General features: G+C 52.5%; 12 protein-coding genes across 34 annotated transcripts; 8 read left to right on the forward strand and 4 right to left on the reverse strand.

Annotated features, from left to right (window-relative positions):
* Positions 1-3,614: 3,614 nt before the first annotated feature.
* Znf787 (zinc finger protein 787) lies at positions 3,615-10,767 on the reverse strand. 4 transcript variants are annotated; one of them, XM_048329303.1, is made up of 3 exons: positions 10,565-10,767; positions 5,494-5,581; positions 3,615-4,901 (listed from the first exon to the last, which is right to left on the reverse strand). In XM_048329303.1, the coding sequence occupies exons 2-3, from the start codon at positions 5,570-5,572 to the stop codon at positions 3,838-3,840; spliced, it is 1,143 nt and encodes a 380-aa protein (XP_048185260.1). In that variant the 5' UTR covers positions 5,573-5,581; positions 10,565-10,767; the 3' UTR covers positions 3,615-3,837. The 4 variants fall into 4 exon arrangements, with proteins under 4 accessions (XP_048185260.1, XP_048185259.1, XP_048185262.1 ...); XM_048329302.1 differs by having other exon boundaries at positions 5,494-5,584; XM_048329305.1 differs by lacking the exon at positions 10,565-10,767 and adding an exon at positions 9,941-10,175 and having other exon boundaries at positions 5,494-5,584.
* A 295-nt stretch (positions 10,768-11,062) lies between these two features.
* On the forward strand, positions 11,063-20,129 carry Znf444 (zinc finger protein 444). Of its 4 annotated transcripts, none has more exons than XM_048329309.1 (4): positions 11,063-11,100; positions 17,170-17,507; positions 18,332-18,440; positions 19,389-20,129. In XM_048329309.1, the coding sequence occupies exons 2-4, from the start codon at positions 17,196-17,198 to the stop codon at positions 19,949-19,951; spliced, it is 984 nt and encodes a 327-aa protein (XP_048185266.1). In that variant the 5' UTR covers positions 11,063-11,100; positions 17,170-17,195; the 3' UTR covers positions 19,952-20,129. The 4 variants fall into 4 exon arrangements, with proteins under 4 accessions (XP_048185266.1, XP_048185263.1, XP_048185264.1 ...); XM_048329306.1 differs by lacking the exon at positions 11,063-11,100 and adding an exon at positions 13,625-13,775 and having other exon boundaries at positions 17,151-17,507; XM_048329307.1 differs by lacking the exon at positions 11,063-11,100 and adding an exon at positions 13,626-13,775 and having other exon boundaries at positions 17,151-17,507; positions 19,398-20,129.
* Positions 20,130-20,619: 490 nt separating this feature from the next.
* Positions 20,620-29,078, forward strand: Zscan5b (zinc finger and SCAN domain containing 5B). The gene is made up of 5 exons (XM_048369004.1): positions 20,620-20,709; positions 26,808-27,101; positions 27,200-27,346; positions 27,756-27,939; positions 28,333-29,078. Exons 1-5 carry the CDS (start codon positions 20,620-20,622, stop codon positions 29,076-29,078), a joined length of 1,461 nt encoding a protein of 486 aa, XP_048224961.1.
* A 4,737-nt stretch (positions 29,079-33,815) lies between these two features.
* Positions 33,816-46,239, forward strand: Eddm13 (epididymal protein 13). Of its 15 annotated transcripts, none has more exons than XM_048329312.1 (16): positions 33,816-34,000; positions 34,175-34,189; positions 35,278-35,283; positions 36,476-36,484; positions 37,204-37,212; positions 37,674-37,700; positions 39,269-39,322; positions 39,568-39,585; positions 40,516-40,521; positions 41,394-41,402; positions 42,675-42,683; positions 42,892-42,918; positions 43,332-43,358; positions 44,893-45,140; positions 45,566-45,603; positions 46,116-46,239. In XM_048329312.1, the coding sequence occupies exons 1-16, from the start codon at positions 33,913-33,915 to the stop codon at positions 46,138-46,140; spliced, it is 615 nt and encodes a 204-aa protein (XP_048185269.1). In that variant the 5' UTR covers positions 33,816-33,912; the 3' UTR covers positions 46,141-46,239. The 15 variants fall into 15 exon arrangements, with proteins under 15 accessions (XP_048185269.1, XP_048185274.1, XP_048185270.1 ...); XM_048329317.1 differs by having other exon boundaries at positions 44,911-45,140; XM_048329313.1 differs by having other exon boundaries at positions 43,335-43,358.
* A 1,359-nt stretch (positions 46,240-47,598) lies between these two features.
* On the forward strand, positions 47,599-55,220 carry Znf667 (zinc finger protein 667). The gene is given in 6 exon segments (XM_048329301.1): positions 47,599-48,806; positions 48,954-49,028; positions 50,407-50,533; positions 51,740-51,829; positions 53,630-53,830; positions 53,833-55,220. Coding segments are annotated over 5 exon segments (1,695 nt in total). The 5' UTR covers positions 47,599-48,806; positions 48,954-48,995; the 3' UTR covers positions 55,077-55,220.
* A 3,967-nt stretch (positions 55,221-59,187) lies between these two features.
* Positions 59,188-71,125, reverse strand: Znf583 (zinc finger protein 583). Of its 3 annotated transcripts, none has more exons than XM_048329299.1 (5): positions 70,990-71,125; positions 68,744-68,839; positions 66,464-66,590; positions 65,692-65,790; positions 59,188-61,193 (listed from the first exon to the last, which is right to left on the reverse strand). In XM_048329299.1, the coding sequence occupies exons 2-5, from the start codon at positions 68,750-68,752 to the stop codon at positions 59,716-59,718; spliced, it is 1,713 nt and encodes a 570-aa protein (XP_048185256.1). In that variant the 5' UTR covers positions 68,753-68,839; positions 70,990-71,125; the 3' UTR covers positions 59,188-59,715. The 3 variants fall into 3 exon arrangements, with proteins under 3 accessions (XP_048185256.1, XP_048185257.1, XP_048185255.1); XM_048329300.1 differs by having other exon boundaries at positions 68,744-68,827; positions 70,990-71,027; XM_048329298.1 differs by lacking the exon at positions 70,990-71,125 and having other exon boundaries at positions 68,744-68,912.
* A 3,504-nt stretch (positions 71,126-74,629) lies between these two features.
* On the forward strand, positions 74,630-76,197 carry Znf582 (zinc finger protein 582). The gene is made up of 2 exons (XM_048369005.1): positions 74,630-74,731; positions 74,882-76,197. Exons 1-2 carry the CDS (start codon positions 74,644-74,646, stop codon positions 76,195-76,197), a joined length of 1,404 nt encoding a protein of 467 aa, XP_048224962.1. The 5' UTR covers positions 74,630-74,643.
* Positions 76,198-98,448: 22,251 nt separating this feature from the next.
* Positions 98,449-99,758, forward strand: LOC125338492 (zinc finger protein 471-like). The gene has a single exon (XM_048329311.1). It carries the CDS (start codon positions 99,015-99,017, stop codon positions 99,678-99,680), a length of 666 nt encoding a protein of 221 aa, XP_048185268.1. The 5' UTR covers positions 98,449-99,014; the 3' UTR covers positions 99,681-99,758.
* Positions 99,759-115,930: 16,172 nt separating this feature from the next.
* Positions 115,931-116,869, forward strand: LOC125338491 (olfactory receptor 5-like). Its single transcript, XM_048329310.1, has one exon. It carries the CDS (start codon positions 115,931-115,933, stop codon positions 116,867-116,869), a length of 939 nt encoding a protein of 312 aa, XP_048185267.1.
* Positions 116,870-122,390: 5,521 nt separating this feature from the next.
* Positions 122,391-123,350, forward strand: LOC125368150 (olfactory receptor 5-like). Its single transcript, XM_048369007.1, has one exon. It carries the CDS (start codon positions 122,406-122,408, stop codon positions 123,348-123,350), a length of 945 nt encoding a protein of 314 aa, XP_048224964.1. The 5' UTR covers positions 122,391-122,405.
* A 3,213-nt stretch (positions 123,351-126,563) lies between these two features.
* LOC125368151 (olfactory receptor 5-like) lies at positions 126,564-127,514 on the reverse strand. The gene has a single exon (XM_048369008.1). It carries the CDS (start codon positions 127,497-127,499, stop codon positions 126,564-126,566), a length of 936 nt encoding a protein of 311 aa, XP_048224965.1. The 5' UTR covers positions 127,500-127,514.
* A 4,799-nt stretch (positions 127,515-132,313) lies between these two features.
* Positions 132,314-133,267, reverse strand: LOC125338498 (olfactory receptor 5-like). Its single transcript, XM_048329328.1, has one exon. It carries the CDS (start codon positions 133,250-133,252, stop codon positions 132,314-132,316), a length of 939 nt encoding a protein of 312 aa, XP_048185285.1. The 5' UTR covers positions 133,253-133,267.
* Positions 133,268-136,717: the final 3,450 nt, after the last annotated feature.

The following is a 136,717-nucleotide window of genomic DNA, read 5'->3' on the forward strand; positions in this document are numbered from 1 at the left end:
GGGGGCCTAGCCTTCCACTAAGGGCCTCTTTTAATTTTTTTTTTGCCAGGGCTGGGGCTTGAACTCGAGGCCTGGGCACTGTCCCTGAACTTTTTTTGCTCAAGGCTAGCAATCTACCACTGAGCCACAGTGCTACTTCTGTCTTTTTCTGTGTATGTGGTGCTAAGGAATCGAACCCAAGGCTTCATGTACACTAGACAAGCACTCTACTGCTAAACTAAATCCCCAGCCCTAAGCCCACCTCTTAAAGGGACCACCACCCCAAGAGCCCCCAGGGCAGGGGGCAGTGTGAGATCCCGGCCCTGACAGTAGAAATCTTTTTTTGTTGTTTTGATCATGTCCTTGTGATTTGTTTTCTACTAATTTCTCAAATCTGGGACTTAGGTGTGGTTTAGTGTTGGTCTATTCTGTGCGAGTACCTAAGTTTCAGGCCCTGAATTCAATTCCCAAAACTGCCAGAAAAGAAACAACACTCATTCCCTTTAGTCCAGAGTCATGGCTTGAACTTGGGATGTCATTTGCTCAGCTTTTTCTTTTCTTTTCTCCCAGTCCTGGGACTTGAACTCAGGGCCTGGGCACTGTCCTTGGCTTCCTTTTTGCTCAAGGTTAGCACTCTACCACTTGAGCCACAGCTCCACTTCCGGCTTTTTCTGTTTATGTGGTACTGAGGAACCGAACCCAGGGTCTCATGCATGCAAGGCAAGCACTCTACCGCTAAGCCACATGGTCAGCCCACTTGCTCAGTTTTCTTACAGATGGCAGCCCCATGTACTTCCTGGCCAGGCTGGCTTCAAATTGTGTCCATTGAGCTCTCAGCCACCAGAGTAGCTAGGACTATAGGTATGAGGCCCCAGCACCCATCTGTCTTCCAGTTCTGAAGTCCAGGTGTAACCTAGGCAGGTCCACTGCCTTGGTATCTGTCAAGGACCTAGGTGCCACTGAGGCCTGAGCCACTTCCGGGTCTCATGGGAGCATCACTCTTGAAGCTGCTGGGCTGAGGGCTGGTTTCCTGCGGCCACCATGCGGGTCATTCTTAGCTACACACAACTCCCATCAGGTTGAGAACAAGTCACAAGTCCCCCCTGCTGCAGAGAAGAGAAGCAGACTGGGCCATGGGTTCCTTAGGAAGTGGCCACCTAGAGCTGGCAGGACACAATTCAGTGGGCCTCTGTGGAGACAGGGCCACATCTGTCTTGGATCCTCTTTGGGTTTCCTAGCTGGGCATGGAGGCCCAGCCCCTCTGCCATTCTGGGCAGCCTGTCCTGGAGTAGGGGTCTCATCCCATCTGCCAGCAGCAGCTTCCTGAGTAGAGGCCTCCATAATGGCCATACTGGGGACCGCAGATGCTGGCTGCCACCTTCCAAGGAACCCACGGGACAAACATGACACTTGGCATATGCTTGACTCCATAGTCAAGTACAAATCCAAGCATGGAAGGCAAGGTGACTTTTCTGTGTTCTGGGGATAGAGCTTTGGCTGATGGCCAGAGAGGACAGACCTGGCTCTCAGGTCACCATCAGCAGGAGACAAGCACTGCAGATGTTTGGTGGTAGATGACAGGCCAGCCAGGTGGTAGGTGGCTGTTTTCATAGTGGGGGCTGAAAGCACCCCCTCTTATGTACTGCTTTGTGTTTCCTGGGAAGTCAATGTTACTGGAATCTGAATTTATGTCCTCTATCACTTGGGCCAGGCCTCCGGCTGTTTTAGCTTTCTGGAGGATCTCAAGATGTCTGCTGGTCAACCACAGACCTCAATAAATTTCCTCCACATAGCTTGGATTACAGGTGTGACCTACTATGCCCAGAACAGTTTGTCAAAGCTACTATGTAAAATAAGCATGACACTAACAACCGAGAGCTAAGGGTTCCCAGCACTCCATTCCCCCCCCCCCCCCCGCGCCCCGTAGAAGTGAGTGGGATCCTGCCTGAGGATTCAGGAGCTTAAGCTGCCTGACCACAATCTGTGGTACCAGGAAACCCCACCTCAAGAACAGTTGGGACTCCCAGCTGCTTGGTGCTTGTGGCCCACCCTGCTGCCAGTTGTGTGTGGGGGGCAGCCCAGGGAGGACAAGGCCACCCCCTTGCAGAGACTGGCTCTGGTGGTCTTGCCATGACCAGGCTGCTACGATTGGAGCTGGCTGGTAAGTGGGCTCCTGCTCAGACTGTACAACTCCAAATCCCTCCATAACCTTTCCTTACCTCTCCTGGCCTGCCACATCCTATAGATGAAGTGGGGTGCAAGAGCCAAATGCAGCAGCCTACCCCCTCCAAGTCCACACAACTGGAACCAGAGGCGGGGGCCCTGTTTCTGTAGTACAAGGATACCAGATGAGGAGATGCTCCTTAAGTTCCTGAGATGAGCACCGGGGGGCAGCAGAGCAGACACCGAGCTTCCCAGGATGGGCAGCAGGGGGCGCAGGGCATAGCCCTCCAGTGCACAGGAAGGGCAGGCAGGGCCTGTTGCCCGGGCCTTTGGGCTGCTGGGCTGGGAGGACGCCAGGTGGTATCGGCTTCACCCACCAGTGCTGCAGTACCCTGTAGTGGCTGCTCCCCGGGGCCCCAGGCGAGGTTCGCAGCGTGGCTCCAGGGAAGCCGAGTTGTGGCCCATATTGCATGTTACCCCTAGACCCATCCCTGAGCTCGGAACCAGCTGTGGCCAGGGTCACATCCTGGCAACCCCGGCAGCATGGGGCCCATGGACCTTCCGGGAGCCCGGGCAGGGTGAGCCCTGGACTCAGCATGGAAGGGGAAGGGGTCGAAGGCACCCGCAGGCTCCACGGTGCGGCTCGGAACAAGGAGGCGCCTGGGCGAGGGATCTGGACTGTGAGCCCAGCAGACACAGCTAGGGTGAGTGGGCAGCGCACTGTTGCTCGCAGGGGAGCAGAGTGACAGCAGGTGTGGTTCGGGTGACAGAGGAACCACCAGACCTCAGACCCAGCACTTAAAAAGAAAGGTAAATCACACCTCCTCAGACCCGCTACTGTTTATTCTTCCAGGGCAGGACGGGGCCAGCACGCTCCACCAAGTCGCGCCCCTGGGCTTCTTGCTTTGTCTTTCAGTAGGGTCTTGTGGTTTTGCACAGATTTCCAATACTCCACAAATCTGGAGGACGGGCAGTCGCCACCACACCCGGTCTTCCATTCTCTTCTAAGCTTGTGACTCCTGATGTAACTACCTAAGTGACTTCTGGACCCAAATCGCCCAGTAGCCCCTCGGCCCCCAGGAGCTCACTGGACACGCTGGAGGTTCTCCCTCAGCACCAGGGTGCCTTGGGCTCCTAGTGCCGGGTCCTCCCCGCTGCCCGGCAGCCTTGTGGCGCTGGGGACCATAGCACAGGGCCCGCGTTGGGCTCTGTCCGCGGTGCTGACCCGCAAGTATCAGACAGCGAATCCATGGATAGAACCTCGTCCACCGCGGTGAGCCAGAGACCACACCCCTGTCCACGCTCACCCCACCGGGCTCTGGGACAACGAGAACTTGGCACCTCTGGGACTCACCTGCACAGCGGGTCCTCCATACACCTTTCCTCACCGAGACCGCAGTGCAGACCCCATCCCGGCCCCTCAGGGGGATGAGGGTGCTGGGCTCTGGCAGAGAAACCACGCTGCGGGTGGGGACCATTGGACAGCGCCGTTTATTGCCCAGGCCCCGCCTCTCCGCCCCAAGTCCAGGAGGGGACTCGACAGGCCGGGCACCCCTGCCCTGACCACGCTGCTCACAGTCCCTGCGGCCCCGGGTGTGGGGTGCTGTGGTCCGGTCTCCAGTTCCCGGTGTGTCCAGGCCTCCGCCCTGCCCTCCCGCCAAGCCCGAGGGGCCCCGCCCCCCCGGGCGCCCACCCCTACCGGCCCTCTGCGGCGCGGCACTGGGTGCAGCGGTGCTCCCCGTCCCGGGGCTCACCGTTCCCGGGTTCCCCCAGCCCCACGACCCAGTAGAATCTGCGTCCGCAGGCCCCGCAGATGGTGGGCGCGCCCACGGCATGCTCCCGCTTGTGGCGGCGCAGCGCGGCGCTCTGCGAGAAGGCCTCACCACACTCCACGCAGATGTGTGCGGGCTCCTCGCCCACCCCAGGCGCGTCCCCGTGCTGCGTGCGCTGGTGTGCCAGCAGCGCGGCGCCCTGCCCGAATCCCTTCCCGCACTCCACGCACACGTAGGGCTTGGGCGCCGGGGCCCGCCGCGGCCGGGACCCCGTGCCCCGAGGCCCCACGCCCGCCGCAACACCTGCCACCGCACCATCGCCTGGTGCGCCCACCACAAGGATGCCCTCGCCATCGCCCACCGGGATGGCGAGCTCGCCACCCGCCGCTGCTGCCTCAGGCTCCTGCGCGCGGCGCACGCTGGCCGCTAACACCCGCGCCGCCACGCCAGGCCCCGTCAGCTCCGGGTGCAGCCGCAGGTGCCTTGCCAGGCTCTTGGGCTGGCCAAAGCCACGGCCGCAGCGCGGGCAGGCAAAGGGCTTGAGGCCGCTGTGCGAGCGCCGATGCTTGGCCAGGCTCTTGCTCTGCGTGAAGCTGCGGCCGCAGTCGGGACAGGCATAGGGCTTCTCGCCGGTGTGGATGCGCTGGTGCTGCATGAGGTTGGAGCTCCAGCTGAAGCGCTTGCCGCACTCGGCGCAGGCGTAGGGCTTCTCACCGGTGTGGATGCGGCGGTGCTGCACCAGGTGCGAGCTCTGTGAGAATGTCTTCCCGCAGTCGCCGCAGGCGTTGGGCCGCTCGCCCGTGTGCGTGCGCTGGTGCCGTGTCAGCTTTGACCAGTGGCTGAAGCTCTTGCCGCACTCGTTGCAGATGTAGGGCGCAGGGGGCCGGGGCCGGGGTGGGGGCCCAGCCGGGGGTGCAGACTGGGGCAGGGATAGCTTGGTTGGGGGCCAGCTGGGGGCGTCATCGTCATCCATGATGAGGATGTCCACTGGAGACAAGAGGGGACATGGGGGGAAATTAGAGGGGGACTCGAAGATTAGAGGGGAGGTCAGAAAGGAGGCAGGAAGGGGAGACAGAAGGGAGATTAGGGAAGTCACAGGGAAGGTCAGAGGGGAGGTAGGAGGGGGTCAGAAGGAAGGTTAGAGGTCAGGGCGGCACTGACCATCACCTGCTGGCTAGGGCAGGCACCTTGGCCTTATAGCACCTTACAGCATCCATTACAAGGCACCTGGGCCTGTCACCTGAGGCACTGGCCTGTCCTGGGTTATCTGCTTATCTCTACGCCCATTCCTGACTCCCAGCAACTCACCTAGGCAGGAGGCCCAACCTCCACCCTCTGGAAGGCAAGGTCTCCAAAGGGCACCTGGCCCTCCACTGAGGTCACCTCCCAGCTGTATGAACAGCTGTCCCACGGGCAGGTCTGGGGCCATAGAACCAGAGCAGGTAGGAGGCAGGCCCCTAATGGGGGCACAGAGAGGAAGTGAGGCATAAAGCACTGCCCAGGACAAACTCATGGAGACCCTCTGAACATGGAGGGGCCTGTCGCCAAGGGAGGGGCCTCATGCTGCAGCATGTCTCACCTGGGTTCTCATGACTGGCCATCTGCTGGTCCTCAGAGTCCAGTGGCCCTGGAGACCAGGCTTCTTCCCGAAGCTCCATGTCTGGGCCCTGCTGGAAAGGGAGAGACATGGTTTGCAAAATTAAAGTCCTTGAAGGCCGGTGGACTTGAATGAGCTGCTGCAGGCAGACCAGGTCCCAGCCACCCAGGAGCCACAGAGGAGAGACTGTGGACACCATGGGGTTATCCAACTCCACCTCCACGCCTCGGGTCCAAGCCAGGAATCTGGAACCAGGAGGCAACCAGCAGGCAGACAGGGAGCAAAGGACCTAGCGTGGGCTCTGTCCTCAAATCCTCGCCACTCTCTGCACTTCCAAGCCTTGTGTCGAGCGGTCTGGTGGAGTAAGGGAGCCAGTGCCAAGAGCGCTCGCTGCTGAGCACAGGCAAGTCCTAACCGCAGCACCATTGCACTGTGACAGACCTAGAGGGCTCAGGAGAGAGCAAAGGCTCTGCACCGGCCTTTCTCCACATTCCTGAATCTCCAGCTGGCATGGAGATCCTGCCAGCAATCCTGGGGTGGCAGGAGGCATGCAGGAAGTGACAGGCCCTAGCACAGGAGTCTGGTGTCATCTGCAGGGAGGTAGATCTTCACCAATACTACTCCTGGCACTTCCAAGGCCAACATCAGCAAACAAGGCGGGTGAGAGCAGCCCCAGCATAGATAGGCACAGGTGCCCCTCGCTGCTGTGCTGTGACAGGAGCTGTGGTGCAGGCTCAGTGGCTCTCAGCTGCACCTTCTGCAGGATGGGACACGAGGTGCCTGGCAGAGCTGTGTGGAGGAGTCACTTGTACAAAGGGTTAGGAAGGCTGTTCCCTAAATGTTGCCTGGTCACCACCCCTATATACTCATTCAGCACCTCTATGCAGAAAGAAGAAAAAAAGCACTAGTAGCCACCTGAGGAACCAAGGTGAGAGCATTTAGCACCTTCTGAATGGAGCCCTGAGGCCCTGCTCTGCCCCACCTGCCCTCGCTCAAGCTCAAGCCCCTCTCTGTGTCTGCATCAGCCTCTGAAGATGCTCACCCTGCTCTGACCTTGGCCCTACCTGGGAAAGAGGGGCGGGGGCAGGGCCCCTGAGGGATCCAATTAGCACAGGGATCTGACAAGGCTATTAAGGACCAGACAAATTATTATTGTCCTCATTAGCCGCCCCCCCCCACCCCATGCCTGCCTGCCTGCCAATTATCCCCTCTTTCTTCCTCTGCCAATCTCACCTCCTCCTCCTTCTCCCCCTCCCTGCCTGGCTTAGGGCTGGGCCCAGCCCCTGCCCCCAGCTCTCACCTCCACTCACACACCAGAGCCCACTGACCACCTTGCTGCCTCCCGGGCATCTGCCCACCTGTCTACTTCCTACCGGGTGTAAAACACCTCCTGGACATCTGGTTTCCAGGCCCTCAGCCTCCTCCTCCTCCTCCCCATCAGCCCTGCACCCTGGCAGCACCATTAGTCTCTCCTCCTGAGGGGGCCAGGACACCCCTCCCCTCGGTTTTCTTTCTTCCCCCTCCACCAGCCCATCCCAGCGACTGTTCCAGTCTAGGCTCTACCTTACCCCCCACTTCAGCCCCCCCCCCCCACTCAGCTTCACCAAATCCTTCGGCTCACACAGCCTGATTAAAACTGGGTGAATGGTTCTCCAGTGGCCATAAGCACCCACCAAGTGCACATCAGCCACCAGGTATAAGCACAAGGGTTCCACTTCCCATGCCACAGCCCTGCCGGGGGACAAGGCTGCACATACACACATGGACATATGCACATGCACACACACTAATATGTGCAAACACAGCCAGTAGAAAGGCACAGTGGGGCACCTAAGGAAAACACAACCCCGTGGAGCAATCCCATTCCTCAGTCCATGCCCAGAGGAGTGAACACGACACATCTGTACATAAATGTTCCAGACACATTCCAGACACAGTCCAGGTGTGGGCACTGAGGACTCAGGGTGGAAACCAACTGTGGCCTGAAGATTACACACACACATGACATCCAGAGGCCACAAATGCAGAAAAAGGGAGAACCCCCAGGCTCTAGCTGCCTGCCTGCCTTCCGGACACCTCCCCTGGGCTCTAGCCACTCTTCTTACCAAACCACCGCACATCTGCCAAGTAAAGGTCAAAGCCCAGCCTGTGGCACAGGGCGCTGTAAGCATATAAGCTCCAGGCCTGATCCCCTAAGCTGGCAGGGAGGCAGGGCAATCTCTCCAGGCCCGTGGAGCAGACCAGCTGTGCCATCTGAGCAGAAAGGGCATGCCACCTCTCCATCTCTTAACTTTGTGGGGTCTACATCTGGATTAAATGAGATGATCCATGCTCAGTGTCCCGCAAGAAGCTAGCAGACACCATCGAGGAATGGCTTAGCTCACTCCACTGCTGTCAGTTTAGGGTGCGGAAGCCAGGATGTAGACAAGGACAAGGTGAGTGGCAGATGCCACCATAAAGCAGAGCCCAAAGTCTGCCAATCTAACTGCCTAAAGCATGCATGTGTGAAATATACCCTTCTGGTAGACAAGGCCTGAACCCCTGAGTGGAAAGGGTCTCCACAAGTGCCACTGGGCATCCTGCAAACTGGTGAGGCAGGGACTCCTGCCCACACAGGCTCTGCACATAGCAGCCTTGGCAGCCACAGGAGCACTTCACCCTGAGCGCAGAAGCTAACACATTGCTGAGTCCCTGACATCACCACTTTAGGGCCAGGCACCCAGGAGGCAGCTGACACAGGCGAGACACCACTGTCCCATGAGCCCAAGGGGCACAGAGAAGAACCAGGAAAAGCTAGTGGCCAGCCAGCTCCCGGGGGCTTCTGGCTTCCCCACTGCTGAGGGACGGCGCCCTGCACTCCCACAGCAGGGCCACCAGCAGCGTGGCTGTCCCAGCTCCTACCCATCTGTCGCACCACCTCTGCCCTTCCTGCTACACTGCTGTGGTTCCCTAAAATGAGGGGCCAGCAGTCCTGAACATAACAGACAATACACCTGCTGAGTAGGGGCCAAGACCCCCGGCCCAATGACTGACACCTGAGACACCCTCAGAGCAAGCATAGAGCCAACCTTGCCCAGAGAACAGACAGCAGAGGGGTGGCAGGGTAGTGGAGGGCCAGCTCTGGACTTGCCTGCCCAGCTCCATTCCTGAGGCTGTTCCAAGGCCCAAATGTCACTCCCATCACAGTGGGGTGAGCACCTGCCTTACACCTGGGAGACCTGAGGGCAGGTTCAGTACCAGCAGTGCTCAGCACGCTTCACTTGGTCTCTCTCAACTTGAGGCCTGGTGCCTGGCACAGCACAGGATAGCACTAGAGAGGTTTGGGGACCCCAGGCTGACTATCCTAGAGGAACCACTGAGGCACAGACAGTGGCCTTGGATTGTGCATCCTGCCTTCTGCCCATCCTCATATCCCAGGAGTCTCAATATCCCCCACACAGGCTCAGATGTGCTCTCTGGCCACATCGCTGATCCCAGCAAGCTCAGCAGCTCCCAGCTCTCCTGGTCCCTCTCCCCAGCCCTCTGCCAGTCTCCCTTGTGGCCTCAACTGCTCCAGGAGGGGCCAGTATGAGGCCTGATGAGATGTCTGGCACAGTTCACCCCTGGGCCTGGCTGGGGGTGGGGGGAGCCTCAGGAACCCCCCCCCCCAACACAAGTAGACTCCCAAAACACAGCAGCATACAGGAATCCCTTGATGGACAGCTCAGAACTGTGGCCACTTTCTCTACTTTGAAGGACTGAAGAAATCACCTGGGAAAGGGGAAGTGACATATCCAAGGTCACAGGCTTGGATCACAAGACACCCAAGGTGGGGACTGAGGCACAGGTGGCTCTGAAAGCACCTAGAACCTTCCACTGAGGTCAACTTTGCCTCACACACTCCTTTTGTGAAGGTGGGAGCAAAGCCACAGAAGATGATAAGGCTATAAGGAACACTGCCAGTGCCCAATGGTCACCTTTGGAGCTTTAACTCTGAGCCATTCTCCAGGGTAACCTCACAGCTGGAGACAACAGACATTCCCACTCAGGAATCTGCTGGAAACTGCACTCCCCCGGAGCAGAGGCCGAATCTCTGCTGGCCTCAGTGCTGTCCACCATGGGGCCAGGAAACTACACAGGGCAAAGGAATCAAGGCTGTATCAGGGCTCTGACCACTTCCTTTGGCCAGGGCCGGGGCCCAGTGGGCCCAGGGGCCCAAGTACGGAGAAAAGCCTGGGTCACACACACCCCCTCTCTTTCTCCCGCCTCCAGTCTGCGGCCACGGCTGACCCGCAAGTCCACAACGGTCATTTCCCAAATCCGGACTCGCTTGCCACCGGCGGGGTGCGGGGCACGCACGGGGGCACGGACCGGGGCAGGACTCGGCGCCGCCCGGGGCAAAAGCAAGGCGGCGGCCCTAGCTGGGCCCCGAGACCCACGCGGCGCTGACCTTGGCCGGGCGCTGCCCCCACGCGCTTCCTGGCGCCTGCGGGCGAATGAATGGACCTCCCGTCGCCGGAACCCCGTAATCGCCCGCCGGATTAAAGGCCGGCGCGGCTCGCCCCGGACAACAACGGGCCAGGCCGACTGGAAAGGGGAAGGAACGGACCGGGGAGGCCCGGGGTCCTGGCTGTCCGTCCTCCGGCCACCTCTTCCGGCCGAGCAGGCAGCGCCGCGCGGCCCCTTCCCCCGCCGGGCCTCAACTTCCCCCAGGAGTAGCTAGCACTTCCGGCCGCGGCCCACTGCGGGAGCCCACGGAGCCACCGACGAGTTGGCCCAGGACTGCCCGTAACCCTGGCGCTGGCCGCGCTCCCGCGCCCAGGGCAGCCGCGCACGCGCAGCGGGAACGCGACGCTAGGTGCCCGGCGGTCGCGCGCGCTCTCGCCTCCCATTGCGCGCACGCGCACTCCCGGCCAGCCTCGCGCTCGCTCACGCCCCCCCGAGACGCGCACGCGCACTCGCCCGCCCAGCCGCTTTCGCCCTCCCGCCTCCCCACCCACCCCAGTCCAAAGCCCGGAGTCCCGACGCGCGTCCACCTTGGTGCCCCGCTCCCGCGCCCAGCGCCCGCGCCCACCTCCTAAGCTCCGGGCCCGCCGCGCCGCACTCCTCCTCTCTCCCCTGCTTCGAGGACGCTGGCAGCGGTAGCGGCAGCGGCGGCGGCAGCGGCGACTCAGACCCTGGGGTCAGGGGGACGGGCGCCCAGGCCGGAAGTGACCTTCCCGGACGCTTCCGCCCGCTCCGCAATTCACCCCCCTTCCCCGGCCGCTCTACGCAGCGAGCGGGGACCCCGCCGCCCCCCCCACCCCCGGCTCGGTGGTGCCCCAGGGCGCCACTTCCGGGCGCGTCTAGGACTTGGGTCCTCCGCCCCGCTCTATGGCGCCCAGGGCCCCGCGGCCCGTTAGGCGCAGGCTTCCGGATGCCGGAGCCCCGCCCGGCCTGCCGCGCCTGCGCGCCGCTGTCACCACCCCACCAATCTCCCCCTCCCCCCACTGCCTCCGCCGCCCCGGCGCTGTCCACGGGCATCGTCCAGCCGCCCGACCATCGCCTCGGCCCGCCCCGGGTCGTGCCGCCCCACCGGCCCTCGACAGCCTCAGTTTCCCCCTTCCTAAAGTAAGGACGCCTTGGCCTCCACCAGGCCCTCACGTATCCACAGGGACGGGCGCGGCGGGAGGCGCGGGCCGGGGCTCGAACCTGCGGGCAAGGCTCCAGGCTCGCGTGCTTCGCCGGGACGGGACGGTCGCGCCGGAGCCAGCGCTGGGGCCCGGGCTCTGGGGCTAGGCGTGAACTCGGGGCTTGGAGCGTTCGCTTGGCTTTTGGGAGGAAGCCTGTTGTTCTACCACTTGAGCCACAGCTCCTCTTCTGTTTTTTTTTTTTTTTTTTGGTGGTTTATTGGAGATTAAGAATCTCACAGACTTCCCTGCCCCGGGGCAGCTTCGGGTCGCGAGCCTCAGATCTCTTTCCTGAGTAGTTGGGGTTGCAGGCAGGAGCCCAAGCGCCCAGCTTTTAGCTTTCAGTAATGCCCTACAGCAGTGTCGGTGCTTGCAGGCTGGGCCCTCTGACCTCTGCCTGTTCTATACTTCGATCCATTTCACTTAATCTCACCTAAGCTTCGGATTATTATCATTTATAATCGCTCAGCTTGTGGGAAGTACAGCGCTAACTCCTTTCTCAGCTCACATTCACATCTGTGTAATGTGTAAGCTATGCTGGAGGTACTGCGTGGGGAAGTTCCTTAATTCCATACCTGATTTACTGCTGTTAGCTGTCCACTCTCCAGTCAACCTGGGTGCGGAGATGTGAACTGCCCACTTAATAACATCTTTCCAGGGGAAGAAAAATAAAAGATGTCTGTGTCCTAGCTTTAGAAATACTGCAAACGTCAATTTTTTTAAAACACAAGGTAGGAAAGGATGTTTGATTGCAAGATCACTGGGGCCAAAGCCCCAGGACCTTGTGTTTTTTCGCCGAGGCCACTTATACACCACTGACAGACTCGGGAAGGTACGGGAGCCACCGATCCCTCTCCACTGCGGCTACTCCAGACTCAGCCAGGAAAGGACTAGGTAGGCCCAAAGTGTCTCCTCTCCCGTGCCATCCCAGTAACCATGTTTCCTGCGGGACCCACAATGAGCAAGGAGAGGGCCAAGCCCCAGCGCTGACTGGCTCGGAGACACTGGTCCTGGCCCGAAGCTTCCTTTAAACCTTGTAGCTTGAAGATCCCGACTTAGGGGATTCCAAGAACCTGGAATCCAGTCAGTCCATCACCGTTATAGCTCAAGTTACTGAAACAGAAATGCAGTTGGAACAGGTTCAAAGTAAAAAGCAAAAGGAAGAGATACTTTGTTGATTTGAATGTACAAAGCAAACTCAAGAGCTAAACCTTGACACCTTTGGGTATGGTTTGGTCCAGGGCTGCAATCTCTTGCCACTTTTTTTTACTGTGTTTGCTCCAATTCTGTCTTCACTCTAGGGAGTCTGATGGTAACAAGATAAGTCTGCAGCACTTCCCAACCTATATATTCACCTAGGTAAAAAAGGGGGGGGGGGATAAAAGAAGGCCCATCATTAAGCAATTACTTTATTAATTTAATTGTCCATCAGTCTCAAACCCGGCCACCCCACGGCCCCAAGTCATGCTGGGGGGAGGGAGGTTGTTCCTCCACTTGTCCAATTAGCCAAACCTGTGCCTTGGGGCGACCATGGCTGCAGACCCAGAGATGAACCAAACCCTGTCTTTGCCCTAAAGGATCTCTAGGCTTCAAAGCACCACACAAACAGAAATCGTTAATTATTATTTTGAGTAATAATTATAGCATTGCTACAAAAGGCCCGAGCTTCTCAGAGGGTGCGGAGCTACTTTTACAGCCAAAGAAATCCTCACCCTCGGGCCTGGGAAATCGGGAGAGCCGCCTTCTTCCTGTCCCCTCCTGCCCTTACTCATTGGCAGAGGCTGTAGCCGGGAGCAGGGGAGGGCAAGCTGGAAGAGCTGGTCTCTGTGGCCGGGCGCTTGCCTGGGTGCCAGGAGGAGAGTCGCAGCAAGTACAGCATGGATGGAGGTGTGGCAGGCCGCCGTGCGCTCCCCGGGGTCGCGGCAGGCCGTCTGGAAAGGATTCCAGGAGGACATCTGATCACTAAGGGCTCTACCAGGTGGAGATGGCATTCCGGACCGTCCTCCCACAGTTCACAGGAGGGGAGACTGAGGCAGGGAGTGGTGGACACCAATCCCAGGCTCACCCAAGCGGGGTCAACCCGGGATCCCCAAGCTGGCTCTCCTGACCACCGCTCTCTGCCCTAGCTCAGATCGGCCGGGGCGGGAAGCTCTGTCCCCTCTTCCTCAGGCCAGCATCTCCCGGACGGGCCTTCTTGCTCTCCACAACGCCGCCACCGCTCCTTCTCCGCTGGTACTTCTGCGCATGCTCCCAAGCTTCCCGAGTGACCTCTGGGAAACGTAGTTCAAAGCCCGCTGCGCCCTGTTTGCGCCAGCGAAGGCCAATAGGGAGTACGCCGCGCTTTGATGGCTCTTGGGAAATGTAGTTCTGGCGCTGGCGCAACAAGCCAGGACCAATGAGAAACCGCCTTTGCCGAAATGCTTCCTAGGAAATGTAGTTCTAGGAGAGGCTGAGCAGAGGAGTTGCTGGGTAGAACCAGTGGCTCAAGGAGTGAGGGTGGGGGGAGGGGAACGGGTGAGTTTGGCGCAAAGCCTGCTGGGGTATGGAGTCCCGGCGAGCTTCGTGCGCATGTGCGGGAAGCTGAGGGGCTTGGGGGGCCTCGCCCTGGAGAGTGAGGTAAGCCGGCGGGAGAGGAGCGGGTCGGGGGCGGCAGGCCTGAGAGGGGGGGATGGGAAAGGCGAGGGCCCTCAGGGCTCGCGGGCAGGGGCGGGGGGAGCGAAAGACCCCCGGGAGGGAGCTGGGAGGGCGTGGGAACGGGGGGCGGGACCTGGAGGTGCGGGAGCCGACGGGGAGAGCGGGGGAGGGGCGCTGTGGGGGAAAGTGAGGCAGGGGAGGGGGCGCGGGGCTTGGGGGCACTGTGGGGGAAAGTGAGGCAGGGGGAGGGGGCGCGGGGCCCGGGGGCGCTGTGGGGGAAAGTGAGGCAGGGGAGGGGGCGCGGGTCCTGGGTGCGCTGTGGGGAAAGTGAGGCAGGATATAGGGGTCGTGGGCGCCGGGCCTGGAGGGGGAGCTGGGCGGGAAGCCCACGCTAGGACGGGGGCTGGGGCTGGGGGCTGGCCCGTCCTGAAGGGCTTAGGGGAAGGGTAGTTACCACTTGGTAGATGGAGGTTTAGGGTCTCCTCCTCAGCTTGTAGGAGCAGCAGCTTCACACATGAACAGCGACCACTTGACACCGCCACCCTCCTGTCTTGCTGCCAGGCATGATGGGGGTTTGTCCTTGCCCCCCACCAGGGCTCGGGACAGTTGTGATGACATTGAGTGCCGACTTGAACACCTAAGTGGGCACTTACCTACTGCCAGACGCTGGGCTCGGTCTTTTTATTTTTCACCATTGGTTTTGCCACTGAGGAAGCAGAGGTAGAGCTTTGAAAGGTCCTGCTGTGCCTGCTGCAAGGGCACGGAGCTGGTGGGGCAGAACTTTGTTCCCAGGCTCTTGCCCTCCAAGTAAATATTTGTCTAGTAGCTGCGCCGATCTACAGGAGCGCATATCCGGAGGTGTGTTTTATTCTCACACCTGAGGACTGCCTCAGGAGTCTGGAGGAAGGGGCTGTGCAAGGCACAGGGCGGCCCCTCCAGCAGCCTCTGCCATCCACCCCTAATGCCCTGAACACCGGGGATGGGAGCAGATCTTCACTGAGCACTTAGCTGCAGGCCATTTCTGGTTGCTTCGGTGGGATGGGCTGTCAGCCTTCCTGTACTTCAGGTGCAGAGAATAAGTCCAGGGCATGTCACATGTCTAAGGTGACAGTGCCTAAGTAAGCAGCAGAGCTGAACTCGAGTCTGGCTGTAATCATGACACTAACACAGGCTGCCTTGGCACTGAGTTCAGTTCCGAGCTACATACTCTTGACTGTGCATTTCTCCCTCTTTGCAGTGGGACCCAGGTCCCCAACTCAAGGTTGTGGAGGGCTGGGTGGGGCTACCATGTAACTGAAAGCAGGCTTACTGCTGCTGTCCAGTTGCTTGAAGCACTCTTTAGACATAGATTGACTTATGTGATGCTGTCTCTTGGTATATGCTCCCGGGAGGTATCCTGGACAGATCTATCCTAAGGACTTAGAGTAACAGTGTTTCCTCCCACAAAATGGGATACAGGCAGCAACCTCAACGTGATTGGTCAACACTGTAAAATTTTCCAGTGCCCACCAAAGTCCTAGGCTTGCTCTCACTGAGGTCTGTTATCCTCGTGGGAGAAGGTGGCGTGTAACTATGGCTGGAACCCAGACCTTGTGAGCTGCTAAAACAAGACATAGTAAGAATGGTGTGCCAGGGGCTAGGAATGTGGCTTAGTGGTAGAGTGCTTGTCCAGCATGCATGAAGCCCTGGGTTCAATTCCTCAGTACCACATAAACAGAAAGAGCCAGAAGTAGTGGTGTGCCTCACGTGGTAGAGTGCCAGCCTGAGCAAAAGCAGCTCAGGGACAGTACCAGGCCCTGAGTTCAAGCCCCAGGATTGGAAAAAAAAAATGTGCCAGGCATTCTACCTACTCAAGAGGCTGAGATCTGAGGATTGCATTTCCAAGCCAGCTTGGACAGGGAAGTCTGTGAGACTCTTACCTCCAATTAGCCACTTAAAAATCAGAAGTGGAGCTGTGGCTCGAGTAAGAGCACTAGCCTTGAGTGAAAAAGCTACAGTGCAGCACTCAGGCCCTGAGTTCAAGTCCCAGGACCAGTCGACACACATACACACAAATAATAGGAGACAGACACATGGGGCTTCTGAGTTAGGGTGGATGGCCTGGGGCACCCGTGCAAGCCCAGGAGACAGCAGAGCAAGGACTGGGGTAGGGGAGGGAGAGATGCAGGTGGAAATGGCAGGTGCAAAATCCTTGAATTGGGAACGAAGCCCCCATCTGAGGATAAAAAGGGAGACTAGCTGAAATGTGTCATATTAAGAGATGACATAGGTAAGCCAGTGCCAGTTTGCACCATTTCATGGCTGGCACAGTAAGTTAACTATTTGCTTCACAACCACTACAAAATAAAGGAGCCTGAGGACACAGGTACAGAGGGCATTGCCCTGGTACAAGTCAGACTGCCCAAACCAGTTTCTTTGCTTTGACCTCACATGGTAGCGTTACCATGACAACAGCCTGACCCTGCAGAATTCCCAGTAGGAGGGCAGCAGAGGACCTCCACTCCCTTGGGGGAGGGGGAGGCAGCACCTGCCATACCACTGCATGGTGATCAGAATGCCTCCAGTACCCTCTCCCCCAAGCTTCGCCCAGGTAGTACCAGTCCTGATGATGCACCACCTCCTTGCCAGTTCCCATACATGGCTGGAACCTGCGATGTGGCAAGCTGGGGGCTGATGTCTGTATACCTGGACTTCATGCAGTGAAACCCCAATGCCAAGCTGGAGGTGACCAGGCCAGAGGGTGGGTCCCCAAGTGGGACCTGTGTCCCCAAGGGAGCAGGCTGGCCACATCTCCTCTACTACAGGACACCAAAATCCACCTCTGCAGCTGGGAGGGGCCTTGCCCTGCCACCACTCTGCACCAAGCCTCCACTCCCCGCCTCCAGTTCTGAAGGCTGGAAGTATAAGGTCAGGGTATCAGCGAGGCCAGGGGCTGACGGTTGGGACCTCCTCATCCTCTTCTGGCACAGGGAGAAATCTCTCCTTCATTCACAGTGGGGCTAGGCTTTACCTGTGAGCTTAGGGGGACACAGTGCTGACTTGTGGCATCCAGCAATGTCTGCTCTGAGGTTCACGGCAGATGGTGACATAATGACAGTGCTGGCAGTGAACATTTGCTACCCACCAAGTCCTATGTGGGTCCTTGTGTATTTTTTAGGGTTTGGGGTTAGTTGTGGGGCTTGAACTTGGGGCCTGGGTGCTGTCTCTGAGCTTTTGTCTGATAAGCAAGTACTGTATCACCTGAGCCATGCTTCATGCTCTTCTTGTGTCATCTTGATGCCCAGGGCCAATGACGCATCTGAGCAGTGGGCAAGCTTGAGGCCACTGGCTCCGGGCAGAGTCTTACCTGGGCCTCACTTCACTGTCCCTCCTACAGGCACCGCTGACAACCCTGACAGCCCCATGGAGGCCCTAGCGCCACAGCCAGTGAAGCAGGAGGGCCCTGCTACCGACGCCCTGACACCAGACTCACCCTGGCACCGCTTCCGCCACTTCCACCTGGGTGATGCACCCGGGCTGCGGGAGGCACTGGGGCTGCTCCGCGCCCTGTGCCGTGAGTGGCTGCGGCCCGAGGTACACACGAAGGAGCAAATGCTGGAGCTGCTGGTGCTCGAACAGTTCCTGAGCGCGCTGCCTGCCGACACCCAGGCCTGGGTGTGCAGCCGGCAGCCCCAGAGTGGCGAGGAGGCCGTGGCACTTCTGGAGGAGCTCTGGGTGAGCCCGGGGCCTGGGGGCAGCCAGGGGGCCCTGCCCCAAGGTAGAAATCTGTACCCAGACCCCACCTGATTTGTGAAACTTACTGGCACTAGACATGGCCTTCCTCCGGTGGCTACCTCAGATAGAAGCTGGACCTGCAAAGCCAAAAATACCAACTCTGGGGCTGGAGGTATAGCCTAGTGGCAAGAGTGCCTGCCTCGGATACACGAGGCCCTAGGTTCGATTCCCCAGCACCACATATACAGAAAACGGCCAGAAGCGGCGCTGTGGCTCAAGTGGCAGAGTGCTAGCCTTGAGCGGGAAGAAGCCAGGGACAGTGCTCAGGCCCTGAGTCCAAGGCCCAGGACTGGCCAAAAAAAAAAAAAAAAAAAAAAAAACCAACTCTGGCTGGCCAGAGGAAGATGGCAGGCCCTGGGTAAAGGGCATTTCCCAGTGGCACGTTCTCAGAAACACATGAAAGGGGTTAAGTGAGCAGATGGTCCCCTTTCAGTTGTCAGCTATGAGGGCCCCTCAGATTGGTGCTGCAAAGGAAGACTGTGATGACCACATAAGCTTCACCGTGCTGCCTCTCAGACTGAGCCAGCACCTATGGGACTCAAACTGCTGCCCCAAGAGCGTCAGCCTCAGTGTCCAGGGCTGGAGGACTGGTCCAGATGGCTTGCTTGCCCTGTGGCCCATAGAGGCCATGGCCCTTGCCCTTGCCCATAGCCTCTCTGTAGGGTAGCTTGAACTCCCTCCAAGACAGCCTGCAGAGCAAAGCAAACATGGTTTGATGGCTGTGAGGGAAAGGCTTAATTTGAAAGGTGTGCCTCTCGTTGCAGGGCCCAGCAACCTCCCCAGACCAATCCTCAACAATGAAGGTCCCCCGGGAGTTGGCAGAAGGCTCCGGGGTCAGTGCTGCGAAGGAGGATGGTGGGGTGATAACCCCAGGTAAGCAGCTGCCCCCAGGCCCTTGTCCTCTTCCTGACCCCCAGCGTCAGGGCTCTCTCTCTCCCAGGCCAAGCAGGGCTTGGCCTGCTGCCTCCATGACCTGGCACAGTGAGCCACCCAGACAGCTCACCCTGGATGCCACAGCTACAGGTTGGAGTTGGGAATACTGGCTATCGGTGTGTGGCAGGTGCCACTTCTAACCTCCACAGCCCCCCCTTCCCCCCCCCCTGCTTCCAGAGGTGGCCCTTGGAGAAGGGGACTCTACCAGTAACTCAGGCCGGCCTTGAACTTGAGGTACCTCAGTATTGGGATTGCAGACATGCACAACCATGCCTGGCAGGACATGACATCAACTTGCATTTGTTGCTGCAGATCCGGAGGCACAGTGTTTTCCCAAGAGTCGGGGCTGCCAAGCCAGGGCTGGGCCCAGCAGCCTATATCTGGCAGCCACACCACACAGGGGGAGCCCCCACACCCAGGAGCCTCCTCCCGGACCCCTCTCCTAGGCTGGTTGCAGTCTAGGCTCTGGCGTTCTGGCCCGGGTGTGGTGCTCTGCCAGGGAGTAGGTGCAGGCTTTGGTGCTGGGTGTGAGGTCACATGGCACAGGAAGATGGCTCTGCACAGGAGGAGATGGGAGGTTGGGGACCAGCCTTTGTTTCAGGCAGGAGAAGTTCAGGCTCAAGCCTAGCTTGCCCACCTACCAGCTACCTTCCACTATTGCCCCATCCAAGTGACGGTCACATGTCAACCTGCTTCCCTGCATGCACGCAGCCACACATGTAGGCGTGTACTTACATAAGCATGCTTTCGTCCTGCCACTCCCCTGCTCTCCCTGGGTGCCCCCCTCGCGTGACTGACACACACTCTCTCTCTCTCTCTTTCGCTCTCTCTCGCGCTCTGTCTCTCTCGCTCTGTCTTGCTTGCGCACTCTCCCACTTGCTCTCTCAGGACCCACGGAGACCCCGGCCCCTGGCGAGGCAACACGCCCATACAAGCAGGAGCCGGGAAGCCCCCCGCCAGCCCCACTAGCGCCCAGCCTGCCTGCCTTCCTGGCTCCGGGCGTCGTGGCGTGCCCCGAGTGTGGGAAGGCACCCCTTAAGCCAGCGCACCTGCTGCGCCACCGACAGAGTCATTCGGCCGAGAAGCCGCACGCGTGCCCCGAGTGCGGCAAGGCCTTCCGACGCAAGGAGCACCTGCGGCGCCACCGCGGAACGCACCCCGGCGGGCCGGGGCCTGCGCTGCGCCCACTGCCCGCGCGTGAGAAGCCGCATGCCTGCTGTGAGTGCGGGAAGACCTTCTACTGGCGCGAGCACCTGGTGCGGCACCGCAAGACGCACTCAGGCGCGCGGCCCTTCGCTTGCTGGGAGTGCGGCAAAGGCTTTGGGCGCCGCGAGCACGTGCTGCGCCACCAGCGCATCCACGGCCGGGCCGCGGCGGGCGCGCAGGGGGTCGCGGCGCCCGGCCCCGAGGGTGGCGGCAGTGGCGCCTTCCCGCCCTGGCCCCTGGGGTAGCCCCGCGCTCTCCCTGTCCCTGGCCCGGCGCCTTGCACCCCGTGTCCGCCTTGCATTCCGGGCATGGGGACCCGGAACCTGGCCCCCAGCCATCCAGGCTGGTGCGGGCCCCAGGCAGGGCCAGGAAGGCGCGGACGACAACGGTCACCAGCAGCCAGCATCGACAATAATAAAGTGACCGCCGTTGTGAGCACGAGGCCTCAGTCGTGGTTGTCCTGAGTCCCGTGGGGAGGGCCGCCCGCACACCGCACTCTTACCTGGTGGCCGCTGGTGGGGGCGGGGGTGGTTCCGGCCGGCACTGCCCTGCGGTGCCTCACCCCAGGAGGGAAGGGGCCGCGGTAGCCCCTGTCTGTGACTGGAAATCTGGGTGCGCCAGGGCTATTGCCTCTGACCGACTGCCCAGTGAGGGCCAGTGGACCCCAACTGGCCTCCCAGCACGGGCAGGCGCAGGCCCACAGCAAGTACGGAGTCTGCGGAGCGTCTGCTGGCCCTTCCATTATGGCGGCGCACCTATGTGCCCGCGCCTGCGCCTGCGCCTGCGTGTGTGCATAGGGGCGTGTGCATACATGTGCGCATGTGCAAGCATGTGCGCATGTGCAAGCATATGCGCATGTGCAGGCACATGCAAGTGCGCATGTGTATGCGTACGCGCCGGTGCATATGGGCGCATGCGTGTGTTCGGGCGCACCCTTGCCGAAGGCCACATGATAAGCATCGGGCCCACGGGACACCGGGAGAGGTGGCGCATGCAGATGAAGGTTAGAGTGTTACACATTTCAGGCTGGGAATGTGGCTTAGTGATAACAGTGCTTGTCCTGCATGCTTGAAGCCCTGGCTTCAATTCCTCAGTACCGCATAAACAGAAAAAGCCAGAAGGGACTCTGGCTCAAGAGGTAGAGTGCTAACCTTGAGCAAAAGAAACCAGGGACAGTGCCCAGGCCCTGAGTTGAAGCTCCAGGACTGCAAAAAAAAAAGAAGAAAGCCCTGGCACGACAGGCAGCTCACACCTGTAATTTCTAGCCACCAGAGAGGTGGAAGCAAGACACCCCATTGGTGGACTCTGCTGGCTACTAGGAGAGGGGGGAACCATAGTTGGGGTCCACCCTCAACAGAACAAAGCCCCTTAAATTACCACAGAGCCACTCCACTCAACTTGTGGAGCGGCAGGCTCCCAAATTCAGGTCCCAGGAACATAGTAGGCCTGGGACGGAGGTGACCCCACTGTTGGGGTCACTTCCGCACAGTGTCAGGGAGCCTCCCCTGAGGCTCATGTGGGGTGGGGTGCCCCAGATTCAAAGATTTCTTGCCGGGCCTTCTCCTTCCTGGCAATAGTCTCCACAGTGGCCTTGGAGAGAACCGCCTGGGGAGGGAGAGATGGGGGGAGGGTCAGGGCCAGGAGCCAGCTGAAGGACTGTGTAGCCTGCTGCTACCTGCCTTCCCATGCACTGTGGCTTATGCCTATCATCCCAGCTGCTCAGGAGGCTGAGATCTGAGGATCACAGTTCAAAGCCAGCCCAGGCAGGAAAGTCCACGAGACTTTAGTCTCCAAGGACAAGGAGCCAGCAAAAAGCCTGAAGTTGACCTGTGGTTCAGGGGGTAGAGTGCCAACTTTGATTGAAAAAGCTCAGGGACAGCACCCAGACCCTTGAGTTCAAGCCCCAGGACTGGCACAGAGCAACTCAGAAGAGCCAGGGTAGAGCCCAGGCCTCCCCAGCCCCTGGGCATGAGAGATTTCTTTGTGCCTTTTTCTATGAAACTAAGGGATGTGGGTGTTTGCCCACTGGAGCCATCAGGAAGTTACAGCTTGTACTGCTGTCCCAGCTAGACTCCAGGCCCCGAGGCCATTGCTAACCCCACCCTTAAGTTCTTTTTTCTCTGTTGTTGTTGGTGAGGGAGTTGGAGGACCAACTCGCTGTAAACCAGGCTGGCCTTGAACTAATCCTCTCATGGTAATTACCCTCTGGAGTGCTGGGATTAATCCTGGGAGCCACCACACCTGCCTGGCCTGTTCAGTAATTCTCAGAAGCCGGCTTTGAGGCTCCCTTTCTGTGCTGAGGGAAAGTGCAGGCATTACTGCAGCGCATGTGCTGAGGACTGGGGTACCTTGCTGGCACATCTGATGTTCCAGGGCTGCTGTGCGGTGGGCCTTGAGCTTGACCTTCCCCGGCTTCCATCCCTGCTCCGCCTGTGATGCCAGTGACAGTGCTGGGGGTTCCACAGAGGAGGAGGAGGCGAGGGTCTTGTTGCCGATTGAGGCATTCTGGGGTGGGGCGGGGTGCCCCGTGCAGCCCCAGTACATGGGTAGATGCTTTGCTGGCACCATATTTGCAGGAGTGGGGGTCAGTTCTCAAAGGGATTTGGCGACTTGCCTACTCGAGTTTGGCTCCCACATTAGCATTTCTAGTATACGCGGGTGAAAGTCTGAATGATGCACATTTCAGGCTGGATATGTAGTAGAGTGCTTGTCCAGCATGCATGAGGACCTGGGTTCCATTCCTCAGAACCACATACATAGAAAAAGCCGGAAGTGGCACTGGGGTTCCAGTGGTAGAGCACTAGCCTTGAGCAAAAGAAGCTTAAGGCAGTGACCCAGCCCTGAGTTCAAGCCCCAGGACTGGCAAAAGAAAAACAAAGTTACACATTTCAGCCTCCTCCAGCCTCAAAGCTTGTGTGGATGTGTGTGTGTGTTCCTGATGGAGGACCAGGCCCCATCTCAGCACTTCCTGTGTGCTCCCTCTCCCCCTACCCTTGTGGAAGGGTGGGAAATCTTACTTTGGCAAAACTAGATTTGAATTCAGGGCTTCAAGCTTGTCAGGTGGGAGAGATACCAGCGGTCCATACCTCCAGGCTTGTTTTGCACTCGTTATTTTTAGACCAGGCCTTGCTTCCCACCCTAGACCAGCCTCAGCCTCCACCCATCTACCTACTTTTAGGCTTCTCATCACCACTGGGGCTTGAAGGTGTGCATGACCACGTCCAGTTTTTCTCCATGGAGTTGGGGTCTTATGGACCTTGTGATTTTTGTGGGGTGGCTCCTGAAGAGGACACACTTGAAAGTTCGGGAGGAAGCCCAGGCCTTGGCAGCTCACACCTGTAATCCTAGCTTCTCGGGAGGCTGACAGCTGAGGATGGCAGTTCAAAGCCAGCCTGGGCTCTGTGAGAATTTTACCTCCATTAACCACCAAAAAAGTGGGAAGTAGAGCTGTGGCTCAAGTGGTAGAGCTCTAATCTTGAGTGAAACAGCTCATTAACAGGGCCCAAGCCCTGAGTTCAAGCCCCAGGACTGGCACACACCCCATGCACACACCACATGCATACACCACACACAAAGACAAGTAGCTAAGAAGCTCAAAGACAAATGGGGCAAGTTTTTTCTCATATGTGGAAGCTAGGCCCAAAATTCACTGGGACATGACAAATTATATAGGATGTTAGGTGTTTACACACAGGGAGACCAAAGGAGGGGACTCCTGGGTGGCCACACAGGTACAATGCCTCTGATCATACAAAATGATATTTATCAAAATAAACTCCAGGACATGGAAACAAGAGGGTTTTGGGGGATGTTTGTTCCTCTCTCTCTTTGTTGTCTTCCTGTCTTGTTTGATACTTCCTCTGTCTTTGGGAAAGTAAAGGGGGCACAGAAATAGAGGGGCAAAGGGAGAACAAATACAGCAGTAGTACTCACTAGGCACTCTGGGTTTGGTGGTGGTGGTGGTTATGAGGCCTGAACTCAGGGCCTTGGCACTGTCCTTGAGCCCATTTTGCTCAAAGCTAGTGCTCTACCACTTTGAGCCACAGCTCCACTTCTGGTTTTCTGGTGGGTCACTGGAGATTGGAGTCTCATGAACTTTCTTTCCGGTCGGGGCTGGCTTTGAACTGTGACCCTCAGATCTCAGCCTCCTATGTAGCTAGGATTACAGGCGTGAGCCACTGGCACCCAACTCATTTATTTTCCAATAAATGACTCCGAAAAAGCCAGAAATAGCACTATTGCTGAAGTGGTAGAGTGCTAGCTTTGAGCAAAAAGAAACTCAGGGGCAGTGCCTAGGCCCTGAGTTCAAGACCCAGGACTGGTGGCACACATACACACACACTTACAGTCCTCATTACCTGACTTAGGTAACTCCACAGATCAACTTTATAATAACAATTAAAAAGATAAGCTGGTGGCTCATGCTGGCAACCTTAGCTACTCAGGTGGCTGGGAAATGGGGGTCGCAGTTCAAAGCCAGCCTGGGCAGGAAACTCTGTGTGACTCATCATCTCCAATGAACCACCAGAGAACCGGAAGTGGTGCCATGGCTCAAGTGGTAGCCCCCTAGCCTTGAGCAACAGAACTCAGGTCCTGAGTTCAAGCCCCACCTCTGACCAAACGTAAGCAAAGCTAGGGGCGCGCACAGACACGCGTGTGTGAGTCTGCACACCGCTCTTCCTCTTCCCCAAACGCGTCCCCGCGGCCGACGGATAAGCCGCGTCTGGAAAGTCGCTGAGATAAACCCATCAGTGTCTTCCCACTTGCCGCCCTAGGGTCTGGCAGGGTGGGTGCGGAGGGCGGAAGTGCGCAGGGACGCTGGGTATAAAGGTGGGCGCGGCGGCGCGGGGCCGCAGTGCTGCCAGAGTCGAGGTTGAGGCCAGAGGTCTGGGCAGAGGCTGCAGATTGTCTGGGTGGCCGGAGGAGCCGGGGCTGCAGATCAAGGCCGAGGAGAGCGGAGGCCGAGGCGGAGGCTGGGGAGAGTGGAGGCCGGGTGAGTCCTCCGCCGTCTGGGCAAGCGCGCACCACCCGACGTCGTGTGTGGGGGCCGTGGGGGGGGCCCATCTCGAGGTTCTGGGGCGCAGCGGCCGCAGTCTTCAGCAATGTGTGTGCCGGGCTGGGGTCCGGACAGGGCGTGGGTGGTTCGAGCCCGGGTGCCCGGGTCATGCCCGCCGGGGCGCAGGCCTGCGGAGGCCGGAGCTGGAGCTCAGGGTTTGTTCTTCGGTCTGGTTTGCCCTGCCATCGGGGTTGGATTTGCCCGTGGGTCCGGTTTAAAGGTATTTTTCTAGGATGGACTGATTTTGTTTTCAAAGGTTAGCTTTCATTAGTTATTAGGATTCTTATTTTCCGTTTGGGGCTGTGTTACCCCCACATTCTGGCTGGCCCCGGGCTCCCTAAACCTCTCCAGGCTGGGATTCCAGGCGTGTGCTGCCCTGCCCTGTCCATGATGGGATTACAGGATTCTGGGAGGGCATCGCCACGCCCTGCCCTGGGATGGGATTAGCGGCCTGGAGACCCTGGAGGCGGGGCCCCTGCCACCAACACAGCTTCCCCACAACACAGCTCAGGGAGGGGCTTCCTGCAGTCCACATTCATCCCTGCCCTGCAACGCAATTCAAAACTATCTGCCCCCCCTTCACTTTCCCCCTCCCCCCCACCCCCGCTGGGAATATGGCCTAGTGGCAAGAGCGCTTGCCTCATATACATGAAGCCCAGGGTTCGATTCCTCAGCACCACATATATAGAAAAGGCCAGAAGAGGCGCTGTGACTCAAGTGGCCAGAGTGTTAGCCTTGGGCAAAAAAGAAGCCAGGGACAGTGCTCAGGCCCTGAGTTCAAGGCCCAGGACTGGCAAAACAAAACAAAACACTATCCACCCCTGTTCTCCCTTCTCCTTTCTAACAAGTCTCTTAGGATCCACGTTCTCTTTACATGTGTATGTCTATATACCCGTCCTGGGGCTGGAACTCAGGACCTGTGCCGGGTCCCTGAGTTTTTTTCCCCTCAAAGCTGGTGCTCTGCTACTTGAGCTGCAGCTCCACTTCTGGCTTGTTGGTGGTTAGTTGGGCATAGAGTGTCTGGGATTTGTCTGCCGAGATTGGCTTTGAGCTTCCTGGATTCTCAGCTCTCAGCCTCCTGGGTAGCTGGGATTACAAGCGTGAGCACCAGCACCCAGAAGTTTTGTTTGGTTTTCTGTCTGTGGCTGGGGTCTGTCATGGAGAGTCCGCAGGCTGCTGAGATGTACCTGTGAAGCAGCCCATCCAGTGGCATTCTCTGTGAGTCCTCTGTTCATTCTGACTGCACCTTGGCACTGCTTAATTCTGAGGTGTTTTGTGTTTTTTTTTCCTTTTTGCTAGTACTGGCGCTTGGACTCAGGGCCTGAGCACTGTCCCTGGCTTCTTTTTGCTCAAGGCTAGCACTCTGCCACTTGAGCCACAGCGCCTCTTCTGGCCTTTTCTATCTATGTGGTGCTGAGGAATTGAACCCAGGGCTTCATGTATACAAGGCAAGTACTTTACCACTAGGCCACATTCCCAGCCCTGAGCTTTCTTTAGTGACTTTTTTGTTTGTTTGTTTTTAATTTTCCTGAGAGACAAGGTCCTTGTAGAGGCTTAAGGTGCCTCTTGAGTGCCGGGATTATAGGTGTGCACCACCGCATCTGCAGTGCTTTTCTTTCTCTTTTTGATAGTGTTGAGCACCAAATCCAGGGTCTGTGCTTCACCACAGAGCTGCCTCCAGCCCCCAGATCTCACCAGGTTGGGGGACACTGAGGCCAAACATCCTCCCGGAAGGAAGTCTTGAACAGTTCTGTGCAATGATTCAACTCTGCCTCTGTTCTCCTAAGTTGTATTTGTTTTTGTCTTTTCAGTGCTGGATCTTGAATTCAGTACCTGCACAAGCACCCAGCCAGACCAAGACTTGAGGAGACCGCAGCAGACCTATGCAGTGTTGCCCCTGTCAGGGATGCATGGCACTCCCTTTGTGTAGAGACATGTATACAGCCGCAGCCCACCCAGTGCGTCCCAGAGAGGCCCAGCACAGCTCCCTGAGCTTCAGGGCCTGGCAGCCTCCAGCCGCAGCCTCCTCCTCCTCCTCCTCCCAGAACCCCATGAGGGCGCAGGACCAGGACCCCGAGGTGTGGCACCTGAGTTTCAGGATGTTCAGCGCCCCAGAGAATGCGGACCCTGTGCAGGTGTTGCGGATGCTGTCGGAGCTGTGCCACCGCTGGCTGAGGCCCGACCTGCACAGCAAGGAAGAGATGCTGGACCAGCTGGTGATCGAGCAGTTCCTCATCTGCATGCCCGAGCACCTGCAGGCGCTGGTGAAGGAGAGCGGGGTGCGCCGCTGCAAAGACCTGGAGGAGATACTGAGGCACCACCAGGAGCCCGCCAAGTGGGTGAGTCTGGGGAGCAGGGTGGACTGTGAGCTTCGGGGTTCACTGGGGAGGGCGTGCGGGCAGGGTCTGATGGCATGCCTCCCCCTGTCTATTCACAGGTTGTCATGGACGTGGGGGGACGGCCATACCTCGTGCCGCTGGCCCAACTTCAGAAGGCCAGAGCTGCCAGGGATGAGATGAACATCGCCATGGACCTGACCTCCAGTCGGGGGCCGCAGAACCCCACATCCCACAGCCAGGAGCCGGTGAGCTGCTAGAAGGCTGGAGGGAGCAGGAGTTGATCTGGGCTGGGACCCAGCCGTGGGTCAGAACAGAACGGGCTGTCTGAAAGAGCCTTATTCGTTCTGTCTTAGAAAAGGGGGTTCCAGGTCTGCGCTGATCCTGCTTTGCCATTCCCAGTGGTGGCAGTGACAGTTTTTTGTTATGTTTTTCTTTGTGTGCTGGTCCTGGGGCTTGAACTCAGGGCCCTGGGCGCGGTCCCTGGAGGCAGGGTACGGGAGAGACTTGGAGAACCCAAGTCACAGCCGCCATGCGGCGGGAGCTTGGTGGGAAGGCAAGTGTGGCACGGGTGAGTGGGGAAGCGAGGTGAGGGTGCAGGTTTGAAGCCACCCCGCACACGCTCACCCGTCGTAACCCAAGCACTGGCTCTTGCAGGAAGAGGCTGTGGCGGGGACCAGTGGCCTGGGGGCCCAGGGACCCCCACAGAGCAAGGACGTGGCGGTGGAGACAGAGCGCATGGCAGTGGATGTGCACCCGGATGTGAAGCGCGAGGATCCCTGGGAAGACAGGGACAGGGCACCGTGTCCGTTCCCCCAGCCTCTGCGACTGCAAGGGCCCGGTGAGTCCCAGCCCCCTGCTCAGGAAGGATCCCCATGTCTCAGCATCCCAACTTCCCTTTGACCTTGGGCTTGGACAATGCCAGTACTTCATCATCCAGATGCCCTTACCCTCATTTCATTTGTTTGTTCTTATCCAAACTTCAACCTGAACTCAGCCAGGGTTCCCTCTCACTTTCTCCCTCCAGGCTAGTCAGCCCTCTACCCCTGGAGCCACAGGGCCACCGCTGGCTATTTTCCAGTTCGTTGGGGACAAGAGTTTCCTGGGGCTGGCTCTGAACTGTGATCTTTGGACCTCAGCCTCCCGAGTAGCTGGGGTTACAGACGTGAACACCAGAACCCAGCTGTGGAGATGCTCTTTGTTTACATGTGGTTCTCACACCTTCTTCCAGCAGGCGCCGTGAAGGTGATGGAGGGGAGAAGCAGGGGACCCCAGGCAGAAACTTCAAAGCAGAGTGTGCCAGCCAGCACCCCTGACACTCCCAGCCAAGAGAGAAAAGATTTGGCTGACACTAGCAGAGCCAGGAGGAGACCCGGTCCATCATCCAGTTCCCAGGAAGAGCCCCAGGGCTGCGCCACTGACCCTCCAAGCCTCAGGGGCCCCATGGGTAGGCCTGGGGGCCGCCCAGAAGCCCTGGCTGGCCGTCCATACCAGTGCAGGAAGTGCCAGAAGAGTTTCCAGTACAAGTCCCAGTTTGTGATCCACCAGCGCACGCACACAGGTGAGCGCCCTTACAAGTGCAAAATGTGTCGCAAGGGCTTCATGCAGCCCTCCGACCTCCGCGTGCACCAGCGTATCCACACGGGCGAGAAGCCCTACCAGTGCTCCGTCTGCGACAAGCGCTTCACCCACGAGTCCACGCTGCTGGGCCACATGCGTATCCACACCAAGGAGACACCATTCCACTGCCAGGACTGTGGCATGGCCTTCAGCCACCGGGGCAACCTCAATGTTCACCGGCGCATCCACACTGGCGAAAAGCCCTACACCTGCCGGCAGTGTGGCTACAGGTTCCGCCAGCTTGGGACCTGCCGGCGCCATGAGCAGCGGCACCGGAAGGAGGCAGCTAGAGCTCCTTGCCAGCCTCGGGCCTCCTTCGTGGGGAAAGCTGGGAATGAAGGGCCTGGTTCCTCACAGTGACAGCTCTTTCTGGAAGGGCATTCCGTGGTGAGCCCTGGCTGGCTGGCACAGATGGAGCCAGGACTCAGAAATCAAGATTCCTTAAGTTCTTTGTTTTTTTGCCTTGCTGTTCTGCCAGTGATCCTGAGTCCCTGGGATGTAAAACTCTGTTGACCTGGACACCTGTAGTTCACACCTGCTATCCCAGCTACTCAGGAGGTTGAGACTTGAGGAACAGAGTTCAAAGCCAGCCTGGAGAACTAATGAACCACCACCATCAAAGCTGGAAGAGGAGCTGTGGCTCAAGTGGTAGAGTTGCAGCTTTGAGCAAAAAAAAAAAAAGCCTGTCTATGGACACATGTTCAGGTCTTGAATTCTACCCCCAGGATTGGAAAAAGAAAACATTCATTACGGTTGGGAATATGCCCTGGGTTCAATTCCCTAGCACCACATATATAGAAAATGGCCAGAAGTGGCACTGTGGCTCAAGTGGTAGAGTGCTAGCCTTGAGCAAAAAGAAGCCAGGGACAGTGCTCAGGTCCTGAGTCCAAGGCCCAGGACTGGCAAAAAAAAAGAAAACATTCATTACAGTTCATTAATTAGAGGTCGTTTTGGCGTGATTTGGGAATGTCCAGCAGGTGGCGACAGAGGCCCCAGTGACCTGAAATGAGGACCCCTCCTCCCCCGGACCCCAAGAGGTCAGTGACTCTGAGCTTCAGCCCTGCTGGCCACATCCCCCCTGAAGAAATGTCTGAACCCCAAGTCCATATTTGACGTCTAGTTGGTGGCTCGTTGAACATAATACAGACCAGTGTTTTCTACCTTCGCCCCACAGACTGCCTCTTCGTTCTGTTGATTGTATTCTTTGAAGCAAAAGAAATGTAATGAATGCAATAGATAGCTACATCATATATAATAATGCCTAGTATATGATATAATTGGTGTATGCATGAATGTAATATATGACTTACACGGGTGTCACTGGGTTGCAGAAGGCTGTGTTTTGATAGCTGTCCAGGCCTGTGGACCCCAGCCGTGGTCTGTGGGGCAGCCCAGGCTCCTTTGCATTCGGGGATCACAAAGGAGGGGACACCTGGTGGGACTTTGACTTTGAGGTCACCCTGACCTACCCCATGTCAACAGCCATGTTCCTGCGCTTTGGTATCTGTTGAAGTACAAATGCAATGTTCTATGGCACAGAACGTAGGTGTCTGTTATGTATTTCTGCCCAAATAAAATGCTTTCAAGCAATCTCCTGTGTGGTGTGGTTGTGTATATGCATTTCCTTCTGCAAAAACTTTAGGAGCAGATTAAGATATTCCATTTGGAGGTCTCCTTAAAAGCCTCATTGGGAGATGTCTTCTGTAGCTTTTAAAGAAATTAGAGCTAAGAATGTGGCTAGTGGTAAAGTGCTTGCCTAGCATGTGGGTTCAAGCCAGAAGTGGTGCTGGGGCTCAAGTGGTAGAGTGCTAGCCTTGAGCAAAAGAAGCTCAGGGACAGCACCCAGGTCCTGAGTTCAAGCCCCAGGACTGGCAAAAAAAAAAAGCAGATTAATCATACAAAGAGGTTTCATTGTATTTTCATAGTGTAATTTGGTTAAATTTGACCCTCATCTACTTTCTCTTTTCAGTAGGCTTGAACCCAGGACCTGAGCACAGCCATGTAGACTTTTTTTTTCCAGTCCTGGCAGTTGAATTCAGGGCCTGGGCACTGTCCCGGAGCCTCTTGTGCTCAAGGCTGGTGCCCAGTCACTACAGCCACAACTCCATTTCTTTTTCTGAGTAGTTTATTGGAGATAAGAGTCTCATGCTGTGTCTGCATGTCTGAAACACCATGACTTCATTTTTAAATTTGCACTTTATTTTTTCCTCTACACCTGGCCTCTGGACAGCTAGGGGCCGGGGGCTCCAGTGGGGCGGAGGGCAAGGCAGCCTTGGCCTTCCCTTGGCCTGGGCCACCGTCTCCGCTCCTCTTTGCATGCACCTCATCGCTCAGTTTGTTGTCCAGACGACTTGTGCAAGGGGGACTGCAATGCAAAGGCCAGGGCATAGCTTCTATTTATTTAATTATGTGGCCCAACAGAACTTGATTATAAATTTTAAAAATCTTGTTATAAAAAAAAGTCTCACAGACTTTTCTGCCTGGGCTGGCTTTGAACCCCGATCCTCAGCTCTCAGTTGCTAGGATGACAGGTGTGAGCCCCCATCACCTGGCTCTCCATTCTGCGTGTATTGAGTTATTTATTTTGGCAGTCCTGGGGTTTGAATGTGGGGCCTTGGGCTTGCTAAGCAGGTGCTCTGCCACTTGAGCCATGCCCTGGACTCCTTGCAACCTCTGGCATGGGAGACTTGCTTTTGAATTAAAAACCGTTTGGAATACTTAGATAGGGGGAAAAGTACACAAAGTTGCATCTCATCTTACATGTGGAGAATGTGAGCTCCATCAGGAGTTATGGGGGGCCCTCTGGGGCACGGGCTGAGATCTGACAAGAGTTAATTCAGCCCAGGCCGCCACCGAGAACTAGAAACTTTCCACACTGTCATCAGACAGAAAAAACAACAGGGCCACAGGGCCCGGTGAGCAGGTGAGCCATTAATGGCGTCCTCCTTGGCCGCCTGCTATTTCTTATAATTGATTCCCCGAGGCCCTGGCAGTGAACTCCCTCCAGCAGGCCTGGTGTACACTGTAATTAATTTCTCAGCCCTGAGGTCGCAGGTGTCACGTACTTTCGGGGTCACCATGGGGTTTGTTACCTCCAACTTCTAACAAGCCCCAGGTGGACGGGATGGCGCAGCTCCATTCCTGCCAGCACAGCCAAATTGGCATCAGAAAGTTCACTTGGGTCTGGGAAGTGGCTTCTGCCTTGGCCACCCAGAGCCCTGTGTCCCCCGGGGACCCGGGGACAGTCTCCTGCATTCTGATCTTCAAGGAGGCAGACCCAGCACACCTGGAAAACAGAAAACCAGGTCTTGCCCCCCGGCTCAGCCCTGTCCTCCCGTGTGGACCAGTACACAGTGCGGATTGCATTGCAGTGGAGGCCCTGGTATTGAATTCAGGGCCTGGAGCTTGCTGAGGGGGGGGGGTAACCCCAAATTCATATGCCTGAGATTCCCTGCTCCCTCATACCTGTGCACGACTGGCCAGCCTCTGTGACACCATGCCACGTGATACCACCACAACCCCCACACACCAGGTGACACTGCGTCCCTCAGAAATAAGGACAAGAAAAACCCGGTTGTGGGTGCTTTGTTTTGTTCTTTGTTGTGCTGGTACCAGGGTTCAGCCTTGACTGGCTTTGAACTGGGATCCTCAGACCCCAGGCTCCTGGTAGCTCTGGATGAGGAGAGGGGTGAGGGACTGTGGGGAGACTGGAGGGAGAACAAGCAGGCTCTCGGTAAGGATGCAAAGATGTGGATGGACCAGGGAGCCTGGTCAATGGGCAGGACTGGGGGGGCATCCAGATGAACCCCAAATGCTCACCCCAGGGCCTGGGCACTGCCTGGGATGGGATGGTAGAGCAAAGACAGCTGGGTTGGGGCGTCCTGCCTGCAGGCACATGTCCCACCCCCTCACCAGGCTGATCCATACCTTCCCCCTCCCAGAACTGTCTGGTCTTCTCAGTAGCAGTGCCAACTGCAAGCCCCAGGCAGACTTCCAGAACTTTCTCCTCACCTGCACCCAGTGGTGCAGTTTTGGGTGATTGGCTCTGTCTGTGAGCCAAATATCGAGACGCTCCTATGAAGTGGACGCCACTGGCCTGGGGCTGCACCTCTGAGGACGCCTCAGGTGATGGGGTGAGGGCACAGAGACCACTGTGGTCTCCTCCTCCTCATTCCGCCGTCCTCCTCCTCCTCCTCCCGCCATTCTCCTCCTCCTGCCATCCTCCTCCTCCGTCTTTCTCCCTGTTCCCCCTTCTTCCTCCTCCTTCTATTTGTCCCTCTCCTTGTTCCCCTCTTCCTCCTCATTCCCCCCTCCTCCTTCTCGTCCCTCTTCCTCATCCACTTCCTCTTCCTCCCCTACCTTTTCTTCTCCTGTGTCCTCTTCCTTCCTCCTCCTCTGGAACAGCCCAGGTCTATCACCGCCCCCCACCCCCGCCCTCCCAGTGACTTCTGTGAGTTTCCTGAGTCTCTATTTGAGGAAACTAAGGCTCAGAGAGATTAAAGTTGTGGAGGCAAGCAAGCCCATGCTTCTGTGCAGATGGGTGACAATGGCGAGCAATGGCCCTATCTCATCCCAGCCCCGGCCTAGCCCCGGCTTGATCCTTGGAACGTGTGTGAATGTGTCATTTTGCTAAGTAGAGGTGATAAAAGTAGGCAGCTGTGTGCTGGTCCTGGGGTTTGAACTCAGGGCCTGGGCACTGTCCTGAGCTTTTGTGCTCAAGGCTGGTGCTCTACCCCTTGAGCCACAGCACCACTTCTGGCTTTTTGGTGGTTAATTAGAGATAAGAATGTCTGAGACTTTGCTGCTTGGGCTGGCTTCCAATTGGGATCCTCAGATCTCAGCTTCCTGAGTAGCTGGGATTACAGATGTGAGCCACGGAGCTCAGCTCCAACAGTTTGTAATGAGTTGCCTGTACTAACAGAATCCGTTGGCTACTGCTTCTCACATGGGTGAGGCCACAGGTCAGAGGCCAGCCAGCCCTGGGCATGGCAGGGCATGTCTCCTGCCCTGTCTTTGAGATCAGTCAGATGCTGGGGAAGAGCCAGTGCCTGGGGGCAGAGGCCATTGTGGGCAGAGGCTAGTGTAGGCAGTGATGGCCACAGGGCAAGCGTGGGCAGCGAGCTGTGGTCAGGAGGCTGGGCTGGCCAGTGAGCCCTGTCTCCCATCCGGCAGAGCCTAAGCCAAGTCCTCCGCCATGTGCCGGCCTCGGACCCTTCTGGAGGGATCACTGCTGCTGCTGCTGCTCTTCCTGGGCCTCGCTGGCACCTGCAACTCCAAGAAAGGTGAGAATGGTGGAGGCTGGGCGGGTGGAGACTGTCCAGGCACTGACCCGGTGAGACTGGCCAGCCCCCACCCCAGTGACCCTGCGGCCCCTGGGTGACCTGAGTCTGATCTTCACTCTCTCCCCACTCTCTGCCCCACTGCTCTGCTGGAACCCGAACTCTTGCTTCCAGAAGCATCTGAAGAGAAGCGTAAGAACTGTGGGACCCCCACCCCACCCCTGGTCGACCCTACCATGTGGGGAGCATGGGGATTCCAGGTGCGGGAGGGGCTAGGGGAGGGCCTCAGATCTAGGCATGCACTCTGGCTCTGCCCCGGGGTCAGGCAGGGTCAGGCGGAATGAGAAGTTAGCTGCTGGTATGGCAAAGCCCACAGCTGAAGACAGAGGCCCCAAGAGGGAAGCTAGAAGCAGGATGGGGGGGGGGGGCTCTGGCCAGCGGCCTGGGAGGCAGAGACCGAGGACTGTGGTTTGAGGCCAGCCTAGGCAAAAAAAGTTAACAAGAACCCATCTCAAAGAACAAAGCCGGTGTGGTGGTCTGGGCATGTCATCCGAGCTACGTGACAGACAGAAGTCGGAGAATGGCAATCTAGTCCAGCCTGAGGGAAGAAGCTCGAGAGACGTGATCTGGAAAATAACCGAAGAGTAAAGGGCTTATTGGCATGGCTCAAGTGGAAGAGTGACTACTTAGCCAGCATGAGGCCCTGTGCAAACCTCAGGATAATAATATTATTGAGACATGTTAGGCTTTTCTCGTCAAGGCTGGCACACCACTACTAGAGCCACACCTCCTCCACTTTCAGTATTAACCACTGAATTTTAAAACATTTCTGCAAGAGGAGGTTTGCTCAGCGTCTCATGTCTGTAATTCTATTAACTTGATTATTGTGGCTTAAGGCCAGCTCTGGAAAAAAAAAAAAAAGTTTGTGTGAGACTCTATCGTGACCAAAGCCTGGGTACCGTGGTACCTGCTTGTCGGCCATGCCTGTGTGGGCAAATGGAAGAGGATTGCTGAGAGCCTGGAGTCGGAGAAGCCCCTCCGCTGCTCTGACCAGGCCGGGCTGGCACTGTGTTGACCCTTGTCAAATTATATATACAACCTCACAGGGTGGCAGACGTGCCAGGCCCCGGGGGCTGTGGGTGACAGAGGGAGGAGCGAGGGCCAGGGGGCCACAGTGCTAACCCTGCTCTGTCTCCCATGCCCTCTGTGTCTCCCGCATCTCTGTCTCCATGTTCACACACGGACCGCTGCTTCACCTTCCACTCTGTCATTCCTTCCAGTCAAAGGTAAGTCTCAGCCTCTCCCCACCCCCGCACAAGTGGAGGCTCCCGCCCCTAGCGGGAGGGAGGGTAAAGCCACTGACCCCTGCTCCCCTCCCCACAGAGACCACACACACACACACACACACACCTAGAACACAGCTTCAGCCCCAGAGCTGCAGGTTACAGGTGGGGTGACAAACAGAGGGACTTCCAGGAAGCTAATGGTCTTCTGTGACCCAGTGAAACTGTGTGCAAGAAAGACACAGAGAGACAGAGAGATAGATACACAGAGAGAGGCAGACAAACAGAGAGACAGAGACAGAGAGAAATAGCAGAGACAGAAACAGAGAGAGGTAGATAGGGAGAGAAAGAGACAGAGATAGACAGATGGGTAAATAGATAGGAGAGGGAGACAGAGACAGAGAGATGGATAGGGAGGTAGACTGAGATAGATGGGAGAGAGTTATAGAAATAGAGAGGGAGATAGGGAGGGAGATAGGGAGAAAGAGAAAAAAACAGACAGAGAGAGAGACAGATAGAGAGATAGACACAAAGAGACAAAGAGAGAAGCCATGTGCTGGTGGCTCATGCCTGTAATCCCAGCTACTCAGCAGACTGAAATTGGAGGATCACAGTTAGAAGTCAGCTCAGTCATTGAGATTCTTATCTCCAACTAACCAGCAAAAAGCCAGAAGTGGGGCTGTGGTTCAAGTGATAGAGCACCAGCCTTGAGTAGAAAAGCTCAGAGACAGCACCCAGGCCCTGAGTTCAAGCCCCAGGACTCTCTCTCTCACACACACACAGAGCTAGAGGTCAGAAGAAAGGCACCTGCAAGGGGCTGAGTTGTGTGGGACCAAGGATGAGGTGGGCACTGAGTGCATTTGCACAGGAGATTAGGTTGGGTTTGTTATTATTGTTATTATTTCTGAGAGTTAATACGATGGGGTCTGGCTGGGGGGTGGGGATTAGTTGTGGGACAACCCCCACCCTCATCTTGGGCCCCCCAGGCAGCTGCAGAACAAACATGATTCAAGTCCAGCAGGGCCCAGAGCCTCAGGGTGGGGGGTGGGGCACTGGCCCCCCTAACCCCCATCTGTCTCAGGACCTTTGGGGTGCAGCAGAGCTCAACCAAAACTCAGGATGACTTAACTCATTTCCTGTTCTCTCTGTTCTTGTTTGAAAACCTGCGGGGCCGCCTGGTTCATCCACACACCAGTGCTGAGAGGTAAGATGGAGGGCCTGTCCTCCCCTTGACCCCCTCCGTCTTCTGACCTGCGTGCAAGGCTCCCCTCTTGGCTCCCCACAGCCCAGCTTCCACTCCAGAACTAGAAAAATGGAGGACTGGAGCACCTCCCCTCTCCACCCCAAATCCAGGCCTTCCTCCCCTATAATTACTTACACACAGTAGGTTCACACCTTGCCGAGTTCACAAGTGAGGGGAGCACAGCCAAGAAATGAAACAGCCTAGCCAGGCACCGGGGCTCACACCTGTAATCCCAGCTACTCAGGAGGTTGAGATGGGAGGATCATGGTGCGAAAACGGGACAGGAAAATCTGTGCTTATCTCCAATTAATTATCCCCTCCTACTCCCCCTCAAAAAAAAAAGCCGAAAGGAGAGCTGTGGCTCAAGTGGTAGAGTGTTAGCCTTGAGCAAAAAATCTTAGGGACAGCACCCAGGTCCTGAGTTCAATTCCAAAGTAATTCTAGGCAAGCTCGCCCCAGCCCCTAGGGGTCTAGGTCACCTCATGGGGTTGGGCCTCATCCCCTCTGTCCCTAACCACACAGCACGGCCCTCTGGGGCCTCAGCCCGGCCCCCGCCCCAGCATCAAACCTTGGTTTTATTTTTCTAATTATGGCATCTTCTCCCCAACCTCCCTGGGCTCCGCATTGTGTCTGTAACCTTGGGCCTTGCCGCCTCTCCTGCACTGGCTGCTTTCCTCCAGGGATCCTGGGTAAGTGGGGTTTTGAGGACTCACTCAGAGACATGGCGCAGGTGTCTGGGCTCCTACTTGAGCGATGGAAATCCAGAGAAGCATCTGGAAGGTGAACACTACAGAAACTCAGACTCCAGGGGGAATAGGGACTGGCGGCCACAGACTAGCAGGGTGTGTGTGGTGGCACACGCCTGTAATCCCAGGTGGGAGGAGGCTGAGTCATTGCCAGCCTGGGTTTCACGGTGTGATAGACACTGACTCAGAAAGAACAAAACCAAATCAAACAGAAAGGTAGTCCTGTACCAGGCCAGTGGGTGCAGTGAGATGTGGGTGGTGGTCCCGTCGGTTGGTGTTGTGTTGCCTAGCAACTGAGGCTGTCTGCACCTCTGTGAGTTTATCACCTCACTCCCCCAAGAAGAGCGGGGTCTGGGGGGTGGAGTGACGGAGTGCCTGTCACTGTGTGCCCTCTCCTCCCACAGGGATGATGAACAGACTGACCCCAGAAGGTGAGTGCGGGCGCCCCCTGAGCCTGCGCTGACTACTTGTGAGTGGGCGGGCTCGTGTTTATTCACCCATGTGAGTTTCCATGTGACCACCCTGTGCTGGGCCTTCTTTCTTTCCACTCTTCCATGTGTGCAGTGCTGGGGATGGAGGTGGGTCCCAGAGCTCTGGGCCAGCACTCTGCCATTTCCCCCCCCCCACACACTGTAGTGAATGCAGGTGAGAAAACATGGCAGGAAAGGAACATAGAAGTCAGAATCCGCCACTTCCTCCTGCCCCCAATTCTTCTGATGAGAAGCATAACCTTAGCTGGGCGCTGGTGCTCATGCCTGCAATCCTAGCTACTCAGGAGGCTGAGATCTGAGGATCACAGTTTGAGACCAGTCCAGGCAGGAAAGTCTATGAGGCTTTTTATCGCCAGCTCACCACCACAAAGCTGGATGCAGAGCTGTGGCTCAAGTGGTAGAGCACCAACAGAAAAGCTAAAGGACAGCACCCAGGCCCTGAGTTCCAGTCCCAGAACTGACACATATGCATGTACACACATACACTAGAAACACTCACACCTGTGTGTGTGTCCTCATCTTGCGTATCCACATGTGTATAGATGCACATACATACACAGAACTTACTATTAAATATTGAATATAACGTATGCAGAATATACACACATATGCATGTAGATAACATGTATTATATACATGTGTATATGTATGTATGCACACACAGTGCTCACACAGACACACACACAGTAGGAAATACACTATCCCTGGGGTAGGCCCATGGCTCTCTAGCACAGATCTGCCTGCCCAACCCTTCATTACATTTAAAAAACATTTTTATTGTCAAACTGATGTACAGAGAGGTTACAGTTTCATACATTAGGCATTGGATACATTTCTTGTACTGTTTGTTACCTCCTCCCTCATTCACCCCTCCCCCCTTCATTACTTTTGAAAAATAATTTCATTATTATTATTTTTGTTTATGTGGTACAGAGGAATTGGACCCAAGGTCTCATGCATGCTAGGCAAGCACTCTACCGCCAAGCCACATTCCCAGCCCACACCTGGTATTTTTTATTTCACTTTGGTTTGGGTTTGTTTTCATGCCTTGATGAACAGTGGGATAATGAACATGCTTATATAATCATTGCTTTTCTTCTTTTTCCAAATACACACCTGTTAAGTCCCTGAAAGCAAAGTAGTTGAACCAACTATTTATTTATTTATTTATTCATTCATTCATTTTTGGCTAGTCCTAGGCCTTGGACTCAGGGCCTGAGCACTGTCCCTGGCTTCTTCTTGCTCAAGGCTAGCACTCTGCCACTTGAGCCACAGCGCCACTTCTGGCCGTTTTCTGTATATGTGGTGCTGGGGAATTGAACCCAGGGCCTCATGTGTACAAGGCAAGCACTCTTGCCAATAGGCCATATCCCCACCAGTTGAACCAACTATTACTGTATTAAATTTGGAACGAGGTGGAACGAATTTACATTCCATCATCTGGCCATGATAATGCTCATTATCTCACCCATGTTTCTTTACCCGGCTAACCCCTGCTCATCTTGCAGGTCTCAGACAAAACATGACTTCCTCCTTGCCACTTCCCCTGGTCCCCCCACAAGGTCAGCACCTGTCACCCCGAGAGGTTCCCTCTGTGGCCGGGAAGGCATGTGGTGTACCTGCCCCTGTCCTGAGCCACCTGGAGTCTCCAACCACACCCAAGTCCCAGTGCAGTGAGTGCCACAGGCTCCGGTTCCCAGGAGCCACATCTGTCCCCTGTGTCAGGACGCCACTGTGAACGCGTGCTTTTCTTTCTCTCTCTGCCCTGCATCCTGCTGGTACCTGGTGGTCTACATTCTCCCTTCAGACAGGACAGAGGATGAAGGTGAGTATGGCAATGGCCAATGTCTCTGAACCAAATTTCTCACAAATCCCTTTGTGCCTTGAAGCTCCTGTTTAAAAAAAAAAAAAATCCTGGGCTAGGTGTGTGGTAGTGCACTCTTGTAATCCCAGCTACTTGGGAGGCAGAAATAGGAGGATCATGGTCTGAGGTTAGCCTTGGACAAAAACATGAGATCCTGTCTTTAAAAAAAAAAAAGGAAAAAATAAACTGTAAGCAAAAAGGGCTGGGGATGTGGCTCTGGCGATAGAGTGCCTACGTAATAAGATAATAGTACATAGTACTATGTAGTAAGATAATAGCTCTGAGTTCAAATCCCAGGTTTCCAGAAACAACTCTGGGGAAGGTTGGTTCCTGCCATGGTATTCAGCCATCTGTATCAGGAGAATAAGGAGGATGCCCAATGTCTGTGGTGCACCAGCCAGAACCCCGCCACTGCCTGAGGGGGTGGGGTGTCACTGACGGTGTCCCCACTGTCTCTGCCAACGCTGGGGAAACCAGCCATGACCTGAAGCGGTGGCCATTTTTCATGTACAAATACCTCCAGCCACTGACTGGCTCTGCAAGCCAACGAGCCAGCATGGCTTAGAACTCAGGAGGGAGGTGGCGATCAAGAAGATAGAGGTTTGGAGGTTATCCTTCTCCCACCCTCTACCCCTCCGCCCCAAATAGGCTTAAAGTCAAAGAAATCAGGAGGCAGCCTGTGGCTCAACTGGTAGAAAAGCCAGTATTGCCAGGCCCTGAGTTCATGCCTCAGCAACACCCCCCCCCCAACAAAAATAACAGTTTCGAAAACACCCATATGAAAGAAGCACGAGTGCTCCCCCCGCCCCCCACCTCTAGTGGAGCTAATGGGCCTCCATTCTCTTCCTCCACTCCTCCATGCTTTCCCCATGGCTGCCTCGATTCCTTCAGCAACAAGTAAGTTATTTGTTTATTTTCCTTTTCCTGGGGCCACATGGTGGATGTTTCCAGATAGAGGAAGGAAGGAAGGAAGGAAGGGAGGGAGGGAGGGAGGGAGGGAGGGAGGGAGGGAGGGAGGGAAGAAGAGGGGGGACTCTGGTGTGGTGGTATGTGCCTGTCACCCTGGCACCTATTGGGATACAGGGGGATTGTGAATTTGAGGCCAGACTGGGCTACATAGTGAGACCCTGCCTCAAAAAGACAGAAAAAGTGCTGGGTACTGTGGCTCACGCCTGTTATCCTAGCTACTCAGGAGGCTGAGATCTGAGGATCGCGGTTCAAAGGCAGCCCGGGCAGGAAAGTCCATGAGACTCTTATCTGCAATTAACCACCAGAAAACCAGAAGTGGCGCTGTGGCTCAAGCGGTAGAGCGCTAGCCTTGAGCTGAAGAGCTCAGGAACAGCACCCAGGTCCAGAGTTCAAGCCCCACAACTGATCAAAAAATAAAAATAAGAAAGTGAGAAAAAGAAAAAGCTAAGGGAAAAAGAAGTCGGGAGAGAGGCAGAGGAGAGGAAGGAGAGGGCATCCCCAGCCCACAGGCCCCCCATTCCTGCCATGCCCCCCCATTCTGGAGCAGTGCAGGAGGGGGCTCGGCTATCTCCTCGCCTCTGGAGGGCAGTCCTAAGGAAACTGAGTCCAAGGGAATCTGGACTAGGGCATGACAGTGCCTGTGAGAGTCAGAGGTCCAGGGAACTGGTGCCTCCTGCCCTCCTGCCCTGCTGTCCACCCCACCTGAAGCACCCCACACTCCTCCTGGGGAGCCAGGGCAGGGGAGGGGTATTAACACCCTTCTCTCTGCTCTTCTTGCCTCTGCCCTGCCGTCTCCACAGCACTGAAAAGTGAGTTCACCCTTGCTCCCTCTGGTTTCTCTCCCGAGTGTGCGTGTGTGTGTGTGTGTGTGTGTGTGCGTGTGCAACATGCATATGCATGCGCTGGTCCCAGGCTCAAACTCAGGCCTTGGGTGCTGTTCTTTAGCTTTTTCACTCAAGGCTGGTGTTTTACCACTTGAGCCACAACTCCACTTCTGGATTTTTGGTGATTCGTTAGAGATTTTGCTGCCTGGGCTGGCTTTGAACCTTGAATCTCTGATCTCAGCTTCCTGAGTAGCTGGGATTAAAAAATTGTGGCATGCTATACAAAATATAAAAATGACAGCTTTAACCAGTCGCAAGGGTGCAGGGCAGTGGCCCTGGGCACATGCAGGCGCTGCGAACCCTGCCTTGTTTAGTTGGGAGGGGAAGGGGCTGCTGGCTCCTCACCTTGTCCTGAGAAGCCTGGTCCTCATGCAGAGCCCAGGTTCCAGTCATGCTAGGGGTCAAGATCTGCTCGTCATGTTCACTAACTCAGCCCAAGTCAACTACTCAAACACATGGCCCCCTCCTTGGCCTGCCTGGCGGAGACTCCATCTTCTGCCTGAATGTCCAGTGATACAAGGTGGGCTGCAATCATGTCTTTTTCTATAAAAGGCAGAGAGCCAGCATGGCAGGCACAGGCCCTGGGGGCCAGAGGCTCTCAGTGGTAGCCACCTGGTCTCCTGCAGCCTGGAGTGTCTGCTTCCAATAAAACTTTATTTAAAGCCAGGTGAGCCAGTGGCTCACCCCTGTCATCCTCAGGAGGCTTAGAGGATCACAGTTCAAAGCCAGCCTGAGTAGGAAAGGCCTGTGCAACTCTTATGTCCAATAAATCACAGAAAAAGACAGAAGTGGAGCTGTGGCTCAAGTGGTAGAGCACCAGCTTTGAATAAAAAAGCTGAGACAGTGCCTAGGCCTGGAGTTCAAGCCCCTGGACTAACACACACACACACACACACACACACACACACACACACACACACACTCCAGAAAGCCAATGAAGGTGGGGATGTAACCACTGCCCCATGTGAGCCAGGCAAAGTGCCAGCATCACGTGATGAGCCCATAGGGCCCAGGGCCAGCCTTGATCCTGCAGGCCTTGGGCTCCACCATGAAGTCTGAGGCTCAGGCCCCTCGCCTGGGGTCTGTGCTTAGCAATACCCCTCTCTTACCACCCCTCTCACGTCCTGGCTGGCCTCCATGCTGTGGCCTCCTCTCTCTGACCTGGCCTGGGCCACCTTCCTTCTGGAAAAACCACAGAGATTCTAGGTGAGTTTGCAGGTTGCGGGTCCAGGGGCGCTACCCTCCCTGCCCCCAGCCTCTCCAGAAACTCTGGGTGTGAAGGGAGGTGTGGCCAGCCAGCGTTATGCGGGGACTGGACTGGATAGGACGGGATGGGAACAGGGCTGGGCTGCAGGTCGGGCACTGCGGGGCAAGGCCGTATGGTGCGTGACTGCCTCTGTGCTCTTCTCCACAGGTTTGCTGACCCTCCAGGTGGTAAACAGTACGTGTGTTTTCTCCTGTGCAGATGGGCAGGGGCACAGGGCCTTTCTGGGGGGGGGGGTCATCAGAGCCCAGGGGGAACACTTCACTGGCCACCAGCCTCAGTCTGGTATCAGGATGGAGCAGGGACACAAGCAGGCCAAATGGGGAGAGGGGCAGAGACGTGGGGCGTAGGGGACAGGAGCCAGGAAGGGGGGCATCTGTCAGCAAAGCCTTGAGGGAGACACAGGGCCCAGAGGTGTGTGGACTTGGGACAGGACAGCATGTGTTAGGGCCCTGATGAGGAGACACCAGGGGCCAAGTGCCTCCTCCCCTAGCAGCAGTCCAGAAGCATCCATTCCAACTGTATAGGTGAATTTTGTCTTTTGTTTGTCTCCCTCTCTCTCCCTCCTCCCTCCTCTTCTTCCTTCCTAGAAGAGACAAGCATTGACTGCAAGGAAGGTGAGGGCTGGTGCTGGCCTTTTCCAGTCTGGGGACAGGGAGTGGATACACCCAGGAAGAGGCTCGGGGTGTCAGGGTCCACACCCCAGATGCCACAATCCCAGTGTACCCTCCCATCCTCCCCAGTGTTGAGGTACCCCCACTACACATGCACATGCACGTGGGCACGTACACACACACACACACACACACACACACACACATACACACACACACAGTGAGAGCCAGGAGCTCTGCCTATCCCAGAGGCTCATGCTGATTACTACACCCTGTCTTCCGGTGGAGTCTGTGACTGACAGTGGGGAGGAAACCAGACAAACAAGTCTCTATGTGATTCAGGTGATGGGGACAATCTGGGAGAGATGGGCACCCAGGGCCGGTGCATGGCTCAGTGGTAGAGTGTGTGCCTGGCAAACATGAAGCCCTGAGTTCAAATTCCTGCAAGGAAGGGAGAGAGGGTATGAGGGAGGTAGGGAAGGAGGGAAGAACACAAGGAGGGAGGGAACACATCAGTGAGTGTCTCTAGGGAATAATAAATTACAAACATTAGTAACTCTAGGATAGGAAATAGAAAACTGAAATTAAAAATTCAGCTTCTGGGCTGGGAATGTGGCTTAGTGGTAGAGTGCTTGCCTAGCATGCACGAAGCCCTGGGTTCGATTTCTCAGCACCACATACACAGAAAAAACCAGAAGTGGCGCTGTGGCTCAAGAGGTGGAGTGCTAGCCTTGAGCAAAGAGAAGCCAGGAACAGTGCCCAGACCCTGAGTTCAAGCCCCAGGACTGGCAAAAAAATAAAAATAAAAGAATTCAGCTTCTGACACCTGTAATTCCAGCTACCAGAAGGACAGAGATTAGGGTTGAGGCCAAAGTGGGTAAAAGCATGAGACCATACCTGAAAACTCACACACACACACACACATACACATACACACACACACGAGGCCGGGTGTGTGGTTCAGTGGTTGATCACCTACCTGGCAACACAAGGCAGAATTCAAATTCCAGTACTGCCCCAAACAGACTTGTACCCATGCCAATGATATGGATGTTTACATTGGAGGAAGTTTCTGAACTTACCAAACAGCAGGAGGTATCTGCTAGGAGGGAGCAAGGGAGGCGGGGAAGGTCTGGCATGTTTTCCTAAATTCCCTATGGAGAGTGTGTCTTCATCTCTCCTGAGTTTATCTTCACACTGGCAGCATGATGGTTTGGGACTTGATGTTTAAACTGGTATGTCTGCCCACAAGTTTCGCGTTTTCCCGGGTATGAACCTTTGTACAATAGACAAGGGAAAGAAGGCTGGGTGATAAAAAAGTAGCATGGCAACCCCGGTGTTTAAAATAAGGTGATGGTGTCACCCGAGGTGAGAGTGGACAAGGGGTGACTTGTCCGGCAATAGGTGCTGGCCAGGCTCATGCCAGACAAGTCACCCCTTGTCCAAGTCTGGGGCTGCCAGAGGTGGGCATAGGGCAGAAGGGTTGGGTTCCAGGGGGGTGAGGATGAGGATGGCCTCTCACACCTTCGCTTGTCCCCAGTGAACCCAGTGAACCCAGTGAATCCAGTGAACCCAATGAATCCAGTGAACCCAGTGAATCCAGTGAACCCAATGAATCCAGTGAGCCCAGTGAACCCAATCAATCTAGTGAACCCAGTGAATCCGATGAACCCAGTGAAGATCCCGCCCATGAGACCCAGCCCGAGGCGGTCTGGGTGGAACTTCCTGAAGTGTGCCTACATGATGGTCACCTTTATCTTCGTGTCCTACAACAGAGGGGACTGGGTAAGGCCTCGAAGTCAGGGTGCCATGGATGCTGGGCAGAGCGGAGGGTTACCCTCAATTAACCACTAAAAAAGCTAGACGTGTAGGTGTGGTTCAAAGTGATCGAGCGCTAGCCTTGAGTGAAAAAGCTCAGGGACAGCACCCAGACCCCGAGTTCAAGTCCCAGGACCGGCACAGACACACACCACACATATGCATGCATGTGTACACATGCACAGGTGTCACAGAAGTCACTTATGTGGACAGAAGACTGGAAGGTGGGGCAGAAGATGGGGTCGGGGATAGGTGGAGCTGGACAAGACAGATTCAGGATTCCACAGCAAGGAGGAGGGCAGGGGGAAGGAGGAAGGAGACGGGGACAAGGGCAGAAAGGAAGGGGGGGGTGTGGGGGGGAGCTCACTGTGTCCTTCTCTTATCCTCCCAAGTGCTACTGCCACTACTGTAACCTAGACCTGGACTTCAGGTATGGCGAGGCGGAAGGACCAGTCTCCCTGCCTGTGCGCGGGGTGGGAGGCTCCACTGGCACTACTGCAAGTTTATCACCCTTAATTTCAAGCTGCTTCCTGCCATGCAAGAATTGCCTGGCGCTAGTGGCTCAGGCCTGCAATCCTGGCTACTTAGGAGGATGAGACCTGAGGGTTATGCTTCAAAGCCAGCTGGGGAAGGAAAGTCCAAGAGTCTCTTGTCTCCAATTAACCAGCAAGCCTGGCCCACCTCAGGGCTCCAGCCCCGCAGGACCCCTGTGCCCAGAGCACCCAGTGGAGGGTGCAGAGTAGCTTTCTCTGGTGGCTGGGAGGGGAAACTGAGGCATCACATCTTTTCAACTGGACACTGAGACTGGGGTGGGGGGGTGGTTCTACAAATGTGTGGGACAATAGGTGGGGGTGAAAGTGGGCCCCCCAGGGGTTGGGCAAGGAGTTGGAGAATGATGTGCAGAAATGCACACACATTTCTCTCCCTTCTCTCCTCCCTCAGACATGACCCCTGCTGTGCTTTCTAAGGAGTCCAGCCTTCTCAAGTGCCAAGTCTTCCTCCCCCTCCCCAGAAAGCTATGGCCCTGAGTGGTCAGCGTGGAGGACGACGACGGGTGGCACCGGTCCCCCCCACAATCTGTCCTCCTCCCCCACCACTTCCCCCACCCCCGGCTGTCTCCACCCTGCTCTACTGCTGACATTAAATATGTGCTCCACAAATGGCTGAGTGCCGGGTCCTTCCATTCAGCAGGGAGGGCTGCCAAGGATCTGATGCCATCTAGTCCTGGCACAGTGCTGTCAGGCTCTGGAATGCCGCTGCCTCAAAGGTGGGAAGCCACAGAGGTAAGCCAGGTCTGTCTCTATTCTCCAATCTAGATAGATGTTCAGGGCCAGCACTGAGGCCATAAAGGTAGAGACATAGCTGCCTTGGAGTGGGTTGTCTCAGCTCTCCAGTCCTGTCCACCCCCCCTCCTTTTCTTGTGCTGGTCCTAGGGCTTGAACTCAGAACCTGGGCACTGTCACTGAGCTTTTCCACTCAAGTGAGTGGTCCACCACTTAAGCCACAGCTCCACTTCCAGCTTTTTGTTGGTTCATTGGAGATAAGAATCTTACAGGCTTTTCTGCCTGGGCTGGCTTTGAACCAGCATCTTCTGATCTCAGCCTTGGAGTAGCTGGGCTTACAGATGTAAGCCATCAGTGCCCGACATTATTATTTTAAACAAATGAAGGTGTAAAAGCAGCGACAACTCTTTAACAGACACAGACTCTGTGGTTCTTCCTTCCTTCATACCCAGCATCAACTCCAGGAATACCATGGGACCTGCACACCAGACTCCCCGGTCTGGATTCCACAGAACACACAGGCCTGAGCCCTCACTGAACTGAAGTGTGCATGCCTGGGGGTGGGGGTGGGGGAGCTCATGGGCCAAGCTAGTCAGGAGGCAGAGATGGGAGAATGGAAGATGAAGGCCAGCCCAAGCAAAAGTGTGAAACCTCATCTAAAACACAAAGGGCAAATGGCTGGGGGCTTGGCATTAGTGGAGAGTGCTTGTCTGAATTCAAACTACACCACACCACACATTCACACCAAACCACCCACACCACCCACCAAATGACACACCACCCCAAACCACACACTATACCACACACCAAATGACACAGGACACCAAACCACACACCACACCCACACCAGACCACATGCCACACCCACCAAACCACACCAAACCAAACCACACACCACCACACACCAAACCACACACCACACTCACACCCAAACACAACACACACCCACACCACACTACGCCAAGCCACACCACACACCCAAAGGTCTTGAAGCAAAGATCCGCCCCAGGGTCAGGCAGGTCCCAGCCAAGAGGACAGGACCAAGGAGGGGGGAAGGGAGCAGCGTGGGTTCCGCCCCTTCGCTTCCGGCTATGGGCTTTTGGGAGTTGTAGGCCGAATTTGCTCTGCCCTGCGTCGGGCGGAGGTGTGGGCCCTCGAGACAGGAACATGCGGCATGGATGCCGAAGGCTGCGGCTCTGGGGCTTGCCGTCGGCTAAACCGACCAGGGAAGCGCCTCAGTGCGGGAGCGTCGAAGCGTGTGTGCACGGCTTCCCGGGTAGAAAGCAACCAGAGAAGCCTCGGTGCTCGCGTTTGCCCGCGCGGCTAACGAGAGCTGGGGCGGGGGCGTGGCCTCGCGCGGGCTCTCGGACTCCGATTGGGTGAGCGTGCTTTGGTGGAGGGGCGTGGCCTCGCGCTTCCGGGAAAGCCCTGGGGGCGGGGCCGCGGCCACGGCCGTCAGTGTGTTGCGCTTGTGAGGGGCGTGGCCCGCGCGGAGCTCCCGGCGCTCGGAGGCCAGTGCGCAGGCGCTGGGGGCGTGGGTTGCGCTGTTGGTTTCGCGTGGTGGCGCAGCTGTGGCCGGAGGCGTTGCGTGGGTCGAACTCGCGGGGACGCAGGTGATGGGGAGCGTAAAGATAGGGGAGTCCGTGAGAGCGCGGGGCTACGCTGGGTCTGCGGCTGTGGGGCCAGTGGGCCTGGGGTTGGTAAGGTGGTCGGTGCGTGGGCGCAGTGGCGCCCATCGGGCCGCCCGCGGGTCGCGTCCTGGTCCCTGTGCGGGCGTGGGAGCCTGGTTAGTTGTTCGGGCTGGGAAGCCCGGAAGGCGGCGCAGAACCGTGGCCGGAGCTGATCAAGTGGATGGGAGGTGAAGTGGTCAGCACCTGCCTGGGGATTGCCGGGACGGTGAGACGTCACCAATGATACGTCATCGCCGACTGACGTCATCAAGACGAGATGACTGCAGACCCCTTTCTCGCAAAGCCTGAGCAGCGGGGCCAGGACCCGCGGATAGTGGGTCCTGGAGATGGGGTGGACTTCCCAGGCCCTAGCCAAGCACTTGTCTCACCTGGCCTGGCCTCTGCCCCTAGGTCGTGCCCTTCATAACGGGACGCCCTGGGGGATGCAGTTGGGGGGGGGGAGCAGAGAGCATCGGCACTCCCCCAGCTGGCCTTGCGTCTCTTCACAGGAGCCCTCAGAGTCCCACTGAATTTTCCCTGTCTGGTCACCGGCATCCTCCGCCCTGCAGAAACTGCCTGTTGTCTGGGCCCCGGGCTGGAGTGAGCAATGGAAGGTGATTGCATTCCCGTCCCGTTGTGGCCTGACAGATTGCCAGACTCCACAGCTCCAGACTGCATGAGTAAGCTTTCACCATGTGCCTCAGATGCCTGTGTGTGTGTGTGTGTGTGTGTGTGTGTGTGTGTGTGTGTGTGTTTCCAGTTGGGGCCCTTGGGACTATGGGACCCCTCCCAAGGCCAGTTGGCCTCTTCACATTTTTCTCTCCCAGCCCTGCTTACCAGTGTTCCGTCCTCCTGAGTGGCCTGACAGGATGCCTCCTGCACACAGGAAGTCCCGATCCAAGGTGGGTGGCCATTCCTTCAGGAACATCTCTGTCTCTCTGTCTCTCTGTCTGTCTGTCTGTCTCTCTCTCTCTCTCTCTCTCTCTCTCTCTCTCTCTCTCTCTCTCTCTCTCTCTCTCTCTCTCTCTGTTACTTAGAGATAAGAGTCGTACTGACTTTCCTGCTTGGGCTGGCTTTGAACAGTGATCCTCAGATCTCAGCCTCCCGAGTAGCTAGGATTACAGGTATGAGCCACTGGTACCCAGCTAACATCTCATTCTCATATGATGATGGGCCCCATTTGCTCTACTTCCAGATTCCTGTCTATGGGAGACCAAAACCACAGATATCAAGCCATGAGGTATACTAGCTTGCTATTATAGCATGCTTCACCACTGGAGATGACCAAATAATTGTCACAGAAGCCCCTGGGGCAGGTTTCCCCTGGATATTTGTGCTTTTATTCCTCTTCCTGCCACAGTCCTCCACGAACTCATCAGTTTAGAACAGCCGAGTGAGCCAGGGTCCAGGCCCAGTGTGGCTTATCTGGGTCCTCCATGTGGATCTCTCAGTGCTAAAGTCAAGGCATGGGTTGGCTCAGGTCTGTGTGGGTGTGGATTCTCTTCAAGGTTTGCCAGTTATTCATTTTGGTCTCACTTTTCACATGGGCCCCCCTTTCCATTTTCAGGACAGAGACAACAGCCAAGCCATCCATCTCAAGACTTAGTGTGGTCCTGGCTTTTTTGGTCATGGGGCTTGAACTCAGGGCTTTTGGGCTATCCCTGAGCTTTTCTGCTCAAGGCTAGCCCCCTACCACTTTGAGCCACAATGTCAATTCCAGTTTTCTGGTGGTTAATTGGAGATAAGCGTCTCATGGACTTTCCTGCCTGGGCTGGCTCAGCCTCCCCAGTAGCTAGGATTAAGGCATGAGCCACCAGTACCCATATCGGTTTAAAGTTTCCTTATGTGAGGGTCAGCTGGGGAGTTGCCTCAGTGACACCCACGAGGCATCCCCGTGCCTTGTGTGTGGCACTCACGTGCTGTCTGCAGAGCCTGTGGGGAGCTAGACTTCTTAGCCAGGGCTCAGCTCCTCTGTTGAGCAGCAGTGGCCCTACAGTAAGTCCTCTCACCCCTCTGGGCCCCTGTCCCATTTGCATTGCTGCTGTGACCCCATTGGCACAAGCTCCTCCAGTCAGGTGCTCAGAAAATACCAGGGATCCAGGTTGCTCTGGTTTTATGCAACATAGTGTTTTAGAACAGTTCTGTCACATGTGTTACATGTTAATGGGCCTGCCCTTTTGGCCTCCTGAATAATTCCTGTCATGTGCATTTTCTGTGTTTTGGACCACTGTGGCATTTTCTCTAGGCCATGGTGAATGGATGCGTGATTGTGCATTTCAGGCACCAGTGACATTTGGGGACTTGGCCGTACACTTCTCCCGGGAGGAGTGGGAGTGGCTGAGCCCCATGCAGAAGGATCTGTATGAAGATGTCATGTTGGAGAACTTCCGGAACCTGGTCTCTCTTGGTAAGGCCCTCCTCCCTGTCCACTCCAATGTGCCTTTCTTTCTTTTTAATGGTTCACATCTTTGTCAACAAGACTTTATATGCTAGACAAGTCACCCACAGGAGGAACACAATTGAATGTCCATGGCTGTGCCCTTATCACCATCATCTGCTTCAGAACCTGTTTATTACTCTCTGGAAACCTCTTGTCATTGTCACTACCTTCACTTCCCCCCCCCCCCCCCTGGTTCCTCTCCCACATCAGGCCTTGCTCTCTCACTCTCTCCAGATTTGCCTCTTCTGGGCTTTACATACTAGGTGGCTCCTTGCACTCAGCATGTGTTTGAGGTTTATGTCATAGCACATACTGGTATTTCATTCCTCTTCATTGCTGATGAAGTTACATTGTGTGTGATGTAACTCCCCTCGTTTATACTTTCATTAATTGATGGATGTTGGCTTTCCATTCTTAGGTACTGCTGAATATTCACATGCAAGTTTTTGTGTAGACATTGGCATACATGTCCCTTGGCTATATGAGTGGAAATATGGAAAATATGTAATTTTTTGAGGGCACCCACCCAAGTTTTGAGAGGGTTTAAAAGGTGGTGTTTAAAGAACTCCAGGCACTAATGTGACAGGTGGCATCTAGGGGGCAGCCTGTGCTGGGGCTAGGGAGGCAAAAGGATGAGTTGGGGTTGTTAGGATGTAGCGAAAGAGCCAAGTCTGGGTCTCTGGCTTGGGATTGGGAATTGGAGAAGGGGGGATGGGAGAAGGAGGGTGGGGGATGGAGTGTGTTGCCTGGCTTGTTTACACCTCTGAGGAGGAAATGAGACCAGTTCTGGGAGCAGGGGCCAAAAGAAAAGGGGATGGTGGAGCAGCCTTCAGGTGGGTGTGGGAGGACACTTCAGGGTCTGCAGAGCACTGCCTGGCATGGTGGGGTTTGGAGATGGTGAGCTTAATAGCCTACCCTGAGGTTAGTGCAGCTCATTGGGGGTAGAATCAAGTTCTTACCTGGCTGCCAGTTGTCTTACTGGTGCACAAGCAACACTTGAGAGGGTCCGGGAAGTAGGCATGTTGGTTTGTCATAAACACAGTGTCATCTTCAGCTGCCCTTCAGGGCACATGGCTCCTTTCATGCCCATGGTTACATCCTGGTGATGCAGGGCTTGGCTCTGACTTCTGAGGCACTAAGTCACAGTCAGCCTCATGTTTGTCCATCATGCAGGTCTGTGCTGTCGGAGGCCAAATGTGATTGCCTTACTGGAGAAGGGAAAGGCGCCCTGGATGGTAGAGCGGAGACGCTGCCGGGGTCCTGGTGAGTCTGGTCCTCTGCCTGCTGACATAGGACATTTTCTGTGCTGCTTGTATGCACAGAAATTCACCTCATACCTCCCAGAAGTAGGCAAGCCAGACAGAGGGACTGACAGACGCAGCCTTCCCGAGTCTCAGGTGCCACCTGGGTCCTATGCAGGGGAGGGGTAGGCTGTCTGTGGGAGCATTTATTAGGGTGCTAATTCCATTCCTGAAGTTCCACTGGGTGCCATGGTCAGTTTGGGAGTAAGGACTAGTCACAGAGCCAGCTGTGGAGCCCAGCCTCCCCTGTCCAGAAGCTCGCTCTACCTTGTCTCCCATGAACACCCCATCTCTGCTTTCCTTTCCCTCCCAGAGGTAGGTGTGGGTTTCTTAGATGACAACACTAAGGACCATGTTTCAATTTGTATCATTTTGTTGTTCCTGTAAAGATAATTAAAGTCTTCTCCTCCCAATCCTTTTAGCACTTTTCACAAATTTGCCTTTTCATTTTTAAAAATTAATTTAATTTTTCAGACTCACTTCTTTTGCAAATTCAGTCATGTATACTCAGTTATGTATATTTTGGTTGTATGTGTCAAGTTACTAGGGTTTGAGCTCAGGGCTTCAGGCCTTCTCAGCACTCATAACCACACCACACCTCCAGGCCTGTTGTTCACTGCTTATTTTCAGGATAGTGTCTCCCATCTGACTTGCCCTGGCACATGCGTGGTCGGTGATCCACCTACTTTAGGCTCCGTTCCGCATACTTGCTGGGATGATAGGTGTGTGCCAGTGCATCCAGCTCCCCTCTGTTGAGACCGTTTTATCACCCCAGTAGGATTCCTGGTGCTCATGCACAGTTAACCCCCATTTCCACCTTTAGTCCCAGGAACTGCTCATCTCTCTCTAGATTTGCATTCTATGTACAATTTGTTTTGTTTGTTTATTTAGGCCAGTCCTGGGGCTTGAACTCAGGGCCTGGGCGCAGTCCCTGAGCTTCTTTTGTTCAAGGCTGGCACTCTATCACTTGAGCCACAGGACCACGTCCAGCTTTTTTTTTATTTGGTAATGAGGAATCGAACCCAGGACTTCATGCATGCTAGGCAAGCAAGCACTCTGCCACTAGGCCACATTCCCAGCCCTGGATCTCTATACACATTTTGTATCGTAAATGTATCTAGTGGTAATCTATGGACTTTATGGTAGTATAATGTATAAAATTTATTCTTTCTTTTTGTCAGTTGTGGGGCTTGAACTCTGGTCCTGGGCACTGTCTCTGAGCTCTTCAGCTCAAGGCTAGTGCTCTACCACTTGAGCCATGTACCACTTCCAGTTTTCTGGTGGCTAATTGGAGATGAAAATCTCATGGACTTTCCTGTTCTGGCTGGCTTTAAACCTCGGTCCTCAGGTCTCAGCCTCTTGAGTAGCTAGGACTACAGGTATGAGCCACTTGCCCACGGCAAATTTTATTCCTTATTCTAAATACAAACTTGGTTTCAAGTTTCAAGGTCTCCTAAATTCCAGTTATTAAATATTTCTGTAAAGCCCGTTTATATTAGAGCCACAATAATACACTGAAAGTTATTGCTCTGGTAGGCACTGCCCTTAATGAGTAACTGATGAGGACCGCATTTATTCTTTGTTTTTATTTTTTACTTAAGTAGTTGTACAAAGGAGTTTCAATTCAACATGTGAATTTTGAGGACAATGCATCTTGATCAATGTCCTCCATCATTCTTGCCCACCTGGTGGCATGTATGGTATACAAGCTTCATTTTCCCAGCGCGGGAAAACAAACATTTAATTTATTGGTGTATTTCAGACTCAGGGTCTAAATGTGCGACCAAGAAGTTACCGCCAAAGGGGCCCAGCAAGGCTGGGCCACGCCTTCATCAGAAGCCAGGGTCTTGTCCGAGAAAGGGGCTGGCCAGGAGTCGGAGCTCAGACCGCAGTTCATCCCGGAGAAAGCCCCAGAGGGGGCCTGTGGGGAAGGGGACACTGGGGCGCCGGGGCCCCCGCGCTGCCCCGCCCTGCAGTGCGGGGCCTGCGGGAGAGGCTTCGGCCGGCTGGTATCCCTGCTGCTCCACCGGGGGCTGCACCAAGGGGAGCCAGGCTGGGGGTGCGACGCCTGCGGGGAGCGCTTCTCCAGGAGGACCACCCTCCTTCTCCATAGGAGAAGTCACAAGGGAAAGGCGTCTTCTGACCCCGGGAAGGCCTCGGGCCCAGGCCCGCCTCTCGGAGCTCACCGCTGGGTCTATGCGGAGCGTGCCCGCGGGCGCGGGCCCGGCGGGGAAGCCTTCCACCCCACGGTGTCCCGTGTTCGGCAGAGGGCAGCGCAGACGTGCAGTGCGCGTGCGCGAGGGCTCCGCCCGAAGTCAGCCCTGGCGCGCGCGCGCACTCCCGCCGTGGAGGCCGGCCGTCAGCGCCCCTCGGAGAATCCCTACCAGTGCGGAAGGTGCGGGCGGTCCTTCGGGGGCGTATCGGCCCTAGTGCTCCACCTGAGAGCTCACGCCTCAGGAAAGCCGCACGCGTGTGACCCGTGTGGGACGGGCTTCGGGCGGCTCTCCGCTCTCGTGGCGCGCACGCGGGCGCACCGCGCGGAGGGGCGGGGCCGGGGTCCAAACCCGCGCGCCGTCAGGGTGCCGCGCCCCGAGGACCACGGCCGGACTAGGAAGCGCCTGGAGTGCAAGGACTGCGGGAAGGTGTTTTCCAGAACCGCGAACCTGAAGATCCACCGGAACATCCACTCCGAAGAGAAGCCCTTCAAGTGCCCCAAGTGCTGCAAGGTGTTCGGGCGCCAGTCCTTCCTGGTGGAGCACCAGAGGATCCACACGGGGGAGAAGCCATACCAGTGCGAGGAGTGCGGGAAGGCCTTTAGCCACCGCATCTCGCTCACGCGGCACCGGCGGACCCACACGGAGGACCGGCCCTACGCATGCGCGCAGTGCGGGAAGGCCTTCAGCCAGAGCGCGCACCTGGCGCAGCACGAGCGCATCCACACCGGGGAACGGCCGTACTCGTGCCCGGCCTGCGGGAAGGCCTTCGGCCAGCGCACGTCCCTCATCCTGCATGAGCGCAGCCACACCGGCGAGCGGCCCTACCCGTGCCGCGAGTGCGGGAAGGCCTTCAGCAGCGGCTCGGACCTCATCCGGCACCAGAGGAGCCACTCCGCGGAGAAGCCCTACGAGTGCGGGGCGTGTGGCAAGGCGTACAGCCGCAGCTCGTCCCTCATCCGCCACCAGAGCAAGCACGCCGCGGAACAAGCCTAAGGGGCCTTCTCCCGCTGAGATCCAGGCTCGCCCGGGCGAAGCGGGAGCCGGGGAATGCGCAGTGCGCCTTGGCCTCTGCGGACCGCCCAGTGACGTGCAGCAACGTGGCTGGCGGTTTGACGAACATCTGCTGAGCACACACCGCTTCCCGCAGCTCTGCAACTCGAGGTCGGCCCCGCGGGGGGGGGGCGTGGGGATGTTGCGCGTGGGCTCGTGTGATTCCCTCCCCCCTCTTCCCCCCGTGAAGCGGGAAGAGCACACGAATCAGCCGGGGCACACTCAGGAGAGTGGCTCCGGCCTCGCCAACAGCACTTCCACTTCCAGTGCCGGCTTGGAGCCTTTCACCACCTGAACGACAGAACGGAACCGAGGCCCCCTTTGTGGATGGGGCCTGAGCCTGATCTACGCCACGTGAAGAAAGCCGAATCTTCCTCAACTAGATCTGTTTTCGTAGGAGAGATTTATTTCCTAGCAAAACAGGGTAAGGCTTTCTTTCACCTGACAGAAATGCATGGGTGGGAGTAAAGAGTGAGTCTCAGGTGCACAAACGCAGTGCTCGTGAACTTACCTCAGAGCAGGGAGAAAGATGACTTATTTTTTTTGAAAGTAAATGTTTTATATTTATATAAATAAACGTTGGTATTTTCATGGAATACGTGGTGTGCAGTGAGTGGTGGGATGTGTGTTGTGTGGCTTGAACATTTGTGTCACCCCAAAATTCATATGTGGGCGCCCCAGTGCCATGTCAGGCTGTCAGGATTAGGTGAGATGAGTATGGTGAGGCCTACTTAATGGGCTTGTTTTCCTGAGAGGAAGAGTCTGGAGAGCAGACCCTCTTTCTGCAACTTGAGTCCTTGCCAGATCCTGTCCAGGTTGACACCTGTATCTTGGACTTGCAGCTTCCAGAACTGTAAGAAGTCCATGTTTGCTATGTAACCTAATCTGAATTTTGTTGTAGCAGTGGAGCAGGCATGTGTCAGACAGTTGGATTCATACTGAGCTCTTTCCCTTTCAGCTGATGACCACGTGTAATAACTTCCAGCCCCTTTTTATCCTGTGTTACCTGTGTAAGAAATAAAATCAGAGTTCTCTTATGTAGACTGAACACAGGCTCTTCTGTGTAAGTTTTCTGCCAACTCTCCTTTTGAGAACACAACATGGGTTAGGTGATTTTGACTACCAGTGAGAAACAACTAATTGTTTGAGGTGCACTTGATGCAGGACAGTGTGACACACCAAACTTCCTAATGATACTTGTTGATCCAAGTCAGGAAAGTAAGCAAAAAAAATTACAACTTTGATCAGGTGAGTGAAAAAATGCTCGGATGCTCATGGAAAGACAGGTGTGTGTGTGTGTTGGTAGTGGGGCCTGAACTCCAGTTCTGGGTGCTGCCCCTTAGCTTTTTTGCTTAAGGATAAAGTTCTGTTCCTTGAGCCACAACTCCACATCTGGATTTTTGCTAGTTAATTGGAGATGAGTCTCATGGACTTTCTTGCCTGAGCTGGCTTCCACTCAAGATCCTCAGATCTCAGACTCCTGAGTAGCTAGGATTGCAGGTGTGAGCTACTGGCCACTCCACTGAGAAGCCTGTCTTCCCCTTCTACACACACCTCAACTCTCCTGCCCATTCATTCTCCCAGTGTCAGCTTTTACAGCATTCTGTCCCAGCATTCTCCCCTTCTCCAGGCACTTGGAAGCCTCCATTGTCTTAAACCTGCCGTCACTGAATTCCAAGATCAGATTCTCACAGACACATCACCCCTGTAATGGAAGACATCACTTCACAAAATGCGAGGCTTCCCTTGACCAGCAGTGTATGGTTTCATGGTGTTGCCAATGGTGAAGGCTGGAAGGGTCTGAGGGAGAGAGCTGAAGACCGTCTAGGGTTCCGGGTTCTCAGTACTGCCACAGAATTCCAAGACAGGGTAAGAAGCAGGGAGTGAATTTTATTACAGGGCTGAAGTGCAGGCTTCTCTCGAGCATGTCATGGACTTTCTGGTGGGTTTTCACTAATCTCAGGTCTTAACATTTATAAGGCCACATATGTGCTTTGTGTTAGGTCCTCTCCCTGAGGGCTCCATGTAGATGCCCCCACCTCATTAAGTCTCCACCCAGTTACCTGGATAACCTGCAGACCTGGAGGCAGTTACCTCCCCTTTCCCTGAGGTCACATCCTAATCCACCTGGCCACACCCCTTGCCCCTGCCCTAGATATAAAGCAGGGCTGGGTGGGGGTCGCTCTCTCTCCCTTCTCTCCGGCCATGGATCATCTTGGCCATAAAAACCTAACACTTTGTAGGTTGTTTCAGACTAGGGTGATTTGACAAGGAATATTTCATTTTTTGTCATGTCAGGATAAAATCCTGTTTTTCTTGTAAAATAATGCACCTTTTCATGGTTATTGCTTCATGTCTAGATACTGTATGGTTCATTGGTTCTCTTTGCCTGGGTCAGCCTCAGACTGTGAGTGCCCTACCTAGGGCTTCCTACATAGCTAGGATTATAGGAATGCACCACCACACATGACTAGAGTCCCAAACCCCAAAAGTTCATATGCATTGTTCAGGTTTAACGTTTTTGATACATTATAAATCCTTCCCTAGCTTCACTCTGCCAGACGGATGACAATCTCAGGTAAGCATTTGTAAAGGGCAAGAATCACTAAGGATCTGGGATTGATGTGTGTGTGTGTGTGTGTGTGTGTGTGTGCGCGCGCGTGTGCGCGCCCGCCCCAGTACTGGGGCTTGAACTTGGCCTGGGTGCTGTCCCTTAAGTTTTCTTGCTCAAGGCTAGCTTTTGTTCATTTGGGCCCACTTCTGGCTTTTTGCCAATTATGTAAGAGATACGCAGCTCACAGACTTCCCTGTCTCCTTTGTTTTCAGAATTCCACCTTCACATCTCAGCCTCTAGAATAGTTAGGATTATAGCGCTGGACCACTAGCATTTGCCTTTATTATTGTTTTCTGTAAGCCTCTCCTTTTCTCTCTCTGGGTGCTAGAGATTGAGACCCATCCCTTGGGCAAAGTACTCTACCACTGAGCCCCAGCTCCAGCCCTGCAATCAATTTGTCACATTCTGAGATGCTGCCACTTGTTCTTCCCATTCAGTTTTGGTAAAGAGGATTTCTGTATGTCAGGGCCACTGACATACAGTGGTCCCTCCTTTAGGGTTTGTCCTTGGCAGCTATCCTAATCTGAGAAGGTCATGTCCTTCCCTAATCCTATTATGCCCCACCCCCTTGCTTTGGCCCTGCATTCTTATCTCTAAGTATTTAAGCTTGAATGATAAATCTTTCTTTAGATTCAGGGAGCTCAGAACATCCCCGGGCCTTCATGACTCCCAGTCTTAGTCCTTGGTTCTGTGAATATCAGTCTAAAAAGAACTATAGGAAGACAATAAAAGAAAGAAAAGACACAGAGAAAGAAAGGGGGGGGCGTGGTGAGAGGCCCAGGAAGACAAATTCCAGAAACTCGTACCTCCAAGAAACCAGCAAAAAGCCAGATGTGATTGAAGTGGTCAAGTGCTGGCCTTAAGCAATAAAGGTAAATAAGAATGTGAGGCCCTGATTTGTAGCCTCAGTCCTGGCACACACAAGAATGATACTGGGACACCAGTCAAGGTGCCCCATTGTGCTTCCAGTTGTGCCTTTTTTTTTTTTGCCATCTAGGGCTTGGACTCAGGGCCTGAGCACTGTCCCTTTTTGCTCAAGGCTAGCACTCTACCACTTGAGCTATAGTGCCCAATTCTGGCTTTTTCTGTGTATGTTGTGCTAAGAAATGGAACCCAGGGCTTCAAGCATGCCACTTTTTGCACTTTTTGTGTGTCTGCTTCCTTGTGGTCCTTTGTATACTGTGTGGTCTTATTTTACATATATATATTTATTTTTATTTTTATTTTTTGCCAGTCCTGGGGCTTGGACTCGGCCTGAGCACTGTCCTTGGCTTCGTTTTGCTCAAGGCTAGCACTCTACCACTGGAGCCACAGCACCACTTCCAGCTTTTTTTTTCCTGTTTATGTGGTGCTGAGGAATTGAACCCAGGCCTTCATGCATGCCAGGCAAGCTCTCTACTGCTGAGCCATATTCCCAGCCTTTTACATTAATATTTGAGTTGTTACTTTATGCTAGGCACTCTGCTGAGTAATTTACATGCACTATTTTATTTTTCCCATTAACTTTTGAGGTAGTACCATTACTTTTCCCATAGTATAAATAAGACTAAGGTTTCTAAAGGACAAAATGCTTCCCCAGAATTAGGGCTAGAAAATGGTAGAGCAAGGATTGGAACTCAGGTCTATTGGATGCCTAAATAAACTCTTGATTCTGGGTAATTATCTAGACAATGAGATGGGAAATGACACGAAGTCTTTGGGAAATAGACCCAGGTATTTGGTGGGTATGGAGGCCTTCCAGACTATTTTGAGGATATGTGCTTCATCCTAAGAACTATTGTTGTCAAGTGAGGGATTTTAATGAGGGGGAAATGATATAACCAAAAGATGAGTTTAGTTAAAATGTGGGCAGATGACAGAGGCAAGGACACCAATTCTGAAGCTGCCTGCACATTGTGTGTTGAACAGATGAATGTGTGTTGGACAAGGATGATGAAATGGATCAAATGAGTGGGATTCCAGATAGGTTTACGAGATAAAGCCTACAGCTCTTGGCAACTGGCTGGATGTGGAGGGTGAAGGAGAGGAGAGTGTCAGGAATGACTCCATCATATGAATTTTCTCATGATGAGCAAGGTGTGCACGCTGCCTGAAAGATTTCCTGCAGTCCTTGCATTCATAAGGTTTTTCTCCTGTGTGGATTCTTTGGTGCAGGGTCAGGGAGCCACTGTAGCTGAAGGCTTTCCCACACACATTGCATTCGTATGGCTTCTCTCCAGTGTGGATTCTCTGGTGCTGAGCTAGACCTGCATTCTGGCTAAATGTTTTCCTACATTCCTTGCACATAAAAGGTTTTTCTCCAGTGTGACTTCTCTGATGTTGCGTGAGTGATGAGCTGTTGCTGAAGGCTTTCCCACACTGGGTGCATTCGTAGGGTTTCTCTCCAGTGTGGACCCTCTGGTGTTGATCAAGGTATGCGACTTGGCTGAAGGCCTTCCTACATACCTTGCATTCATACGGTTTCTCTCCAGTGTGAACTCTGTGATGCTGGGCCAAGTGTGCATACTGACTGAAAGATTTCTGACATTCCTTACACTCGTATGGTCTCTCCCCAGTATGAATTCTTTGATGCACAATTAGGTATCCACGATGGCTGAAGGCTTTTGCACACACATTACACACAAATGGTTTCTCTCCTGTATGAATTCGCTGGTGCTGAGCGAGAAATGAGCCGTTACTAAAGGCCTTTCCGCATTCAGTGCATTCGAATGGCCTCTCTCCAGTGTGGACCCGCTGATGTTGAGTTAGGTGTGCAACCTGGCTGAAGGCCTTTTTACACTCAATGCACTGGTAAGGCTTTTCTCCAGTATGAACTCTCTGGTGTTGAGCAAGGTGTGCATTCTGGCTGAAGGCCTTCCTACACTCTTTACACTCATAGGGCTTCTCCCCCGTGTGTGTTCTCTTGTGCTGTGCCAGGTTTGCACTTTGGCTGAAGGATTTTCCACATTCAACACATGCGTAGGGCTTCTCTCCGGTGTGGATTCTCTGGTGCAGTGTGAGCGAGGAGCTCTGGTTGAAGACTTTGTCACACTCGGTACACTTCAAAAGTCTCTGTTCCACGCAGACTTTTTTAAGCTTCCTGTCACTAGACCTTTTCTGAGAACTTCTCTCTCTTGGCTCCTGCTTGTGTACTCTTTGTTTCCTGGGGAAGTGCTGTTGAGTGTCTGGAACTGCACCCTGACGGAATGCTTGCCAAGGTGGATGACACCCTGTACTCCTGTCTTCAGGGAGGATGTCTTTATGAGTGACCATCAAGTGACTAAGGTGTACCTGCTGGTTCCCCAGCTTGTCTTCAAACAAGTCCTGACTTTCACAGTCTTCTTTCAAATTGAGACAATCCAGGCTGTGCTGAAGGTGGCTCCTTCCCACTGTGACTACCTTAGTGGATTCTTCATAGATGTCTTGCTTTGATGAAAATTCACTGGTCTTAAATACATACTCCCAATCTAAAAGATACCAAGGAAACAAATGCCACTTGTATTTATTTGTCATAGAGAACTTCCAAAACAAAAAATAAGAGAAAAAACAAATGTCACTTCACAATTGATCTCAAAAACTACAATGGCTTCACGAACAACAACAGAAAATCTTGATGGTCCTGGGTTTGAACTCAGCATTCTGGGCTGGCTAGATAGGAGCTCTACCACTTGAATCACACCTCTATCTCTGAAACAAGACTGAACCAAACTGCTTGCTTTTTCTAACATAGCCCAGGTGTGGTCTGTGTTCATCTTTCTTGTGTTAAGCACATCACCCCCTTTTTGCCAGTCCTGGGGCTTGAGCTGAGGGCCTGGATGCTGTCCCTGAGCTTTAGCTTAAAGCTAGTGCCACTTCTGTTTTGTTTTGTTTTCTGTTTATGTGGTACTGAGAAATCAAACCTAGGGCTTCATGCATGCTAGACAAGCACTTTACCACTAAGCCACATTCCCAGCCCACCTCCTTCTTTTAAAGTTTTTTTCTCACTTTGTTGCTCTGACTGGATTTTATCTCTTCTCTTTTATCTTTTATCTTCTTTTGGCTGCTTTTTTTGTGGAGGTGGTACTTGAACTCAGGGCCTGGGCGCTGTCGCTGTCGCTGTCCTTGAGCTTTATCAATCAAGGCTAGTGTTCTACCACTTGAGCCATAGAACCACTTCTGGTTTTCTGAGGGTCAAGCCTGAATTGGCTTGGGACCTGGGGCCTCACATCCCAGCCTCCTCAGTAGCTAGGATTACAGACTGTGAGCCACTGGCACCTGACTGTATGTTTTTAAAACAATATTAATTCACTTACTAGCTTTTCAGTGTTTTTTTGTTTTGTTTGTTTGTTTTGCCAATCCTGGGGCTTGGACTCAGAGCCTGAGCACTGTCCCTGGCTTCTTTTTGCTCAAGGTTAGCACTCTACCACTTGAGCCACAGTGCCACTTCTGGCTTTTTCTATATATGTGGTGCTGAGGAATCGAACCCAGGGCTTCATGCATGCAAGGCAAGCACTCTACCACTAGGTCATATTCCCAGCCCCTTAGGTTTTTTTTTTTTTTTTGGCCAGTCCTGGGCCTTGGACTCAGGGCCTGAGCGTTGTCCCTGGCTTCCTTTTGCTCAAGGCTAGCACTCTGCCACTTGAGCCACAGCACCACTTCTGGCCATTTTCTGTATATGTGGTGCTGGGGAATCGAACCCAGGGCCTCATGTATACGAGGCAAGCTCTCTTGCCACTAGGCCACATCCCCAGCCCCTTAGGTATTTTTTTTTAACATAGTATTTCCAGTAGCTGCTGTTGATTAGTAGTCCTTAAAATATGGCTTTAAACCAACAGTTTCTCCCAGGAACTCATCAGAAATGCTTGTGATCAGCCCTCAGTTCAGACTTAATCAGAAATCTACATAGGGCTCAGTAGTTGTATTTTAACAAGTTCTCCGTGTAATTCTGATAGACTAAAATTTGAGAATCATGGCTGCAATGACTATAATGTATATCCATAAATTTTCAGTCTAGTGAGACTATATACCCTTTCCAGTCAGATGAGAATAATAGGAATGTGTACTCTTAGGAATGGAACAATAAATAAAAATAGTAAAACAAAGATGGGAACAAAATAAACTTATCTGTGCTTATTTATTCAGCTTTGTACATGAAATGCTAGCTATTGTAGCATATTAAAAGAAAGAAGATAAGGAAGGAAACAATAAAACTCTTTGCAGGTGGTATGATAATGCAAAACAGTCCCACAAAACAATTACTGAAATGTCCTAAGACTGAAAGTTAATATGAACATCAGACTTCATTTTCTGCATACTAGCTTTAATCTTCTGGGAAATGGAATTTAAAAGTTCAACTTATAATAGCACCTAAAAAGCATAAAAGGGTCAGGAAAAAAGTTTTTACACAAGAATACCACGCTGGATACTACAAAACATTCTCAAGAGAAATTAATAAAAATGATACTAAATGGCTTGGAGCTGGGAATGTGGCTTAGTGGCAAGAGTGCTTGCCTCGTATACATGAAGCCCTGGGTTCCGTTCCTCAGCACCACATATATAGAAAAAGCCAGAAGTGGCACTGTGGCTCAAGTGGCAGAGTGCTAGCCTTGAGCAAAAAGAAGCCAGGGACAGTGCTCAGGCCCTGAGTTCAGCCCCAGACTGGCAAAAAAAAAAAAAAAAGATAATAAATGGCTTATTAAACCACATTCATGAATTAGAAGAATTAATGTTGTTAAAATAGCAATTCTGCCTCCAAACTGATGTGAAGTTAAATGCAGTGCCAACTAAGAACAGCTTTCTGAGTAGAAATTTTCAAATCTGTTTTAAAATTTATGTGAAGTGCACATGACCCAAAATAAAATAGTCAAGGCAGCAGGCTCTAGTGGTTCAGGCCTGTAATCCTAGCTACTCAGGAGGCTGAGATCAGGATTACCACTAGAAGCCAGCCCCAGCAGGAAAATCTGTGAGACTCTGAACTAACTCGTGTGAAAGTAGTTTACAATTATAGAAGGGAAATAGCAGTAAGAAAACCACTAAATGCAAGGATCAACAGGAGAAGCAACAGAGCTGGAGATAAACAAACAGGAAAATTCATAGTCTGTACCAAGAGAAAAATAACTAACAGAATAAGCTCTCATTTCAGTCATGTGAGGAATAAAATAAACAAGAAAGTCAGAGGAAAGAAATAAATGAGAAAAGCAAAGACAGAATTGATTAAAAGAATTGTAATACATCCTGAACCTTGAAAAATACACAAGACTAATGAATAGCAACCTAATAAATTCTTTTCAAAATAGTACATATATAAAATAAGAAACAAAAATATCTAGTAGGGATATAAAGAAAATAACAAAGAAGAGATTATTCTGCTTCAATGCACAGAAATAAACTTCCTACTACTGTAGATGAGAATCTAAAAACTTACTTAGAATAACCAAGATGTGTAGATTTTTTTTTTTTTGCCAGTCATGGAGCTTGAACTCAAGGCCTGAGCACTGTCCCTGGCTTCTTTTTGCTCAAGGCTAGTGCTCTACCACTTGAGCCACACTGCCACTTCTGGCTTTTTCCATATATGTCGTGTTAAGGAATTGAACCCAGTGCTTCCTGTATACGAGGCAAGCACTCTACCACTAGGCCATATTCCCAACCCTTTTTTTCCTTTTTGACAGTGCTGATTTTTAAGTCTAGAGCCTTGCACTTGCTAGGCAGATGCTCTACCCTTCAAAGAAGGACCCCATCCTTTTTTGTTTCAGTTATTTTTTAGATAGTGTCTTGCACTGTTTACTCAGACCCTTCTACTCATCCCTCCTTATAGATGAGACTGCAGGTGGGTACCACCATACCAGGTCCCCAAAATGTGTAAGACCTAAGCAGAAAAACACTGCAAAGGCAGTTTACTAGAGGACGCTGAAAACATTGTTTATTTTCTTTTTTTCTTTTTTCTTTTTTGGTTGGGTCATGGACTCTGATAACATTGTTTTTCTTTTTTTTTGGTCGAGTCATGGGGCCAGTGCTCTGTCCCTGAACTTTTTCACTCAAGGCTAGTAGATCACCCCTTCAGCCCCAGCACTACTTCCTGTTTTCTTGTGGCTAATTGGAAATCACAGTCTCGTGGACTTGATGGCCAGGGCTGGCTTGGAACTGCGATCCTGAGGTCTCTGCCTCCTGAGCAGTTAGGATGACAGGTGTGAGCCACCTGCGCCAGCAACATTGTCTGATTCTACACAAATACCTCAGCACTGGCTTTACTGCTCAACTGCTTAAGACAGACACCTCATCCAACTGAAGCCACACCTCTGGGCCAGACTTTCTCCTGAGCTCCATCAGCCAACCCGCTTGCAAGATGCATCACTACACCTGGCATTCTTGACAGCGCATGAAAACAGGTCTCCCTTGTCCACAGCCAAGCCTATCTTTCCTCATGCCAACTTACTTTCTTCTCACTATTTCTATTGAATGCTGTCCCCTTCCAGTTTCCCAAACAGGAAAACAGCACAGGAAGTGCTTTCCTTTCTCTGTTCTGGCTTCTTAACCTCTGGATAGTCCTTAGACATTAGGAGAATCCCAGTGAGAGGTCCAGAGAGTTCACACACTCCTCCTTCAGTCTAAAAGGAATGAAGGACGCAAAAGGAAATAAGGTCCGGAAATTAAAAAGGAATTGGATGTGCAAAAGTTGTGGGTTTTTTTGTTTTTGTTTTTGTTTTGGGGGGGTTAGTTTAGTACAAACAGAAGCTGTGGTATTTGGACTCAGAGAAGGGGAAAATGGTTTTGCGGAGTGGATGGTACATTCGAGGACAGAGTGGGCAGGGTGGGGAGTGAGTGGCCTGTGAGCACATAGTGGATGAGGGCGCGTGCTGACCAGGCCTCCGGGGTTCTTCCAGGCCTGAGCCTCCAACCAAAGCTACCCAGGTAAAAGCACAGGTGTGAGCACAGCTCAGCAGGTCCTGGTGTGGGTGGGGGGCCCTCCCTCCCTGCCCTGTCACTCACCATGGCTTGCGCCCTTGGACCCCTTCTTCCGTGACCTCCAGGGTTCTTTTCCTTGTTCCAGTAGTGTGATCACATCGGGCTTACAAACAGAAATTCCTGCTGGCAAGAAATAAAAGAGAACTCAGCCTGGACTGGAAGCCGTCTCAAGTGCCTCAGCCCCCAAGAGATAGGGGGCTCTGGAGACTCAAGGAAGTGTGCTGGAAGAATGGAGAGGGTAAAGGAACAGGAATCACCCAAGGAAGCCACAAAGGCAGCAAAACGCAATCTGTTTGGGAGAACACAGAAAAATATTTCAAAATAATTTTTTTTTTTTGCCAGTCCTAGGGCTTGGATTCAGGGCCTGAGCACTGTCCCAGAGCTTCTTTTGCTCAAGGCTAGCACTCTGCCACTTGAGCCTCAACACCATTTCTGGCCTTTTCTGTTTATATAGTACTAAGGCATCAAACCCAGGGCTTCATGCATGCTAGGCAAGCACTCTACCACGAAGCTATATTCTCAGCCCTCAAAATGTTTTTGAAATGGGATATGAAATGGGAAATGCTGTATTCTCTAGGCTGACACTGAACTCCTGGATTCAAGCAATCCTGCCTCAACCTTTTGAGTAGATGGGGCTACAGGTGTGTGCCACTACAGCAGAGAAATTTAGCAATGCCCGTTAGGAGCGTTCCAGACATTTCACTGGAACACAGATGCTCGGTGGTTGGGCCTCCCTCACCCAGGACTCAAGGACAGAGGAAGAAGGGCTCCTCAGGCAGGGTGTGGCCTCCCTCACCCAGGGACACCAGGATCCTGTAGTTGTCCAGCATCACCCCCCTGTACAGGCTCCTCTGCGCGGGGTTCAGACATTCCCACTCCGCTTGGGTGAAGTTCACAGACACATCCCCAAATGTCACCAAGTCCTGAAACAACAGAAGCGCATTGTTGCTCCACCAGCGTCCACACCCACACATGGACCTCGGTTAAGAGTGAGGGTCAACTTGTCTACTCTTTACAAGAAAAATGCTGTGTGCAGCACACATTTCTAGCTATATGTTTTGTTTTGAGATGGGCCCTCTTATATAATCCCAGACAAGTATTGAGCTTACATTCCTCCAGCCTCCTGTCCCAGACTCCCAAATGCTGGAATGACAGATGTGTTCTACCATGCCAGACCATGCATACATGAGAGGCATGAGAGAGGCATGTGCAGCTATTGCTGGACAGTATTTGTCCTTGTTCTGATATTGCATAGAAAGTATGCAATGGCAGAGACTATCTCCACTGGTGGAGAAAGGATAAATAGCACATTGCACAATGACCAACAGTATCACACCCTGAGTAATAACCCATCAAACAGAAATAATAGGTGACTCAGACCAAAGTCCAGAGGCTCTCCATTTTCTACCACTCTCACATCCTCACCATCAGCACCTACATCACTTGGCCCATGTGACCTAGCCTGTAACTGGTGATGTGGATATCAGGAGGATGAGCAACTGGGACAAGATATCATCTTCTTGCCATTAGCATTGTGTGAACTTAAATCTGCTCTCTCCAGTGTGTGATTAGCTACACATGTGGCCGTGCGAATGTGGGTGGCTTGGTATTCAAATCTAGCCTCTCTGTCAGCCACCACAGCACATCCAGGGCTGACCGGGCAGAGACAGGACAGCCAGCATCAGATTTCTGAATCTGGCTCACCTTCCTCTTTGCACTTAATCTAGCAGTTTATGGCTTTTACATTTAACCCACAGAACCTCTGGAGTGTGAGAAAAAAATTTTTTCCAAGTAACATGTCCACCTGACTGATTTTAAGTTGTACCAATCCATAATCATAAGGCAAGCAAGCCCGTAGACCCTCAATTCCATGAAGAAGGGACACTCTATCTTTATTTACCACAGCACTTAGCAAAGACTTCAATTAATGAAGTAATGTTTGCCATTCTTTTTTTTTTTTTTTTGTCAGTCCTGGGGTTTGAACTAAGGACCTAGGCACTGTCTCTGAGCTTCTTTTGCTCAAGGCTAATACTCTACCACTTGAGCCATAGCCCCACTTCTGGCTTTTTCTGTTTATGTGGTACTGAGGAATCAAACTGAGGGCTTTCTGCATGCTAGGCAAGCACTCTACCACTAAGCCATGTTCTCAGCCCTTATAGGATTCTTTTTTGGGCTGGGAATATGGCCTAATGGTAAAGTGCTTGCCTCACATGCATGAAGTCTAGGGTTTGATTCCTCAGCACCACATATGTAGAAAAGGCCAAAAGTGGTGCTGTGGCTCAAGTGGTAGAGTGCTAGCCTTGAGCAAAAAGAAGCCAGGGATAGTGCCCAGGCCCTGAGTCCAAAACCCAGGACTGGCACAAACAAAAGAAAAAAAAAGAATCCTTTTTTTGTTGTTTGTTTGCTTTTCATTTGTTATTCCTTCTGGCTCCCATTTCCCACTGTTTATTGTTTTAGTTATTAGAGATTTTTGTCATTTCTAAAAATATAGATTCAAATGCTTCCTTCATTAATTTCTTTTCCAAAAAGTCACCTACTTTTCTACATTAAGTCTACTAAGATTACCTTGATTAATCAGAATAACGTAGCTGGGGCCTGCTATCAACTCAGGACGGACCTAAGTGAGACCTCACTGGTCCCAGTCAGGCCTCGCAGCACACAGAACATTTAGGAACACCTTTCCCTCCCGGTCCCCCTCCCCCACTTAGCTGACTCAAATGTCTCATCCAAGACTCCCTGGACAGGAGTCCTGGCCATATGCCCTCTGTGACTAACACTGCCCATAGCCCATCTGGCTCACCCCAAGTTCAGTGAAGGCCATGCCATATCCTACCATGGGCGCCATTCTTAAGAACTCCTCACATCCAGCCCACAGGAGGGGCTGAACTGTTTCTTGGGAAAAGATGAAAACTACTAAGGAAAGGGAGGCTTTGGGGACTTTTTTTTTTCTTTGCTGGAATGGAGAACATGAGGAGCAAGTCAATACAGAAACAGATTTTGTTAGGCTGGGGAATTATGGAGGAAAACAAAAAAAAATGTTTGTTTAAATCTGAAAAATGCGACAGCGCTTCTTTACCTTGGACATGGCTTTAAGATTTTAAGCGTGTGTGACAGCTCTCCTGCCCTCCTTTAAGCTCCTCTCCGAGAGAAGGGCGGTGTCCTGAGGAAATAGCTGGTTAAGGAGAAAGAAACCATGGATGCCAGGCCTGCCCCGCAGTGCCTGGGATCACCAGCCCGGAAACCTGCCATTCCTTCTCCACCAGCCAGGTAGGCTAGAACGTTACAATGCTTTTCCCCCATGTACTCTGTATCTTAAGAATACAATACACCTTTTGTGCCTATGTTCTCTCCTCATTTGTGATTATCAAACTACAAAAGCAATTACAGAACAGCACTACCAGGTAAGGCTTTCCATCTATTTTAATTACCCAAGGTAATACATTTTATCAGGATAATAAATAACCAGGATAAGGAGAAGTCAAGTCTGGAAGGTCCCCATTCTTCTAAAGGACGAGGGCTGAGGCTGCCAAGCAGCTCCCTCTGAGGCACCAATGTGAGCACCAGAGCAACCACGAGGTCTGGGGACACAGGAGCAGATTAGGGCCCCCAGCTACTGCATCTGGAAAACTCGACTTTTCTGAACAATTTCCTCAGGAGAGGGAGCCAAAAGGAAGCACAGGCTGTGTGTGAATGGATGGTCACTGGAACCACTTAGTCATGAGCTTTTCCCCTGCTAGGCTTCACTACCTTGAAGAATAAAGCATTTGACAAGTTGTATGCAGAATACCATGTCTCACACCTGTCAACAGAGCAACTTGGAAGGTGGGCATGCAGGGTTTTGGTTTGAGGACTGACTAGGCAAAAAAAAAAAAAAAAAAAGTCAGCGAGATCCCATCTCAATGAACAAACTAGGCATGGTGGTACATGGCAGTAACTCCACCTACAAAGGAGGGATAGGCAGTAGGATTATGGTTACAGGCAGGCCAAGCCCAAACTCAAGAGACCATATCTGAAAAATAAGAAAAGCAAAAAGGACTGGAGATGTGGCTCAAGTGGCTGCCTCACGGGTGCAAGGCCCTGCATTAAAACTCCAGTCCTGCCAACACACATGCACACGGAGTGGTGCAACTTAGTGGTAAGAAGATCTGAGTATGCCAGGTGCCAAGTGGCTCACACCTGTAATCCTAGCTCCTCAGGAGGCTGAGATCTGAGGATTGCTGTTAAAAGCCAGCCCCGGCAGAAAAGTCCCCGTGAGACTCGTTATCTCCAATAAACCACTTAAAACCCAGAAGTAGAGCTGTGGCTTAAAGTGGCAGAGCGCTAGCCTTAAGCAAAAGTCCTCAGGAAGAGTGCCCAGGCCCTGAGTTCAAGCCCCACTACTGACACACACACAAAAGCTCTGAATCAAAGAACTCAAATGCCAGAAACACTCAGTCTACCATTCCTTCCATTTACTCTTCACACAGCTGCCATCAGTCTCTTGGTGTCACATTCTCAAATGCTGTCACAATCTTCAGAGGGTCACACACAGTGGCATTATCTCGCAGTCACAGTGTCAACAATCCACATGCTGTCACAGGCCTGATGGCAGGGACTTACTGTTAGTATCACATGGTCCTCCTCAATGTCACTGTCACAGGCCTGGCTGCTGACACAGGTGTGATCTCACACTGTCACAGTCCCCACACTGTCACACTGTCAGTTACACACACATAATCACATAGTCACATGCTGTCACTGTCACCATTACATTGTCACATAGTCACATACCATCACACAGTCACATACAATCAGTCACACACTGTCACACAGTCACTACCCTCACCCTCACCTGTCTCATGCTGTCACCACCCTCCATGATGTCACACACTATCACACACTGTTACTGTCAGTCACACAGTCACTGCCCCCCAAATGCTGTCACATACACCGTCAGTCACACAGTCACACACTGTCACACAGTCGCAGTCACGCTGTTGCTCACACACTGTCACAGTCATAGTCATTGTCAGTCACACAGTTACTGTTACACACTGTCATATTGTCAGTTGCACATCTGTCCCTGTCACATCGCATGCTGTCACACATGCTCACACTATCAGTCACACACCATGACTTCAGACACACAGTCACACTGTCATTCGCAGTCACCCTCCACGCTGTCACACATGGTCCCACTGTCAGTCACACACAAAGTCACTGTCAGTCACAGCCACCTCCTCCCATCCTGTCAGTCACATTATCACGCTGTCACACACAGCCACCCCCCACGCTGTCACACACATTCCCACATTGTCACGCGGGTCTCCCATGGCCACATACGCGGTGGCCCGGCCGCCGCTGCTCATCTCAGGATGCCCTCCGCTCCTGCAGTCCTCACCGCCTCCGCGGTCAGGTCAGGTCAGGCCGGGTCCCTGGGCGCGGCCACGCGGGCCAAGCTGGGCAGCGGCTGGGGCTCCCGCCGTCAGCCGCTCACAAAGGCGCCCACCTCTCCCCCGGGGTCGCGCCGGTGGCTGGGCTCCGTACACGCACGGGCCGCTGGGAACTGAAGTCCACCGGCGCCACCATCGCGCAGAGAACGCTGGGAGCTGTCACCGGAGCCGCGCATGCCCCCCCCCCCCCCCCCCCCCCCCCCCGCTGCTGGCTATACTGGGTGGACTGGAAGGAGCCCCTTTGCATCTTCACCACCACGTCACAGACGCTGCGGCGCTGGGATTGAACCTCAGGTGCTCTACCACCGAGTTACATTCCCAACTCCAAATTAAAGACTTTATTTACCCGGTACGGTAACATTCTGAGGTAGAGGAGATGTAGTGTTGGGACTCTCTCTCTCTCTCTCTCTCTCTCTCTCTCTCTTCCTCTCTCCCTCCCTCCCTCTCTCTCTCCCCCTTTCTCTTTCTCTCTCTCTCTGTGTAGACATACATTTCAACATGTTAAATGGAGTTACCCTATGGCTCAGGAATTCCAGCTTTAGATGTACATGTAAGAAAAGTAGAAACACGACTGAATGCAAAAAGTAGTACATAAGTATTTATTGCATTATCAATCACAATAGCCAAAGAGTGGGAACAATCCAAAACTTATATTAATATGAAATATCCCAAAGCAGCAATTTCAGGGGCAGAAAGTAGATTAGTGGGGCTGGGAATGTGGCTTAACGGTAGAGTGCTTGCCTTGCATGCATGAAGCCCTGGGTTTGATTCCTCAGTACCACATCAACATCAACAGAAAAAGCCGGAAGTGGCGCTATGGCTCAAGTGGTAGAGAGCTAGCCCTGAGCAAAAAGAAGCTCAGGGACAGTGCTCAGGCCCTGAGTCCCAAGTCCCAGGACTGGCAAAAGAAAAAACGAGCAAAAAAAGAAAAGAAAAAGTATATTGCTTTAGGGCTGGTACAAGAGGATGAGCAATGCCTCATTCATGGCCATTAATAATGCTACTGGGGTTCTTCTGGAGAAGAAAATGTTGTATAACTTGAGTGTAGTGATACTGATGCATTCTGTGAAAATACTAAAAAGATAAACCCCAATGGCATGTGACTTGTATGGCATGTAAATTGTATAGCAATAAAGGTGTTTTTGTGTGCCTTCTGGATTGTGTTCTGTCTCATTGGTCTATGCGTACTTTGTCAAGATACCTTGGTTATAAAGTGGGCCCCGGTATTGGGTAGAATGATTTATTTAATCCTTATTTCTGTCAAAGTTGTCTTAGCTATTTTGGAGTCTGTGACTCTCTGTGAAGATCTGACACGCTTTTCTACCTCTAGGAAAACACGACAGGAGCTAGAACATCACCGATGTGTCACCCCGCGTCTCTGGATGAGACCACTTGACTGCCCAGAGACTGCGTTACCCAGAAGCGACTGCGGCTCTGGACCAATCACGGCGCACCGCCGGCGTGCGCCTGCGCCATCTTCCAGCTGCTCCAGGCTGCCAAAGAAGTGGAGACGCAACCTGGCCTGGGCGTCGCGGCCACGGTGGCACCAGAACCGAGGAGGTGGCAGGTGAGGGGCTCCGGAGGTTTCTCTGAGTTCCGGTGGAGGTCCGTGAGGAGCTACTGCTGCGGTCGGGCGTCTCCGGCCTGAAAGGATGGTTGGTCTCAGCGTCGCGCTCTGACGTTTCCGAGCGTGAACTACACTTCCCGTCGGCCCCCGCGCAACTCCTCGCCTACCGCCCCCTGCTGGCGCCTGGCTCCCTGTGTCATTTTTGATAGCCGTGTGACATTCCATTGTAAGGTCGTGCCAAAAATGATTCAACTGATTGCTTACCTGTGGTCTTGCCTACTTCCACGCTAATTTCTGTTTCCTTTTGCCAGTCGTGGGGCTTGAACTCGGCCTGAGCAATGTCCCAGAGCTCTTTGGCTCAAGGCTAGCGCTCTATCGCTTAAGCCACAGCAACACCTCCGTTTTTCTGATGGTTAATTGGAGATAAAAGAGTCTCACAGACTTCCCTGCCCGGTCTGGCTTTGAACCGCGATCCTCAGATTTCTGCCTCCTGAGTAGTAGGATTACAGGCTTGAGCCACCCGCACCTGGCACTAATTTCTATTTTCTTTGACAGATACCGCTGTATCTCTGGAAGGGCTTACTCCTTTGCTGATTATGGAGTAATCCCACCCCTCACAGTGTCTCTTGCCTCCCTCAGCTCTGCCCTCTACAGACTCTGCTCTTCCCCAAAAGAGAAGTTCAGAGGACCCATCCACATCTGAATTCTGCAAGTCATGTCCCTTGTGAGTTTTTTAAATTATTTTTTATTGTTCGTGGGATTGAACTCAGGGCTTGGACATGGTCCTTGAGCTTCTTTTGCTCTACCACTTGAGCCCCAGTGCCACTTCTGACCTTTCCTGTGATTAATGGAGATAAAGGTCTCCTTCCTGCCTGGGCTGGCTTTGAACTTCAGTCCCCAGATCTCAGCTTCCCAACTAGCTAGGATTACAGGTGTGAGCTTGTTCTCATAATTTAAGAAAATACTTCTTATAAATTTTTAAACAATTTGGGCAAGGTGCATCCATATTCCATAAAGTTAGAAACAATGGGTGTCACCTTAGTTGAGAATGTGCTGTGCTATGTGTCAAGCAGTGTGGGCATCATGTTTTACTACACCATTCTTAACAGGACAATTTCATTTAGTTAGTTTATTTATTTGCCAGTACCAGGCTTTGAACTCAGGCTCTCACCAGTGCTCAGCTTGCTCTGTGGCGCTTTAGGTTCAAGGCCACATCTCCAGCTTGGCCTTTTGCTGGTTATTTTCAAGATAGAACCTCTCTGACTTTTCTTCCCTGAGCTGGCTTAAACTACAATGTTCAGATCTCAGCCTTCTGAGTAGCTAGGATTGCAGGCGTGTCTGTGAGCCACTGGCTCTCAGCATTCATTTAGCTTTTAAGTTTTTATCCAGGAGCTGGGCCTGAGTTGGATTTTCAGCAAAGAGGAGTAAAGGAGAAGTGAGACATCTGATTACTTGGGCCTCTCCTCTGCCACTTGCTCATGTCTAGCTCTAGTTTGTTCTATTCACCAGAATGCCCCTTCCTGTGGTGCCCCCTCCCCCAGCCTCTTCGCTCATCCCTCCACCAGCATTGTCCTGAATGTGTGGTGTTCTGTGCCTGCTGTTCCAGGGTGCTAAACTGTTCAAGGATGTGGCCATCATTTTCTCCCAGGAAGAATGGGAGTACCTGGAGCCACCTTAGCGGGATTTGTACAGGGATGTGATGCTGGAGACCTTCAGGAACCTGCTTTCTCTGGGTGAGGTGCTCTGCTTGCCCCATTGAGCACTTCCTCTGGCCAGTTCTTGGCTGCTTTTCAGTTTTGTAGCCAACTGGTCATTTTTTTTTTTAATGAATTAAGAGCTTCCCATTAGCTAAAGCTTTGTCTTCTCTGACTCTCGGGTCCTAGCTTTGTCTTCCTCTGTCCCCCTGTGACTGCCTCTCCTGCTCCATGACTGAGCCTGGGGTCTGGCGTCTGTGTCCTCTCGTCCCTAGGTCTTGTTATGTTCAAATCTGATGTGATCTTCTTCCTGGAGCAAGGCAGAGTGCCCTGGACAGAGGAATGGGCATCCACAGGAAGCCCGGGTCCAGGTGAGTGAGGCGTCTGTGCAAAGAGCATCCTGGCCATCTCTCTTCTCCCTCCCTCCCCCTCCCCTCTCATAATGAGGTTTTATCTTAGGGCAAGCTACTTGCTGAGCAGCTATCCCACCTCCCCATACCCTCCTTTTTGTTGTGTTTCAGTGTTGGCATCAGGCTGTGATATCAAAATCTCACTTCCAAGGTGTCCTATTTGTGCAGTTGATCCACCCCAGTGGGACATAATGGAAAGCCTTTCAAGTTTCAATGTGGAGTTCCTGCATTTCCAGGATGATTGGAAATGCAGAAGCCCATTTGAAAGACAGACAGGGAATCCAGACAGACCTTCCAGCCAGATATTACTCAGCCAGGAAGAAATGCCTACTTTCAACCCACCAACATCCCTTGCTTTTTATCAGAACACTCACACCAGAGGAAAACCCTCTGCATACAGCAAATGCAGGAAAAACTTCTGGGGAGAGGAATTCCTCATGAACCCTCAAGGAATTCAAAGTCATGAGAAACCCTACAAGTGTAAGGAGTGCGGGAAAGCCTTTAAGTATAGCTCACGATTGGTTCAGCATGAGAATATCCACTCCAGCAAGAAGCCATATGAATGTAAGGAGTGTGGCAAAGCCTTCAATTCCGGCTCAAACTTTGTACAGCACCAGCGAGTTCACACTGGAGAGAAGCTCTACGCATGCACCGTGTGTGCCAAAGCCTTTAGCCTCAGCTCACAGTTGCTGGAGCACCAGAGAATTCACACCGGAGAGAAGCCCTATCAGTGTGAAGAATGTGGCAAGGCCTTCAACCACATCTCATACCTGCAGGTGCACCAGCAGATTCACACCAGGGAGAAGCCCTACAAGTGCCAGGAGTGCGGGAAGACCTTCACTCACCGGTCCCAGCTGATGCAGCATCACACTGTACACACTGGCAAGAAGCTGCTCGAGTGCACGGGAGTGCAGGAAGGCCTTCAACCAGGGCTCCACGCTCATCCGACACCAGAGAATCCACACGGGAGAGAAGCCCTTCATGTGCCAGGTGTGTGCAAAGACCTTCAGGGTGAGCTCACAGCTGAAGCAGCACCAGAGAATCCACACAGGAGAGAGGCCCTACCAGTGCCAGCTATGCAGCCGGGCCTTCAGACACCTCTTGCATCTCACGGTACATTACAGACGCCACACAAACGGCACGCATGTCAGGAGAAGGGGAAAGCATTCGGTCATTGCTCTAGGCTGCTTCAGCACCAGCCAGCTCCTGCTGAGGAAGAATCCCATGAATGTGAGGAGTGTGGAAGGCCCTTGAGTCAGGAATCAGCTACTGCTCAGCGTCAGAGGCTGCAGACTAGAGAGGCTCACATGAACAGAGTGAGCATGAAGAAACCCACTCTCAGCACCCAGCCTCTGTTGATCCTCAGAGAACTTACCTTGGAGGAGAACTGTAGGAATGGAGGTGCCGGGAAGAGTCCTGTGGCTTAGGCCAGCATAGCTCTGGGTGCATTTGGAGAAAGGCTGAGCTTGGATGCCTCCTGGCAGGCCACCTTCATCCTCACCCGCATAGCCATGTGAACATGGTGTGGAGAAACTAGACAGGGCCATGACAGGAAAAGACGGTTGGACACATTGCAGAACCACATTTTCTATTCAGTTTACTAAGTTTTACAAGAGCCAGTGTGTGTTTTCTTGAGAAAGAATTAAAAAGCTCAGTTATACTTGGGTTCACAAGGAAATGAATCCTGCAGGTACCATGAGTAGGAATGAAGGAATGCGCTGAGTTTCAGGTGCCAAGGGAGGGAAGACCTAGCCCAGGATGCCCTGGGGCTTGAAATGGAAACCTGAGCTAGATCACGCGCTCAAGGGCCACCAGGACCTGGGAAATAGAAGAATGAATCAAAGGAAAACACCAGGGTGACAGCAGGTGACCATTTCCTGTCCTTTTGCCTCCCAAGTTCTTTTTACATGTTGTCTAGTTAGAAGCAGAATTTCTATTTTATAACTTCAGCATCTGGAATAAAAAGTACATACATACTCATGATGTAAACCTGGGGCTAGGCCTTCCTAGCCTCCGCCCCTGTCTTGACCGCAGTCCTTATTTCCTCCTTTTGCAGAGTTATCTTAAGTTGGCGCAGTCTCTTGCTTTGGTTGCCAGCCCTCCTTCCCGGCAGCATCACATCTGGCCTTAGCCACAAGTCTCTTTTTCCATCCGGCTTCCTGCACAAGTCTCAGGACTGGCCACCTGACTCTGCTGGGGCTCTGAGGAAGATGGCAGGCAGTGGCTCCTCCCTCCCTCCCACTTCCTGCCTGGAAGTACCTGGGGAGGGCAGGGTTCCTGCGTCCCACCTGGAGCTCCAGGAGAAGCTGGCTCCACGCCCTCACCGTGTCTGGCCATCAGCCAACTCCAGAACTCAGCCAACTCCAGAATTGCCTCTGATGCCTCCTTGTGTAAGAAACCTAAAATAGAATTTCAAGTCATAGCTTTTGTTTTGGGGGGGGGGGCGTGTCATGGGTTTTGAACTCTGGCCCTGGGCGCTGTCCCTGAGCTCTTCAGCCCAAGGCTAGCATTCTACCACTTGAGCCACAGCACCACTGCTGGTTTTCTGGTGGTTAATTGGAGATAAGAGTTTCATAGACTTTTCCTGCCCAGGCTGGCTTTGAACCTTGATCCTCAGATCTTGGCCTTCCAAGTAACAAAGATTAGAGGCTGCCTGGCTTGAGAGGTTCACCTTTTAATTTATGTTGAATGGCCTATAAAGACCTCACCAACCCTCCATTGAAAGAGTCATGCCTACTTCTACCATTACCTGCTACCCCAGTTTGCCTGCTCACAGAGACCAGAAATCCTGTTAGAACCTCCTTGTGCTCATCTCTTTGTTGTGGCTGCCTTGTCCCCTTGGGTAGAGCTGGTGGTTGCAGCAAAGCGTGTTTATTTGGAAACAACGCCAGTGTCTACCCTTTGGCTCCCTGGATAAGGAACTTGCTTACCCCTTGCTCCAGGAGGCCCTTTTGCAGTTGATTTTCACATTTGGCTACACTAAATAGCAGTTTATCTTAGTTTTCTCCTGTGTTTGCCTTGCATTCAGTTGTATTCACGTCCTGCAGATCTCTTTGGTTATTTTTTTGTTGTTTCTGTATATTTGAGACAGGGTCTTGCTGCACTGCACAAGCTGACCTCCAACTGCCATCCTCCTGCCTCTGGTGCCTCCATCTGTCTCCTCAATGCTGAGGTCATAGGCATGTGCCACCACACCTGCCCAGCCCCCCACCTCCGGCTGCCATCCTCCTGCCTTGGTGTTTTAGTTATCGCTTATGAAATAGATTCAGAATTAAAAATCTTGAATCTTTTGCCTAGGTAAGGAACTTACATCTTCCTTTAGTGTAGTAACTCAGCTCCATTTCTTGTATTGGGTCACCTTGTGTGTGGTGATGGGTCACTTCGGCCTTCTCTCCTTTCATTAACTTGATTGTACCCCTTCTTTGACTTGCTTAGAACTTTGTTGGGTGAAGTTTTCTTCCCCAGACCCTCTTTTTTGTGGTATTGGTGTTTGAACTCAGGGCCTCATGTTTGCTAGGCAGGTGCTGTACCACCTGAGTCATACCCCTAGCCCTTTTTGTTCTAGTTATTTTTCAGATGGAGTCTTGAGTTTTTGCTAGGTGGCCAGCTTTGAACCACAGTTTTCCCATTCACACTTGTGGCATGGCATGGCTGAGCTCACAGGTATGCACTGCCACATTTGGCTTTTTTATTTGGATGGGTTCTCATTAATTGTTTGCATGAGCTGGCCTGAACCATGATACTCCTAATGTCTGCTCCCTAGTAGCTAGGATTACATGCATAAACCACTGCCCCAGGATTCTTCATCCCCATTTTTTCCTTCCAGAAAAGTGGTGAAATGTCTGACAGAAAGAAAGACAGTGAGTGCTGATTTGTAGCTTGTCCTCATTTAAAGTATGGATCCCCCTCCCTTGCCCTGGAACTTTGAGGCTTTAACTTTGTGGGCTCCTTTGTTGATGTCAGTCAGACCCTCTTAGGGCTTGCCCTCAGTCTTCTTTTTTTTTTTTTTTTTTGGCCAGTCCTGGGGCTTGAACTCAGGGCCTGAGCACTGTCCCTGGCTTCTTTTTGCTCAAGGCTACCACTCTACCACTTGAGCCACAGCCCCACTTCAAGCTATTTCTATATATGTGGTGCTGAGGCAAGCACTCTACCACTAGGCCATATTTCCAGCCTTCCCAGTCTTCTGAAGAGCCCATTTCAGCCATTCAGCTCCCAGGCTTGGCTTCTGAATTGTTCATGCTTGCTCATCTTTAAAAAAAAAAAAAGCAGGGGCTGGGAATATGGCCTAGTGGCAAGAGTGCTCGCCTCACATACATGAAGCCCTGGGTTCGATTCCCCAGCACCACATATATAGAAAATGGCCAGAAGTGGCGCTGTGGCTCAAGTGGCAGAGTGCTAGCCTTGAGCAAAAAGAAGCCAGGGACAGTGCTCAGGCCCTGAGTCCAAGGCCCAGGACTGGCAAAAAAAAAAAAAAAAAAAAAAAAAGTAGTACTTTAAAGAATGTCAGTTCTGGGGTTTTGTTTGTTTGTTTTGTTGTTTTTTTGCCAATCCTGGGGTTTGAACTCAGGGCTTGAGCACTGTCCCTGGCTTCTTTCTGCTCAAGGCTATCATTCTACCATTTGAGCCACAGTGCCACTTCTGGCTTTTTCTATATATGTGGTGTTGAGGAATTGAGCCCAGGGCTTCATGTATACAGGGCGAGCACTTTACACTAGGCCATATTCTCAGCCCTGTTTGGATTTTTTTTTTTAAATCAAGGCTGGAGCTCTATTATTTGAGCCATACCCCACTTCCCCCTTTTTCTTTAAAAAATTTTATTTTTGTGCCAGTCCTGGGACTTGAATTCGGGACCTCCCACTTGGCATGTTTGCTCAGGGCTAGGCTCTATCGCTGGAGCCACAGCTCCACTTCTTCCCTCATCTTCCTCCTGCACGGTGTGCCATCCTGAGATCAGTTGAAGATTTTTCTGGTCCAGGTTCCTCCTGTGCCAAGTCTCCACATGAGCAGTCTGCTGCCATTTGTGTATTTATAATGTCATGCACAGGCCTTACACAGTGCAGGCAGAGAGCCATGGGCAGCTGCCCGGATGATGTCATGGGCCTTCACCCGCAAACATGCGTGCCACATGTGCTAATGTATCCACCAAGCTAAGATAGAGTCAAGTGTCCTACAGTACCTCCCCCTTTACCCTCAGGACCTCAGGTGAAACCCAGGAGATTAGGTTGCATTCTTCACTACCTGTGTACACAGTCCTACAAGAAATGACAGCTCTCATCTGACTTGTAACTTGGATAAAGGGGATTGTATGCTGCAGTTTCTGACTGTGTCTTGTTGGATCTGAGATTAAAGTGTTCACATGACATGTGACTTGCCTGTATATCCACATGGCTACCTATACCAACACAAGAATCGTATTGCCATTTGTCAGTGAACATGAAGGTTGGTTATTTGCCAAGCTGGGTGCCAGTAGCTCACACCCGTAATCCTAGCTACTCAGAAGGCTGAGATCTGAGGATCACGGGGCAAAAAGTCGGCGAGACTCTTATCTCCAATAAACCTCTCTCTCTCTCTCTCCCTCTCTCTCTCTCTCTCTCTCTCTCTCTCACACACACACACACACACACACACACACACACACACAGCCAAACACACAAAAGCTGGAAGTGGAGCTGTGACTCAAGTGGTAGAGCATGAGCTTTGAGCAAAAGATGCTCAAGGACAGCTTCCAAGCCCTGAGTTCAAGTCTTAGGACAGACTGGGGTGGGAGTGGGGGTGGGAATAAAAGAGTCTGCTGAGTATCTTCTCTGTGTTGTGTGTGGGCTGGCCCACAAGAAATTCTCCAGGGTAGAGATCTCGCCATTGATGCATGGGTTGTGTAGTCACATGGCAGCCCATCAGGTCTGGACAGCTGACACCACCCACTATAATCCTGCCTGAAATATCTGTGGATTGGGTCCTGGCATTTAGGGAAGTCTCCAAATCAAACTGTTGAGCTAGTGGCTTTTAAGGAGGTCGAGAGAGAGGTACGCTGGAGAGCTAGCTGCCACTCCTCTCAGTAACACTGGGAGCCAGCAGAGAGCCATGCACACTGCACCTTTGAACACACTTCAGTGGATCAATGAGTCCCTGTTCACAAGGCATTACGACCAGGCTGACCTGGACCAGAATGTGGTTGTCTGGCAGGGAAACCACCAAATCCCCACGGGAAAGCCTTCAAATTGTAAGGAAGCCAACTCCATAATAGCCCAATGGCTGGTCCCCTGGGTGGCCTAGTCCCAGGTACTAGAGATGGGCAGGAGTTCACTGGAGCTCAGGATTTCTAGGCAATATAGACTCCACTTCAGGAAAGAAGGAGCTCCGTTTGGTGGCGTAGCTCAAGTGGAAGAGCACTTACCTGGCTTGCTGAAGGCCATGTGTTCAATCTCCAAATACAAGTTGGAAAAAAAAAAAATTAAGAATGTGTGCTTGGTCACTCCTTCCAGCAGGTGGCGCTGCGGTGCTGTGAACCCCCTCGGAGCACCTGGCTCCCCAGCTTGTTTTCAACCTAAATCATTATTTTCAAAGCTTTTACCCAGGGATTTTTCCCCCCTCATGGGGTCATCCTGTAGGCGCTTCCTCTCCATACTGCAATTCCTGGCTGGAAAAACCTGTTCCTTTCTCGACCGTTTACACACCAATTCCATTAGATAGTTTTTTTGTTGTTGTTGTTGTTTTAGGTTTGATTTGGTCCTTTTATTTCTCTCTCTCTCTCTCCCTCCCTCCCTCCCTCCCTCTCTCTCTCTGTCTCTCTCTCTCCCGCCCTCCCTCCCTCCCTCTCTCTCTCTTCTCTTTCTCTTTTTTCTCTTTCTTTCTTTCTTTTTCCGGTAAGGTATCCTCAAACTTGTGGTCCTTCCTGCTCAGCTTCCTGAGGGCTGAGATTACAGGTAAGCACCACCAGGCCAGGAACACACTGGTTCTATTTTTTGGATAGCATACTGGGATTTGCCCCAGGGCCTCGTGTTTGCTTGGCTAGCTTGACGGCACGAGTCACACGCCAGGGTCGGTTATTTTGGAGGAGTAGCTAGGTAACTAAGGACCCTCTGGTCTCTGGGCAGGGAAGGGTGTGTGCCTGCGCCTCTATTCCAGTCCCCCTCCCCACTCGAGCCACGCCCTCTTGCGTAGACACGCAGCCACGCACGCTCGGACCGGACGCTCTCCTCTTCAAGGCTTAGAGAACGGTGGTGGTGGTGGTGGTGGTGGTGGTGGTGGTGGTGGTGGTGGTGGTGGTGGTGGTGGTGGTGGTGGTGGTGGTGGTGGTGGTGGTGGTGGTGGTGGTGGTGGTGGTGGTGGTGGTGGTGGTGGTGGTGGTGGTGGTGGTGGTGGTGGTGGTGGTGGTGGTGGTGGTGGTGGTGGTGGTGGTGGTGGTGGTGGTGGTGACTCCGCTAAGCCCCGCCCCTAGAGTCTGGCTCCGCCCCCTGAGGCGGCGCGTGCGCACTGGGGCCTCGAGTGTCAGCTCCGGGCGTCCCTGGGTTGACAGTCTCCGGCGGGGAGCCAGGCTGGTGAGCCGCTCCCGCGGTGGTGCCTTCAGTTTGGCCTCGCCGCTGCTCGCTTCCCTCAGGACCTGAGGCGGGGTCGGTTGAGACCCGAGGTCGGCGTCCTGGAGACGCCCGGTGCTGGGGACTGCGGTGCAGTGGCGAGCGGAGGCATGATTCCGGCCCCAGGCCTCCTGATGCCGCGTGATTCCGGCGCGAGGTGGGCGGCCGGACGGGAGGCCGGCGAGAGGGAGCCGGCGGCGGCGGCGGCGGCGGCGGCGGCATGGGGCGGGCTGGCGTGACGGGCGCGGGTCTGAGCCGCTGGGCTCACCGCCGGCCCCCAGGGCTGCAGGCCCTGCGGGCTCCCACGTGCCTTCATCTCCCTGGGCTCCTTAGGGTCCTTGTCCCAGGCTGCCCTGGGCGGGGGACAGGGGCGGAACCTGGTGCTTCCTGCCAGAGGATTGTAAAGGTGGACCTGGCGTGAGTGTGTGTGTGGTGTGTGCATAAGATGGAGCCGGTGTGTGGCTGTGCCCAAGGCCTCTCGGCACAATGTTCTTGACTGCGTGTGACCCACCTTCTGACGGTATCTTGTGTCACTGCGTATGTGTGGTCTCCTGGCACCTTTGCACCTCTGGGTGGCCCATTGGGACTGTGGTGGGTACTGGGAAAGCACTTTGAAGATCAATAGCATTGGGATCTCTTACTTTGTTTTGTAATTAGCATACATGAATAGTGTTAGTTTCTTAATTCGCATAAACTGATGAAACCTTGGGGTTTTTTTTTTTTCGTTATAATTCAGGAGATGTATGCAGTGTGCCCTGAACACACCCCTCCATTATGTTCCCATAGCTCTCCTCCCCCAGTTTTCCAATGTTACTTATATATAGCTGGAAAGAGAAGGGGAAAGCAGAGTTGAGATGGGTGTAGCACAGCTGTACATGCTCAGCTGTCACTGTCTTCTCTCTTCCTCAGGCTAGCTCTGCTAAGAGACTGCTGTCTAGATCTCAAGAGATCAGAACAGGCCTTAATCAGTGCTGCTGAAGGTCTCCAAGTAACAACAGAGTTGGAGAAACAAGGAGCAAGGGGCATGGGAGTTTTGAGGTTTAAATATATTAGGGTATGAAAATTTGGAATTAGTAACATCCTTGTAGCAGAAGGTCCTGTTTGGGGTCTGTGGTGTCTTCATAGCTCTGGCAGAAGGTCTTCTACCTTCAGATAAGGTAAGGGGTAACATCTTGCTAAGAATAGCTCAAGGGCTGGGATGCTGATAGGATTCCCAGGGGAAGATTACAGGAGAGGGTCCCTGGGGGACAGTGGTGAGTGGGTGATAGGAGCCACATTATTATGAGAGCAAAGAAGATTTCCATCAATTGAGACCCAGAAGTGGTACAGAAGATTGAGGAGCATTGTGGTCTTTTCTGGCTACTTCCTGCTGACATGCCAGAATCATGAGGAAGGGAGGTGAAGGGTCTTATGGGTCTCTGGTTGTTTGTAGAAGGAGGAAGGTCTTTATATGTTCCTGAGTTGCAGCCTGTGTCATTGCTGTGATGTGATTAATGAGAAATTTTCTGCAAGAGATTTAGAACACAGGGCAAAAAGGTTAGTAGGAGGAAGATGATCACCAGGGGTGTCATGTTGAGAGGAGCCAGGAAATCCAGCTCCAGATGTTTTTCCATTGTCCCTAGGATCTAGCAAGCTCTTGTCTCCTGTATTTGAGTCAGTCCTGTAATTATTGGGCCATATCTCCTAACTAGTTCTGACTGTTACATAAAAGCAACCTTCTTCCCTTAAAAAGAGGCAAAGTACCCCTTTCTCTGCTGTAAGTAGATCTAATCCTCTCCTATTTTGTAAGACGACTGCTGCCAGGGAGTCAAGTTGTTTTTGTAGGGCCAACACCGAGTCGGCTACCTGTTGAATGTTTTTGATGGTTTATTCCAACACTTTTTGATAGTAGCGGGCTGAGGAGCTTATTTCTGAGACCCCTGTTCCAATTCCTGCTGTTATTCCCAGTCCAAAGAGTAAAGGTATGACTTGTATCACCATTTTTTGACAGGTATGGGCAGTTAGGTGTATAGGGAGACACGCATTATTTGGTAATATGTCTATTTGGGAAGTGAGGAAGGCCAAAGTATATAAGCCCTTCCATCTCACAGGTAGACAAACAATAAGCTTTGTTTCACAGATAAAGGAGGTTTCTGGGCTGGGAGAGCACCAACGGTCTTGTGCCTGTGTATTTGTTTTTACAAAATCACATTGTTTGCGGCAAAGTTTCCTGCTGGTGTTATTCTTCTTTGATCTTGCATGCAAACAGAGGCTGCTTGAAATAATTGAATTTCCTATAATTGGGGGCTTGTATCAGAGAACTTGGAAGCACTGGAAGAACTGGAAGTATTTGCAGGGCTTGGGATGTATTGGAGGGGCCCTGGGTATAAGCAAAGCCAACAATCACTTGCAAGTTGAGGATTAGACATATATTTTAAAGATGATGAGCTTCTGTGAGCAGTTGTTGTAGCTGGGGGTTGAGCATTAGGGGCAATGGGGAGTTTTAGGGGAGTCTGTGTGGGAGGCTAGAGTATTTTTGGGATTTGGGTTTTAAGAAGTTTGTTAAGGGCTTTATTTTGAACCCTGCCTCTGTTGGATATGCCCAGCTGTGGGAGATATGTTCAACAGACCCCTTGTTCCCTCTGACCATGGCAGATACACCTGTCATAGGTTCCTTTGCATGCTCACAAACAGCAGGAGTATATGTACCATATAAAAACAAGCCCTTTGCTGAGAGGTATAGTCAGAGAAGGTCTGCTTTCCAGAAACTTTGGTTATGCATTTGCCACAAGGATCTCTGGACACAGGGAAGGTTCCCTCCAAGAGTAGCCAATAAATAACCAGAAGTGGGGAAACTTATGGAAAAGATGTTAAACTAAGATTTGGGATCTACATGACTGTTTGGAGCCAGTGTCAAGGAGTGAGATGGAAGAAGAAAAATAATTGGTCTAGGCCTTGAGTCTCCTGGCATTCTAGAAATAGTATGAAGAAGAAGAAAGAATGCAGAAACAGACGTATCCTAAATTTATGGTTACTCACTGACAGAGAGTCCACTCAGTGGAGCTACTGTTTCCAAGCTGATACTCAGCAGGAGGTAGGTAAAGGAAATAAGGAGATCAACAATGATAGTCAGGGAGTGCACCGGAGTTTTAGGAGAATAATGTGAAGGAGAAGACAGAAAGGGAAGAATGATATTTGGTCTGGAGTGTAGTTGATGGAAGTTCTAAGGAGCCACAAATCCTGGAGGAGCTCTAGTGTTTGAGAAAGGGAAAGGTTAAGGACAGGTGTGTAGTTACTGGCAATCTTCTAATAGATCGATTAGGAAGGCATGAAATTGCAGAAGGAGAGCATATAGGTGCCAGACTCTCCTTGTTCCGCCATGAAGGAAGAGTTAGATAATCTTCAGGTTTATAGGTCCCATAGGAGTGGAACAGAGTTTTGTGAATTTGAGTGCTTAAATATGGACATGGGGATCCGGGAGGGGTGTCCTTCAAGCTTTGCTGCAGCAGGAGTGGGAAAAATGACCCTGAAGAAGCCTGACCATTTAGGTTGGAGAGAAGAGTATGTCTGCTGAAGTGAAAACCAATATAGTTGGTCCCCCATGTCTATGGGGGAAGTATGGAATCTTGGGGGCAGAGGCTTAGGGAGAAAAGAGTCTGTATAGTCTCAAGTGAGTTGAGGAGGTGGGATGAAAGGGGAAACAGTAGTGGGGCAGGTAGGATAGAGGAGGGGCTGGTTGTAACTCAGGTAGGAGGAGAGGTCCGCCCATAAAGAATGTGAAGGGCTTAATTGGAGAGGCTTTCTGGGGAGGTCTCTAGCTTAAGGAGAGCCAAGGGGAGGAGTTTAGTCCAATCCCCATGGACTTCCATGGCTAGTTTGGTGAGAACAGACTTTAGGGATCATTTGTTCAGCCTTTCCAGAGGATTGGGGGTGATAAGGAATATGGAGCTTCCAGGGAAGCTGGAGATACTGGGCCACTTCCTCCTGAGTTATGGAGGAAGTGAATTTGAGCCCAGAGATGTTAGGAGGCCAAAATGAAGGATGATTTTCTTTACTGGGATGGAAGACACGGTGGAGGCTCTTTTGTAGGTGGTGGGGAATGCCTCCACCCATCCTGAAAAGGTGTCCACCAGGACCAGTAAATATTTAAACTGCTCTGGGAGGAAGGGGAGCATGTGAATGAAGTCAGGCTGCCAATCTGCAGAGGGAAGGGAGCCTGGCCTGGTAAGTGGGGAAAGAAGGAGGTTTTCTGTTGGAATTGGGATGAGATTTTTGACAGACAGAGCAAGATTTAGCTAGTCCTCCAACACTTTATTATCCATGGGGCTCAGTTGGACCTGGGTTTTTAGGAAGGAAGTTTAAGAGTGTAGGTTAGGATGAAATAGGCAGTGTAAATATTTGAGGATAGAGGATGAACTTTGCTTTGGCAGAACTATCTCCTTGGTTCCTTGTTGAGAGAAGAGATCCTCCTCCTCTGGGTTATTGTAAGGCTGAAGGGGAGCAAGGGGATTGGATCAGAAAGAGATACCTGGGTATGTGGACTCCCTGTGCTGCCTCCTTAGCTAGTTTATTGGCCTGATTATTGGCTTGAGAGATGTTGAGGCTGACCTGCTGGTGCCCCTTGCAGTAGATTACAGTTACCTTAGATGGGAGTTTTTCAACGAGATCCCTATTGACATTGAGGGTGCCCTGTCAAGTCAGAAAGCCCCATGTCGGGATCTCTGAGGACCCCTTCTCCCTTCCCCAGTGGAGATAGATGTTCCAATGTTGGGGTCTCGAGGACCCCTTCCCCCTCCCTATCTCCCAGAGGGAAATGCCTGAACCTCGATCCTGTGGAAGAAACTCCACCCTACCCCTCATACCAGCAGAAGGAGTAAGGCGTGTCCTTTCTGGACTGCTCTAGGCTGAAGCGGGATGATGAAATCCCTTCCTCGGCCCCCCATAATGTGTCAGGAACCGCAGGACAAAGATAACTGGGAGACAGCTGGATGGTTGAATGAGTCTCAAAGGCTTTAATTGGGAGGGGGGCTCCCAAAATGGGGAAAGGGAAGGACTTGGGCCATTGGCTAAGCCGAGCTGCCCATCAGGTGATGTCATGAAACTTCCTTTGTGGGCTGGACAACCCTATCATGGTGGCACACACGTGTTCGCCCCCCAGGGGCGGGGGCGGCTTCTTTTCCGGTTGAGGCTGGAAGGTGGGAGGGGCTCCCTCCCACACTGTCCCAGGGCTGGGGAAGGGCAGCGTCTCACTCTTGGTGCCCTTCCCCCACCAAGGCCAAAACTGAGTCCCCAACAGATTAGAACACTGGAGTGAATGATATGAATGAGTGAATGAATGAATGAGTGAATGAGCATATTTTGAATCAGTATTTACATTAACTTCTCTTTCCCATACTAGAGTAAGGCTTCTTGTTAAAGCAATCAGTTCAACTTGTTGAGATTAAGGGTTTCTTTTTTTTTGGTGGGGGGGAGGGAGATAGGGGGCAGAGAACTTGCTTCGATGACCTTGCAGGGAGGAAAGCAGAACTGCTCATCATGATATCCTTTGATGATGACATAACCAGCCAGGAAAGGTTTTTCTTGTAAGCTTCCATCTATAAACCAGTCAGGAGCCCCAGGAAGATATGTGAAGGTTCATCCTGTGACTGGATTGCAGGGAGAAGGGTGGCAGGGTTGAGAGTCTTGCACTGATAGTGAAGTGCCAGACTTTGAAGTCAGGCCCCACTTTACCACACGAACCCCACTTTACCACGTGAACCTGAAAATAAGCAGGCCCTGTGAGCAAACCCAGGACAAGCTTATTAGGGCCCAGCCGGTCGAGAACTCTAACGACTGGGAATGCTTAACTCTAAACGCCCCTAGAATACCTCGAGCCCTGAGCCAATCAGATTTGTACCCATAATCTTGCTTGCTTAAACACCTGATTGCTGTAACTTTGTGTTTTGCCTTTATAAGCTCTGTATAATCGCAGCTTGAGGCTGCCTCCTAACCTCCGCTGTGTAGGTGGGTAGGACAAGGCTCGGGCCGCGGCCCCACTTGAATAAAGTCTTGCCTTGCTATTGCATTTCGGAATGTCTGAGTCTCAGTGGTCTTCTTGGTGGTGGTCTCACAACGTGGCACAACATTTGGGGTTTCGTCCAGGATGGCCCCAGAGACCCCCAAGACCCCAGACTCCGAAGGTAAGAAAATAGCGCTGTTCATTCTGTGTGTCTGTGTCTGTGTGATTTGTAGTTTTGTTTTCTGTTTTGGCTGGCTGCCTGAATCTGAACCTGTAGGTAGTGAAGGACCAGCCGGAGTGGACGAGCTTGTATGGGTAGTTCTGGAGGAACCCTCCACAGGGGGCTCAGGCTTCCCACTACCACCCTGAACCTGAAGGACTGAACTTGGAGGCCCTTCTAATGGGCGCCCGTCCAGTCCACTCTATATTTGGGGTTGTCTGTTCTGCCCCCTCACAGGGGCAGGAGAGACACAGTGAGACTGTGTGGTCTGTCCCCTCACAGGGGCAGGAGAGACACAGTGAGACTGTGTGGTCTGTCCCCTCACAGGGGCAGGAGAGACACAGTCGAACCTGTAAGCCGTGGCTCCCTAAGTCTGTCTGTAAGTGTTGTCTGGTCTTTGTGCCTGTGATTATTTTTGTGTGTTTCTTTCTTGCGCTGTGCCTGACTGACAAACGGATGATGGGGAACGTCCTTCTACTCCCCTGGACTTGACTTTAGCTCACTGGAAAGATGTACAGGTGACAGCCCACAATCAGCCAATCAGTGAGAGTGTCCACAAAATGAACTCTAGGGGGACCCCCACCCAGCCTTCTTAAGCAGAAAATTGTTTGGTGTGCTAAAATGTTTTACTAAGACTAAAAATGTTTTACTAAAACTATCAAGCCCTGGAAAATGAGGCTGGAGAATGCTAAAATCATTTGTTAAAGGTTTTTGTCTTAAAATGTACGGCCGAAGCTTATTCAGTGCACTTTAAGATCTTTTGAAAATGTATGTGTGTGTGCATGTGAGTGTGAACATGTTCAAGACTGCAGTATGATGCAAAACTAAGTTTAAGTTTAAATTCAAATGGTCATCAAGTTTGGGCATTACCAAATGCTTTAAAGCTATTATTGCATTGTTTTAAAGAGGAACTAGAGTTAAAAAAGGATTTCTCAGGGTTCTTTAATTAAAATTAAAAAAAACAGAGCTAAGTGTCAGAAATTTGGATTTAAAAGGATATATATATATATTATACTAATGGGGATAGAAGTAAACTCTCATTAACTCTATGTATGTAGGAAGAAATGGCAAAATGGGCCAATGTTTCTCACTAATATATTGGAAAGCTGAATGGATAAGTATTTCTAATTTGTAATTTCTTATTTGTAATTCTTGCATTAAGGAAAAATTCAAAGGTCTTCATGCCATGCAGTAACTGGGACTGAAGAAAAAAAAAAAAAGAGGCTCTTTTGAAACAAGCAGCCTGTAGGCAAAGGGTGGCACCTGGTTTCAGAATGCCTGTGAGCTTCAGAGTTTTTTCAATGCAGATAAAAGCTAAAGTGTTGTGTTAAGTGTTAAGAAGGCTTTGGAGGGGCTGGGGATATGGCCTAGTGGCAAGAGAGCTGGCCTCATATACATGAGGCTCTGGGTTCAATTCCCCAGCACCACATATGCAGAAAACAGCCAGAAGTGGCGCTGTGGCTCAAGTGGCAGAGTGCTATCCTTGAGCAAAAGGAAGCCAGGGACAGTGCTCAGGCCCTGAGTCCAAGGCCCAGGACTGGCAAAAAAAAAAAGGCTTTGGAAATCAAGAATACATTTCTAGATAAGAAATTTGGGAGTAAAATTGTCCTAAATAATTATTGCAAAGTGAGAAAAGGAGAATTATGGCTACCAAAATGTTTAATTGCCATTCCAGCTTCTTTGTAGGTTTTTTGTAAGTTTCCAACAGGCCTACAGAGAAGCACAGGTAATTCCTATAAGTTTGTCAAGATCTAATACTGACCCTTAATAAGTTCCAGGTAAGAGAGCATGCTTAAAAACTACTTCTGTGTGGACCACCTTGTTGCTTTTAATTGGAGTAAAGTGGCCTCTTATAAGACTCACTGATCTGAATCTGCGGTTTGAAGCCAGCCCGGGCAAAGAAAGGTCCCTGTGAGAGACTTGTTTCTAATCAGCCAGAGGAGTGCTGGGAACGGAGTTGTGTGGAGCTCAAAGTGGTGTGGTGCTAGTCTTGAGCTAGAGAGCTGAGGGACAGCACTCAGGCCCTGAGTCCAAGTCTAGTGGAAAGTCACTCCTCCTGGGACAAAAGTGATGGAGCATCCAGAGGCAGTAAGCCGCTGCTTGGATGGCAGAGATGGTGTCAGATCCTAGAGTCACTCCCGTTTGGCCTTTCAAAAGTTAATCAAAGCCGGAAAGTCCTAGAAGAATAGTTCGTAAGCATGCCTTTCTAATGCCCATGTCTGTCTACTGGGCAGGAACTTGCCAGTCATCTTTGATAGTGGGTAGTAAGGATAAGTTTGTCAAATGAGAGGAGAGTTTAAAATCCCAACCCCCTGCATCTACTCAAAGCTCTGACTGACAGTGAGAATTTTAAGCTGATACATCTGTTTAGGAAAGAAAGCTTGTAGACCTGAGATTGTGTCCTTATTGAGATCTGTTAAAGGCCTGCAAAGGTCATCAGAGATCAGTTCCCCAGCCAGTCAGGAAAAAGCTTTTACAAACTAGAATGTTAAAAGGCTACACTGAGGTAGCCCAAAAAGAAGTTTGTATAGTTGAAAGTTAAAATGTTGAATGTAATTTCCAGTTAGGAGTAAAGCTCCTAATGGACATCTGATCCTGCAGCCCCTTGGTAAAGTAGACTAAGGTTACAGGTTCCTGGCTAGGTAAGGTCAATGCCCCTGAGTCAGCCTGAAGAAGTTATAGAAGATGGATGATCTTCGCCCATCAGCCTCCCCTTTTAGGACCAAGGGACCAGGGTTGTTTTTGGAAAGATGAGGCAGGATAAACTAGAGGCATGCAAAACAGAGGTAACAGTATACAGAGACTGCACTTGTGAGAAATGGTTACAGGCCAAGCCGCTTATGTTGGCTTTAAAGAAAAAAAAAATCCTAGCCTTATTGGAAATATCTGATTTAAACTTATTGCCCTGGCAAAATGACCCAAGGGCCATTGATTGCCTGAAGCTGTCTTGAATTTCAGTAATGTGTCAGCCTGCAAAAGCTAGTGTGCTTAAGAAGGAATCAGGAAAATACTAGGAAATTTGACTAAAGTTAGGCTTTAGGTTAACTTAGGTTAAGCTTCTCTAACCAGTCTATGGAGAAAGTTGCAGGTAACCCAGAAGGTGTGACATTCTACTGGAACCACTGGGAGCCACTGCTGCCTGACACCACCATGGCCCCTGCCCATTGAATTTGAGTGAGGATCAAGGAGAGAGTCAACAGTCATCTGGAAGAATCTACATCTTCAGATGAGACTCTTATCACACGCAGCTGATTTCTGCTGAAAAGTGTTTTGGATCTGCTAAAACTTATTGTAAGAAAATTTCAAGCAGACTGGCCTGCTAAATTCAAAGCATGTATGACAGGCTGGAGAGTCACTTCAAGGCAATGCCTGGGGTGGAGGTATGTCCAAGAGTACTAAAATGTGTCCAGATGGATTAGGGTGTGACCTCAGAGAAGAGAGGGAGGTAACTGCCATCAGGTGTGCCGGGTACCAAGGTAACTGGACAGAGATTTAAACTAGCTGGGGGCATCTTCATGGAGCCCTCCTGGGGGTGGATCTTGCAGATGCCACTGGCCAACCTTAGGCACTTGGAGGAACTGGAAACTGGAGAAATCTACTCTACAATAGTTGGCTCATGATATAGAATATAATATATAGATGGTCTGGCTTCTTAGGAGCAGCCTGTGCGTGGAGTCACAGTAAATTGCCTTGATGTAGTTGAGATAAACCGGAAAATGTAGACAGTTTAAAACTCTAGCAGCAAAGAAGCCCCAGGAAATGTAAAGAGGAAGGTTAGTATAGAAAGCCTTGGAGAAAGGGATAGAGAAAGGGTTTCCTCTGAATAAGAAAGGGATTTAAAAAGTAAATTGTCACAGAATGTTCCAGTAAGTCACTGATGGTGTGAGGAAGTAAAAGATGGTGTGAGTGGGGATATATTAAATTTTATAAGACACAGATTATAAAACTATATAAGGAAAGACTTTAGAGAGAAAACAATAATGTTTCCTTTAGATTAAAAGGTTTTGGCTTGCTAAAAGTGAGAAAGACAATCCCTAAAGTGAGGATGGAACAAATGGTAAAGTTGGTATGTAATCAAATTGGCTATAATATAAATAGGGTCAGAATTGGGGCTTCGGTGTAAAACTATGTTTTTATCTGTCGCATTTGTTATGAGTTTTTATGGTATTGCGGGCACAATACCAATCTATCCCTACCGATTCTCAGTCAGAATCAGACTAAGCAAGGAGAACTATGATTGGTTCTCGAGTTACCTATCAGAAGGGGGGAAATGAAGTGCCAGACTTTGAAGTCAGGCCCAACTTTACCACACGAACCCCACTTTACCACGTGAACCTGAAAATAAGCAGGCCCTGTGAGCAAACCCAGGACAAGCTTATTAGGGCCCAGCCAGTCGAGAACTCTAACGACTGGGAATGCTTAACTCTTAACTGCCCCTAGAATACCTCGAGCCCTGAGCCAATCAGATTTGTACCCATAATCTTGCTTGCTTAAATACCTGATTGCTGTAACTTTGTCTTTTGCCTTTATAAGCTCTGTATAATTGCAGCTTGAGGCTGCCTCTTAACCTCCGCTGTGTAGGTGGGTAGGACAAGGCTCGGGCCGCGCCCCACTTGAATAAAGTCTTGCCTTGCTATTGCATTTCGGAATGTCTGAGTCTCGGTGGTCTTCTTGGTGGTGGTCTCACAACTTGGCACAACAATAGAAAGAAACTTGGGGGGCTGAAAGGGTGGCATGAAGCAGTTGAAGTCAGGAGGCTTGATGACTGAGTAGGTCCTTAATCCATTGGGAAGACATAATGTTAAGGGGATTGTGAAGAGTAAGCTTTCTGTCCTAGGGAATAAGGACAGATGCTATAGCCAGGATGCAGATGAAAACAGAGTCCCGCTGCTTGAAAAGATAAGCTATAGGGTGAAAAGTTTCCCTGGCCTTTTGACATAGTAAGTCTAGGGTTTGCTGGCTTTATATTGCCCCAACATGAAGAATCAAGTGTGAGATGTGGAAGAGAGGATTAAGTTACATCAAGCAGAGATTTGGGGAGACACAGGGTTTCATGTCAGCATGTTGGCAGAGAGGTTTACCCTCATCAGAGCCCCCACCTTGGGAGGGGCAAGTGATGATGGAGAATGTGATTGTTTTGTTTTTGAAAAATCGGATTTCCAGGGGCTGGGAGTGTGGCTTAGCAGTAGAGTGCTTGCCTAGCATGCATGAAGCCCTGAGTTCAATTCCTCAGTACCACATAAACAGAAAAAGCTGGAAGTGGCACTGTGGCTCAGGAGGTAGAGCATTAGCCTTGAGCAAAAACAAGCCAGGGACAGTGCTCAGGCTCTGAGTCCCAAGCCCCAGGACTGGCAAATAAACAAATATCTGATCTCCAACGATAAGAAACAAACACAATAGTATTAGAAAAAGGATTCTGATTCTGTTACTGTTAGGCCTCTTCCGATTGTATGGTATCTAATCCTTAGTTCTCTCAGACATTCCATGTTACCTGGTAAGTTACAATGAATGAATGCTTTTCTTCCAAAGAAATTGGACTTTTTTTCAGAAGCCATCAATGAAACATTTCTTCATCAATAAAAACAAAACCAAAGCCATGGTATGGACGTGTGTACATATATGTTTATTACAACTTAAGTAGTTGTATGAATGTATATGTATGCATATATTTTAAAGTATGAATTAAATGAGTGCATACAGATGAACACGTGTATAATAAGATATCTGTATAAACACTGGGGAAAAATCCATAGGAAACCATGAAAAACAGGACCAAAAGCAATCATGTCATTTTTTTCTGTCAGAACTGCCCCCCAAAACCTATTGTGCCAAACATTTGACCACCTTTTGCTTTTATTTTATTTTTTTTTTGCCAGTCCTGGGCCTTAAACTCTGGGACTGAGCACTGTCCCTAGCTTTTTTTTTTTTTTTTTTTTTGCTCAAGGCTAGCACTCTGCCACTTGAGCCACAGCGCCTCTTCTGGCCGTTTTCTACATATGTGGTGCTGGGGAATTGAACCCAGGGCTTCATGTATATGAGGCAAGCACTCTTCCCACTAGGCCATATTCCCAGGCCCTACCTTTTGCTTTCAAAGATGAAGTTACCTCATTTAGGTTTAAAGATGTGAAATGGTGTTTCAGCCCTTATTAGTTCTCAACTAATTAGAAGGTGAAGCTAGAATTCAGGATCCCAGTAGTTCACCATCTTTTAATATATGTATAGGAAAGAGTCATAACTTGGAGTTCTGCGTGAACATGAGCATTAGGTGGTAAGAAATGCATTTGTGTCATTTCAGGACATGGTGACATTCAGAGATGTGGCAGTAGACTTCTTCAATGAGTGGGAATGGCTGAATCCTGCTCAGAGGAGTTTGTACAGGACTGTGGTGTTGGAGAACTACCAGAACCTGCTATCAGTGTGTGAGGCTCTTCTGCAAAACCTAGAGTCTGCCCTTAAGGACTCTGTGTACTTTTATTATTGATACTGTGTTTACTATGTGCAGGTCAGAATGGAATTTGGCAAACAAACAATATTCAGGTCTGATGAAAGTTTCAGTAATTTTCTTTCTTTCCTTCCTCCCTCCCTCCCTCTCTCCCGCTCTCTCTCTTTCTTTGCCTACAGGATAATTATCCTCACCAGGAGGTAGTAATGAGGTTCACCGAGAATTACTCTGTGATAAATCCGGGGAAACACAAACTACGAAAAAAATATCAGATGCTTACTCTTAGGGAAACTCCTGCAGCCATTCCAAGCCCTGTGACCACCTCCAGCTGGCTTTCTCTTCTCCAGAGTCCATACCCCAGCCTGTTGAGCTCCTTGATATGAAACAAGTCTTTAGCCAAATTTGCAGTTTGGGATACTTTATTGAAAAAAAAATTTTTTTTTTTTGGCCAGTTCTGGGACTCAGGGCCTGAGCACTGTCCCTGGCTTCTTTTTGCTCAAGGCTTGTGCTCTACCTCTTGAGCCACAGCGCCACTTCTGGCTTTTTCTGTTTATGTGGTGCTGAGGAACCAAACCCAGGGCTTCATGCATGCCAGGCAAGCAGTCTACCGCTAAGCCACATTCCCAGCCCTATTTGTGGGTTTAAAAAAAATACCTTCTTGGGGCTGGGGATATGGCCTAGTGGCAAGAGAGCTTGCTTTGTATACATGAGGCCCTGGATTCGATTCCCCAGCACCACATATACAGAAAACGGTCAGAAGTGGCGCTGTGGCTCAAGTGGCAGAGTGCTAGCCTTGAGCCAAAGGAAGCCAGGGACAGTGCTCAGGCCCTGAGTCCAAGGCCCAAGACTGGCAAAAACAAAACAAAACAAAACAACCTTCTTTTTGAACTTCAGTTACACCAAAAGAAGAAGAGCCTTTGATGTTGTACATAGAAGATCTCAGTTTCAACAGTCCACTTTCAGAAGATTAGATTATTTCTACTGATTATCATCAACATGACTTCTGTGTATGATTCACTTTTTCTTCCCTCCTGTGTCTAGCAGTTTTGACTTTTATCATGGAAAGTGTAAATAAAACACTACTGAGCTAAATTTTTACCCTACCACACCCCTCAGAAAATACTTGACCATGTCTAGAGCTGACTGTTCTCCCTCTGGACCATTCCAGAGTTTCATGTAGTTCATCCTCCAATACATTTTAGCCCTTCCTCTGTTCATCCCATAATGTAGTTGTATCAAAATTAAGGAAATCATAGTCTTGAAATAACCCAGATCATGGCCAATATTACTGTCTTTTCATGCACAGACATTTGCATCTCTAAGCCTTATGTAATCTCCTTATTGGAGCAAGGGAAAGAATCTTGGGAGAAGAGTACAAAGACAAGAAACTTATTACCAGGTGAATCTGGGAGAACCAAGCAGAAAAGTCCTTTCTAGAGAAGTTCTGCCTTCTTCAGAAACTTCTTTTTAATACCTGGATCAAACTTGGGGCCTCACACTTACTAGGTAAGCACTCTACCCTTTTAGCTGTACCTCTATCCCTTTTTGCTTTTGATATAGGGTTTGCTAACTTTGCCCAGTTGTCTTTGAACTTACGATCCACAGGCATGGACCACTATGTCTGACTTCAGCCTTGTAGGCCAGAGAAAAAGCTGAGGTTTTTCTTTTCCTTTTTTTTTTTTTTTTTTTTTGCCAGTCCTGGACCTTGGACTCAGGGTCTGAGCACTGTCTGTGGCTTCTTCTTGCTCAAGGCTTGCACTCTACCTCTTGAGCCACAGCGCCACTTCTGGCCATTTTCTATGTATGTGGTGCTGGGGAATCGAACCCGGGGCTTCATGTATACGAGGCAAGCAGTCTTGCCACTAGGCCATATCCCCAGCCCAAGCTGAGGTTTTTCTACTTGACATGTGCCCCCAAATATTTTCTCTTCTACTTTACTGTCTTCCTTCTGTCTAATAAGTTGTTTTTCAAAGAGTAAAACAATGAAACCCCTCCAAGAAGTGGCACTTTTCCTAGGTTGTTGGACATAGAACATGAGTGGGAAAAGTTCCTTACTATGCAACCCAAATTTCAGAGATCTGTGGGAACTGAAACTTTTTAATTCATTGAAATACAAATAATATAAAGAATGGATCAAGGTGGTCAGATGCTGGTGGCTCATGACTGTAATATTAGCTACTCAGCTGAGATTTGGAGGATTATGGTTTTACAGTTCAAGGCCATGAACAGAGAAAGTTCACTAATCTCCTCCAAAATAACCACCAAAATTCAGGTCTGGAGGCATACATAGCTCAAGTGGTTGAACACCAGCTTAGTAAGGTCAAATCCTGAGTTCATACCCCAGTGTCACACACAAAAAAAACACCCCTCAAAACCCAAGAAACAAGATGGATCATAGAAACACCATTTTCTGATTCTAAGAAATAACTATTGCACCTAAATCTCCAGGGAATTCACAAAGCATAATGGTTGTGGTTTCTAGCGGTCTTCAGAGAACTTTTTTTTTTTTTTTTTTTTTGGCCAGTCCTGGGCCTTGGACTCAGGGCTTGAGCACTGTCCCTGGCTTCTTCCCGCTCAAGGCTAGCACTCTGCCTCTTGAGCCACAGCCCCACTTCTGGCCGTTTTTTTTTTCTGTATATGTGGTGCTGGGGAATCGAACCTAGGGCCTCGTGTATCCGAGGCAGGCACTCTTGCCACTAGGCTATATCCCCAGCCCCTTCAGAGAACTTTTGAGCAGAAGTACTGATGGAATGGTACTGGTATTAAAAAATTTGGCCTCACTATATATGCAAATAAATTCCAAATGAGAGAGGCTTAATTTATAATCTGGCACACTATCTGATGATTACTTCTGGCTTCTTCTCCAGGGCCTCATAGCTATCCTCAGTTTTCCCAATCATTTTTGCATACTCCTTTGTGCATTTGTGGTCAGTATTTCTTCACTGTGATTTTAAAAATCTAATATAAATAACAAGATTTATGTTGGCTCTTACAGACTTGCCCAGAGGTATACCCAATCTAGTTGAGAATTCAGATTAACCACCACAATGTTTTTATACTTTGGGGCTTCCTTGAATATTTTCCAGTTGAGATGTTTACACAGGATCCATTTTGTAGGACACACCAGTTGTTAATTACCTTTCTTATTTTAAATGTTTCCTTTGTGAATAGCCCATGATAAAGATGCTTCGTTCTTGGGCAGCTTTCAGATGGGGAGCCTGCGTATGAGGGACAGAGCTACCTCTGAAGCAGTTCATGTGTGATAATACATCAGTGGACAGAGTTACAATCTTTGGACTTGAGTTTCCCACTCTGGAAAAAGATTGGAAATGTAAAGACCTTTTTAAGAGGCAGAAGGCAGGGCAAAAGACATTTAGCAGGTCAGAAACTTGTAAAAACATCTTCACCAAGGAAACAGGCTACAAATGTACCAGACCTGGGAAATTAGTGGGAGAGAATATAACTCATCTGTTACTGTTCACCAGAGAATTTACACAGGAGAGAAACCCTATGCATGTGAGGAATGTGGTAAATCTTTCAAGCAGAGTTACCACCTTGGCCAGCATCACTGAATACACACCCACGAGAAACTCTTCGAGTGTAAGGAATGCAGGAAAGTCTTCAGCCAGAATGCATACCTACTTGTGCACCAGAGAATTCACACCGGGGAGAAGCCTTACAAGTGTAAGGACTGTAGGAAAACCTTCCGACAGCCTTCACACCTGGCTCAGCACCAGAGAATTCACACTGGAGAGAAGCCCTATGTGTGTAAGCAATGTGGGAAAGCCTTCAGGGACAGCTCGACTTTTGTCCGACACCAGAAGTGTCACAGTGAACATCGCCCCATGAGTGTAGTGAGTGTGGGAAAGCCTTCCGGTATAACATGTCCCTAACTCGGCACTTCAGATGTGATCATACTGGAGAGAGAGAGAGACCTTTTAACTGCCTTGATTGTGGAAAAGCCTTCAGTGTTCATATAGGACTCACTCTGCACAGGAGAGTGCATACTGGAGAGAAGCCCTACAAATGTAATGTGTGTGGAAAAAACCTTCTGCAGGGATTCATCCCTGACTGTTCACCAGAGAATCCACACAGGAGAGAAACCTTACGAATGTGGTATTTGTGGGAAAGCTTTTAGCCATCGTTTGTCACTCAATGGACATCAAAGAATACAGTCACGGGAGAAACCCTATGAGTGTAAGGAGTGTGGGAAAGCGTTTAGGCAGAGTGTACATTTAGCTGTTCATCTGAGAATCCATATGGGTGAAAAACCCTATGAATGCAAGCAGTGTAGAAGAGCATTCAGAGAAAATTCACAGCTGACCACCCATCAGAGAACTCACACAGCAGAGAAGCCTTTTGAATGTAAGCAATGTGGTAAAGCTTTCAAGAGAAGGCCATATCTGGCCAGACATCAGAAAGTTCATACAGGAGAGAAGCCCTATGGGTGTAATGAATGTGGTAAAGCCTTCACCGACGCTGCCTACCTTATACGACACAAGAGAGTTCATAGTGGAGAGAGACCTTACAAGTGCACCGAGTGTGAGAAAGCATTTGGTGATGGGTCAAGCCAGGCTCAGCACCAGAGACTTCACACTGGCCAAAAGCTCTATATGTGTGTTAAATGTGGGAAGGCGTTCAGAACAAGGTCATCCCTTAACTGTCATCAGCGATGTCATGCTGGAGAGAAGCCTTAAAAACACACACATGGCAAGTCCTTCACACCTTGCCAATCTCTTACTGTATGTACATCAGGGAACTCAACCTGAAGAAAAACATACAAATGGAAGGAATGTAGGAGAACTTTCATTAAAATTGGACTCCTTGTCTTCATGGAAAGAGTCTTGCTGGAAAGAGAGTTCTTATAAATAATTGGGAACATGAAAGACTGCAGACAACATTACTGATCAGTGAGTTTGTTTTGCATCTTATGAAACTGTCTCAGGCATTCCTTACTTCCTGTGATGCCAGGCTCTGTGGATATATCTGCTAAGTATTTTTTGGAATTCATCCATATCTTCAGTTCCCATGGGCCTAGTTCCCTGGAAATTCCCCAATCCTCTGAACTGTTTTTGTCCCTTCACATTGATTCTTCACAGCCACAAGGATCTTTAAAAATGTTAAGTGTTACCTGTTTGCAGGTGGCTCACACTTGTAATCCTAGCTATTCAGGAGGCTGAGATCTGAGGATCATAGTTCAAAGCTAGCCTGGCAGGAAAGTCTGTGAGACTCTTATCTCCAATCAACTACTCAGAGAAAGCTGGAAGTGTCACTGTGACTCAGGTGGTAGAATGCTAGTGTTGAGCACAAAGAAGGGCAAGGATAGAGCCCAGTCTCTGAATCCAAACCCTAGGACCAGCAACAAACAAAGAAAAACAACAACAAAGAAGTAAATGTTGTTCACACCTAGCCCTACTCTGGAGGCAGAGATCCGGAAGATCTTGGTTTTGGGGAAGCTCTGGTGAAAGGAGAGGCACACACCTATCACCTCAGCCTCACAGGGAAAATAAACAGGAGAATCAGCCCAGACATAAATTCAAAACCCTATTAGAAGAAAAATGAAAGCAAAAAGGTCTGGCTTAGTAGTTGAGTGCCTACTTTGTAGGTATCAGGCCTGGAGTTTAAACCCTAGTACAGCCCTCCTCCAAGTAATTGTAATTTTCTTTTTAGTACTAGGGTTGAATTCAGGGCCTGCCATTTGTAAAACTGGCAGTGTTACTGCCCAAGTGCAGAAATGTAGATGCTTAAGCACATAACTGAATCGCAACAATTTTGGAAGTGTATGCTTGTCTGGAGGTCATAAAGTTGCTATTTAGTACATGGAAAGTGTTAGTATTTCCCTAGCCTCAGGTCCTCAGCTCCTCCCACTAGCCCATAGATCCACCCATACCTAATGAGCCACTCCTACTCACTACCTAACTACTTCCCCTTTACCCCCAGAGAGGAGAAGCTGCCACCTGGATAAGGTGCAGACACCATGTAGCTCCCTCTCCCGTGGGAACTATGGCCCCACTAATAAACCTCCTTATGAACCTTCTTCTCCTGCCTGTGATTATGTCCGCATGGTCCTTTGGGATGGCCGTGACCTATGCTTTCAGAAAGTCTGTGGTTTCTGAAAAGCATGTTGTGAATCTCTGCTCTCATTAAAACGTCTTTCATCTTATGAATCAAAAGTAATTTTCATGACTACAAAGAGCACACAGTCATTTTCACATAAGTGGAATGAAGTTTTTTTTTTTTTAATGAAAATACGTAAAACATCTGGGAGGTACACAATACAAGCACATACCATATGCTCACAAGTAGAGAAAAAAAAAATAGTTCCCTGGGGCGTCGGGCCGCTATGTCCTCATTCTGTGAAGTTGTGAGCTGGCCTCGGGACGTGCTTCCCTTTAACCCGACCGTGCTCCGTGACGCCTTGGAAGGGCAGAGTGTGGCTCATCTTGGCCAGGACGTGAAGGTGGTGCTTGAGCTCGAGGGTGTGCCAGGTTTTGTCCCTGAGCGCTTCTGCTCAAGGCTAACCAGTACTCTACCACTTGAGCCACAGCTCCACTTCCAGCTCTTTGGTGATTAATTAGCGATCAGAGTCTCCTGGACTTTGCTGCCAGGGGTGGCAGAGGAGATGGGGCCCCCGAACCTACACATGAACCCACCGCACCCTATGTCCGGGTGAGAACTACTGCAGAAGCTGGGAAGTCCGTGGGGGCTTTTCCCATGCAGCATGTCCCAGCTGCACCCTGCCGGGCGTTCCCCTCCCCTTCCCCCCCCACGTGCACGGTCCCACCGCGCCTCGCCCATTCTTTGCTACCACTGCGCCTGGCCTGCGTGCTCCGAACGGGCTCCAACTCCCAGAAGCCTTGTTAGGGCTCGGCGCCGCCACTGCCGCCTTCCGCCTTGGAACTACGTTTCCCAGAGGGCACTGCGGCAAGACCACGCCCACTTCCGGCACTGGTGGAGCCGCTTGAGTGACAGACTGTGAAGCCCAGGCTGGGCGGGGCAGGGCGGGGCGTGTGGCGCCGGCTGGGCAGGCGAGCCGGGCGGCAGGCGGGGCCTGTAGGGGAGGCTGGTGGGAGTCCGGCAGCCAGTCGGGGCCGGGCGGGGCCTATGGGAGAGGCTGAGCCATAAGCCTGGTGGGCGTGGCGGGCGTGGCCCCGAGGCTCGAGCGCCCAGGTGCTCTCCAGGGTGACAGGTGGGGGTCGGGGAGTGCAGGGGCTCCCCAGGCCGGGGCGCCACCGCCAAAGCCCTGGCCAGGCCGAGGCTAGGTGGGGCCCGGGGCGGCTTGTGCCCGCCCTGTCCTGGGAAGGCCCTGCTCCGGGAGCGGCTGTCCGGGCGAGGTGACCTCGGGGACCCGTGCACAGTGGCGAGGGTGGCGGAAGTCCCGGCTCCAGGCCGTGTTCCTGGGGTGCAAGGAGGCTCAAGTCTGAGGGTTCTCGGGCCTAGGTGCTGGAGACGGGTCCCCAACATTTGAAGTCCACGTGAGCCAGGTCGGGTGAGCCATGGGAGTGTCCCGTTCCTAGGTGTCCGGGTTTCCAGACTCGGGGATCCCCCGTTCTCCGGTATGGAAACCCCATCTCAGGGCTTTACAGGGCTTCCAGCCTCCTTAAAATGGCCCCACCACCTCGTGGGGGAAGGCTGTTGATTTGGGGGAATCGTGTCAACCGTGTCTGCCTTTCCTCCTCAGCTTTCCCAGGACGCCACCTTCCTCCAGGAGGAGCACCATCAGCCCCAGGCCGCAGGGTCGTGGAGTGGGGTGAAGGCCATGGTCCAGGTGAGTTACCACTCCCCTTCCTCAAACAGTCTGGCTTTGCAGCACTTGGTTCTGTTTTCCCTGAAAAGTTTTCAGTTTAAGAGACATGTTCTGGAATCTGGCTCCTATTCCCGAGTTCTGGTAAGTGCTGGACTACAGGAGTGGGATAGCCTGCCCTAACATCCCTCCTGGATGATGGGTGGGATAGCCTGTCCAGGACATTTCCCCTGGACTACAGGGGCCAGATAACCTGCTCAGAGCACCCTTCTCCTGGGCACTCATGTGTGTTCCAAGGCTGAGCAGTGCTCTGGCACCTGAGTGCACAGAACAGCTCAGCTCCTGAGGTCACATCTTACCTGCCTGCCTCCTTTCATCCCCCAAAGCCACATGATCTTTGAGGGTGGATCTGTCCTCACCCATTTCTGTATTCTAGAGCTTATGATAGAAAGCCAGCTGTCTAGGGCTATGGTGTGACTCAGTAGTAGACTGTCTGCCTAGTGTGAGGCAGGCCCAACACCAAGCCAAAAGAGAGGGAGGGAGAGAGAAAAGGAGGAAGGAAGCTTTTCGGAGATTACCCAGATTTCCAAATGAGCAAATGTATCAAGGCGATCCTTAGGATTTCTTTCTCTTTCTCTCTCTCTCTCTCTTTCTTTCTTTCTTTCTTTCTTTCTTTCTCTCTCTCTCTTTCTTTCTCTCTCTCTTTCTTTCTCTCTCTCTTTCTTTCTTTCTTTCTTTCTTTCTCTCTTTCTTTCTTTCTTTCTTTCTTTCTTTCTTTCTTTCTTTCTTTCTCTCTCTCTCTTTCTTTCTTTCTTTCTTTCTTTCTTTCTTTCTTTCTTTCTTTCTTTCTTTCTTTCTTTCTTTCTTTCTTTCTTTCTTTCTTTCTTTCTTTCTTTCTTTCTTTCTTTCTTTCTTCTTTTCTTTCTTGTCCTGGGGATTGAACTCAGGGCCTGAGCACAGTCCCTGGTTTCTTTTTGCTCAAGGCTAGCACTCTGCCAACTTGAGTCACAGCGCCACTTCTGGCTTTTTCTATATATGTGGTGCTGAGGAATTAAACCTAGGGCTCCATGTATATGAAGTGAGCACTCTTGCCACTAGGCCATATTCCCAACTCCTAAGGATTTTTTTTTTTTTTTTTTTGCCAGTCCTGGGCCTTGGTCTCAGGGCCTGAGCACTGTCCCTGGCTTCTTTTTGCTCAAAGCTAGCACTCTGCCACTTAAGCCACAGCGCCACTTCTGGCCGTTTTCTGTATATGTGGTGCTGGGGAATCGAACCCAGGGCCTCATGTATACGAGGCAGGCACTCTTCCTAAGGATTTTTTTTTTTTTTTTTGGCCAGTCCTGGGCCTTGGACTCAGGGCCTGAGCACTGTCCCTGGCTTCTTCCCGCTCAAGGCTAGCATTCTGCCACTTGAGCCACAGCGCCGCTTCTGGCCGTTTTCTGTATATGTGGTGCTGGGGAATCGAACCTAGGGCCTCGTGTATCCGAGGCAGGCACTCTTGCCACTAGGCTATATCCCCAGCCCCCCTAAGGATTTTTTAAAGGACAGAAATTCTTTCCTTTCCATTTAGAGAGACAGGACCTCCAGCCCAGGATCATGGTGTCAGCAGGTTTGGTGTTCCTGAGATCTGCTTCCTGGCTGGCTTGCAGGTGGCCACCTCTTCCCAGTGATGTCTGCTCTGTGTGTTCACACTCCTGGGTCCTCCTCTCAAGGGGCCTGTCAGACTGAATTAGAGCCCAACCCATGTGACCACATCTAACTTTACACCCCAAATACCAGGGATGAGGACTTAAACACAGAAACCCAGCACAGCTTACTTAACAACCTTCTACGTGTGGGGCATCAGCGCTGGTGGGGCAAGAATGCGCTTCTGTTATTTCAGGACTTGGTGACATTTGGGGATGTGTCTGTGAACTTCACACAAGTGGAGTGGGAATGTCTGAACCCTGCACAGAGGAGCCTGTACAAGGGGGTGATGCTGGACAACTACAGGATCCTGGCGTCCCTGGGTGAGGGAGGCCCCGCCCTGGCCCACTTCCCCCGTCCCCCACCTCTGGCCCACCTGAGGTGCCCAGCTTCCTTTGTCCTGAATGCCACAGCACCCTGTTGAGTGGCTGGACCAGCCCACAGCACAACCAAAGACTATCCTATGTGTCTAGGAGTCTGTGCTTCCAAGCCGGATGTGATTTCCTCTTTGGGTAGGGAAAAGAAAGATGACAAGAGGCCGGTGCCCAGGTCAGTGAGTGAGGAAGAATTGCTATTCCAGCCATGCCTTTCATTTAAAAAAAAATAAAATGAAAACTTCCCAAATGCAATATTTAAATTTTTTATTGGGTTTAAGCTATTACATATATCTCACAGTATACTTTTTACTTTCACAATGATGAAAATTGTCCTTCTACTCTACATAGCTCATGAAATCTATGTACTTTAATAATAAAATCATTTTCTCCATTTTGGATGATATGTACATTACTTTCCTTCTGTTTAGCAACATCTCTTCCCTTTTCCACTCATTCCTTCTTTCCCATTCTCACCCATGAGTTGCTTAGTTCCCTTTCATCAGTGTTCAATATACAAAATGCCATATATTTGAAGGCTTTAATTTGCCTGCTTGTATTGGAAAGTTCTCCCTCCATGTGCACTAGTAGGTCACATTGTGTATCTTTCAGACTGGAAGGCTGTGTAAGAGACCAGAAAGTTCCATCCGGGGCACTTCCCTGAAGAACTGCTCCCCCCAGAAGCAGTCACAGAGGAGCCCCCATGCCATGGGCCCCAGGACTCTGAGTTGGGGGGCTGCGACCCTGTGTCTGAGACACAGCTGCTGAGTCAGGAGATGAACCTCAGAAAAGATGAAAGCGGCTTCCTAGGGCAACCTTTCTGTTGGTGCCATCTGTTCCTGTGGACCGAGGCATGTATGTTGTGCTGGGGACTGGGTTGGGAGAACCGGGAACCAGGTGGCTCAGGGGAGAGAGGCTTGGTAAGCAGTGACCCAGAGGTTCCTCCTGCTCTTCCATCCTGGTCACGGATGCTTGGTCATCCTGAGACCTGGGTGGCTCAGCATCGTCTCACTGTTGTCAATGTGACACCCCCCCTCCCCCAGGCCATGCAGCAGTGAGCATGGTGTGATGAAAAATGTGTTTTTCCTTTTCAGGGCTTACCCACTGTGGCGATTATGACCATGAACTTCTCCAGCAGCCAGACCAGGCTCAGGAGCATTTCTGTAAGGAAGCCGTTGGGGAGAGCCGGCATGACCTGGGGGCTAAAGGCGAGGATGGCCTTTCCTCCATGCTGCCTGTGGTCTGATGTGGAGCAGGGAAAGGCTCTTGGGTGGGTGTGGGGAGAGCCTGGCTGTGGAGGTAAAGGCTGCGGCCTCGTTACACCTGGAGTGGGGAGGACATCTCACTGTGCAGGGTGGAGGGGGTGTCTCTTCATTACGTGTGGAGGGCAACTTCCAAAGAGCTGCATGTCTTCCTGGTTCTCCTGCAGAACTTTTCTGCCAGGGAACAGGCCAAGGGCAAGTCCAGCCCAGTCCCCTTTCCTTCCAGCAGGACATGGTGGTTCAGCCAGACTTAGCCTCATTCCTGGAGCAGAGGGAGGAGCTGCGGGTGTAGGGGTGGGGGACCCTGCCTCGGGCCAGGTTTTCTGTGAGACTTGGGTCTAGTTCCTGTACAGAAAAAAGCTTGATCAAATCCTCCGGGTATGGAGAGAAATCACCCCACCCTTGTCTCCCCTGCCCCCCATCCCCCAGATCTCCTGATCATTTTTTCTTTCTTCTTCCTTCTTTCCTTCTGATGACTCATTTCCCCATGGTGTTCCTTTGATTTTTTTTTTTTTTGCCAGTCCTGGGGCTTGAACGTGGTCTGGGCACTGTCCCTGAGCTTCTTTTGCTCAAGGCTAGCACTCTACCACTTGAGCCACAGCTCCACTTCCAGTTTTTTCTGTTTATGTGGTGCTGAGGAAACAAACCAAGGGCTTCATGCATGCAAGGCAAGCACCCTACCACTAAGCCACCTTCCCAGCCCCTCCTTTGATTCTTAATCACTTGTTTCCTACATGACTCTTCTTGACCCAGTGTAGTTTCCCTCTGCACTTATTCCCTTAAGAGACGAGCACACGCTTGGGATGAGCAGGCAGTTGGAGAGAGGGCAAACCTGCTCAGCTGTGGGAGAGGATGAGCCATATTTACTGCATGCTGGCCTTTTTATTTTTTCAGTTGTGGGGCTTGAACTCAGGGCCTAGGTGCTGTCCCTGAGCTTCTTTGTGCTCAAGGCTAGCACTCTACCACAGAGTGGTAGAGTGGAGCCACAGCACCACTTGCGGTTTTTGAGTGGTTTATTGGATCTAAGAGTCTCACAAAGACTTTTCTGCCAGGGATGACTTTGAACTGTGATCCTCAGATCTCAGCCTCCTGAGTAGCTAGGATGGCAGGTGTGAGCCACTGGCCCCTGGCCCTGCTGGCCCCTTGTGAAGCTTTGACTGAGGTGAGGCCCAGAGACAAAAGGGGTGTCCATCCCTGGTCCTTTTCCCACCAGCAGAGCAGAGCAGCCTTTCACTGCAAAGAGACAAGGAGACAGACATAGAAGCTCAAAGCTTCCTTTGAAAACAGTGGTTTGTAGGAAATGTAATTCCATCACCAGTTCAGGAGAAGAGGGAAAGTATGTTGCCACTGTTTTTTTTTTTTTGGCCAGTCCTGGGCCTTGGACTCAGGGCCTGAGCACTGTCCCTGGCTTCTTCCCGCTCAAGGCTAGCACTCTGCCACTTGAGTCACAGCGCCGCTTCTGGCCGTTTTCTGTATATGTGGTGCTGGGGAATCGAACCTAGGGCCTCGTGTATCCGAGGCAGGCACTCTTGCCACTAGGCTATATCCCCAGCCCGTGTTGCCACTGTTTTTAAGCTTGGCTATGGTCAGCACAGACTGGTCATGAAGTAAGTCCTGCTGTGTATCCAGCATTGGTTTTCCACACGCATGTCACATGGCCTATACTGTGATCAGTTCACTTCATGTTTCTTGGTACTGATAATAGACTTAGAACACTTTCTTTTTCTTTATGTATTTAGTTTTCGCAGTCCTGGGGATTGAACTTGTGCCCTCATACTTAAAGCACTTTGCCACTTAAGCCATGCAATCCAGCAATAAAGAAGAGGAAGGAGGGAGGGAGGGAGGAGAGGGAGAGCGAGCGAGCGAGCGAGCGAGCGCGAGAGAGAGCACCAGACAAGAGTGAGGAGTGTGCACCAGCTGTGAGTTCACATGGCTTTGTGCTGAGCTTGCGCAGTCTGCTGAAAGGCGGCTTTTGTTCAGACTCATTAAGTCCCATACAGTGACAGGGATGGCGCACTGTGGTGTGGCGGGGCTCAGGTTCTTATGCTTACATGTGTCCAGGGAAGCACGACTGTTAAAAACAATTTTAAACCGCTCTTTTAACTTGGGTGTTTGATATTACTGGCTGTTAATGTGCTGGTGTTTCTAAGTGTTTCTCAGCCCTGGGCACTGGTGTACATGAATAAACAACTCATTTTGTTTGTAGGAGGGAAGACAAGTGGTTGCCCTGCAGTGGAGATGGGACATTGTTTGGTGGAAGAGAACTCCTGTAGAGACCTTGACAGTTAGTTGCCTTCCTCAGCCCCCACCCCCCCTTCACAAGTCATGGGAGTGAGGCTTTCTTTCCCCTCAAGGGCAGCTGCCCGAAGGGATGTTTGAATCACCACTTTGTCACTCACTGGCTGTGTGAGCTGGGGAATGCCTGAGGGTTGCCTGCTACTGAGATTGGAACTTGGGGCCTCACACTTGCTAGGTAAGCCCTGTACCACTAAGCCATGCCTCCTGCAGTTCCGTCAGAGATGGGGGACTTGCTTCATGCTCAAGTGTGCTTCATGCACACTCTGGGTCACACTGATTTGAGATGCCTTGCCCTAGTTTGGGTGACAGATGAATGTAGTCAAACTTAGCTTCTTTCTGGAAAGTCTCAGACTCCCCCTGCCCCCAGGGTTGGAATCCTTCCATCCTCAGGCTTGCATGTAGCTTTGGATGACAGGGGCTACTGCATCAGCTAAGGCCTGAGAAGCAATCTTGTAGGCATTTCTGCCTGAACCAGCCTCAACCCATAATGCCTTGGTTCTCAACCTCTCAAGTAGCCAAGATTACAGGTGTGAGTGACTGGCACCAATCTCAATATCAGATTTGGGGGCAGGAGATCTGTTGTGGGCATGAGGCCTCCAGGTGATCTCCAGCACCCTGTGAGGGGCAACTCCTGGTTTGGGCAGCTATGGTCTCCTGGTGACTAGATATGTATAGAGAACAAACTCTTTCATGTGCACACACATGAGTTCATACAGCAGTTTATGGTGAGGTGGATTTTTACACCAGGCAGTCATTCTTGAAAAGCCTTCATGATTCAAGGGTAATTCTGCAATAAGGTCATCAGGGAGGGCTTGTGGAAGGGACACTGAGATTATGCCCTTTGCAGACAGTTGTATTTTGCCTATGGATTTTCCATGAATTAAAACATTGCACGTTTTATCATTAAAAAATGCCACCCCAACCCTCGAAGCTCATGCTTCCAAATGCACACAGTAAGATCGGATCCACCTGTCAGTGAGCAATCATGTCTGCCCTGCGGCCCACCTTGGGACACAAAATCCATAAACCCTAGTAACTCGCACGGGCCTCTGTAGAGCTCTCCACCCCTCCCTCCTCTTCTCCGGACCCAGGAAGCAATGGCTAGAGTCCTGGGCCAGTCTGTCCCTCACATTCCCTCCTCTGCACACACATGTTTCAGAAACAGTTAAAAATTTTCATCAGATTGTAGCCGTGCTCTTGTCCTAAGAGCCAAAGCTGCTACCTAAACAACCCTGCACTTTACTCATGAACTTTCACCCTGCTCCCTCCAGCCTACAGAGAACTTTGTATCCTGGGACTTTTCCAGGTGGACAGGTTTGGGGTCCCCCTGGGTACTCAGCGCAGGGGCCCCGACACCATGGACAGCACCACAAGAAGCCCGGCACCGTCATTGACAGCACCACATAACGACCTCCCATTGTGGTTCAGAACTAAGGACAGCACGATGACAGGGCCCATGCCCGGGATTCAGCACCGTGGACAGCACCAGACAGCAATCCCCCCCCAACATCGCGGGTCCAGCTCTGCCTCGGCATCGTGGCTCAGCACCAAGGACAGCACCGCGCTTAGCTTCCCCGCCCTCCCCACCTGTCCTGTGGTCCAGCACCACGGACAGCTCAGGGCAGCGAACGGACACCGGAGTTCAGCACTACGGACAGCCCAGTGCAGCTACCGGGCATCGGGGTTCAGCACCACGGGCAGCGCCACACAATGGTCGGCCGTTGTGGTTCAGCACCAAGGACAGCGCCACGCTCCGACTGGTCCCCGTGGTTCAGCACCACGGACAGCACCACGGGCGCCTCGCCCCCACCATAGTCCAGCACCACGGACAGCGCCACAAATGGCCCCCGCGTTGCGGTTCAGCACCGAGGACAGCACTGCGCGTGGCTGTTTCCGTGGTTCAGCACCAAGGACAGCACCTCGATCAGCTCTTAGTCCAGAAGAATGGCAGGGTGTGGAGGGGTTAGAAGACGCTGAAGGTGGCTGACGGGAGATGGGGGCATTGGGGAGCACTGGAAAGGGAGAACTGGTTCTCGGTGGTAGATGTAGGGAGGGCAAGAGGAGAAATCCTCCATGGCGGGACAGAAGGTGGGGCCACCTGCGGAGAGGTCTTGGAGGGCACAGGCGTCACAGGGGTCACAGGTGTCACAGATGAGGTGGGAGCCAGTACTGGGCTGAGAGGATGGGCAGCACGCATCGGCTGGGTTCATTCGGTGTGAGGAAGAGGACAGGGAGGTTCTGACCATGGGGCCCTGAAGTCTGGGGACGCCCGGTAGCTGTGGCCCAGTTCCACAGCGGCCTCTGTTCTGGTTCTTGTGGGAATCATACACAGACAATCTCATCCCTGGTGGATGTCAGGTGACCTGGCTGGAGTCTTCCAGGAGCTTGAGCAATCGAATTCAGCCTCTCCGTAATCCAGGTGCCCCAGGTCCCCCAACTTTTGTTCGTCGTGGGGCTTGAACTCTGGGCCTGGGCACTGTCCCTGAGCTTTTCAGCTCAAGGATAATGTTCTACCACTTTGAGACAAAGTGCCACTTCCTGTTTTCTGGTGGTTAATTGGAGATAAGACTTTCCTGCCTGGGCTGGCTTTGAACCACAATCCTCAGGTCTCAGCTTCCTGAGTAGCGAGGATCACAGGTGTGAGCCACCAGTGCCCAGCTTTAGCTTTTTGTTTTTGTGTCAGGGCTTTGCTTTGTGGACTGATGGACACAGCACATGGATATCGTCTTGTCCTGTGTGCAGTTTTGTCCCTGGTGCTGGTGTGTTTGCCTGTGACGCTTCCCATTCAATGGTGACAGCAGCTCCCATCTGTAAACTGTATGCGCTGTCAACTGTATGCTCAGATGGGCATTTAGTGACATCAAATGCCTCCCAAACACCCATGGAGATGATTTATTTTTTACAAACCCTTTTAGTATGAAGTTTTTCATGACTATTTCATTGAAATGAAGACACTGCCAGTTGTGAAATATGCATCTGATATACTGCCAAGCAGACAACAAGTTAGTGGGAAGGTGCTACCAGCTAGAAGACCCTACCCAACTTCAGACATGGCGGGAAACACGTGCAAATCAGGATCAGTGAGACCTGGTGGGTGCCTCATGTCAGACCCTCTCAGATGACAGCACCGTGTTTGCTCCTAGCTTGCCTCTTCCCTGACCCTCCATGCAGGATCCTTGCCTCTGTCATCACGTGTGAGATCAGGTGGAGGCAATCCTTGTGAGGCATTAGCTTCCTGGCTAAACTTGTATTGAAGAAAGATTCGAGTTAGGGAGACTTGTAAAACCAGAAGGCTCATGCGGCACAGCTCCTCCCGATGAATGCGAGCCAGGGTCTGTCCCCAGCACCATGTGCACCCCTTCTTTTCTAGCTTTCTGGTTTTGTTTCAGGGCCTTGTGCATTGTGGGAATCGGCCTTACTGTAAAGTCCTCGATGTAGCAACCCTGACACAGTAGCAGATGTCGTAAGTCGTCAGCAATAGTAGTTCATGTTTTTTACTTGTCTACTGTGTATGAAAAAACAGAACATCCCCATCTTTTTTGCTTAATTTTTGTTGTTCTGGAGGTTGAATCCAGGTTGTGTTTGCATCAACCCATGCCCGAACTTGCTGGAGCTTGGTCCTCTCCTGGCCCTGCCCAGTGTCCTGTGCATGACGCAGATCCCCAGGGCCTGCCTCACCGCCAGGGCTGCTGGCGATGGCCGGTCATTAGTGCTTTGCTCTGGCTTTAGGCCCCCACCCAAGGCTCTGAGCAGGATGCCAAATTCTACCACATGTGGTTGATGCCAAAAAAAGTCTCACGAGAGCACCACACCACCTACCTGAGGCCTCTACTGTGTCCATGGGTGCAATCATCACAGGCTGGGAGGATTCTTCTACATAGCAAAAAAAAAAGAAAGAAAGAGAAAGAAGAGAAAAAAGAAAAGCAGAAGAAAAAAAAATCAAGTGCCTTAATTCTTTTCCTCTTTCATTCTGATTCAATGGAGGCTCTGTGAGCATAGCAGTTGCTTTGTCCACCACTAGATGGCGGTGGTGAGCCATGGAAAACTACATAGACATTCACTAGCCCGCATACACAGTTTCTTAGTTTAAAAACTTAAAAATTTTATTAGCATATATTAGTTGTACACGGAGGGTTTAGTGCCATATACATTAGGACAGAATATTCTCCAGCCTCAAAGAGGAGGGGAAGTGTGACATCTTGGGATGGTGTGAAAAGGAACGGTCCAGTCACAGGAGACAGATACTTTAGATTTCTAACTGTTAGAACAATCACAATCAGAGAGGAAGAAGCAACAGTGGTTGCTGAGAATTGAGGTTAGGGTCTCAGACTGTGGGCCAGGCTGGCATTGAACTCTCCATCCTCCTGCCTCAGTGCTGGAACTCATGTCTACCAATGTATGCTTCTTTTTTTTTTTTTTTTTGGCCAGTCCTGGGCCTTGGACTCAGGGCCTGAGCACTGTCCCTGGCTTCTTCTCGCTCAAGGCTAGCACTCTGCCGCTTGAGCCACAGCACCGCTTCTGGCGGTTTTCTGTATATGTGGTGCTGGGGAATCGAACCTAGGGCCTCGTGTATCCGAGGCAGGCACTCTTGCCACTAGGCCATATCCCCAGCCCCCAATGTATGCTTCTTAAAATGGTCTAAAGGAGGTTCCTCCTCCATCAGCCCATTCACGACGCAGCACTCAACCGTCCTCGCCCGGCCCCTCGCTCTGCAGGGACTGGGAAGTCCTTGGGGGCCCATCAGCTGGATGGCTTAAGCCGGCCTCTCAGTGGTGGCCGGGCTAAGAGCTCAGTCACGCAGGCGTGGAGGTGGAGTGCGGTTAGAACCCAGGCCAGCTTCACCCGGGCCAGGGGGAGCTCAAGACAGTGCCCTGGTCCTCTGGTGGCCAGGCCCCCTGGCTTAATTCCTGAAGCTTCTGCATCGAGTGGCTACCCAGGGCCTCTCATCCCAGAGCAGAGGCCCAGAGAAGGAAGGCACAACCTCTGTCCATCCCCACTTCTTGAGATACTCAGGTAAGGAGACTGGAAGCTCAGGGTGGGGAGGGCGGGGATGGGAGGATGGAGATGATGGAGGGAGAATGAAGATAAGACAAGATATTTAAAGCTCACCGGCTCTGGTCAATGCTGTTGTGAGTTTCCCTGCTTTCTCTCCCCCAAATCCTGCACTATGGTGACACCATCAGCTCCTGTGTAGAGACAGAGATGGAATAGCAAGACTGGGTAAAAAACACCCATTTCCAGGCAGCCAGGCAGGGGCTTTGGGCTATAAGTCCACGCAAGGATATAAAGCTCGAATTTTCTTCTACTGTGCCAAGATTTCTCTCAGGGATGACTGAAAATGCACTGCTGGTTTGGGAGTGAGGCTCTCCCTTCATTGCCTTTCCCTGGAGATGGGCAGAAACAGGGCCACCTCAGTCCTCACCAGGTGCCCCCGGCCTCTGGCTCCGCCTGCTCAGCCCTCATAGGTACCCCCGGCCTCTGGCTCCCCCACCTCAGCTCTAACTTGGGCACCCCTGGCTCCCCTGCCTCAGCCCTCACCGGGCACCCCTGGCTCCCTCTGTCAGCCCTCACCAGGCGCCCCGGGCCTCTGGCTCCCTGCCTCTGCCCTCACCAGGTGCCCCCAGCTCCCGACCTCAGCCCTCCCTCACCAGGTGCCCCTGGCCTCTGGCTCCCCCTCTCAGCCCTCACTGGGCACCCTTGGCTCTCCCCTCAGCCCTCACCAGGTGCCCCCCAGCCTCTGGCTCCGCCCTCAGCCCTCACTGGGTGCCCCCCAGCCTCTGGCTTCCCTATGGCTTTGCCCACTTCCAACAGCCAGAAGCCATGAATGTTGAGCTTCCTACCTGCCACTTCTTGTCCTTCTTGGAGAAAGGACTTCTTCACTACCACCCCTCCCTGCCTCACCTCAGAGCAGAGGTGGCGCAGCTCCTAGATTGGTTTGGAGACCAGAGGAAGAAGAGGCAAACATGTTCTAGTTGCTTTACAAGCAGTGAAGGCCAGAGAGGAAGGCGGCTAGACCCAGGCAGGGAGGCCCAGACCCCAACACTGCCTTTGTTATTTTCTAGTGGTGTGACCTTGTCTACTGTCCTCCCCTCTGTGACCTTGTCCAGTGTCCTCCCCTCCATGACCTGTCCACTGTCCTCCCCTCCGTGACCTTGTCAAGTGTCCTCCCCTCCATGACCTTGTCCACTGTCCTCCCCTCCGTGACCTTGTCCACTGTCCTCCCCCAGTGACTCCACTGTTGTCCCTTCCATGACCTTGTCCAGTGTCCTCCCCTCCGTGACCTTGTCCAGTGTCTCCCCCCATGATCTTGTTCACTGTCCTCCCTTCTGTGACCTTGTCCACTGTCCTCCCTCCATGACCTTGTCTAATGTTTCCCCTCTGTGACCTTGTCCACTGTTGTCCCGTCCATAACCTTGTTCAGTGTCATCCCCTCTGTGACCTTGTCCATTGTACTCCTCTCATGACTTTGTCCACTGTCCTCCCCCCCAAGACCTTGCTCAGTGTCATCCCCTCTGTGACCTTGTCCATTGTACTCCTCTCATGACTTTGTCCACTGTCCTCCCCCCCAAGACCTTGCTCAGTGTCATCCCCTCTGTGACCTTGTCCACTGCCCCTCCATGGCCTTGTTCACTGTCGTCCCCTCTGTGACCTTGTCCACTGTCCTCCCTCCGTGACTTTGTCCAGTGTCTCCCCCTCATTAGATACCCTAATGACATTAGGCAATATTTGTTGTTCGCTGTGTGCTGGGAAGGTGGCCTGTGAGGGAACCACTAAGCCAGCGTCCAGTCCACATGGGGCTCTGCAAGGGATGGCAGCTCATCCTCATGGGAGGAATGGCAGAACCAGGCTGAAGGGTGGGGGCCTGGGGAGCTTGTGCACCATGTGTGGCTGAGAGAAAGTGGGTGGGGGCCTTCTGGCCCTCCAGGTCTTGCCCACACGGCCGCAGCTGATGGATGGGCATACACTGAGCCAAACAGAAGTCCCAAGACCCCTGAGTGCTCCAATTCCTCACCAAAGAACAAAACAAAAGCAAACCCCTCTGACTCCTAGCACGACAGGCTGAGGCTTCACAGGAGAGCACACAGAGGGACAAGTCCAGGCAGGGAGAAGGGAGGCACTGTGGAAAGGAAGAAAAGTGGGTGGTGTAGGGCGAGGTCCCAGGCAGGAGAAAGAGAGGGAGGGGAGCGGAGATCTGAAGACTGAAAAGGGTTCAGTTCTATGGTGAGTAGCAGTGGGGCTGGGGCGGGGGTCACCTCTAGACAGACAGCAGAGCACCCCAGATTGGGCGCTGGGGAAAGAGTTTTCAGGACCAAGGACAGATCCAGCCTTTCAGGACCTGGAGGGCTGAGTTCAGTGGACCTTGAAGTGAATCACCACCGTGGTGGAGATTCAATGGGCACCTGGGTGGGTTTCGTGGAGACCACTCTTGTCGCTGCCCCGGGTACTATAGACATCATGTGTAGAGGCAGACAGACTGAAGGAAAGTTTGCTTCATTCCCACAGTTGACAGTGGCTTTGGCTCAGAGTGGGCCAAAATGCAGAGAGATTTGCAAACCAATTTCCTGGCTGTGCTTTGCTTTTAGATGGAGAGGTCACTGGAGCTGGCCAACTCGACCAGGGTCCAGTACTTCATCCTCCTGGGCCTGTCCACCCGGCCAGGGGTCAGGGCCGCCCTGTTCTTCGTCTTCCTTGCCCTCTACCTGCTGACGCTCCTGGAGAACGCGCTCATCGTCTACCTGGTGAGCGCCCACAGTGAGCTGCGCAAGCCCATGTACTTCTTCCTGGCCAACCTCAGCTGCCTGGAGATGAGCTACGTGTCGGTGACCATGCCCACCCTGCTGCTGGGGCTGTGGGCCGGACCCTACCGCATCCCCTTCGCTACCTGCATGACCCAGCTCTTCCTCTTCATCTCCCTCATTTGCACCGAGTGCATGCTCCTGGCCTCCATGGCTTACGACCGCTACGTGGCCATCTGCCGCCCCCTGCACTACCCTCTGCTCATGCGGCCTCGGGTCTATGTGGCCCTAGCATTGATCTCCTGGTTGGGGGCGCTGGTGGTCTCAGTGGTCAAGACCACGTGCATCGCCAGCCTGTCCTACTGCGGCCCCAACGTCCTCAACCAATTCTTCTGTGACGTCTCCCCGCTGCTCAACCTTTCCTGTACCCACGTGGCCCTCGCAGAGCTGGTGGACTTCATCTCCGCCATCGTCATCTTCTGTGGCACTCTCCTAGTGGCCCTGGCCTCCTACGTGGCCATCGGCCGGGCCGTGCTGCGCATGCCATCGGCCGCTGCCCGGCGCAAGGCCTTCTCTACCTGCGCCTCCCACCTGGTGGTGGTGGGCATCTTCTACTCGGCCGCCCTCTTCATCTACTGCCGGCCCAGCCGCATCAAGTCCATGGACCTGAACAAGGTGCTGTCGGTCATCTACACGGTGGCCACGCCCATGTGCAACCCCATCATCTACTGCCTGCGCAACAAGGAGGTGCACGATGCCGTGCGCAAGACCCTGGGCCGGCCCTGACCCTGACCCTGCCCTCCGCCCCACCACGCTGCACACGGGAGATCACACCGAGCTCAATGCCGCTCACCTCAAGCCCATCATCCACTGCCCCCAACCGAACCAGAGGCAAGTGTGCAAATCCACAAACACCTGGCCTGCTAACCCATGTGGAGACGTGTTACCACACTCTCATCATGCTAGTTGGTGTGTGTGTGTGCGTGCGTGTGTGTATATGCATGTATGTGTGTGAGTATGTGTGCGTGTGTGTGTGCGCGCGCAGGTGCCCATCCACTGCTGTAACCCACTAGAGGAATGGCGTTTGTCACCTGTCACCTGTGGTTCCTGATGTCACAGCCCGTGTACTGGGCTCACGCCAGGCTGGCCCAAGCTCACACTGCGCTGTCCAGGGTTCGGGGAATGGAGAATAACCCCACGTCAGGAAGGCCTTTGGGTGGGGAAGAGGAGGGGTGGGGGGCAGACGCAAAGGGGTTCTGACCCCATCTTCAAGGCAGGGGAAAGCGCTCAGGACATTTCCCTTGGAGGCCGTGCAGGGCGGTGGCGCATGCCCACCATGCCGGCCAACCAAGGGGCAGAGGCGGGAGGGCTGCAGGCAGAGGCCAGCCCAGAGCCAGCACCAGACCCCCCCAAAGGAAAAGAAATACGTAAACAACCCAAACACGGAAAACAAGGAGGTGGGGGCCATGGCTCAGGAGAACGGCGCAGGCCCTGGATCCCGTGAGCGGCCCGGCCATGTTTCTGTACCGTTTGTTTCCTCTCTTGTGCCTTTGCTGTGTGGATTTCAGGAAATGTCAGGCAGCAGCCCTTTCTCTCCGCCGCAGCCTGCAGGCGCTGAGTCGGCACATGGGGTTGAGGTTGAATGTGGGCAAAATAAACTTGCTTGTCCTCACCTACTTGAGGTGCAGGGCGCCCCGGAGAACCGGCTCCCAACTCCGCAGCTGGCAAAGCCCAAGGAGCCCAGGCTGCACCCAGCTCCCTCAGCCAGGCGGCCTGGCTCCTCCGCCCCCTCCTCCACTTCACCACCCACAGCCCAACAGCTCTTGTCTTTCTGCCATAACCCATTTGCACCTGCTGAAGGCTGCCAAGCTTCCCGTGCTTGGGATCCCGGACAACACATGTGCTGTTTGGCCTCCTAAAGGCCAGGACACGGGGACATGTCTGCAGGGAGGCAGAGGGGCTGGGAAGGGAGGGAGGAAGGGCAGATGTAGTCCCTGTGTCCACTGTGCACCGCGTAAAAAGTGAGTGGTGATCTTGTGGGTGGGGATTGGAGGGAAATTGGGGAGAAGGGAGATGGGGTGACCCTGGCCATTGGAACCCCTTTGTATTGAATAACAACAATAAACAAGATCCCTGTGTGCTGAGGTTCCTGTCAGGGTTTCCTCCTTTCCAAGGCTACATCTCTTCCCTGTGCGCCCGTCCCTCCATGGCTGTCTGGGACACTCCCATCTGTTGCCCATGTGTGGAAACATCTCCAGGGTGGGGGGCATGGCTGGGGAAAGCACCTGCCTGGCAGTGCTGAGGCCCTGGGTTCTGGGCTCAGGAAGGATGCAGGGATGACAGAAAATTTTCTTCCAGGGCCTGGGACCCGGGCTGCAGAACTGCCTGGTGCTCCTGTGCTGCCAGGACTCCCAGAGCAGGTGCCACAGAGGGCTTGAGCCCAGACCCGCTCGCCTCCACCCTGTGCCTTGACCCTCCCCCTCCCACCCCGTGCCCCACCCCCACCCTGTGCCCGTCTCCACCCTGGGAAGGAAGCCGCCCTCCCACAGCCTTGTCCACCTAGTCAAGAGCAGGGCATGGTGCTGGTGGAGGCAAGACAGGGGGAGGCCTGGCTAAGAAGGCTCCTCTCCTCTCCCTGTTCCCCTCACCTCTGCAGAGGACATGAAGAGCTTCCCCCCTCCCCTGCTTTACCAATACCACCTCCCCTGCTTTCCACCCCCTCTCCCCTGATTTACTAACACTCCTCCACTGCTTTCCCTCCACCCCTGCTTTCCACTCCATCTCCCCTACTTTCTCTCCACCCCTTCCCTGCTTTCCATCCCCCTCCCCAGCTTTCCCTCCACCCCAGCCTCTTTCCTGCCACCCCTCCCCTGCAGTCCACAGGGACAAGGCCAGTCTCCCAGGCCGGCCGCAGCTCTGGTTTAAGCTTTGCTCTCTGCCTGCCTGGCACAGTTGGTCGCAGGCATCTCAAAACAGAGAGACGCCAGGCCAGGCTGAGAGCAGTTTGAGATCCTAAGCCGCCTCCAAGGTGGGCAGCAGGGCTGCAGCCGGCTCCTCCTCCAGCAGAAGCAGAGTCCAGCAGGTGGGGCTGCCCTCTCTCCTGGCGGCATAGGTAGGAGAGGATTCGCACTTGTCTACCTTCCGCCCTGAGGTGAGGGGCCCAGGAGAATCCAGGCGGTGGGGACAGGGAATGTCAGAAAGAAAAAGGGCTTGGGCTGGGAATGGGCTTAGTGGTAGAGTGTTTGCCTAGCATGCATGAAGCCCTGGGTTCAATTCCTCAGCACCACATAAACAGAAAAAGCCAGAAGCAGTGCTGTGGCTCAAGAGGTAGAGTGCTAGCCTCAAGCAAAAGGAGGCCGGGGACAGCACTCAGGCCTTAAGTTCAAGCACCAGGACTGGCAAACAAACAAAAAAGAAAAAGGGTTTTTTATTTATTTTTTCTTCTTTGAGACAAGAGCTTCCCAGGTAGCCCAGGCTGCACTCAGACTTGCCGTCTTCCTGCTTCAGCTGCGGGGAGCTGGGATTACAGGATGCACCATTCCTGACTATAGGGAAAGTCTTTACATTTTGTGACACTGACTGGTGTTTGAATCCAAGCCCTCATGGTGGCTAAGCAGGTTCTCTGCCACGTGAATCTCCCAACTAGGTCTCTGGGTTTTTAATTTATTTTGTGGTTTTGCCTGAGTTAGCTGAGGAGTACATTTCCTCTTGTACTGTGTCCTCTGTTCCCTCGCTCTCTCCCCTTCCCTCCCTCCCGTGTCCACCCTCAAGTAGCATAGCTCACTCTCCTCAGTGTCCAGTGCTCTCCACTGCTGCACTGTTCACCTTTTCCCCTCAGTTTCTGTGCCTCACCACACTCCCACAGATGTGCACGTGAATACGCCGCATATGAGGTAAAGAATACAGAGTCATCAGGAAAAGAAAAAGCAATTCATGAATAAAGTCCTTTGATTCCATATCTTTGTAGTTTGTGTCAGTATGTTTCTTAGTTTATATGAATAGGCTCTTGGGGATTGCACCTTTGTGATTCTCTCCTAAGACTATCCTTTTTGGTCTCACTATATGGGAGTAACTAGACTTCTGTGTAATTTGCCACATCCCAGTGCATTTCAGATCTAGCTTCCACATATCAGAGAAAGCATGAGCCGTTTGTTTCTCTCTCTCTTTTTTTTGTTTGTAGTCACTACAGTTATTACTTTTTTCTTTCTATTTTATTTTTTCCTTTGGTTTATTCCATTTTGTCACTGGTTTTTATTTCTGTACCCTGTGTCTTATATATAAGTTTCTCTGATTTCAGAAAAGGAAGAGGAATCATAGAAACAGGGGGACAAATGGTGAACCAATGCAACAGAGATACTCACTAGACACTCTGTTGGAAATGAAGTTTACAACTTTACATCACCTTTATAATATAATAAATAAAATTTGAAAAGAGAAATAAAAACCTTACAAAAATTTAGATGGCAATTTCAAAAATTTTATTGTTCTTTGTTTCCTTTTTCTGTGCTAGTACCGTTTGTTTCTCTGATCTTGTCTTACCTTGCTCAACATGATTTGCTCTAGTTCTGTCTATTTCCCTGAAAGTGACATTATTTTATTCTTTCTAATGGGTGTGTAATATTCCACTGTGTGTAGTTACCACATTATTTTTGTTCCACTCATCTATCTGGGAGCATCTGGGCTGTTTCCATATCTTGGCTGTTGTGACCAGTGCAGCAATGAACCTGGATGTGCCAGTGTCCTTGTCCTATCCTGGCTCATATGCTCAGGGCTGATGCCCAGGAGTGGTGTGGCTGGGTCGCAGGAAAGGTCTATGTTCAGTTCCCTGAGGAACCTCCACACTGCTGCACAGAGTGGCAGTACTGATCAACATTCCCAGCAGCAGTGCCATAGGGTTCTTTTTCTCCACATCCCCGCCAGCATTGGTTGTTGTTCCACTTTGCAATGTTGGCCAATCCAACTGGGGTGAGATGGAATCTCAGAGTTGTCCTGATTTGCATTTCCTTTATGGCCAGGGATGACGAATATTTCCTCCTGTGTTCCTTTGTCACGTTTACCTCTTCTTTGGAGAAGTGTCTCCTTATCTCCCTTGCCCGTTTAGTGATTGGTGTATTAGGTTTGGTAGGGGGTCGTTTCTTGAGCTCTTTGTATATATTGGATTTTAGCCCTTGGTGGGAGGTGTTGCCCCAGCCCCTTCTTATGTTTGAGGTGGGGTCGTGTTTCATGGCGGGCAGCCCTGGCTGGAGTCCCCCATCCCTGCTTCCCTCCGTTGCTGGGGGAGCAGGCACGTGCCACTGCACCCCGTCTCTGGGAGTCTGAATATTTCTGTGTCTGCCTCCATCTCAGAAACCAAGCTGGTTGTGGTGGTATAGATCCGCCATCTCTGTATGGGCAGCAGAGGTGGGAGGAGCTCCTCCGGCTGGTCCCTGGATAAAGAGCATGGGAGCTTCTGGAAAAATAAAACCAGAAGCAAAAGACATTTTGAAAACAAGTACATGGGAGCATAGCGAGCTGCTGCCTGCAAAGCATGGGGTCCTGAGTGCAAAGCAGGATACTGCGTGGACGAAAGGAGGAGAAGGAGGAGGAGGAGGAGGAGGAGGAGGAGGAGGAGGAGGAGGAGGAGGAGGAGGAGGAGGAGGAGAAATTATTCTTTGAATCTTTTATTGTTGCTGTAAAGGTGAGGCACAACGGGGTGACTGTTACTAAGTCAGGTAAGGAGGGCATGTTTGTTTGGATGCTGTCCCCCCTTCCCTTGCTCTCTCCCAGTTTCTTCCTCCTGTCCCATCCATAAGTTGTGTCATTCATTTTCGACATCAGTGTCCAGTGAGGAGGAATGATTAGTCTATGAAATAAAATTGCACATCTTCATCGGTGCACGGGTGGGGAAAAGAAGGAATAATGGGAAAGGACCACGTTTTGTTTCTGCCCACAGAGCCATTTCCCGTGCTTGTTTCTCATGGAGAACCACAATGGCAGCAGGGAGCAGCACCCCTACCTCCTGCCTTTCTGGGTGCCAATCATGTGCATGCTTGCGGGGATTTAGTGAGAAGAGCAGCAGGTTCTGGCACCCCTAGGCCACAGGGTCTCCCTGTGTGACAGAAAGTTCCTACAGAACTCAAGCTGTCACTGGGGTCCCAGTGAGCTCTCAATACTTCCCACCCCCCAAATCTCTGGTTTTCTGCCCTAGGATTTGAACTCAGAGCCTTGCACTTGCTGCACAGATCTCTCCCATATGAGCCACACCCCAGTCCTCTCCCATGTCACCCGAGACCGTGGACTCTCAGACCCCATCACAACTAACATTGTCTTTGTCTCCCCACAGATGGAGAGGTCGCTGGAGCTGGTCAACTCGACTCGGGTCCAGTACTTCATCCTCCTGGGCCTCTCCACCCATCTTGACATCCGGGCTGCCCTGTTCTTCATCTTCCTCACCCTCTACCTGCTGACGCTCCTGGAGAATGTGCTCATTGTCTACCTGGTGAGCGCCCACAGTGAGCTGCGCAAGCCCATGTACTTCTTCCTGGCCAACCTCAGCTGTCTGGAGATGAGCTACGTGTCAGTCACCATGCCCACCCTGCTGCTGGGGCTGTGGGCCGGGCCTTACCGCATCCCCTTTGCCACCTGCATGACCCAGCTCTTCTTCTTCATCTCCCTCATTTGCACCGAGTGCACGCTCCTGGCCTCCATGGCCTATGACCGCTACGTGGCCATCTGCCGCCCCCTGCACTACCCCCTGCGCATGCGGCCCCAGGTCTGTGTGGCCCTGGCCTGGGTCTCATGGCTGGGGGCGCTGGTGGTCTCAGTGGCCAAGACCACGTGCATTGCCAGCCTGTCCTACTGCGGCCCCAATGTCATCAACCATTTCTTCTGTGACGTCTCCCCGCTGCTCAACCTCTCCTGCACCCACGTGGCCCTCACAGAGCTGGTGGACTTCATCTCCGCCATCGTCATCCTCTGGGGGTCCCTTCTTGTGGCTGTGGCCTCCTACGTGGCCATTGGCAGGGCTGTGCTGCGCATGCCATCGGCCGCTGCCCGGCGCAAGGCCTTCTCCACCTGTGCCTCCCACCTGGTGGTGGTGGGCATCTTCTACTCGGCCACCATCTTCATCTACGCCCGGCCCAGCCGCATCAAGTCCATGGACCTGAACAAGGTGCTGTCGGTCATCTACACGGTGGCCACGCCCATGTGCAACCCCATCATCTACTGCCTGCGCAACAAGGAGGTGCAGGCCGCTTTCCACAGGACCCTGCGCGGGGCCTTGGGCTGACAGCTGTCGGGGCTCCGATCCTGGGATTTGAGCTCGGGGCTTTGCCTTTGCTCTGTGCTGCGGTTCTATCTCCCACCCTCTGGTGCTGGACTTTGTTTGCCCAGGCTGCGTGGGGCAGGAGGCCCATGCTTCCGCCCCAGCTGTGGGTTTGGAGAGCGTCTCTGGAACTTCCTGCCTGGGCTGTCCTTGAACTGCAGCCCCACAGTTGCCACCCACCTCCCCACCAGGATTGCAGGCTTGATTCCCAGTATCCTACTTTTTATTGAAATAGGATTCATACACCATAGGCTTTCACTTATGAAAATGTCAAATTCAGTGACATTCCCCCTCCCCGAATATTTATGGAGTTGTGCAAGCGTCACCACATGAAATCCTGTATATTTCATGACATCAAGTGTCCCTAAGCTTTTGTACCGCAACTCCACTCCTGATGCGCCCCCCCCACCACTGGTTAATTGGAGATGAGTCTCATAGACTTTCCCCTGGCTGGCCTCAAACCATGATCCTTAGACCTCAGCCTCCTGAGTAGCTAGGATGACAGCTGTGAGCTATGGCACCTGGCAGCTTCATTGTTTTATTTGCCAAACCTCATTGGACTGTGAGGAAGTTGGGGTCCCCAAGTCTGGTTGTACATGGTGCCCTGGCTGCGTGGGCTGCCCTTGTGCAAGCAGCTCTGGGTGGACCTCTCCATGCTCAGTATTTCTTCTGTGAGGTGTGTGTGTGTGTGTGTGTGTGTGTGTGTGTGTGTGTGTGTGTGTGCGCGTATGCAGGTGTGTGTGTGTGTGTGTGTGTATCTACAGGATGAACTTCCAGAGTTTATTGGACAAGTGCATGGGGACTCAGAAGCTCACGGCTTTCTGTACATGCTGACAGTTACCCTTCTAAAATGTCCTTCCCGATCCCACTGCCCAACAGGTAGAAGCTCATCCCAGGGAGAGCAAAAAAAAACAAAACACCCCACATCTGAGAGATGAGCTGGGGTCTGGGAAAGAAGGGCTGGAGTGTGGAGGAGTAGGAGCTCTGCTCAGAAGGCAGGGTGGCCCTGCAGAGGTCGGGTGGGGATGGCAGGGCGACTACAGGGGAGAGAGGCCCCAAGCAATGAGCCCTCCTAGCTCTCCAAGGTCTGAGACCCCTTCCTGCCCTCTGAGCTTCTCAGCCTGCTTCTCTGGGGCTGCCAAGGTGGGGATAGGGGTGGGAGCCCAGAGCAAGTTAACTCTGTGCTACCTGCACTCACTTTGTGCTACCTGGATTTAGTCTGTATCCATTCTGTGTGTCTGCATCCATTCTGCGTTAGCTGAATTGACTCCATGTCACAGTCTGGACCGGATGTTTCTCCACTTGTCAGCTTTGCTACATGTGGAGCCCACAGGACCCAGCTCAAAGGTCAGGAAAGCAAAGGGAGAAGACAGAGTCACCCACCGCCCACTGCTGTCTCCTGCTCTCCTTAGCCGCCAGCCATCTGCAGGCACCTGGGAGCCTCTGGGGTCCCTCCCCCTCGCTGCCGCCCCCACTCAGCCAGCCAAGGCGCCACCACCCAGAATCCCTGGGAAACACAGCAAGCTTGACCAGTGGCGACTCTCAAGTCAGGGATCTGGAGTCAGCTATGAGCTGGTAACACAGCAGGACTCGTTGAAGGTTTTTATGTGGTGTGTTTTTTTTGCGGTAACATCATTTTAGGCTTTCCAGCTCTCCACGGACCATGCAGGGAGCCTCTTATTACTTTAAGAGGAATTTAAAATTCTTACAGTAAGATGATCAAGTCATCTTGACTTGACCCAGCAGGTCATTCTTCCAAGTTTATTATAACGTATAGATCTATTCAACTACGAAGATACCACAAACGTCAGGCAGGATTTTCCATACAGAAAAGACAAAGTCCAAGTCCCCCAGTTGCCTCCCCTACCAACGCCTGCAGCAGTGTTAGACATCATTGCCCTCAGACTCTTTCTAGACAAGCTGGTGTAATGGCTACTGCTGGTAGAGTTTTGTTAGGGGACATTAGCTACACAGGGGATACCTCACTGCTACGTACACACACACACACACACACACACACACACACACACCCTTTCCTAGACAAGTGCTTCAGGCTTCCTTGTTCTATTTTCATAGCTGCCAATCATCTACTTTGACAGACTTCTTCATGCACCCCCCACCCCCCCAGGTACCCGGCCCCTGACAGCTCATTTCTGTCCCTTCTCCTCACCCCATTCATCAACTGCTTTCCTTGAGTTTCTTTCTACGGCTATCACCGGAGTTACGTGCCGCGCACCCCAGAGTCACTCATTCACTTTCTTTCTTCCTCGTTTCCTCGCCTTTCCCCTGCTTCCCTTCCTATGTCAACCCATGCAAACAGTTACACAAATGGGCTTATACTAACTAGTGTACATGCGCCTAAGTAGGTATGGCTCTGGGGTGGAGCTTCCACATGTGAATTAAAACATACAAGATTTTGTGTTTGGATCTTGGCCTTGTCTTGCTTGATGTCTTTTAGCTGCATCCATTTGCCGTGATTTTATTTTTCGTGATAGTGGTGTGTGTGCTCTTCCACGGTGTGTGGATATACCGTGCCCTCTTTATCCACTCACCACAGGTGGCTTCATTGTTCAGCTGTCATGGGCAGTGCTTATTATTATTGTCTTACAAAAGACTTGAACACACTCAAGATCCTGCAGGTCCTCGGTCAAAACTCATCCCCCAACATCTCTCTGCCCAGTGCCTTGAGCCACGGGCCTGGCCACATGAGCCACCTTTGCCTTCGGTGGATACTTGAGTAACTTCTCCAGTCATTTTCCCGAAGCAATGTTAACCCCCGAATATCACAGTTTTCCAATATTCATTCTTTTATAGTTTTGTGATTTTTGCTTTTTTTCCAGAACCAGGGACCGAACCCGGGGTCTCGTGCTCACCAGGCGGGCGCTCTTCCACTGAGCCAGATCCCCAGCCTCCAATATTCATTCTTGTGCCTCGATTTTGGGTACACATCCATGCACACGAACAACACACATGGTGGTGTGGAGAAGATGAACGCCGGCCCTGTGCAAACTCACCTGTGACAGAGGCAGCCGACGGCCTTGTAGGTCACCAGGAAGCTGTTGCCCCCTTCCGTTAGGTTCATTTTCCAGTCGCCTAGGAGATAACTCATAGCCTTCACAACAGAAAGTTTTTATAGGGAGCATCTAGAATATTCTCTCCCGTCCCCCAGCTGCGGGCTCAGGGTGCATGGGCTCCCCGTAGCACAGCACGGACCTCCCGGCTCCGCAGGCCGTAAACCACAGGGCTGCACGCAGGTGTGATCACCGAGTAGAGGACGGACAGCACCTTGGTGTGGTCTGAGGCCTCCGTGGGGCCGGGACTCGAGTACACGAGGAGCACCACAGAGTAGAAGGCACTCAGGACGGTAAGGTGCGAGGCACAGGTGGAGAAGGCCTTGCGCCAGGCAGTGGCCGACGGCATGTGCAGCACAGCCCTGCCAATGGCCACGTAGGAGGCCACGGCCACAAGAAGGGACCCCCAGAGGATGACAAAGGAGGAGATGAAGTCCACCAGCTCTGTGAGGGCCACGTGGGTGCAGGAGAGGTTGAGCAGTGGGGAGACGTCACAGAAGAAATGGTTGATGACATTGGGGCCACAGTAGGACAGGCTGGCGATGCACGTGGTCTTGGCCACTGAGACCACCAGCGCCCCCAGCCATGAGACCCAGGCCAGGGCCACGCAGACCTGGGGCCGCATGCGCAGGGGGTAGTGCAGGGGGCGGCAGATGGCCACGTAGCGGTCATAGGCCATGGAGGCCAGGAGCGAGCACTTGGTGGATATGAAGGTGATGAAGAGGAAGAGCTGGGTCATGCAGGTGGCAAAGGGGATGCGGTAAGGCCCGGCCCACAGCCCCAGCAGCAGAGTGGGCATGGTGACTGACACGTAGCTCATCTCCAGACAGCTGAGGTTGGCCAGGAAGAAGTACATGGGCTTGCGCAGCTCGCTGTGGGCGCTCACCAGGTAGACGATGAGCGCATTCTCCAGGAGTGTCAGCAGGTAGAGGGCAAGGAAGACGAAGAACAGGGCGGCCCTGACCCCTGGCCGGGTGGACAAGCCCAGGAGGATGAAGTACTGAACCCGGGTCGAGTTGGCCAGCTCCAGCGACCTCTCCATCTGTTTGGTGATAAAGACAACATTAGCCGTGATGGGGTCTGGGAGTCCACGGTCTCGGGTGACGTGGTAGAGGACTGGGGTGCGGCTCATGTGGGAGAGATCCGTGCAGCAAGTGCAAGGCTCTGAGTTCAAATACCAGGAAGGAAAGCGGGAGACTGGGAGGGGGTGTTGGGGTCTGAACGACCCTTTCTCCCCCCACGGGGAGAATGGTAACCACAAAATCTATGAAAGAGCACTCGGCCTGGCCCTCCGCCAGCAGAAGGCCAAAGGCGTGCTCACATGGGCAAGCGCTAAGTTGTGGAAAGGTTGCTGAAGCCTCCCCTCCCCCCAGTCCCCCCACATGTTACCAAGTACGGGGGCAAAAAGGAAGGCATCAGGGACACGCTGCGGTGGTGGGATGCGTCTCAAAGATTTTAATATGGAAGGGCACTTATATAGAAGTAATGGCGGGAAAGAAAGGGGGCTGGCCAAAGGGCTAGTCATAGGCTAAGGACCATGTCCATCAAGTGACATCACGAAACTTCCTTTGTGGGCGGGACAACCCCATCATGGTGGCACGCACGTGTTCACCTCCCAAGGGGTGGAGGCCAGAAGGTGGGAGGAACTTCCATTGTCCCAAGGCTGGTGGATGGGCAGCCTTCCCCCAAGGCCATAATAATCCCCAACAAGGGGGAAGCATTGAGAGCTCACTGGGACCCCAGTGACAGCGTGAGTTCTGTGGGAACCTTCTGTCACACAGGGAGACCCAAGGCCTGGCTACACCAGTGCCTGCTGCTCCTCTCACTAAACCCAGGTCACGTGCACCAGTTAGGCAGCGGGAAAGGCAGGAGGTGACTACTACCTCCTACAGCCGAGGTGCACATCACCCCGTGAATGCGCAGACACCATGCCGGACACACCCCGACCCGAGACTCATTCTGCCATAAAGAAAGATGAACTCATGTCCTTGTCAGGAAGAGGGGTGGGACCAGAGGTCCTCTATGGAAGTGAAGTGAACCAGACACAGAAACATTCAGACTCCCAGAGACGGGGTGCAGTGGCACATGCCTGCTCCCCCAGCAACGGAGGGAAGCAGGGATGGGGGACTCCAGCCAGGGCTGCCCGCCATGAAACACGACCCCACCTCAAACACAAGAAGGGGCTGGGGCAACACCTCCCACCAAGGGCTAAAATCCAATATATACAAAGAGCTCAAGAAACGACCCCCTACCAAACCTAATACACCAATCACTAAACGGGCAAGGGAGCTAAGGAGACACTTCTCCAAAGAAGAGGTAAATGTGACAAAGGAATACAGGAGGAAATGTTCACCATCCCTGGCCATAAAGGAAATGCAAATCAGGACAACTCTGAGATTCCATCTCACTCCAGTTGGATTAGCCAACATTGCGAAGTGGAACAACAACCAATGCTGGTGGGGATGTGGAGAAAAAGAATCCTATGGCACTGCTGCTGGGAATGTTGATCAGTACTGCCACTCTGCGTAGCAGTGTGGAGGTTCCTCAGGGAACTGAACATAGACCTTTCCTGCGACCCAGCCACACCACTCCTGGGCATCTGACCTGAGCATATGAGCCAGGATAGGATAAGGACACCGGCACATCCAGGTTCACTGCCACAATATTCATAGTAGTCAAGTTATGGAAATAGCCCAGATACCTCACAAGAGATGAGTGGAACAAAAATAATGTGGTACCTATACATAGTGGAATTTTATTTACTCTTAGAAAGAATATTCTTATGTCACGTGCAGGGAAATGGGCAGAATTAGAATAAATCATGAGAGACAAACAGCATGTGTTCTCCCTGATATCTAAAATGCACTGGGATATGACAAATTACACAGAATTCTAGATACAGTGAGACCTAAGAGTCTTAGGAGAGAATCACAAAGGCGCAATGCCCAACCACCTTTTCATATTTATATAAATACATTCTGAAACTCCAAAGCTATGCAAATAAAGGACTTTTTAAAAAATCAAATTGCCTTTTCTTTTTTCTAACGACTCTGCATTATTTATACCGTGAATTCACATTAATATCTGTGGGAGGGTCTGGTGAGGGCACGGAATCCGATAGAAAGGACGAAAAAGTACAGCAGTGGAGGGAACTGGACGTTGATGAAAAAGAACTATGCAGCTCATGGGTGGAGACGGGAAGGAAGGAAGGGAAGAGAGCCAGGGGACCGAGGATACTGCACAAGAGGAAATGTACTCCTTCCTTGGCTCATGTAAGTATAGCCCCACTGCATTTCACCTCTAAAATAACAGTCGAGTACAAACAGGGTGGCTGATGGGGTGATTCATGTGGTAGAGGGCCTGCTTAGCCACCACGAGACCCTGGATTCAAACGCCAGTCAGCATCTCCAAAAATAAAAAAGCTTTTCCCTATAGTCAGGAATGATGGTGCACTCCTGTAATCCCAGCTCCCCGAGGCTGAAGCCGGAAGATGGCAAGTTCGAGTACAGCCTGGGCTACCTGGGAAGCTCCTGTCTCAAAGAAGAAAAAAGCCAACTCCCTTTTCTTTCTGACATTCCCTGTCCCCACCGCCTGGAGTCACCGGTCCCCTCACCTCAGGGCGGAAGGTAGACAAGCTCGAATCCTCTCCTGCTTATGCTGACAGGAGAGAAGGCAGCCCCGCCTCCTGGACTCTGCTTCTGCTGGAGGAGGAGCCGGCTGCAGCCCTGCTGCCCACCTTGGAGGCGGCTCAGGATCTCAAACTGCTCCCAGCCTGGCCTGGCGTCTCTCTGGTTTGAGATGCCTGTGACCAACTGTGCCAGGCAGGCAGAGAGCAAAGCTTAAACCAGAGCTGCGGCCAGCCTGGGAGACTGGCCTTGTCCCTGTGGACTGCAGGGGAGGGGTGGCAGGAAAGAGGGTGGGGTGGAGGGAAAGCAGGGGAGGGGGGCGGAAAGCAGGGGAGGGGGGCGGAAAGCAGGGGAGGGGGGCGGAAAGCAGGGGAGGGGGTAGTGGTAAAGCAGGGGAGGCGGGGGAAGCTCTTCACGACCTCTGCAGTGGTGAAGAGAATAGGGGGAGGAGAGGAGCCTTCTCAGCCAGGCCTCCCCCTGTCTTGCCTCCACCAGCACCATGCCCTGCTCTTGACTAGGTGGCCAGGGCTGTGGGAGGGCGGCTTCCTTCCTAGGCTGGGGGCAGGCACAGGGTGGAGACAGGCAGGTCTGAGCACAGTGGGGGTGGGCAAAGGCTGGGGGTGGGCATCATCCATGCGTTCTTCCTCAGCCCGGAACCCAGGGCCTCAGCACTGCCAGGCAGGTGCTTTCCTGCTCCAGCCATGCCCCTCACCCTGGAGATGTTTCCACACACGGGCAACAAATGGGAGCGGCCCAGAAAGCCATGGAGGGACGGGCACACGGGGAAGAGATGCAGCCTTGGAAAGGAGGAAATCCTGACAGGAACCTGAGCACACAGGGATCTTGTTTATTGTTGTTATTCAATACAAATGGGTTCCAATGGGCAGGGTCACCCCATCTTCCTTCTCCCCAATTTCCCTCCAATCCCCACCCACAAGAACGCCGCTCACTTTTTACGCGGTGCACAGTGGACACAGCGACTGCATCTGCCCTTCCTCCCTCCCTTCCCAGCCCCTCTGCCTCCCTGCAGACATGTCCCCATGTCCTGGCCTTTAGGAGGCCAAACAGCGCATGTGTTGTCCCGGGATCCCAAGCACGGGACAGCCTTCAGCAGGTGCAAATGGGTTATGGCAGAAAGACAAGAGCTGTTGGGCTGTGGGTGGTGAAGTGGAGGAGGGGGCAGAGGAGCCAGGCCGCCTGGCTGAGGGAGCTGGGTGCAGCCTGGGCTCCTTGGGCTTTGCCAGCTGCGGAGTTGGGAGCCGATTCTCCGGGGCGCCCTGCACCTCAAGTAGGTGAGGACAAGCAAGTTTATTTTGCGCACATTCAACCTCAACCCCATGTGCCGACTCAGCGCCTGCAGGCTGCGGCGGAGAGAAAGGGCTGCTGCCTGACATTTCCTGAAATCCACACAGCAAAGGCACAAGAGAGGAAACAAACGGGACAGAAACATGGCCGGGCCGCTCACGGGATCCAGGGCCTGCGCCGTTCTCCTGAGCCATGGCCCCCACCTCCTTGCTTTCCGTGTTTGGGTTGTTTACGTATTTCTTTTCCTTTGGGGGGGTCTGGTGCTGGCTCTGGGCTGGCCTCTGCCTGCAGCCCTCCCGCCTCTGCCCCTTGGTTGGCCGGCATGGTGGGCATGCGCCACCGCCCTGCACGGCCTCCAAGGGAAATGTCCTGAGCGCTTTCCCCTGCCTTGAAGATGGGGTCAGAACCCCTTTGCGTCTGCCCCCCACCCCTCCTCTTCCCCACCCAAAGGCCTTCCTGACATGGGGTTATTCTCCATTCCCCGAACCCTGGACAGCACAGTGTGAGCTTGGGCCAGCCTGGCGTGAGCCCAGTACACGGGCTGCGACATCAGGAACCACAGGTGACAGGTGACAAACGCCATTCCTCTAGTGGGTTACAAGCAGTGGATGGGCTCGTGCGCATGCACACACACACACGCACACATACACACATACTCACACACATACACACAAACATGCACATACACACATGCACGCACATGCACACACACACAACTAGCATGAAGGGAGTGTGGTAACCCACCCCAGGGCTTGTGAGCGAGTGGGACATGTTTCCACATGGGTTAGCAGGCCAGGTGTTTGTGGATTTGCACACTTGCCTCTGGTTCGGTTGGGGGCAGTGGATGATGGGCTTGAGGTGAGCGGCATTGAGCTCGGTGTGATCTCCCGTGTGCAGCGTGGTGGGGCGGAGGGCAGGGTCAGGGTCAGGGCCGGCCCAGGGTCTTGCGCACGGCATCGTGCACCTCCTTGTTGCGCAGGCAGTAGATGATGGGGTTGCACATGGGCGTGGCCACCGTGTAGATGACCGACAGCACCTTGTTCAGGTCCATGGACTTGATGCGGCTGGGCCGGCAGTAGATGAAGAGGGCGGCCGAGTAGAAGATGCCCACCACCACCAGGTGGGAGGCGCAGGTGGAGAAGGCCTTGTGACGGGCAGCGGCCGATGGCATGCGCAGCACAGCCCTGCCGATGGCCACGTAGGAGGCCAGGGCCACCAGAAGAGTGCCACAGAAGATGACGATGGCGGAGATGAAGTCCACCAGCTCTGTGAGGGCCACGTGGGTGCAGGACAGGTTGAGCAGCGGGGAGACATCACAGAAGAATTGGTTGAGGACGTTGGGGCCGCAGTAGGACAGGCTGGCGATGCACGTGGTCTTGGCCACAGAGACCACCAGCGCCCCCAGCCAGGAGGCCGAGGCCAGGGCCACGCAGACCTGGGGCCGCATGAGCACTGGGTAGTGCAGGGGGCGGCAGATGGCCACGTAGCGGTCGTAAGCCATGGAGGCCAGGAGCGTGCACTCGGTGCAAATGAGGACAATGAAGAGGAAGAGCTGGGTCATGCAGGTGGTGAAGGGGATGCGGTAGGGCCCGGCCCACAGCCCCAGCAGCAGGGTGGGCATGGTGACTGACACGTAGCTCATCTCCAGGCAGCTGAGGTTGGCCAGGAAGAAGTACATGGGCTTGCGCAGCTCGCTGTGGGCGCTCACCAAGTAGACGATGAGCGCATTCTCCAGGAGTGTCAGCAGGTAGAGGGTGAGGAAGACGAAGAACAGGGCGGCCCTGACCCCTGGCCGTGTGGACAGGCCCAGAAGGATGAAGTACTGGACCCGGGTCGAGTTGGCCAGCTCCAGCGACCTCTCCATCTGTTGCGTGACAAAGAAAATTACTGTCTTCTCTCCTACAGGTGCAGGCTGATTAAACATGGACAATAATTGCAGGCATGGTCACATGAAGTGGAGACCTCAGGGACCTTCCATCAACTTCCTGCTAGGAATGAGCTGTTGGAAAAGATGCTGCCCCGTCAGTCTGGTGCCCTAGATGCCGCATGGTCAGTCTGATGCCTGTGGGTCTTAGGAAGAACAAAAGGAGTTGAGCATTGGAGAGACCCGGAGAAACATTCACATCCCTTGAAATCAAGTGGAAGAACAGAGTGAAACTAACTGTGTTGAATGAGAAATCATATATATATATGTATATATATACATATATATACATATATATATATATATATATATATATATATATATATTGGGGTGCTGGCCCTCTGCCCCTCAAGTGCTGCTCCCATCTTGTTTTGTTTTCTAGCTTGTGTGCTGGGTTGGCGTTTCACATGGATGATGTCTGGGATGAGCTAGGATGTCGACCTTCCTACTTCCACCTCTGAGACTACAGGCACAAGCTGGCCTCCTGGCTCCTTCAAGCGACTTCTACGTTTGGGAACTGGCCCTGATTGCTGTGTGCATCTTGGGGCTCTGACAGGCACCTCACACCCTATCCTGAGGCCGCTCTCACTGCGCCTGGCTGCAACATCAGGCTCCACACTGTCCCCCTCAAGCAGGAGCCCCACGAGCCCCCAGAGACGCCGAAGTGGAGGGCAGGGGGCCGATGGCTGAGCTGGGTGAGGGGGGGGTTCTGCTTGCTGCTTGCTGGCCTTTTGTGCCACCGTGGTTCATCCACATGGACACAGGGAACCTGCCTAGGTGGACCAGAAGTGGGGATGGTGGAAACTCAAACAGATAAACACAGGACAATTTCATTACCAAGGGATGATGTGTCAAAACGACTTCTGCCAACACGGGGGAGGGCAGGACAGGAGCTGAAACCTATCCATGGAGACAGAAGGGGAATTACATCCGGGCAATGAACAGCAGCTGGGGTGGGCAAGGGGAGGTGGGGAGTGGAGGGGAAGGGGAGGGGGATAGCGGGAGAGGGAGAAGCTGAGGGGAAGGGGGACCCAAGGAGAGAGGGGGGAACTAAGGAGAGCGATGCCCCCTCCATTACCGCAGAGAAATCCACACTTGAAAGTCCACATTTTGATTCTGATGTCTTACTATGGCCACGGCTGCAGGTGGCATCCCCACGTCCTGCCGCCCTCCAGAGGACTAAGCGCTAAGCACCTTCATCCTCAAAAGACTAAGCACTCAGCCGCTCCCAGAATGAGCTCTGCTCTGAGAGGTACAGGGGCCTCGCTGAAGGGCTGTGCACAGCCGCACCCTGTCCAGGCTGACAGAGCCACAACTTCAGCCTCTGGATTTCTACTCAAGACCCTGCACAACTCCTAGCCCAGTTATGCAGGGATCAGATCTTGCTCTCACCGCTGTATTCTTGCTCTCTCCTCTCTCTTCTCCCCTGTCTCTCCTCTCTCCTTTATCTCCTCTTTCTCTTCTCCACCTCTCCTCTCTTTTGTCTCTCTCCCCCCTCTTCTCTATCTCTCCTCTCCCTTCTCTCCTCTCTCCTCTCTCTTGTCTCTCTCTCCTGTGTCTTTCCTCTCCTGTCTTCTCTCTCCTCTCACTTCCCTATCTCTTCTCTCTCTTGTCTCTCTCTTCTCTGTCCTCTCTCTTCTCTTCTCTCTTCTCTGTCTTCTTTGTTTCATTTCTCCTCTATCTCTCCTCTCTCTTGTCTTTCTCCTCTTTCTCCCTCTATTTCTCCTCTATCTGTCCACTTTCCTTTCTCTTTCTTTTCTCTTTCTTCTCTCATCTCTCTCCCCCCCCCCACCTTTCTGTGTGTCTCCACCTCACCCCTCATACTCTGGAACCCTGCTTTACCCCTCACACACTTAGCAGCAAAGGTGTTTGTGCAAAGGAGGCAGGGAGGCTGGGAGGTGGCCCTGCGGGCATGGGAGGGTCTGGGATTGAGTCTGGGGTGTTGGAAAACTCGGGAACGACATCTGAGGAAGGCTTCTTAGTCTGCCGGAGCCTCTGGTGCAGTTCCTCACTGCTGAAGCAACTTTGTCGCCCTGAGTCAGTTGGGGTGACAGGACGGGGGCCCCACGTGAACAGCTTCCGTGGATGGAGAGCATCGTGGTCAGACACCAGGAGTTAAACAGACCCATGTAGGAATCTCTTCTCCTAATTCACGAGTTACAGGAAGCCACTTCAGCTGTCTGTCTATCATCTGCCTATCTATCAACTATGTATGTCTAATCTTTCACTCATCTTTATCTATCTATTGACATATATGGCATACAGCTATCTCATTCTATCACTATCATATAGATGACATCTATCAATATATAAAGTATATATATATATACATAGAGAGAGAGAGAGAGAGAGAGAGAGAGAGAGTGCTGTTTCTCTCAAGGCTTAGACCAGTTACTATCTGTACCTGGTGCGCTCCTGATGTCCAATAAAGAACTGCTCTCTCTCTCTCTGCTGTTCCTTGCCGGGGCTCCCCGTGCCCCTGCTCCCCTCTCCTGGTGGGCGAAGATCAGTGGGGGGCAGGCCCTTCCCTCTGGATGCCGCCCAGGTAGATTCAGCTCCGGCCTGTGGAGGAGATGCGGGGAATGGGATGCCCCTCATGCCATTTTGGAGGGAGCTGTGCAGATCCTGTGGTCCTCCCTGTCCTGCCTCCCCTGGTCCTGAGGCAGCCTGCCCACCCGCCCTCGAGCCTCTCTCAGCTCCGGTCCTCCGTGGCGCTGAGTGGCCAGCTTACACTGCGGGAAGGAGATGGAGAGGTGAGCTTAAGACCGAGCTCTGGACCTGGGAGAGTTCCGTGTCTCTGTGGACCCTGGGAGGGGTGGGGAGGCGGCTTCTGGGTGAGGTCTGTGAGGGAGGAGGGATGGAGGGAGGCAGGTCCCGAACTGCCTCCTCTGAGGTTCAGCTCAATGCTGACGGGCACCTCCTGAACTCCAGGCTTGGCACCTGGCTACAGAGGCCAGCCATCACTCCTGAGTGTGGCAGAGAGCACATGTGTGGTTGTGAGAAGTGCCAATAGCATGGGGGGGGGCAGAGGAGAGGAATTCACAGCAGGCAGAAGGCTCAAAGGTGCTGTTTATTGGACCGGAATATATCTTGCTGGTAAAGCATTTACTTAGCAAGCATGAGAACCTGGGTTCAACTCCCAGTGCAAAAAAAAAAAAAAAAGGTAAGAAATGCTGCTAATTACTATTCATAGCATCCATTCAATAGAATCAGCCATGGTGCCCATCGGCTGGTGAGCAGAAGGAGGGAATGTATATGCCCACAATGGAGTATTAGTCAGTCATGAAGAGGGTAGGTGCCATCCTGCCATCACAGGAGTAAGGACAGAACTGGACATCATCATGCTAAGTGAAATAAATGAGTTGGAAAGGCAAATGGCTCCCCACAGGCACTGTGAGGAAAAGT

This window comes from Perognathus longimembris, chromosome 20 (genome assembly GCF_023159225.1).
Source record: "Perognathus longimembris pacificus isolate PPM17 chromosome 20, ASM2315922v1, whole genome shotgun sequence".
NCBI classification, from domain to species: domain Eukaryota; kingdom Metazoa; phylum Chordata; class Mammalia; order Rodentia; family Heteromyidae; genus Perognathus; species Perognathus longimembris.

Bases quoted from the DNA above. Each gene is read 5' to 3' on its own strand.
- Znf787 (XM_048329303.1), bottom strand. From the start codon at position 5,572: ATGGAGCTTCGGGAAGAAGCCTGGTCTCCAGGGCCACTGGACTCTGAG. The intron at 4,902-5,493 runs GTGAGACATGCT...TCTTGTCTCCAG, and splicing joins GGCCAGTCATGAGAACCCAG to TGGACATCCTCATCATGGAT.
- Znf583 (XM_048329299.1), bottom strand. The intron at 65,791-66,463 runs GTGAGGGAGGCC...ATTTCTTGCCAG, and splicing joins CAGGATCCTGGTGTCCCTGG to CAGGAATTTCTGTTTGTAAG. The intron at 61,194-65,691 runs GTGAGTGACAGG...GGTATCTTTTAG, and splicing joins GTCCAAGGGCGCAAGCCATG to ATTGGGAGTATGTATTTAAG.
- LOC125338491 (XM_048329310.1), top strand. From the start codon at position 115,931: ATGGAGAGGTCACTGGAGCTGGCCAACTCGACCAGGGTCCAGTACTTC.
- LOC125368151 (XM_048369008.1), bottom strand. From the start codon at position 127,499: ATGGAGAGGTCGCTGGAGCTGGCCAACTCGACCCGGGTTCAGTACTTC.
- LOC125368150 (XM_048369007.1), top strand. From the start codon at position 122,406: ATGGAGAGGTCGCTGGAGCTGGTCAACTCGACTCGGGTCCAGTACTTC.
- Zscan5b (XM_048369004.1), top strand. From the start codon at position 20,620: ATGCGTGTGTTCGGGCGCACCCTTGCCGAAGGCCACATGATAAGCATC. The intron at 20,710-26,807 runs GTTAGAGTGTTA...TCCTCCTCCCAG, and splicing joins GGTGGCGCATGCAGATGAAG to AACCCCATGAGGGCGCAGGA. The intron at 27,102-27,199 runs GTGAGTCTGGGG...GTCTATTCACAG, and splicing joins ACCAGGAGCCCGCCAAGTGG to GTTGTCATGGACGTGGGGGG.
- Eddm13 (XM_048329312.1), top strand. From the start codon at position 33,913: ATGTGCCGGCCTCGGACCCTTCTGGAGGGATCACTGCTGCTGCTGCTG. The intron at 42,919-43,331 runs GTACGTGTGTTT...CTTCCTTCCTAG, and splicing joins GACCCTCCAGGTGGTAAACA to AAGAGACAAGCATTGACTGC. The intron at 45,604-46,115 runs GTATGGCGAGGC...CTCCTCCCTCAG, and splicing joins AACCTAGACCTGGACTTCAG to ACATGACCCCTGCTGTGCTT.
- Znf582 (XM_048369005.1), top strand. From the start codon at position 74,644: ATGTTCAAATCTGATGTGATCTTCTTCCTGGAGCAAGGCAGAGTGCCC. The intron at 74,732-74,881 runs GTGAGTGAGGCG...GTTGTGTTTCAG, and splicing joins CACAGGAAGCCCGGGTCCAG to TGTTGGCATCAGGCTGTGAT.
- LOC125338498 (XM_048329328.1), bottom strand. From the start codon at position 133,252: ATGGAGAGGTCGCTGGAGCTGGCCAACTCGACCCGGGTCCAGTACTTC.
- LOC125338492 (XM_048329311.1), top strand. From the start codon at position 99,015: ATGTGTGTGGAAAAAACCTTCTGCAGGGATTCATCCCTGACTGTTCAC.
- Znf444 (XM_048329306.1), top strand. From the start codon at position 13,728: ATGTGCGGGAAGCTGAGGGGCTTGGGGGGCCTCGCCCTGGAGAGTGAG. The intron at 13,776-17,150 runs GTAAGCCGGCGG...CCTGGGCCTCAC, and splicing joins GCCTCGCCCTGGAGAGTGAG to TTCACTGTCCCTCCTACAGG. The intron at 17,508-18,331 runs GTGAGCCCGGGG...CTCTCGTTGCAG, and splicing joins CACTTCTGGAGGAGCTCTGG to GGCCCAGCAACCTCCCCAGA.